Consider the following 144,179-nt stretch of genomic DNA (forward strand, 5'->3'; position numbering starts at 1 on the left):
TGTCCATGGCATCTAGGATTGCTCCAAACAACTTTTTTATTGTATTGTACATTGTATTACATTGTATTGTACAGTGACAATAAAGGCATCTTATCTTATCTCTTTGTCTTTCTGTGCAGGGATGGAAGAATAATGACTCATTTCCTCACTAAGTGTTGGAGATTTCCTTCTATTCTCCTGGGCGTATGTAGGAAAGTAGGAGTCTGCTTCTTCACTTAGTACAGATTTGAACCTATAACTACTCTGACTCATATCCTCTTCGTGTACTCTGATTCTGGCTTCTATGATCTTAACTTCTTTTTGCCTTTCCAGACTTTTCAATTCAGCTTCCATTTGATGGCGCTGTGCATCCATTTAAGCTTCCATTTGATGGCGCTGTGCCTCCATTTTACAGCGCTGTGCCTCCATTTTACAGTGCTGTGCCTCGATGGCAGCTTCCATTTCAATTTCTGGTCTCTTGACAGCAAGCTGTTCAGCTAATTCCTTTCTTTTGGCTGAAGTATTTGAGGACTCTGATATGTGGGTGGCACTTCTGCTAGCGGAGGAAGTCACACTTGAGATTGTGGTTCCCCCTAAGTACCTAGCATTGTCTCTCATAAAAAGCTCATTCATTCCATTCCTTGCTTTAACTTAATCATAATTAGCTGCAGATGAAAGTTCTCTCATGAGCTTTACTAAATCTTTAGTGACCGCAGTACATGTGTCTTTGTTCCTTACAATATCCTGGGAAGGTGTCGTAAACGACCGCAGGTTTACATAAGCTCTGATTCAGATTCTTCTACCGTCTCTACCATATCACTCAAGTTCCCTTTTATACTTTCTCTCTTTAGCTTTTTATAAATGTCTTTAATGTATAATTTTCACTTCTCATGCATTCTGGCAAACTCTTTTCCTTTCAGTGCTGCTCCTTTCTGGCACGTGATGAACGTTTTAGTTTATCTGTTTGGGCTATATTTGTTTGAGGCAGGACTAATGCTTCATCAGACTCTTCTACCTCAGACAGGTTCCCTTGCTCTTCAAATTTTACCCTATCTATCTTTGTATCCTCTAACAGTAGCATGGTAATACTAGGCTCAGAAATTTTACTTTAAATGCTATAACAATCAATACAAATAATAAAATGCAATACTGACAAAATGCAGAAATAAATGACTTTCACTTTAAATGCAATACTGACAAAATGCAGAAATAAATAACTTTCACTTTAAATGCAATAATAAAAAAATGCAGAAATACATGACTTTCACTTTAAATGCAATAATTACAAAATGCAGAAATAAATGACTTTCACTTTAAATGCAATACTGACAAAGTGCAGAAATAAATGTCTTTCACTTTAAATACTTTAGAGTCCGTGTACTACAAACTGTCCTTTGTTTTTATTTAAAGTCTCTTATTTCTGAACACAAAAAATGTCTCTTTATGCCAAAGCCTATATGCAATGATAAGTAATAAAAGGAAAACTCTGACCTTATTCTGAAGAGCAGGAACAAATGACAGTGTTAAAGGAGACGTGTCTTTTCTTGATATGATGCGATGCTCTGTGCTGACTTCCAATGTGCTGGCTTGGGGCTTGGATAAGCTGCTTGCGATGTTCTGTACTGACTTGCGATGCTCTGTGATGACTTGCAATGCTCTGACTTGAATACGCTGCTTGCGATGTTCTGTGCTGACTTGCGATTCTTTGTGCTGACTTGCGATGTGCTGGCTTGGACACGCCGCTTGCGATGTTCTGTGCTGACTTGCGATTGTAACAGGGCGCCAAAGGCGCACTCAGCCTCCCATCAGCTGCAGACCTGCAGCTTAGCTTCGGGAGCGAGGATCTGTGTTCGGCCTCGTTCCCAGGGCAGCTTTTGCTAGCTGGGAGGTTCCCTGCTCCTAGGTGTCATGGTCTTACCTTCCACTGTTCTCCTTCGTTTGACATGTGCTGGCGGCCATCTTGGTTTCTGGGTTTTTTGTAGCCTCCCACCCTGAGGCTTCTCCTTCCCACTGGGAGGAGCTGGATGCCTAGCTCATATATATAGGAGGTCTGTGGCTTCAGTTCCTTGCTTGGTCCTCCTGTGTTCACATGCTTCTAATACTGCTGCTGCTTCTGGTTCCTGATCCTGGCCTCGTCTGACTACCCCGTTGGTTCCTGATCCTGGCTTCGTCTGACTACCCCGTTGGTTCCTGATCCTGGCTTCGTCTGACTACCCTGCTGGTTCCTGATCCAGGCTTCGTCTGACCACCCCCCTGGTTCCTGACCTCTGTCTACGCAAGACCCTGCTTCGGTTTAGCCATCCGTTTGGACTTTTGCTTACAGCTTGATTTTCAATAAAGCCTTCTCACTTCCACTTATCTCTTGTTGTACGTCTGGTTCATGGTTCCTTGACATTAGGACCAAGCCATGAATTCTGACGGTACAGGGCCATCCTCGCTACCTACGCTGGTTGCCAGACTTGATCAGCAGGATCACCTGTTGGGTCAGTTCGCTGTGGCGTTGCAAACCCTGCTTGAACGCACGGCTCATTTCGCTTCCGTTGCCGATGGGTCGGTTGTCGCTCCTGGGCCCGCTCCTACTGCCGCTCCGGTTGTTGCGCCAGAGCCTACCCCGACACCTGCTGCTGCGCCTGCGGTGTCTCGGGGTATGACCGGTTCTGCCCCCCTTCCACAGCGCTTTGGGGGAGAGCCAACTCAGTGCCGAGGTTTCCTTAACCAGGTGGGCATTTATTTCGAGTTGCTGCCACATGCCTTTCCTACTGAGAGATCAAAGGTGGGCTTCTTGATCTCGCTGCTCTCGGACAAGGCCTTGGCCTGGGCCAGCCCTTTATGGGAGAACAACAATCCGGTGGTTGCCGAGTTTTCCGGTTTTGTTGCTTCTCTTCGGAAGGTATTCGATGTGCCGGCTCGTGCTGCCTCTGCTGCGAAGCTCCTTATGTCCATCAGACAGGGTTCACGATCCGTAGCTGAATACGCCATTGAGTTTCGTACCCTGGCAGCAGAGGTGGGCTGGAATAATGAGGCTCTGGTCGCTGCTTTCTCTCATGCCTTGAAGGATGAGGTTGCAGCTAATGACCTACCAGTGGAGCTCGAGTCTCTTATTTCTTTCCTGATTTTGATTGACACCAGACTCAGGGAGAGACCTTCCTTTAAGGAGAGCCTGCGGAGGTCTTCTAACAGATTGGCGCCTACGTTTGCTGTCCCACCCGTGCCTCCCTCTCCTCCCACGCCTCCTGGGGATGACTTGTCTGGGGGTGAACCCATGCAGCTGGGGTTTGCTCGCCTGTCCGAGGGGGAGAGGGTACTCCGGAGACGCGAGGGCCGATGCATGTACTGTGGTCTCGGTGGGCATTTTCGGTTGGCATGTGAGAACCGTCCGGGAAACGCTCGCACCTAAGATCCTGTCGGGGGCAGATCTTGGGTGGAGTCTCCTCGTCCCCGGTTTCCCGTGTTGACAAACCACTGATCACTGTTGTCCTCTCCTGGGTCGGGGGCTCGGTGACGACCCAGGCGTTGGTGGACTCTGGTGCTGGTGGTTTGTTCATTGATAGTGTGTTCGCTGCCGCCAATTCCATTCCTCTGCAGCCTCGAGGTTCCCCACTGGCTCTTGAGGCGATAGACGGCAGACCCCTTCTGCTGCCACACGTGACTCATGAGACCCTTCCAGTAGGGATAGCCATTGGTGCCGTTCACAGAGAGTCGGTCTGTCTCCAGGTGATTTAGTCTCCACACTACTCAGTGGTCTTGGGGTACCCCTGGCTCCAGAAGCATAATCCGACTTTCGATTGGAGATCGGCCGAGATCCTCTCGTGGTCACCGCAGTGTGGGGCTAGTTGCATCCATGGGCCTGTCAAGTTGCTGTGTACTTCCTCGGACTCTCTGTTGCCTCCTGAATACGAAGAGTACCGGGATGTATTCGATAAGGTGCGCGCGGTTGCCCTACCTCCGCACCGCCCATACGATTGTGCCATAGAGTTACAATCTGGTGCCGTTCCTCCTCGTGGCAAAGTCTATCCACTGTCGGTAGCGGAGAATGAGGCCATGGAGGAGTACGTGAGGGAGGCGCTTTCACACGGACACATTCGCAAATCCTCGTCCCCGGCAGGGGCTGGATTTTTCTTTGTGAAAAAGAAGGGCGGTGAGTTGAGGCCTTGCATCGATTACAGGGGTCTCAATCGCATCACGATCAAGAACGCTTACCCGATACCCTTGATTTCCGAGCTGTTCGATCGCCTCAAAGGGGCCACGGTCTTTACCAAACTCGACCTGAGGGCGGCATATAACCTGGTAAGGATCAAGGCGGGCGATGAGTGGAAGACCGCGTTTAACACCAGGACCGGTCATTATGAATCCTTGGTTATGCCCTTTGGGTTGTGCAATGTGCCCGCAGTCTTCCAGGAATTCATCAACGATGTTTTCCGTGACCTGTTGCAGCAGTGTGTGGTGGTCTATTTGGATGACATCTTGGTATATTCTGAATCCATGGAGGCCGACATTATGGATGTCAGACGAGTGTTGCAACGGTTACGAGAGAACAGGCTGTTCGGTAAGCTTGAGAAATGCGAATTTCACCGATCCCAGGTAACCTTCTTAGGTTACATCATTTCCGCTGAGGGGTTCTCCATGGATCCTGAGAAGGTTTCGGCTGTCTTACAGTGGCCCCAGCCCAGTGGTCTCCGTGCCCTGCAGCGCTTTTTGGGCTTCGCCAATTATTATCGGAAGTTCATCAGGGACTTTTCTATGCTAGCCAAGCCTCTCACGGATCTGACCAGGAAGGGCAGTAATTTCCAGGTCTGGCCGCTCGAGGCCATCCGAGCTTTTGAGGCTCTAAAGTCCGCCTTTGTGTCGGCTCCGATTCTGTCGCATCCCAACCCTGGGTTGCCCTTTGTCCTCGAGGTGGACGCGTCTGAGACGGGAGTAGGCGCCCTTCTGTCTCAGCGTAGAACACCAGAGGGTCCTCTGCTTCCTTGTGGGTTTTACTCCCGGAAACTGTCTTCCGCGGAGTGCAACTATCAGATTGGTGACAGGGAGTTATTGGCCATTGTGCAGGCCCTTAAAGAATGGAGGCACTTGCTCGAGGGTTCGGTGGTTCCGGTTCTCATCCTGACGGACCACAAGAATCTGACCTACCTTTCTGAGGCCAAGAGATTGACACCACGTCAGGCCAGATGGGCTCTGTTCTTGTCACGTTTTAATTACGTGGTCTCCTACCTACCCGGTTCCAAGAACATCAGAGCGGATGCCTTATCACGGCAGTACTCCAAGCTGTCCGGGGAGGAGTCGATTCCGACTTCGGTCATACCTCCGAATCAGATCCTGGCCGCCATTCGCACCAGCCTGACCTCTCCCCTGGGTGAGCAGATTTTGGCGGCTCAATCTGGTGCTCCCTCTGGGAGACCCAACGGCAGGTGTTTTGTGCCTGAGGAGTTGCGCACTCGGTTGTTGCGAACCTACCATAACTCCAAGGCTGCGGGGCATCCTGGAAAGAATCAGCTGTCCTGGGCTGTTTCACGTCTGTTCTGGTGGCCTTCTCTACGTTCCGACATCGCCGCATATGTAGCGGCATGCTCCGTTTGTGCCCAGAGTAAGTCCCCTCGGCACCTTCCGTTGGGCCTTTTGCAACCCATAGCCACCGGGGAGCGCCCATGGTCACACCTGGGGATGGATTTCATTGTGGACCTCCTTGCATCCCGAGGCCATACGGTCATTCTCATGATTGTGGATCGGTTTTCCAAAATGTGCCACTGTGTTCCTCTCAAGAAGTTACCCTCTGCACAAGAGTTGGCCACGATTTTCGCCAGGGAGGTCTTCCGGTTGCACGGTTTGCCCAAGGAGATTGTGTCGGATCGGGGGAGTCAGTTTGTGTCCAGGTTCTGGCGCGCCTTTTGCTCCCAGTTGGGGATTCATCTCTCTTTCTCCTCGGCCTACCACCCTCAGTCCAATGGGGCCGCAGAACGATCCAATCAGGCCTTGGAGCAATTCCTTCGTTGCTATGTCTCCGATCACCAAGACAATTGGGTTGACCTCCTGCCTTGGGCTGAGTTTGCCAGGAACACGGCGGTGAACTCTTCCTCTGGGACGTCTCCCTTCATGGCCAATTATGGGTTCCAACCTGCCGTGTTACCGGAGGTATTCTCTCCCCAGGATATTCCGGCTGTGGAGGATCACCTTTCCGTCCTACGTGCTTCTTGGGTACAGATCCAGCGGTCCCTTGAGGTCTCTGCGCAGCGCCAGAGACTCCAGGCTGATCGCAGACGAGCGCCCGCTCCTTCCTCCCAGGTCGGAGACCGTGTATGGTTGTCCACCCGCAACCTCAACCTTCGAGTGCCCACTCCCAAGCTGGCGCCTCGCTTTGTTGGTCCCTTCCGAGTGCTTCGCAGGGTAAACCCGGTAGCCTATGCCCTTGCGCTTCCTCCTGGCATGCGGATCTCCAACGTGTTTCATGTCTCCCTGTTGAAGCCATTGGTGTGTAATCGTTTCACTTCCTCGGTTCCTCGGCCCCGTCCGGTCCAAGTGGGCAATCGTGAGGAATATGAGGTGAGCAATATCCTGGACTCACGCCTGGTCCGCGGTCGGTTGCAGTTTTTGGTCCATTGGCGTGGTTATGGTCCAGAGGAGCGTTCCTGGGTTCCCTCCGCAGATGTCCATGCTCCTGCTTTGCTCCGAGCCTTCCACGCACGCTTCCCTCAGAAACCGTTCCTTACTCCGCGGAGGAGGGGCCCTTGAGGGGGAGGTACTGTCATGGTCTTACCTTCCACTGTTCTCCTTCGTTTGACATGTGCTGGCGGCCATCTTGGTTTCTGGGTTTTTTGTAGCCTCCCACCCTGCGGCTTCTCCTTCCCACTGGGAGGAGCTGGATGCCTAGCTCATATATATAGGAGGTCTGTGGCTTCAGTTCCTTGCTTGGTCCTCCTGTGTTCACATGCTTCTAAGACTGCTGCTGCTTCTGGTTCCTGATCCTGGCCTCGTCTGACTACCCCGTTGGTTCCTGATCCTGGCTTCGTCTGACTACCCCGTTGGTTCCTGATCCTGGCTTCGTCTGACTACCCTGCTGGTTCCTGATCCAGGCTTCGTCTGACCACCCCCCTGGTTCCTGACCTCTGTCTACGCAAGACCCTGCTTCGGTTTAGCCATCCGTTTGGACTTTTGCTTACAGCTTGATTTTCAATAAAGCCTTCTCACTTCCACTTATCTCTTGTTGTACGTCTGGTTCATGGTTCCTTGACACTAGGTCTGCCTTGAGCGCCGAGCTGATCACTCGGTGCTCGACTTCTCTGTCTGTCTGTCATGTGACGCTGGCCACATCACATGACCCTCACTCCCCGCTATAAATACAGGCAACCTGCTGGCTACAGGTTGCCTATGATTTTGGTTGCTTAGGCTGTGTATTATTATTGTTATTAAGCTTACCTTTGGATTTGACCCTTGATCTGCTTCCTGACACCTCTTCTGCCTGCTCCCTGAACCTTGACGCTACCTCTCGGATTTTGACCTCGGCTTGCTTTCGGATTTTGTCTTTTCCTCTTCTCTTGTACTGACGTGACCTCCTGGATTTTGACCTCGGCCCGCTCTCGGATCTGTCTCTGTCTCCTCCCTCATACTGATGTGACCTCCTGGACTGACCCCGGCTAGTTGACCCGCCTCGCCCTTCTATTTTTGGTGGTACCTTGCTTGTTCCACCTCTGTGTCCGCTCAAGTGCTACCTCTCATTGGCTGTCCGCTTCCCTTCTGTCTCTATCTCTCTGCTTGCACTTACTCAGGTCAGGGACTGTCGCCCAGTTGTGCCCCGTCACCTACGGCGGGTGGTGCAAGTAGGCAGGGACAGGATGGCAGCTCAGGGGGTACACCTCCCCTCTATCTTTATACCCGTGACGATACCCCAGGACAGCGATGCTCTGTGCTGACTTGCGATGTTCTGTGCTGACTTGCGATTCTTTGTGCTGACATGTGATGCGCTGGCTTGGATACGCTGCAGACCTTGGGCCACAGCGCTGTACAGACATTCTCATCACTTATATATCACTGACATATTCCACAGCGCTGTACAGACATTCTCATCACTTATATATCACTGACCTATTCCACAGCGCTGTGCAGACATTCTCATCACTTATATATCACTGACCTATTCCACAGCGCTGTACAGACATTCTCATCACTTATATATCACTGACATATTCCACAGCGCTGTACAGACATTTACATTATTTTTTTACATAGGAGGCAGTATTATAGTAGTTATATTCTTGTACATAGGAGCAGTATTATAGTAGTTATATTCTTGTACATAGGAGCAGTATTATAGTAGTAATATTCTTGTACATAGAAGGCAGTATTATAGTAGTTATATTCTTGTACATAGGAGCAGTATTATAGTAGTAATATTCTTGTACATAGAAGGCAGTATTATAGTAGTTATATTCTTGTACATAGGAGCAGTATTATAGTAGTTATATTCTTGTACATAGGAGCAGTATTATAGTAGTTATATTCTTGTACATAGGAGTAGTATTATAGCAGTTATATTCTTGTACATAGGAGCAGTATTATAGTAGTTATATTCTTGTACATAGGAGCAGTATTATAGTAGTTATATTCTTGTACATAGGAGGCAGTATTATAGTAGTAATATTCTTGTATATAGAAGGCAGTATTATAGTAGTTATATTCTTGTACATAGGAGCAGTATTATAGTAGTTATATTCTTGTACATAGGAGCAGTATTATAGTAGTTATATTCTTGTACATAGGAGTAGTATTATAGCAGTTATATTCTTGTACATAGGAGCAGTATTATAGTAGTTATATTCTTGTACAAAGGAGCAGTATTATAGTAGTTATATTCTTGTACATAGGAGCAGTATTATAGTAGTTATATTCTTGTATATAGGAGCAGTATTATAGTAGTTATATTCCTGTGCATAGGAGGCAGTATTATAGTAGTTATATTATTGTACATAGGAAGCAGTATTATAGTAGTTATATTCTTGCACATAGGAGCAGTATTATAATAGTTATATTCTTGTACATAGGAGCAGTATTATAGTAGTTATATTCTTGTACATAGGAGCAGTATTATAGTAGTTATATTCTTGTATATAGGAGCAGTATTATAGTAGTTATATTCCTGTGCATAGGAGGCAGTATTATAGTAGTTATATTATTGTACATAGGAAGCAGTATTATAGTAGTTATATTCTTGTACATAGGAGGCAGTATTATAGTAGTAATATTCTTGTATATAGAAGGCAGTATTATAGTAGTTATATTCTTGTACATAGGAGCAGTATTATAGTAGTTATATTCTTGTACATAGGAGCAGTATTATAGTAGTTATATTCTTGTACATAGGAGTAGTATTATAGCAGTTATATTCTTGTACATAGGAGCAGTATTATAGTAGTTATATTCTTGTACATAGGAGCAGTATTATAGTAGTTATATTCTTGTACATAGGAGCAGTATTATAGTAGTTATATTCTTGTACATAGGAGGCAGTATTATAGTAGTTATATTCTTGTACATAGGAGCAGTATTATAGTAGTTATATTCTTGTACTCAGGAGGCAGTATTATAGTAGTTGTTTTTTGGTACTTAGGAAACAGTATTATAGTAGCTATATTCTTGTACATAGGAGCAGTATTATAGTAGTTAAAGTATTTTTTGCACTATAAGACGCACCTATGTTTTTGTGGAGGAAGATAAGAAAAAATATATTTTGAACCAAAAGTTGTGCTTTTGGTGGGTTTTGAACTAATGGTAATCTGCGGATGACACTATTATGGGGATCTGTGGATGGCACTTTTATGGGGGGATCTGTGGATGGCACTGTTATGGGGGGATCTGTGGATGGCACTGTTATGGAGGGGATCTGTGGATGGCAATGTTATGGGGGGTATCTCTTAATGGCACTGTTATGGGGGGTATCTGTTAATGGCACTGATATGGGGGATCTGTGGATGGCTCGGTTATGGGGGGATATATGTATGGCACTGTTATGGGGGGATCTGTGGATGGCACTGTTATGGGGGGAATATGTGGATGACACTGTTATGGGGGATCTGTGGATGGCACTGTTATGGGGGATCTGTGGATGGCACTGTTATAGAGGGGATCTGTGGATGGCAATGTTATGGGGGGTATCTGTTAATGGCACTGTTATGGGGGGTATCTGTTAATGACACTGATATGGGGGGAATATGTGGATGGCTCTGTTATGGGGGATCTGTGGATGGCAGTGTTATGGGGGGGATCTGTGGATGTCTCTATTATGGGGGATCTGTGGATGGTACTGTTATGGGGGGGATCTTTGGATGGCACTGTTATTGGGGGATCTGTAAATGGCACTGTTAGGCCCCATTCACACATCCGCAATTTTGTTCTGCATTCTGCGGAACGGAATTGCGAACTTATTCATTTCTATGGGGCCGTACGATGTGCGGCCTGCCTCCTGAAATGCGGACCCGGATCTGCACTTCCGGATCTGCATTTCTGTTCCTGAAAAAAATAGAACATGTCCTATTCTTCTCCGCAATTGTGGACAAGAATAGGCATATTCTATTAGTGCCGGCGATGTGCGGTCTGCAAAATGCAGAACGCACATTGCCGTGTCTGTGTTATGCTGATCCGCAAAACACGTTACGGAAGTGTAAATGGACCCTTATGGGGGATCTGTGGATGGCACTGTTTTAGGGGGAGAGGGATCTGTGGATGACACTGTTATAGGGAGGGGGATCTGTGGATGGCACTGTTATGGGGAGGGGGATCTGTGGATGGCACTGTTATGGGGAGGGGGATCTGTGGATGGCACTGTTATGGGGAGGGGGATCTGTGGATGACACTGTTATGGAGAGGGATCTGTGGATGGCACTGTTATGGAGGGGGATCTGTGGATGGCACTGTTATGGGAGGGGGATCTGTGGATGGCACTGTTATGGGGAGGGGGATCTATGGATGACACTGTTATGGGGAGGGATCTGTGGATGGCAATGTTATGGAGGGGGACGTGGATGGCACTGTTATGGGGAGAGGGATCTGTGGATGACACTGTTATAGGGAGGGGGATTGTCACGGAAGGTGTACAGGAAACAAGACAATGCAAAATGAATCTATGACTCACTGGATCCAAAACTAAGGAACAAAAGGGAGACCCCTGCAGGCCTGCATAAGACCTGGCACTCTCCCTGACTGCTCAGCCTATGCGAACACCCCAATGGTGGATGATCGCATATCCTCGTACCTCGACTATATAACACCTGAACACCCTACAATAGTGAGGGGACACGACCACCGGCTCCCTACACTAGACACGGAGGGAGTCAGGGTCACCTGGGATCCAGCAAACAGAAAATGAATGTACAACACTTATCTTGTAGAAGACTGGGAAATAGGATCAGCATGCACACACAATCCAGGAAGTTGTATAAACCGCACACTAATGCATTATGGGGAGGAATTTAAAGGGATGCAATCAGTCCAACTACAAGACAGCTGAGAGAGGCTAACGAGATGAGGAACTGAAAACCAAAACAAAGAAAGCTTAAGGAGGAGGTTCTGAAAGGCATCTGTCAGAGCTTCTCAGATGTCTGGTTGTGACAGTACCCCTCCCTCTACGAGTGGACTCCGGACACTCAGAGCCCACCTTCTCAGGATGGGACCTATGGAAAGCCCTGATGAGACGAGTGGCCTTAATGTCCGTCACTGGGACCCACATCCTCTCCTCAGGACCATAACCCTCCCAATGAACGAGGTACTGGAGAGAACCGCGGACAACACGAGAATCCACAATCCTAGAGACCTGAAATTCAAGATTCCCATCAACCATAATCGGAGGAGGAGGCAAAGACGAGGGTACAATGGGTTGAACATAAGGTTTTAATAAGGACTTATGAAAAACATTATGGATCTTCCAAGTCTGAGGAAGATCAAGACGGTAGGCAACAGGATTGACGACAGACAGGATTTTGTAAGGCCCAATAAACTTAGGACCCAACTTCCAGGAGGGAACCTTCAATTTGATATTCTTGGTAGACAACCACACCACATCACCAACATTCAGGTCCGGACCAGGCACACGTCTCTTATCTGCCACACGCTTATATCTCTCACTCATGCTCTTTAGATTATTCTGAATCTTTTGCCAAATAGATGACAAAGACGAGGAGAATCTGTCCTCATCAGGTAAACCAGAAGACCCCTCCCCCGAGAAAGTCCCAAACTGCGGATGAAACCCATATGCACCAAAAAATGGTGACTTATCAGAGGACTCCTGACGACGGTTATTTAAAGCAAACTCAGCAAGGGACAAAAAAGAACACCAATCCTCCTGATTCTCCGCCACAAAACAGCGCAGATATGTCTCCAGATTCTGATTGACGCGCTCTGTCTGGCCATTCGACTGCGGGTGGAAAGCAGAAGAGAATGACAACCGAACCCCCAAGCGAGAACAGAAAGCCTTCCAGAATCTGGAAACAAACTGCGTGCCCCTATCAGAGACTATGTCTGAAGGAATACCGTGCAATTTGACAATGTGATTAATAAATGCCTGCGCCAGCGTCTTAGCATTGGGCAAACCAGGAAAAGGGATGAAATGCACCATTTTGCTAAAACGGTCCACCACCACCAGAATCACAGTCTTCCCCGAGGAACGAGGCAGGTCCGTTATGAAGTCCATGGACAGATGTGTCCAAGGACGGGAAGGAATGGGTAAGGGAAGGAGAGGACCTGATGGCCGTGAATGAGGGACTTTGGCACGAGCGCAAGTCTCGCAGGCTGCCACAAAACCCTCAACTGACTTACGAAGCGCCGGCCACCAGAATCTCCGAGCGATGAGATCCACTGTGGCTCTTGCCCCCGGGTGCCCAGCAAGGACCGTATCGTGGTGTTCCTTAAAAATCTTGTGTCTTAAAGCGAGAGGCACAAACAACCTCCCAGGAGGACAAAGATCAGGAGCCTCTGACTGGGCTGCCTGCACCTCTGCCTCCAATTCAGGAATAAGAGCAGAGACCACCACACCTTCGGCCAAAATGGGACCCGGGTCTTCAAAATTCCCACCTCCCGGAAAACAACGTGACAGGGCATCTGCCTTCACATTCTTAACCCCAGGGCGGAACGTGACAACAAAATTAAACCTTGAAAAGAACAAAGACCATCTGGCCTGTCTCGGGTTCAGACGCTTGGCTGACTCCAAGTAGGCCAGATTTTTATGGTCAGTAAACACGGTAATAGGGTGTTTGGCTCCCTCTAGCCAATGGCGCCATTCCTCAAAAGCCAACTTGATGGCCAACAACTCCCTATCTCCCACATCGTAATTTCTCACTGCGGAGGAGAGTTTCTTCGAGAAAAAGGCACATGGTCGCCATTTGGCAGGAGAGGAACCCTGAGACAAGACCGCACCCACACCCACCTCAGAAGCATCAACCTCAACTATGAAGGGTAAAGAAATATCAGGTTGCACCAAGATGGGAGCGGAAGCAAAACTCTCCTTGATATTAGAAAAAGCCTTACGCGCCTCTACTGACCAAGAAGAAAAATCTACCCCCTTTCTGGTCATATCAGTGAGTGGTTTAGCAACAGAGGAATAATTCAAAATAAACTTCCTATAATAATTGGCAAAGCCCAAAAAACGCATCAGCGCCTTCTGATTCTCAGGAAGCTCCCACTCAAGCACAGCGCGGACCTTCTCGGGGTCCATGCGAAAACCAGAAGCGGAGAGAAGAAACCCCAGAAATTGAATTTCTGGAACCGCAAACACACATTTTTCCAGTTTCGCGTATAATTTATTCTCCCGCAGGATGAGCAAGACCTGACGTAAGTGTTCCTTATGAGTCTTGAAATCAGGAGAAAAAATCAAAATGTCATCCAAATACACTAATACAAATTTTCCCATTAAATGATAAAAAAATGCTGTTCACGAAATGCTGAAAAACGGCTGGGGCATTCATCAAACCAAAAGGCATAACCAAATTCTCAAAATGGCCCTCAGGGGTATTGAAGGCCGTCTTCCATTCGTCTCCTTCTCTGACCCTGACCAGGTTGTATGCCCCAACACTAGAGGAGTAGGTAAACCGCTAAGGACGAAACATGACACATCCTCAACATGAGCATCACTCACAATTAAACGGATATTGTGAACTATGCCCTTTAATGATTTCTGAGAAAGTGGAGCGGAATCAATAGCAAAAACAGGAATATCCTTTCCCAAAGTGCACACCTGGAAACCATGAGTTATTGCAAATTGATTATCAATGAGATTGACCGCTGCTCCACTATCCACAAAAATCTCACAAAAAATGCTCTTGCTCTCTAGCGCCACCCTGGCAGGCAGGACAAAACGGGAACTACAAGCAAACGGAAAACCTTCAATTTCCGCCTCAACCCTGCCAATAGTAACAGATGGAACATTTTTAAAAGATTTTTTCCTTTTTGTTTCCTTATTACTCCCAGAAAACTGCCTGAATCTCCTAGAGGGACAAACATTTGCCAAATGATTTATACCTCCACAACAAAAACAAACCTTCCCATGCGGGCTGAATCTTCTATTGTCAGAGGCAATCAACCCCAGCTGCATGGGCTCCTGCTCAGAAGGGGCCGACAGCGACTGAGACCCCTGCGCACAGAATGAGACCGCTGCACTGTCCTGGGACTGAGTATGACAGGAAGGAGTGATCTCTCCTCTCTCTCTAAGACGCCTGTCAATACGAACGGCCTGAGACATAGCAGAGTCCAAGGAGATAGGCCTCTCATGAAAAGCAAATCCCTCTGAAAGACCATGGCAAAATTGACTTCGGAGTGCAGCATCATTCCAACCAGTATCAGCTGCCCATCTCCGAAATTCTGAGCAGTATATCTCTGCGGATTGTTTACCCTGGCATAACAGACTCAGCCAAAGCAATATGATCCGGATCATCATATATCTGACCCAGGGCTAAAAAGAATTCGCTGCCGTGCCCACACCGGCAGCGAAAAGGCCCACGACTGAGCGTTACCCCTGAGCAGCGATATAATGATCCCCACCCTCCGTTCCTCATCACCAGAGGAATGGGAAAGAAGGCGAAAATGGAGTTTGCAAGCCTCTCTAAAACGCATAAAATTCTCACTACCCCCGGAGAGCGTATCCGGGAGCGAGATCTTAGGCTCAGAACAAACTCCATGAACGCAAGCTGAACCGGTCACTAGAAACTGAGAAAGAGTCTTACGGAGATCATCTACCTCCAATGAAAGACCCTGGAAGCGTTCAGTCAAAAGTGAAACCGGATCCATGCTTGAGACGGTTTTAGCGGTTTATAATGTCACGGAAGGTGTACAGGAAACAAGACAATGCAAAATGAATCTATGACTCACTGGATCCAAAATTAAGGAACAAAAGGGAGACCCCTGCATAAGACCTGGCACTCTCCCTGACTGCTCAGCCTATGCGAACACCCCAATGGTGGATGATCGCATATCCTCGTACCTCGACTATATAACACCTGAACACCCTACAATAGTGAGGAGACACGACCACCGGCTCCCTACACTAGACACGGAGGAAGTCAGGGTCACCTGGGATCCAGCAAACAGAAAATCACAAATGAATGTACAACACTTATCTTGTATGGGGAGGGATCTGTGGATGGCACTGTTATGGAGAGGGATCTGTGGATGGTACTGTTATGGGGAGGGATCTGCGGATGGCACTGTTATGGGGGGATCTGTGGATGACACTGTTATGGGGAGGGATCTGTGGATGGCACTGATATGGGGAGGGGGATCTGTGGATGACACTGTTATGCGGAGGGATCTGTGGATGACACTGTTATGGGGAGGGATCTGTGGATGGCACTGTTATGGGGAGGGATCTGTGGATGGCACTGTTATGGGGAGGGATCTGTGGATGACACTGTTATGGAGGGGGATCTGTGGGTGGCACTGTTATGGGGAGGGATCTGTGGATGACACTGTTATGGGGGGGGGGGATCTGTGGATGACACTGCTATATATGTGTCATCCACAGATCCCCCCCTAACAGTGTCCCCTAATACACAGGGCCCACTCACAGCAGTCTTTATATCTGAACTGTAATCCTCCTTAACCCCTTGGTAACGTTAGTTAAAGTAGCGCTATCCCGTGTACTAGTACTTACTATCAAACTCCTGTAGTATGCAGGACGGCCGGCAGCGTAACGTCACTTACTCACGTCACGCACCTGCTCCGCCTGCTTCATTTATAAAGTGTGAGGAGCAGGCGCGTGACGTGACTGAGTGGCGTTATGCTGCCGGCCGCCCTGCATGCTACAGGAGTTTGATAGTAACTACTAGTACACGGGATAGCGCTACTTTGACTAACGTTACCAAGAGGTTAAGGAGGATTACAGTTTAGATATGAAGACTGCTGTGAGCGGCGGGGCCCGGTGTAAGAGTACAGTGACTGCACCGGGCCCCGTCGCGATTCCAACAGCAGTTGCCGGCCTCCAGCGCCTCCTCCCCGCTGATACATCGCTGCGCTGTGCAGCCGGCGATCCATCAGTGTTGTTAGCATAGTAAAAATGGCAGCATTTGTCCCATAAGATGCACTGCCATTTCCCCCCACTTTTGGGCGGGGAAAAGTGTGTCTTATGGGGCAAAAAATACGGCATATTGTTGTACATAATCTGCAGTATTATAGGTGTCATTTTCCTTCGCTCTTGACAGGATTCAATTTTAATTTTCCCTTCCTCGTCTCGCCATCAGATCGTTCAGATCTCCTATTACAGTTTCCATGTTGTCGACACTTTTTTCGGTGCAGTTTGTTTTCCGGAACCACTGAATAATTAACAGGAAAGTCAGGTTAGTTTTGCATTTTATGATTAAACTGTGAGGATCTGAGTGTCCTGCGAGCAGCGATACATCTTTAATGACTCAATATCGTAACAATTTCAAGTCTCATGTTTTGTAACCATTGGCTGCAGCGGAAACGATGAGGAAATTAAACTGAAATTGAGTCTAATTATTATTTTATGATTCATATCTTAGTTTGTGCCTTTGCCTCATACACGAAGGCATGATAGGAAATGAAGCATCTTATGACTGCGATGTCTGAAGAGAATGCTGTACTAACCTGGCCCTGTCATACGCCGTGATACAGTCTCCTTAGATGCAGATGGCCGATCATCAGGACAGTTACCGGGTAGTGATGAGCGGCGTAGGCAATATTCATTTTTGCGATATTTCGCTAACTTTTCACATGATATTTGCAATAAATTAGCAAATTGTAGAATTCATGGTCTCCAGTCCTTATTTTCGCGACTGTAAAAATCGGCACTAATGATGCGCATATTTTTTTAACAATACATGCAACTTCCCATTTTATCAGGTCTGATAAGATATTACTGATTGGTGCACTAAGTATTGGTGTGACATCACAGCGCTATGTCTGTAGCATGTAAGTATGGACAGCAGAGAAATATCTCTCACATGCACATTGCACATCCATTTTCCTGCCAAAGACACTAATCCCTATCACAGTACAGTCATTTCTATCACACTGCCTAACACCCTGCAGTGGAACCCATCAGCTACACTATATCACTATCTAACCTACACTGACTATCTCCCACTAACTATCTGTATTACATATACAGTTGCAAGAAAAAGTATGTGAACCCTTTGGAATGATATGGATTTCTGCACAAATTGGTCATAAAATGTGATCTGATCTTCATCTAAGTCACAACAATAGACAATCGCAGTGTCACGGCTGAGGATGGGGAAAACCCTCAGCCGTGCGGTATCAGCAGATGGATGGTCAGAGCATGGCCAGGACAGGAATCAGGGAGCAGGTCACCTCCTAACAATCCCTAATTCTGACCCTGTCTCCTAGCCTGTATGAGCCGACCCTGATGGTAGGAGGGCTCATACTCCGGAACCTGATATTCCTGCTAGCCCTCAGGGTGGCCCTGGACTAGGAGCAGGGTAAGACGACCTGTTCCTCCTAGACACGGAGGAACAGGAGTCTCACAGGCCAAGCTACATAGAAAGGGTAACATAAACAGACATATGGCAATGACAGGTAAGTGAGACTAGTACCACACCTACCTGCCACAGACACACAACCTGGAACCCATGTACAAGTGCTGCTGTCCACAACCAACACAAAGGACACAGCACACACCAGACATCACACGGGAACCCAGGAAACCATATGCTGCAATAACCAGGAGACCAAACAATCTTCAAAACACCATACGTGAACTTATGACCACAAGGGTGGCCCCCACTGGCAGATGGTAACACACAGGCAGATGACTCCAGCTTACATAGCTGAAGTACCCCACAGACTACTGCTCTCAGCAGAGGCTAAATAGCCCATGTAGCCACACCCACACAGACACACCCAGTGATCACACACACAGAAGAGAGTTAACCATTCAAACACAAGGCAAGGGAAGACGGACACTTAAAGGGGAAGTACACACATAAACACACACTTCACCTGTTGCCGCGGACAACGGCATGCGTGGCAACCATGTCCTGGGGATCAGCCATAAGGCTGAGACACTGCCACCACATGCACACAACACCACACGTTGCCACGGGCAACCAAGTGAAGGAATGTGTCACAAAACACACCATAGGCCGTGACACACAGTCTGCTTAAACTAATAACACACAAAGAGTTAAATGTCACCATGTTTTTATTGAACACACCATGTAAACATTCACAGTGCAGGTGGAAAAAGTATGTGAACCCTTGGATTTAATAACTGGTTGAACCTCCTTTGGCAGCAATAACTTCCACCAAACGTTCCCTGTAGTTGCAGATCAGACGTGCACAACGGTCAGGAGTAATTCTTGGCCATTCCTCTTTACAGAACGGTTTCAGTTCAGCAATATTCTTGGGATGTCTGGTGTGAATCGCTTTCTTGAGGTCCTGCCACAGCATCTCCATCGGGTTGAGGTCAGGACTCTGACTGGGCCACTCCAGAAGGGGGATTTTCTTCTGTTGCTGATTTACTTCTATGCTTTGGGTCGTTGTCCTGCTGCAACACCCATCTTCTGTTGAGCTTCAGCTGGTGGACAGATGGCCTTAAGTTCTCCTGCAAAATGTCTTCATAAACTTGGGAATTCATTTTTCCTTCGATGATAGCAATCCGTCCAGGCCCTGACGCAGCAAAGCAGCCCCAAACCATGATGCCCCCACCACCATACCTCACAGTTGGGATGAGGTTTTGAGGTTGGTGTGCTGTGCCTCTTCTTCTCCACACATGGTGTTGTGTGTTTCTTCCAAACAACTCCACTTTGGTTTCATCCGTCCACAGAATATTTTGCCAGTGCTGCTGTGGAACATCCAGGGGCTCTTGTGCAAACTGTAAACGTGCAGCAATGTTTTTTTGGACAGCAGTGGCTTCCTCTGTGGTGTCCTCCCATGAAATCCATTCTTGTTTAGTGTTTTACGTGTCGTAGATTCGCTAACAGGGATGTCAGCATATGCCAGAGACTTCTGTAAGTCTTTAGCTGACACTCTAGGATTCCTCTTCACCTCATTGAGCAGTCTGCGCTGTGCTCTTGCAGTCATCTTTACAGGACGGCCGCTCCTAGGGAGAGTAGCAGCAGTGCTGAACCTTCTCCATTTATAGACAATTTGTCTTACCGTGGACTGATGAACAGCAAGGCTTTTGGAGATACTTTTATAACCCTTTCCAGCTTTATGCAAGTCAACAATTCTTAATCGTAAGTCTTCTGAGAGCTCTTTTGTGCGAGGCATCATTCACATCAGGCAATGCTTCTTGTGAAAAGCAAACCCAGAACTGGTGTGTGTGTGTTTTATAGGGCAGCTGTAACCAACACCTCCAATCTCACCTCATTGATTGGACTCCAGTTGGCTGACACCTCACTGCCAATTAGCTCTTCGAGATGTCATTAGTCTAGGGCAGTGATGGCGAACCTATGGCACGGGTGCCAGAGGTGGCACTCAGAGCCCTCTATGTGGGCACCCACACCCTTGAAAAGTCTATGGTGTACCAATATGCCTTAGGCCTCATGCATACGACCGTATGTATTTTGCGGTCCACAAAAAATATGGATGACGTCTGTGTGCATTCCGTATTTTGCGGAACGGAACAGCTGGCCCCTAATAGAACAGAACTATCCTTGTCCGTAACACGGACAATGATAAGACATGTTTTATTTTTTTATGGAACGGAAATACGGACATACGAAAATGGAATGCACACGGAGTACCCATTGAAATTAATGGTTCCGCATACGGTCCGCAAAAAAAATGGAACGGACACGGAAAGAAAATACGTTCGTGTGCATGAGCCCTTAGACTTTCCTGCCATTCATCAGCGCAGGGCGCACTATGAACAGCACAGGCAGCGCACTGAATGTAGGCAGGCTGGTATAGCTAAAAGATAAAGTACATGGAAGATATGCTGCAAAGAAAAATTCAGGGTGAATTGCCGTGTTGGCACTTTGTGATAAATAAGTGGGTTTTGGGTTGCAGTTTAGGCACTCGGCCTCTAACAGGTTCCCCATCACTGGTCTAGGGGTTCACATACTTTTGCCACCTGCACTGTGAATGGTTACATGGTGTGTTCAATAAAAACATGGTAACATTTAACTCTTTGTGTGTTATTAGGTTAAGCCGACTGTGATTGTCTATTGTTGTGACTTAGATGAAGATCAGATCACATTTTATGACCAATTTGTGCAGAAATCCAGATCATTCCAAGGGGGTCACATACTTTTTCTTGTAAATGTATAAACTAACTAATGTATCTGGATAAGGCCTCATGCACACGACCGTTGTGTGCATCCGTGGCCGTTGTGCCGTTTTCCGTTTTTTTTTCGCGGACCCATTGACTTTCAATGGGTCCGTGGAAAAATCGGAAAATGCACCGTTTTGCAGCCGAGGCCGTGATCCGTGTATCCTGTCCGTCCAAAAAATATGACCTGTCCTATTTTTTTGACGGACAACGGTTCACGGACCCATTCAAGTCAATGGGTCCGTGAAAGAACACGGATGCCCACAAGATTGGCATCCGTGTCCGTGATCCGTGGCCGTAGGTTACTTTCATACAGACAGATCCGAAGATCCGTCTGCATAAAAGCTTTTTCAGAGCTGAGTTTTCACTTCGTGAAAACTCAGATCCGACAGTATATTCTAACACAGAGGCGTTCCCATGGTGATGGGGACGCTTCAGGTTAGAATATACTAAAAGAACTGTGTACATGACTGCCCCCTCCCTCCCCTGTAGTTAACTCGTTGGTAGCCAGTGGGCCCCCCCTCCCTCCGCTGTAGTTAACTCATTGGTGGCCAGTGGGCCCCCCTCCCTCCCCTGTAGTTAACTCATTGGTGGCCAGTGGGCCCCCCCCTCCCTCCGCTGTAGATAACTCATTGGTGGCCAGTGGGCCCCCCCTCCCTCCGCTGTAGTTAACTCATTGGTGGCCAGTGGGCCCCCCCTCCCTCCGCTGTAGTTAACTCATTGGTGGCCAGTGGGCCCCCCCTCCCTCCCCTGTAGTTAACTCATTGGTAGCCAGTGGGCCCCCCCTCCCTCCGCTGTAGTTAACTCATTGGTGGCCAGTGTGCCCCCCCTCCCTCCCCTGTAGTTAACTCATTGGTGGCCAGTGGGCCCCCCCCTCCCTCCCCTGTAGTTAACTCGTTGGTAGCCAGTGGGACCCCCCCCCCTCCCTCCGCTGTAGTTAAAGGGGTTCTGCACCTTCATTTAACTGATGATCTATCCTCTGGATAGATCATCAGCTTCTGATCGGCGGGGGTCCGACACCCGGGACCCTCGCCGATCAGCTGTTTGAGAAGGCAGCGGCGCTCCAGCAGCGCCGCTGCCTTCTCACTGTCTACCGCCGGGCCGCCCGCCCACTGACGTCACGACTTGTATCAACTAGAGTGGGCGCGGCTAAGCACTGTTCACTTGAATGGAGCTTAGCCGCGCCCACTCTAGTTGATACAAGTCGTGACGTCAGTGGGCGGGCGGCCCGGCGGTAAACAGTGAGAAGGCAGCGGTGCTGCTGGAGCGCCGCTGCCTTCTCAAACAGCTGATCGGCGGGGGTCCCGGGTGTCGGACCCCCGCCGATCAGAAGCTGATGATCTATCCAGAGGATAGATCATCAGTTAAATAAAAGTGCAGAACCCCTTTAACTCATTGGTGGCCAGTAGGCCCCCCCCTCCCTCCCCTGTAGTTAACTCATTGGTGGCCAGTGGGCCCCCCCTCCCTCCGCTGTAGATAACTCGTTGGTGGCCAGTGGGCCCCCCTCCCTCCCCTGTAGTTAACTCTTTGTTGTCCAGTGCGGCCGGTCCCCCCTCCCTCCCCTGTAGTTAACTCGTTGGTGGCCAGTGGGCCTTCTCCCCTCCCTCCCCCTCCTAATTAAAATCTCCCCCCCTATCATTGGTGGCAGTGGAGAGTACCGATCGGAGTCCCAGTTTAATCGCTGGGGCTCCGATCGGTAACCATGACAACCAGGATACTACTGCAGTCCCAGTTGCCATGGTTACTTAGCAATTTGTAGAAGCATCATACTTACCTGCTGGCTGCTGCGATGTCTGTGTCCGGCCGGGAGCTCCTCCTACTGGTAAGTGACAGATCATTAGGCCATGCACCGCACAGACCTGTCACTTACCAGTAGGAGGAGCTCCCGGCCGGACACAGACATCGCAGCTCGCAGGTAAGTATAATGCTTCTACAAATTGCTAAGTAACCATGGCAACCGGGACTGCAGTAGCGTCCTGGTTGCCATGGTTACCGATCGGAGCCCCAGCGATTAAACTGGAACTCCGATCGGTACCCTCCACTGCCACCAATGATAGGGGGGGAGATTTTAATTAGGAGGGGGAGGGAGAGGAGAAGGCCCACTGGCCACCAACGAGTTAACTACAGGGGAGGGAGGGGGGACCGGCCACACTGGACAACAAAGAGTTAACTACAGGGGAGGGAGGGGGGCCCACTGGCCACCAACGAGTTATCTACAGCGGAGGGAGGGGGGGCCCACTGGCCACCAATGAGTTAACTACAGGGGAGGGAGGGGGGGGCCCACTGGCCACCAATGAGTTAACTACAGCGGAGGGAGGGGGGGCCCACTGGCTACCAATGAGTTAACTACAGCGGAGGGAGGGGGGGGCCCACTGGCTACCAACAAGTTAACTACAGGGGAGGGAGGGGGGCCCACTGGCCACCAACGAGTTAACTACAGGGGAGGGAGGGGGGGCCCACTGGCCACCAACGAGTTAACTACAGGGGAGGGAGGGGGGCCCACTGGCTACCAATGAGTTAACTACAGCGGAGGGAGGGGGGGGCCCACTGGCTACCAACAAGTTAACTACAGGGGAGGGAGGGGGGGCCCACTGGCCACCAATGAGTTAACTACAGGGGAGGGAGGGGGGGCTCACTGGCCACCAATGAGTTAACTACAGGGGAGGGAGGGGGGCCCACTGGCCACCAATGAGTTAACTACAGGGAAGGGGGGGGGGGCGGCTGCACTGGCCACCAATGAGTTAACTACAGGGGGGGGGGGGCTGCCAGGCAGCAGGGGGCAGTCATGTACACAGTTTGTAGTATATTCTAACCTGAAGCGTCCCCATCACCATGGGAACGCCTCTGTGTTAGAATATACTCTCGGATCTGAGTTTCACGATGTAACTCATATCTGACAGTATATTCTAACATAGAGGCGTTCCCATGGTGATGGGGACGCTTCAAGTTAAAATATTCCATCGGATTGGAGAAAACTCCGATCCGATGGTATAAAGGGACTCCAGACTTTACATTGAAAGTCAATGGGGACGGATCCGTTTGCAATTGCACCAATATTGTGTCAACGTCAAACGGATCCGTCCCCATTGACTTGCATTGTAATTCAGGACGGATCCGTTTGGCTCCGCACGGCCAGGCGGACACCAAAACGACTTTTTTTCATGTCCGTGGATCCTCCAAAAATCAAGGAAGACCCACGGACGAAAAAACGGTCACGGATCACGGACCTACGGACCCCGTTTTTGCGGACCGTGAAAAAATACTGTCATGTGCATGAGGCCTAAGGAACAGGATCCAGATGGAAGCGCAGAGCTCAGCAATGTCACTGCTCTCTCAGATCTGCAGAACACTGCGCACAAGGGCTGCTGGGGAGGGTCTTAAAAAAATCTAGAATATTCGCGATTATGAATATATATCACTATATTCTACATCTTCGTGAATTCTCAAAGTGACGATATTCGGAACAAAAATTACAATATTCGCAATCAACACTATTAGGCGGAAGATCACACCAGCGTTCAGCCTTTCCGTTCTCCGCTCCAAAATCATTTTCTGAGCGTAAACCTAACGGACCCCATTATAGTCTATGGGGTCCGTAGGCTCCGCTCGCCTCAGTTATGTGCCCAATCCGTCCTTTCCGTTCTCCTGCTCCTATACCGGAACAGGAGAACGGAAAGGCTGAACGCTGATGTGAACGAGGCCTTACCGCTGCAGCGCTCATAGAAATGCTGGTTTCAGATAATTGCGTTTTTCAAACTTTCCACCATTCAGTTACTGGAGAAGAAATGCTCATTTATGGGGCGATCGCGTCGTCCGTCCAACAACCAAAATCATCAATTCTTAGCAGCAAATTGTTCTACATGAAAAGAGATCTGCTGCCCCCAAACAGGGAGTCTGGACGGAGAGGAGTGATCGCTGCGTGCGAATGTGCGCTGAACCGTAACAGTGTATCTAATCCTGTCCTGTGTGATACTGTCTGCTGAGCTGTGTATCTAATCCTATCCTGTGTGATACTGACTGCTGAGCTGTGTATCTAATCCTATCCTGTGTGATACTGTCTGCTGAGCTGTGTATCTAATCCTCTCCTGTGTGATACTGTCTGCTGAGCTGTGTATCTAATCCTCTCCTGTGTGACACTGTCTGCTGAGCTGTGTATCTAATCCTATCCTGTGTGATACTGTCTGCTGAGACGTGTATCTAATCCTATCCTGTGTGATACAGTCTGCTGAGCTGTGTATCTAATCCTCTCCTGTGTGACACTGTCTGCTGAGCTGTGTATCTAATCCTATCCTGTGTGATACTGTCTGCTGAGCTGTGTATCTAATCCTGTCCTATGTGATACTGTCTGCTGAGCTGTGTATCTAATCCTATCCTGTGTGATACAGTCTGCTGAGCTGTGTATCTAATCCTATCCTGTGTGATACTGTCTGCTAAGACGTGTATCTAATCCAATCCTGTGTGATACTGCCTGCTGAGCTGTGTATCTAATCCTGTCATGTGTGATACTGTCTGCTGAGCTGTGTATCTAATCCTATCCTGTGTAATACTGTCTGCTGAGACGTGTATCTAATTCAATCCTGTGTGATACTGCCTGCTGAGCTGTGTATCTAATCCTATCCTGTGTGATACTGTCTGCTGAGCTGTGTCTCTAATCCTATCCTGTGTGATACTGTCTGCTGAGCTGTGTATCTAATCCAACCCTGTGTGATACTGTCTGCTGAGACGTGTATCTAATCCAATCCTGTGTGATACTGTCTGCTGAGCTGTGTATCTAATCCTATCCTGTGTGATACTGTCTGCTGAGCTGTGTATCTAATCCTATCCTGTGTGATACTGTCTGCTGAGCTGTGTATCTAATCCTATCCTGTGTAATACTGTCTGCTGAGATGTGTATCTAATCCAATCCTGTGTGATACTGCCTGCTGAGCTGTGTATCTAATCCTATCCTGTGTGATACTGTCTGCTGAGCTGTGTATCTAATCCTGTCCTGTGTGATACTGTCTGCTGAGCTGTGTATCTAATCCAATCCTGTGTGATACTGCCTGCTGAGCTGTGTATCTAATCCTGTCATGTGTGATACTGTCTGCTGAGCTGTGTATCTAATCCTATCCTGTGTAATACTGTCTGCTGAGACGTGTATCTAATCCAATCCTGTGTGATACTGCCTGCTGAGCTGTGTATCTAATCCTATCCTGTGTGATACTGTCTGCTGAGCTGTGTATCTAATCCTGTCCTGTGTGATACTGTCTGCTGAGCTGTGTATCTAATCCTATCCTGTGTGTTACAGTCTGCTGAGCTGTGTATCTAATCCTATCCTGTGTGATACTGTCTGCTGAGCTGTGTATCTAATCCTGTCCTGTGTGATACTGTCTGCTGAGCTGTGTATCTAATCCTATCCTGTGTGATACAGTCTGCTGAGCTGTGTATCTAATCCTATCCTGTGTGATACTGTCTGCTGAGACGTGTATCTAATCCAATCCTGTGTGATACTGCCTGCTGAGCTGTGTATCTAATCCTGTCATGTGTGATACTGTCTGCTGAGCTGTGTATCTAATCCTATCCTGTGTAATACTGTCTGCTGAGACGTGTATCTAATCCAATCCTGTGTGATACTGCCTGCTGAGCTGTGTATCTAATCCTGTCCTGTGTGATACTGTCTGCTGAGCTGTGTATCTAATCCTGTCCTGTGTGATACTGTCTGCTGAGCTGTGTATCTAATCCTATCCTGTGTGATACTGACTGCTGAGCTGTGTATCTAATCCTATCCTGTGTGATACTGTCTGCTGAGCTGTGTATCTAATCCTATCCTGTGTGATACTGTCTGCTGAGCTGTGTATCTAATCCTATCCTGTGTGATACGTCTGCTGAGCTGTGTATCTAATCCTATCCTGTGTGATACTGTCTGCTGAGCTGTGTATCTAATCCTATCCTGTGTGATACTGTCTGCTGAGCTGTGTATCTAATCCTATCCTGTGTGATACTGTCTGCTGAGCTGTGTATCTAATCCTATCCTGTGTGATACTGTCTGCTGAGCTGTGTATCTAATCCTATCACTGTGTGATACTGCTGCTGAGCTGTGTATCTAATCCTATCAGTGTGTGATACTGTCTGCTGAGCTGTGTATCTAATCCTATCCTGTGTGATACTGTCTGCTGAGCTGTGTATCTAATCCTATCCTGTGTGATACTGTCTGCTGAGCTGTGTATCTAATCCTATCCTGTGTGATACTGTCTGCTGAGCTGTGTATCTAATCCTATCCTGTGTGATACTGTCTGCTGAGCTGTGTATCTAATCCTCTCCTGTGTGATACTGTCTGCTGAGCTGTGTATCTAATCCTATCCTGTGTGATACTGTCTGCTGAGCTGTGTATCTAATCCTATCCTGTGTGATACTGTCTGCTGAGCTGTGTATCTAATCCTATCCTGTGTGATACTGTCTGCTGAGCTGTGTATCTAATCCTATCCTGTGTGATACTGTCTGCTGAGCGTGTATCTAATCCTATCCTGTGTGATACTGTCTGCTGAGCTGTGTATCTAATCCTATCCTGTGTGATACTGTCTGCTGAGCTGTGTATCTAATCCTATCCTGTGTGATACTGTCTGCTGAGCTGTGTATCTAATCCTATCCTGTGTGATACTGTCTGCTGAGCTGTGTATCTAATCCTATCCTGTGTGATACTGTCTGCTGAGCTGTGTATCTAATCCTATCCTGTGTGATACTGTCCTGCTGAGCTGTGTATCTAATCCTATCCTGTGTGATACTGTCTGCTGAGCTGTGTATCTAATCCTATCCTGTGTGATACTGTCTGCTGAGCTGTGTATCTAATCCTATCCTGTGTGATACTGTCTGCTGAGCTGTGTATCTAATCCTATCCTGTGTGATACTGTCTGCTGAGCTGTGTATCTAATCCTGTCCTGTGTGATACTGTCTGCTGAGCTGTGTATCTAATCCCCTTGTGTGATACTGTCTGCTGAGCTGTGTATCTAATCCTATCCTGTGTGATACTGTCTGCTGAGCTGTGTATCTAATCCTATCCTGTGTGATACTGTCTGCTGAGCTGTGTATCTAATCCTATCCTGTGTGATACTGTCTGCTGAGCTGTGTATCTAATCCTATCCTGTGTGATACTGTCTGCTGAGCTGTGTATCTAATCCTATCCTGTGTGATACTGTCTGCTGAGCTGTGTATCTAATCCTATCCTGTGTGATACTGTCTGCTGAGCTGTGTATCTAATCCTATCCTGTGTGATACTGTCTGCTGAGCTGTGTATCTAATCCTATCCTGTGTGATACTGTCTGCTGAGCTGTGTATCTAATCCTATCCTGTGTGATACTGTCTGCTGAGCTGTGTATCTAATCCTATCCTGTGTGATACTGTCTGCTGAGCTGTGTATCTAATCCTATCCTGTGTGATACTGTCTGCTGAGCTGTGTATCTAATCCTATCCTGTGTGATACTGTCTGCTGAGCTGTGTATCTAATCCTATCCTGTGTGATACTGTCTGCTGAGCTGTGTATCTAATCCTATCCTGTGTGATACTGTCTGCTGAGCTGTGTATCTAATCCTATCCTGTGTGATACTGTCTGCTGAGCTGTGTATCTAATCCTATCCTGTGTGATACTGTCTGCTGAGCTGTGTATCTAATCCTCTCCTGTGTGATACTGTCTGCTGAGCTGTGTATCTAATCCTATCCTGTGTGATACTGTCTGCTGAGCTGTGTATCTAATCCTATCCTGTGTGATACTGTCTGCTGAGCTGTGTATCTAATCCTATCCTGTGTGATACTGTCTGCTGAGCTGTGTATCTAATCCTATCAGTGTGATACTGTCTGCTGAGCTGTGTATCTAATCCTATCCTGTGTGATACTGTCTGCTGAGCTGTGTATCTAATCCTATCCTGTGTGATACTGTCTGCTGAGCTGTGTATCTAATCCTATCCTGTGTGATACTGTCTGCTGAGCTGTGTATCTAATCCTATCCTGTGTGATACTGTCTGCTGAGCTGTGTATCTAATCCTATCCTGTGTGATACTGTCTGCTGAGCTGTGTATCTAATCCTATCCTGTGTGATACTGTCTGCTGAGCTGTGTATCTAATCCTATCCTGTGTGATACTGTCTGCTGAGCTGTGTATCTAATCCTATCCTGTGTGATACTGTCTGCTGATCTGTGTATCTAATCCTATCCTGTGTGATACTGTCTGCTGAGCTGTGTATCTAATCCTATCCTGTGTGATACTGTCTGCTGAGCTGTGTATCTAATCCTATCCTGTGTGATACTGTCTGCTGAGCTGTGTATCTAATCCTATCCTGTGTGATACTGTCTGCTGAGCTGTGTATCTAATCCTATCCTGTGTGATACTGTCTGCTGATCTGTGTATCTAATCCTATCCTGTGTGATACTGTCTGCTGATCTGTGTATCTAATCCTATCCTGTGTGATACTGTCTGCTGAGCTGTGTATCTAATCCTATCCTGTGTGATACTGTCTGCTGAGCTGTGTATCTAATCCTATCCTGTGTGATACTGTCTGCTGAGCTGTGTATCTAATCCTATCCTGTGTGATACTGTCTGCTGAGCTGTGTATCTAATCCTATCCTGTGTGATACTGTCTGCTGAGCTGTGTATCTAATCCTATCCTGTGTGATACTGTCTGCTGAGCTGTGTATCTAATCCTATCCTGTGTGATACTGTCTGCTGAGCTGTGTATCTAATCCTATCCTGTGTGATACTGTCTGCTGAGCTGTGTATCTAATCCTATCCTGTGTGATACTGTCTGCTGAGCTGTGTATCTAATCCTATCCTGTGTGATACTGTCTGCTGAGCTGTGTATCTAATCCTATCCTGTGTGATACTGTCTGCTGAGCTGTGTATCTAATCCTATCCTGTGTGATACTGTCTGCTGAGCTGTGTATCTAATCCTATCCTGTGTGATACTGTCTGCTGAGCTGTGTATCTAATCCTGTCCTGTGTGATACTGTCTGCTGAGCTGTGTATCTAATCCTATCCTGTGTGATACTGTCTGCTGAGCTGTGTATCTAATCCTATCCTGTGTGATACTGTCTGCTGAGCTGTGTATCTAATCCTATCCTGTGTGATACTGTCTGCTGAGCTGTGTATCTAATCCTATCCTGTGTGATACTGTCTGCTGAGCTGTGTATCTAATCCTATCCTGTGTGATACTGTCTGCTGAGCTGTGTATCTAATCCTATCCTGTGTGATACTGTCTGCTGAGCTGTGTATCTAATCCTATCCTGTGTGATACTGTCTGCTGAGCTGTGTATCTAATCCTATCCTGTGTGATACTGTCTGCTGAGCTGTGTATCTAATCCTATCCTGTGTGATACTGTCTGCTGAGCTGTGTATCTAATCCTATCCTGTGTGATACTGTCTGCTGAGCTGTGTATCTAATCCTATCCTGTGTGATACTGTCTGCTGAGCTGTGTATCTAATCCTATCCTGTGTGATACTGTCTGCTGAGCTGGTATCTAATCCTATCCTGTGTGATACTGTCTGCTGAGCTGTGTATCTAATCCTATCCTGTGTGATACTGTCTGCTGAGCTGTGTATCTAATCCTATCCTGTGTGATACTGTCTGCTGAGCTGTGTATCTAATCCTGTCCTGTGTGATACTGTCTGCTGAGCTGTGTATCTAATCCTATCCTGTGTGATACTGTCTGCTGAGCTGTGTATCTAATCCTATCCTGTGTGATACTGTCTGCTGAGCTGTGTATCTAATCCTATCCTGTGTGATACTGTCTGCTGAGCTGTGTATCTAATCCTGTCCTGTGTGATACTGTCTGCTGAGCTGTGTATCTAATCCTATCCTGTGTGATACTGTCTGCTGAGCTGTGTATCTAATCCTATCCTGTGTGATACTGTCTGCTGAGCTGTGTATCTAATCCTGTCCTGTGTGATACTGTCTGCTGAGCTGTGTATCTAATCCTATCCTGTGTGATACTGTCTGCTGAGCTGTGTATCTAATCCTATCCTGTGTGATACTGTCTGCTGAGCTGTGTATCTAATCCTGTCCTGTGTGATACTGTCTGCTGAGCTGTGTATCTAATCCTATCCTGTGTGATACTGTCTGCTGAGCTGTGTATCTAATCCTATCCTGTGTGATACTGTCCTGCTGAGCTGTGTATCTAATCCTATCCTGTGTGATACTGTCTGCTGAGCTGTGTATCTAATCCTATCCTGTGTGATACTGTCCTGCTGAGCTGTGTATCTAATCCTATCCTGTGTGATACTGTCTGCTGAGCTGTGTATCTAATCCTATCCTGTGTGATACTGTCTGCTGAGCTGTGTATCTAATCCTATCCTGTGTGATACTGTCTGCTGAGCTGTGTATCTAATCCTATCCTGTGTGATACTGTCTGCTGAGCTGTGTATCTAATCCTATCCTGTGTGATACTGTCTGCTGAGCTGTGTATCTAATCCTATCCTGTGTGATACTGTCTGCTGAGCTGTGTATCTAATCCTATCCTGTGTGATACTGTCCTGCTGAGCTGTGTATCTAATCCTATCCTGTGTGATACTGTCTGCTGAGCTGTGTATCTAATCCTATCCTGTGTGATACTGTCTGCTGAGCTGTGTATCTAATCCTATCCTGTGTGATACTGCCTGCTGAGCCTGTGTATCTAATCCTATCCTGTGTGATACTGTCTGCTGAGCTGTGTATCTAATCCTATCCTGTGTGATACTGTCTGCTGAGCTGTGTATCTAATCCTATCCTGTGTGATACAGTCTGCTGAGCTGTGTATCTAATCCTATCCCTGTGTGATACTGTCTGCTGAGCTGTGTATCTAATCCTATCCTGTGTGATACAGTCTGCTGAGCTGTGTATCTAATCCTACCCTGTGTGGTACTGTCTGCTGAGCTATGTATCTAATCCTGTCCTGTGTGATACTGTCTGCTGATCTGTGTATCTAATCCTGTCCTGTGTGATACTGTCTGCTGAGCTGTGTATCTAATCCTATCCTGTGTGATACTGCCTGCTGAGCTGTGTATCTAATCCTATCCTGTGTGATACTGTCTGCTGATCTGTGTATCTAATCCTATCCTGTGTGATACTGTCTGCTGAGCTGTGTATCTAATCCTATCCTGTGTGATACAGTCTGCTGAGCTGTGTATCTAATCCTACCCTGTGTGGTACTGTCTGCTGAGCTATGTATCTAATCCTGTCCTGTGTGATACTGTCTGCTGATCTGTGTATCTAATCCTGTCCTGTGTGATACTGTCTGCTGAGCTGTGTATCTAATCCTATCCTGTGTGATACTGCCTGCTGAGCTGTGTATCTAATCCTATCCTGTGTGATACTGCCTGCTGAGCTGTGTATCTAATCCTATCCTGTGTGATACTGTCTGCTGAGCTGTGTATCTAATCCTGTCCTGTGTGATACAGTCTGACAGGAGATCTTTCCTCAATTAGGGACGGTGCCTCTTATTTCCAACAACCAATCAGATCGCTGCTTCTATATTTCCTTCAGCAGTGAAGATGAAAGCAGCGATTTGATTGGTGGCTGTGGGTATCATTCCTCTCCTTTCTCAGCTCTAGTTATGATCTGTTCTCTAGCACAGATGTGGAGTAGTCCATTATGCGGGTGATGATGGGGGTTATTGTGCTCAGTAGTTGCTGTGTTGGTGATCGGGCAGATGCCCACAGTAAAGATGGCCGCCCAGTCATTAGCGTTCTATTTGCCTTCAGCTTTTCCGGGTTGCTCGGTCACATGATCACTCCGCCTCGGCAAGATGGCTGAAGACCTGCCTGCGGAGCTGGATGTGCTGATCCTGGGAACAGGTCGGGACAAATGATGATGTCGTGACATGATGGAGATGTGTTATAGGCTTGTGTGACCCGGCGGGGGGCGGAGCCAGAGAGTGACCCGGTTTGTTAGTAATGTCGGACTGTGTACTGATGATTCATTCATCTGTCTGCCGCTTACAGGACCCGGGAATGGGAGGGGTCAGTGGGCGTGTGCATTAAGGGGCCCGAGGAGCCCCATTTATCATGTGCCATAATGTCCTGGCTCTGGGTCCGTTATATTGTGGCCCCCAGGAGCCCCATTCATCATGTACAGTAATGTCCTGGCTCTGGGTCTGTTATATAGTGGCCCCCAGGAGCCCCATTCATCATGTACAGTAATGTCCTGGCTCTGGGTCCGTTATATAGTGGCCCTCAGGAGCCCCATTCATCATGTACAGTAATGTCCTGGCTTTGGGTCTGTTATATAGTGGCCCCCAGGAGCCCCATTCATCGTGTACAGTAATGTCCTGGCTCTGGGTCCGTTATATAGTGGCCCTCAGGAGCCCCATTCATCGTGTACAGTAATGTCCTGGCTTTGGGTCTGTTATATAGTGGCCCTCAGGAGCCCCATTCATCGTGTACAGTAATGTCCTGGCTCTGGGTCTGTTATATAGTGGCCCTCAGGAGCCCCATTCATCGTGTACAGTAATGTCCTGGCTTTGGGTCTGTTATATAGTGGCCCCCAGGAGCCCCATTCATCATGTACAGTAATGTTCTGGCTTTGGGTCTGTTATATAGTGGCCCCCAGGAGCCCCATTCATCATGTACAGTAATGTCCTGGCTCTGGGTCTGTTATATAGTGGCCCCCAGGAGCCCCATTCATCATGTACAGTAATGTCCTGGCTCTGGGTCCGTTATATAGTGGCCCTCAGGAGCCCCATTCATCGTGTACAGTAATGTCCTGGCTCTGGGTCTGTTATATAGTGGCCCTTAGGAGCCCCATTCATCGTGTACAGTAATGTCCTGGCTCTGGGTCCGTTATATAGTGGCCCTCAGGAGCCCCATTCATCATGTACTGTAATGTCCTGGCTCTGGGTCTGTTATATAGTGGCCCTCAGGAGCCCCATTCATCATGTACTGTAATGTCCTGGCTCTGGGTCTGTTATATAGTGGCCCTTAGGAGCCCCATTCATCGTGTACAGTAATGTCCTGGCTCTGGGTCCGTTATATAGTGGCCCCGAGGAGCCCCATTTATCATGTGCCATAATGTCCTGGCTCTGGGTCCGTTATATAGTGGCCCTCAGGAGCCCCATTCATCATGTACAGTAATGTCCTGGCTCTGGGTCCGTTATATAGTGGCCCCCAGGAGCCCCATTCATCATGTACAGTAATGTCCTGGCTTTGGGTCTGTTATATAGTGGCCCCCAGGAGCCCCATTTATCATGTACAGTAATGTCCTGGCTCTGGGTCTGTTATATAGTGGCCCCCAGGAGCCCCATTCATCATGTACTGTAATGTCCTGGCTCTGGGTCCGTTATATAGTGGCCCCCAGGAGCCCCATTCATCATGTACAGTAATGTCCTGGCTTTGGGTCTGTTATATAGTGGCCCCCAGGAGCCCCATTCATCATGTACAGTAATGTCCTGGCTCTGGGTCCGTTATATTGTGGCCCCCAGGAGCCCCATTCATCATGTACAGTAATGTCCTGGCTCTGGGTCTGTTATATAGTGGCCCTCAGGAGCCCCATTCATCATGTACAGTAATGTCCTGGCTCTGGGTCCGTTATATAGTGGCTCCCAGGAGCCCCATTCATCATGTACAGTAATGTCCTGGCTCTGGGTCTGTTATATAGTGGCCCTCAGGAGCCCCATTCATCGTGTACAGTAATGTCCTGGCTCTGGGTCCGTTATATAGTGGCCCTCAGGAGCCCCATTCATCATGTACTGTAATGTCCTGGCTCTGGGTCCGTTATATAGTGGCCCCCAGGAGCCCCATTCATCATGTACAGTAATGTCCTGGCTTTGGGTCTGTTATATAGTGGCCCCCAGGAGCCCCATTTATCATGTACAGTAATGTCCTGGCTCTGGGTCTGTTATATAGTGGCCCCCAGGAGCCCCATTCATCATGTACTGTAATGTCCTGGCTCTGGGTCCGTTATATAGTGGCCCCCAGGAGCCCCATTCATCATGTACAGTAATGTCCTGGCTTTGGGTCTGTTATATAGTGGCCCCCAGGAGCCCCATTCATCATGTACAGTAATGTCCTGGCTCTGTGTCCGTTATATTGTGGCCCCCAGGAGCCCCATTCATCATGTACAGTAATGTCCTGGCTCTGTTATATAGTGGCCCTCAGGAGCCCCATTCATCGTGTACAGTAATGTCCTGGCTCTGGGTCTGTTATATAGTGGCCCTCAGGAGCCCCATTCATCGTGTACAGTAATGTCCTGGCTCTGGGTCTGTTATATAGTGGCCCTCAGGAGCCCCATTCATCGTGTACAGTAATGTCCTGGCTCTGGGTCCGTTATATAGTGGCTCCCAGGAGCCCCATTCATCATGTACAGTAATGTCCTGGCTCTGGGTCCGTTATATAGTGGCCCCGAGGAGCCCCATTCATCATGTACAGTAATGTCCTGGCTCTGGGTCCGTTATATAGTGGCCCCCAGGAGCCCCATTCATCATGTACAGTAATGTCCTGGCTCTGGGTCTGTTATATAGTGGCCCTCAGGAGCCCCATTCATCGTGTACAGTAATGTCCTGGCTCTGGGTCCGTTATATAGTGGCCCTCAGGAGCCCCATTCATCATGTACTGTAATGTCCTGGCTCTGGGTCCGTTATATAGTGGCCCTCAGGAGCCCCATTCATCATGTACTGTAATGTCCTGGCTCTGGGTCCGTTATATAGTGGCCCCCAGGAGCCCCATTCATCATGTACTGTAATGTCCTGGCTCTGGGTCCGTTATATAGTGGCCCCCAGGTGTTTATTTAGAATGCACAGGTTTATGTTTTTACAGTGGCCCTAAGGAGCCCCAGGTACAAGTGGTGTATTTAAGCTGCAAGAATTCACCTAGTGGCCCCAGACATGGGTGGAGCGTGAACACGGGCTGATGGTCTTCTCTCCGTACATGTGACCGGTGCGACCGCCATACCGTGACCGGTGCGACCGCCATACCGTGACCGGTGCGATGGATCCGTCTTGCTCCGCACCACATCGCGGACAGAAAACCGCTGCTTGCAGGATTATTGTGTCCGCGATGGGGACGCAGCCATATGGAAAGGAATGCATTCTGCAGCGTTTCATTCCGTTTCGTTCAGTTTTGTCCCCGTTGACAATAAATGGGGACAAACCGGAAGCGTTTTCTTCCGCTATTGAGATCCTATGATGTATCTCAATAGCGGAATAGAAGACGCTAATGTGAAAGTGGCCTAAGGGGGTCATTTAATAAGACTGGAGTTATAGACGCTGGTGATAGATCCGCTGCAGTTATGAAGAGGCGCCGTCCATAACTTCGGCGTATCCGGTGCCAGTCTAACTGTAAGGCTACTTTCACACTGACGTTTCTGTTTTCCGGTACTGAGATCCGTCATAGGGGCTCGATACCGGAAAAAAAACGCTTCCGTTTTGTCCCCATTCATTATCATTGGGGACAAAACTGAACTGAACAGAACGGAGCGCTCCAAAATGGATTCCGTTCCGTTTAGTTGCGTTCCCATACCGGAGAGCAAACCGCAACATGTTGTATTTTGCTCTCTGTCCTGGGATGCGGAGCGAGACGGATCCATCCTGACCCACAATGCAAGTCAATGGGGACGGATCCGTTTTCTCTGCCACAATCTGACACAATAGAAAACGGATCCGTCCCCCATTGACTTCCAATGGAGCTCATGACGGATCCGTCTTGGGATCTATGTTACAGATAATACAACCAGATCCATTCATAACGGATGCAGACGGTTGTATTATCAGATCCCTGCCGGATCCTGTAAAAAACGCTGGTGTGAAAGTCGCCTTAACAGGAGCAGAAAATGATGCACGAGACCGCCTGCGGCCCCTCACCTTCCCCGCTCATGTTAGACCTGGTGCGAGCGGGGAAAAGTCGCAGATTGTGGCGCTAATAACCTGCGTCAGAAATATGCCTAATACAGATGTTTCTGGATAGTAAATGACCCCCTTAGTTTTTCCAGCACCCGCGGTGTCTGTCCCCGTCCTGCCGATACCCCCGGTTCTCTGCCCCTCTGACTGTACCGACTGCGCGGCGAGATGCCCTCAAATCCTGCAGCTCATCAGCCCAGTCATTACTCCAGATGTTACCCCCCACAGCGCCCCTGTAAGTGCTGCCACCAGGTTCCTGCGCAGTAAGTGCCCCAGGGTGCAGTGATGTCATTGTGCCGCTTGTCCCAGGAGCTTGCACCCTCTGTTTGGTCAGAGCATGCTGTAGGCCGCAGGACGGTGGTGGGGCTGAGCCGTATGGCCTCTGCTCTACCACAGAAGTCCGCTGAGGCCATGTTGCTCACCGCGGATCACAAGTCCTCCCCTGGTGGGCCCCACTGTGTGAGCGGGCCTGGGACCACCATCTCCACTGCTTCTCTGCCAATTCTTCCTGTGCAGCTCCAGAAGGATCCACAGCGGGGGGTCCCACAGCTCGTACCCCCACTGATCCATGATGTATCCTCAGGGGGCGTTCCCACGACCATGGGGCTGCTGTGCTGGTGTTGCAGACCGCAAGATTCAGCGAAAGATAGGACATGTGTCTTCTGCCGACCCAGGAGCCCACGAAGGGGCTTCTGTGGGCTGTGACTCCACGCTGCAAAAGATGGGACATTTCCTTTCTTTTACCGCATCTTGTGAATTGCGGACCTATGGTCACCGCGATTTGCGGCCCACAGCACGGGCACAGCTGCCCCAAGATCGCACGAAGGCCCCCTGAGTATTTGGTTAGGAGTGGATACTTTTGTATCATTACTGTTTATATGAACAGATACATTTAAGGATAATCCTGGAATCTCCCAGAAATAAGTCTCCTGTGTGTCCAGGGCTGACCGTTGGGGTTCATTCACACGTCCGTAGTGTATTGCGGATCCGCAATACACCCGCCGGCTCCCCCATAGAACCGCAATTGCAGACAAGAATAGAACTTGTTCTATTTTTTTCAGGAGCCGCTGAACGGAAGATCGGGGCTGTGCTCCGGAAATGCGGATGCGGAGAGCACACTGTGTGCTGTCCGCATCTCTTCCGGCCCCATAGAGAATGAATGGGTCCGGATTTGTTCCACAACATTGCGGAACGGAACCGGACCCGTTCTACAGATGTGTGAATGGGCCCTTAGCCTGTGGATACAAAGAAGTGTGTTGTATGCTTTTCCGTTCAAGACAAAAGAAGGGTTTGTCATTTCTTCCATCACATGTGGCTGCAGTCTGGTCTCCGGTCTGTATAGTGATATCACATGTGGCTGCAGTCTGGTCTCCGGTCTGTATAGTTATATCGCATGTGGCTGCAGTCTGGTCTCCGGTCTGTATAGTTATATCACACGTGGCTGCAGTCTGGTCTCCGGTCTGTATAGTGATATCACACGTGGCTGCAGTCTGGTCTCCGGTCTGTATAGTGATATCACATGTGGCTGCAGTCTGGTCTCCGGTCTGTATAGTGATATCACACGTGGCTGCAGTCTGGTCTCCGGTCTGTATAGTGATATCACACGTGGCTGCAGTCTGGTCTCCGGTCTGTATAGTGATATCACATGTGGCTGCAGTCTGGTCTCCGGTCTGTATAGTTATATCACATGTGGCTGCAGTCTGGTCTCCGGTCTGTATAGTTATATCACATGTGGCTGCAGTCTGGTCTCCGGTCTGTATAGTTATATCACATGTGGCTGCAGTCTGGTCTCCGGTCTGTATAGTTATATCACATGTGGCTGCAGTCTGGTCTCCGGTCTGTATAGTTATTATATCACATGTGGCTGCAGTCTGGTCACCGGTCTGTATAGTTATATCACATGTGGCTGCAGTCTGGTCTCCGGTCTGTATAGTTATTATATCACATGTGGCTGCAGTCTGGTCTCCGGTCTGTATAGTGATATCACATGTGGCTGCAGTCTGGTCTCCGGTCTGTATAGTGATATCACATGTGGCTGCAGTCTGGTCTCCGGTCTGTATAGTGATATCACACGTGGCTGCAGTCTGGTCTCCGGTCTGTATAGTGATATCACATGTGGCTGCAGTCTGGTCTCCGGTCTGTATAGTTATATCACATGTGGCTGCAGTCTGGTCTCCGGTCTGTATAGTTATATCACATGTGGCTGCAGTCTGGTCTCCGGTCTGTATAGTTATATCACATGTGGCTGCAGTCTGGTCTCCGGTCTGTATAGTTATATCACATGTGGCTGCAGTCTGGTCTCCGGTCTGTATAGTTATTATATCACATGTGGCTGCAGTCTGGTCTCCGGTCTGTATAGTTATATCACATGTGGCTGCAGTCTGGTCTCCGGTCTGTATAGTGATATCACATGTGGCTGCAGTCTGGTCACCGGTCTGTATAGTTATATCACATGTGGCTGCAGTCTGGTCTCCGGTCTGTATAGTTATATCACATGTGGCTGCAGTCTGGTCTCCGGTCTGTATAGTTCTATCACACGTGGCTGCAGTCTGGTCTCCGGTCTGTATAGTGATATCACATGTGGCTGCAGTCTGGTCTCCGGTCTGTATAGTTATATCACATGTGGCTGCAGTCTGGTCTCCGGTCTGTATAGTTATATCACATGTGGCTGCAGTCTGGTCTCCGGTCTGTATAGTGATATCACATGTGGCTGCAGTCTGGTCTCCGGTCTGTATAGTTATATCGCATGTGGCTGCAGTCTGGTCTCCGGTCTGTATAGTGATATCACATGTGGCTGCAGTCTGGTCTCCGGTCTGTATAGTTCTATCACACGTGGCTGCAGTCTGGTCTCCGGTCTGTATAGTGATATCACATGTGGCTGCAGTCTGGTCTCCGGTCTGTATAGTTATATCACATGTGGCTGCAGTCTGGTCTCCGGTCTGTATAGTTATATCACATGTGGCTGCAGTCTGGTCTCCGGTCTGTATAGTTATATCACATGTGGCTGCAGTCTGGTCTCCGGTCTGTATAGTTATATCACATGTGGCTGCAGCCTGGTCTCCGGTCTGTATAGTTATATCACACGTGGCTGCAGTCTGGTCTCCGGTCTGTATAGTTATATCACATGTGGCTGCAGTCTGGTCTCCGGTCTGTATAGTTATATCACATGTGGCTGCAGTCTGGTCTCCGGTCTGTATAGTTATTATATCACATGTGGCTGCAGTCTGGTCTCCGGTCTGTATAGTTATATCACACGTGGCTGCAGTCTGGTCTCCGGTCTGTATAGTGATATCACATGTGGCTGCAGTCTGGTCTCCGGTCTGTATAGTGATATCACATGTGGCTGCAGTCTGGTCTCCGGTCTGTATAGTTATTATATCACATGTGGCTGCAGTCTGGTCTCCGGTCTGTATAGTTATATCACACGTGGCTGCAGTCTGGTCTCCGGTCTGTATAGTTATATCACACGTGGCTGCAGTCTGGTCTCCGGTCTGTATAGTTATTATATCACATGTGGCTGCAGTCTGGTCTCCGGTCTGTATAGTTATTATATCACATGTGGCTGCAGTCTGGTCTCCGGTCTGTATAGTTATATCACATGTGGCTGCAGTCTGGTCTCCGGTCTGTATAGTGATATCACATGTGGCTGCAGTCTGGTCTCCGGTCTGTATAGTTATATCACATGTGGCTGCAGTCTGGTCTCCGGTCTGTACAGTTATATCACATGTGGCTGCAGTCTGGTCTCCGGTCTGTATAGTTATTATATCACATGTGGCTGCAGTCTGGTCTCCGGTCTGTATAGTTATATCACATGTGGCTGCAGTCTGGTCTCCGGTCTGTACAGTTATATCACACGTGGCTGCAGTCTGGTCTCCGGTCTCCTCTCTGTCTACAGTCGTGGCCAAAAGTTTTGAGAATGACACAAATATTAGTTTTCACAAAGTTTGCTGCTAAACTGCTTTTAGATCTTTGTTTCAGTTGCTTCTGTGATGTAGTGAAATATAATTACTCGCACTTCATACGTTTCAGAGGCTTTTAGCGACAATTACATGACATTTACGCAGAGTCAGTATTTGCAGTGTCGGCCCTTCTTTTTCAGGACCTCTGCAATCCGACTGCGCATGCTCTCAATCAGCTTCCGGGCCAATTCCTGACTGATACAACCCATTCTTTCATCATCACTTCTTGGAGTTTGTCAGAATTAGTGGTTTTTGTTTGTCCACCCGCCTCTTGAGGATTGACCACAAGTTCTCAATGGGATTAAGATCTGGGGAGTTTCCAGGCCATGGACCCAAAATGTCAACGTTTTGGTCCCGGAGCCACTTAGTTATCACTTTTGCCTTATGGCACGGTGCTCCATCGTGCTGGAAAATGCATTGGTCTTCACCAAACTGTTGATGGATTGTTGGAAGAAGTTGCTGTTGGAGGGTGTTTTGGTGCCATTCTTTATTCATGGCTGTGTTTTGGGGCAGAATTGTGAGTGAGCCCACTCCCTTGGATGAGAAGCAACCCCACACATGACTGGTCTCAGGATGCTTTACTGGTGGCATGACACAGGACTGATGGTAGCGCTCTCACCTTTTCTTCTCCGGACAAGCCTTTTTCCGGATGCCCCAAACAATCGGAAAGAGGCTTCATCGGAGAATAGGACTTTGCCCCAGTCCTCAGCCGTCCAGTCACCATATTTTCTGCAGAAGATCAATCTGTCCCTGATGTTTTTTTTGGAGCGAAGTGGCTTCTTTGCTGCCCTTCTTGACACCAGGCCATCTTCCAAAAGTCTTGGCCTCACTGTGCGTGCAGATGCGCTCACACCTGCCTGCTGCCGTTCCTGAGCAAGCTCTGCACTGGCGGCACTCCGATCCCGCAGCTGAATCCTCTTTAGGAGACGATCCTGGCGCTTGCTGGACTTTCTTGGGCGCCCTGAAGCCTTCTTAACAAGAATTGAACCTCTTTCCTTGAAGTTCTTGAGGATCCTATAAATTGTTGATTGAGGTGCAATCTTAGTAGCCACAATATCCTTGCCTGTGAAGCCATTTTTATGCAACGCAATGATGGCTGCACGCGTTTCTTTGCAGGTCACCATGGTTAACAATGGAAGAACAATGATTTCAAGCATCACCCTCCTTTTAACAGGTCAAGTCTGCCATTTTACCCCAATCAGCCTGACATAATGATCTCCAGCCTTGTGCTCGTCAACATTCTCACCTGAGTTACCAAGACGATTACTGAAATGATCTCAGCAGGTCCTTTAATGACAGCAATGAAATGCAGTGGAAAGGTTTTTTTGGGGATTAAGTTAATTTTCATGGTAAAGAAGGACGATGCAATTCATCTGATCATCTTCATAACATTCTGGAGTAGATGCAAATTGCTATTATAAAAACGTAAGCAGCAACTTTTCCAATTTCCAATATTTATGTAATTCTCAAAACTTTTGGCCACGACTGTACAGGTCTGTATAGTTATATCACATGCAGCTGGACGTCCGGCTCGTGGCCCAGTGTCGTGCAGACGTCTTCTCATGGTTTTTGTAGACGCTGTTTGCCGCCCTAGGCTACGGATGTGACATGTTCACGTGCGGTATGGAATGGATCACTCAGCGCCATTCTTCTAATCAGACGATGCGTCCGGGCTGAGGTTCTCCTCTCATCGCTCTTCTCCCAACCACCAGGACCCACAGTGTTTAACAGTTCTGACATCTCAGCACGGAGCGATCTGCCCGGGTGATAAACCGAGGCCTCTCAGCTCAGGATTCTGTCCTCTCAGTATAAGGCCGAATGCACACGGCCGTGTTCCGCGGCCGAGAGCGGTCTGTGGTATGCCGGGCTGGATTCCTGTTCGGAGCAGGAGCGCACGGCGTCATTGGTTGCTATGGCGCTGTGCGCTTCATGCCGCCGCTGCTGTACAGTAATACACTGTACAGCAGCGGCGGCATGAAGCGCACTGCGTCATAGCATAGACATAGTAAACCTAGAATGTGTCGGCAGATCAGAACCATTTGGCCCATCTAGTCTGCCCAATATACTGAATACTATGGATAGCCCCGGCCCTATCTTATATGAAGGATGGCCTTATGCCTATCCCATGCATGCTTAACCTCCTCCACTGTATTTGCAGCTAAACACTTCTGCAGGAAGGCTATTCCCTGCATCCACTACTCTCTCAGTAAAGTAATACTTCCTGATATTACTTTTAAACCTTTGCTCCTCTAATGTAACACTATGTCCTCGTGTAGCAGTTTTCCTTCTTGTAAATCTTCTCTCCTCTTTTACCTTGTTGATTCCCTTTATGTATTTAGCAGTTTTTATCATATCCTCTCTGTCGCGTCTTTCTTCCAAGCTCTACATGTTAAGGTCCTTTAATCTTTCCTGGTAAGTTTTATCCTGCAATCCATGTACCAGTTTAGTAGCTCTTCTCTGAACTCTCTCCAAAGTATCAGTATCCTTCTGGAGATATGGTCTCCAGTACTGAGCACAATACTCCAGATGAGGTCTCACTAGTGCTCTGTAGAGCGGCATGAGCGCCCCCTCTGTCTACTGGTAATGCCTCTCCCTATACACCCCAGCACTCTGCTAGCATCTCCTGCTGCTCTATGGCATGGTCTGCCTACCTTTAAGTCTTCTGAAATAATGACCCCTAAACCCCTTTCCTCAGATACTGAGGTTAGGACTGTATCACTGATTGTATATTCTGCTCTTGGGTTTTTACGTCCCAGGTGCATTATCTTGCACTTATCAACATTACATTTTAGTTGCCAGATTTTTGACCATTCCTCTAGTTTTCCTAAAACCTTTCCCATTTGGTGTATCCCTCCAGGAACATCAACCCTGTTACAAATCTTTGTGTCATCAGCAAAAATACACCCCTTACCATCAAGGCCTTCTGCAATGTCGCTGATAAAGATATTAAACAATATAGGTCCCAGAACAGATCCCTGAGGTGCCCCACTGGTAACAAGACCATGGTCTGAATATACTCCATGGACTACAACCCTCTGTCTGTCCCTCAGCCACTGCCTAATCCATTCAACAATATGGGAGTCCAAGCCCAAAGACTGCACTTTATTGATAAGCCTTCTATGTGGGACAGTATCGAAAGCCTTACTGAAGTCTAGATAAGCGATGTCTACTGCACCTCCTCCATCTATTATTTTAGTCACCCAATCAAAAAAATCAATAAGATTAGTCTGACATGATCTCCCTGAAGTAAACCCATGCTGTTCTTCATCTTTCAATCCATGGGATTTTAGATGGTCCAGAATCCTCTCCTTAAGTATGGTTTCCATTAATTTCCCCACTATTGGTGTCAGGCTTACTGGCCTATAGTTGCCCGATTCCTCCCTACTACCTTTCTTGTGAATGGGCACAACATTTGCTAATTTCCAATCTTTTGGGACGACTCCTGTTACCAGTGATTGGTTAAATAAATCTGTTAATGGTTTTGCTAGTTCGCCGCTGAGCTCTTTTAATAGCTTTGGGTGTATCCCATCAGGCCCCTGTGACTTATTTGTAGTATTTTTAGACAGCTGACTCAGAACCTCTTTCTCTGTAAAGACACAGGCGTCAAAAGATTCATTAGTCTTCTTTCCTAACTGAGGTCCTTCTCCTTCATTTTCCTTCGTAAAAACTGAACAGAAGTATTCATTGAGGCAGTCAGCTAGTTCTTTATCTTCTCCCATATTCCTTCCTTCTTTTGTTTTTAATTTGGTAATTCCTAGTTTTAGTTTCCTTTTTTCATTTATGTATCTGCAGAATGCCTTATCGCCTTTTTTCCCTGACTGAGCTAATTTCTCTTCTGCCTGTGCTTTAGAAGCTCTTATAACTTGTTTGGCCTCTCTCTGCCTAATCTTATAAATTTCCCTGTCATCCTCGTTTTTTTGTTTTTTTTTATAATTCCTAAATGCTATCTTTTAGTATTTAATGATTTTGGCCACTTCTGCTGAGTACCACAGTGGTCTCTTCCTTTTTTTGCTTTTACTGACAAGTCTAATGCATTCTTCAGTTGCCTTCAATAGTGCCACTTTTAAGTAGTCCCATTTCTCCTGGACTCCAATGAAACTGTTCCAATCTGATAGGGACTCGTATACCACTAATCTAATTTGAGAAAAGTCAGTTTTTCTAAAATCTAAAACTTTTGCGCTCCTGCTCTGAACAGGAATCCAGCCCGGCATAACACGGACCGCTCTCAGCCGCGGAACACGGCCGTGTGCATTCGGCCTAAGACCATGTGGTGATAACTGGGATGTGAGTGGACAGGAGGCATCGCACAATCGTCCCACACGACCCGATCTGACTTCTGAGGTTTCATGTGGCTTTTACTTTCAGTCTGGCTTTTATGCCCCTCCCACATTCTGCAGATTGGAGCTAGGTGCTGGAAATTTCATAATCTGTAGATCTGACTAACACCTGCTACTTCCTCAGTTTGCAGAATGTTATGGCTTCTTCTTGTGCTGGAATTTCATTGTTGAGCTGTCTCCCCCTAAAGTTCACACAATCAGGATTTGCATATGTCCGCAGCAGAAATCTGAAGCAGAATTTCCGGTGTTCCTAAATCTGTGTGAACACAGCCTGACTGACCATGTCAGGAGGAAGGTCCAGGCAGGGCAGTACCTAGATATCTCTAGTTACAAAGTGTGCGGTGGAGCTGGCACCTGATTATCCATTACCTGTGTATGTCGGTGTAGGTTAGAGGCTTTCACTTTGGCGCGGCCGATCTCCCCTGATACCAGCGATAAGTGTGGATAATAGAGGTCGGAGGGGAAGCTGCACCGCCGTCTAGAAAGGTCACTGGATTCCTTTGCTACCCTTGAAAAATGTGTAAAATTCCATCTGGCCGACAATCCGGGGTCCGGCCCATCAATAACTGGTAATAGTGCATGAGGGAGCCTCCAGCCTCGCGCCTCGTAAAGTAAGATCTATTCCTCCTCCGTGGTTGTCAGCGCCTCCTTATCCCTCACACTCACAGCTTAAGACTTATCTTCATTTCTGCCGCTGATTTTTTATTTGCTGGCATCCATTGATTTCTATTCTGCGGTGATAAAAATAAATGCAGCGGCCGCAGAGACGATCGGAAAATGTCAGGAACTTTGGAAAGTTTGTTTCTTTCATCTTGTCAGAGGACAGCGTGCATCCATCAGGACGCCTCATTATGTCCATCCACCGGCATAGTCCTTAATCTGCACAGGGTTATCCACCTGGGATCTGCCGGGGAAATGTGTCCCCCTTCACTGCGCCGTCTGTCTCTTTACATTGGACCTGCCGCTGCACCATCTCTATCTTTACAATGGACCTCCCCACCGCTCCATCTTTATCCTTACAATAGACCCCCTTCCCCGCTGAGCCAACTCTGTCCTCACACTGAACCTCCCCCAATGCCCCATCTCTCTCCTTACAGTGGACCTCCTCCTCCTGCCTCAATGAGCCATCTCTGTCCTCGCACTGCACCTCCCCTGCTGTTTCATCTACTTACACTGGACCTCCTCCTTCCCTGCTGCCCCATCTCTCTCCCCTAACACTGGACCTTCTCCTCGCACTCTGCCCCATCTCTCTCCCCTAACACTGGACCTCCTCCTCGCACTCTGCCCCATCTCTCTCCCCTAACACTGGACCTCCTCCTCGCACTCTGCCCCATCTCTCTCCTAACACTGGACCTTCTCCTCGCACTCTGCCCCATCTCTCTCCTAACACTGGACCTTCTCCTCGCACTCTGCCCCATCTCTCTCCCCTAACACTGGACCTCCTCCTCGCACTCTGCCCCATCTCTCTCCCCTAACACTGGACGTCCTCCTCGCACTCTGCCCCATCTCTCTCCCCTAACACTGGACCTCCTCCTCGCACTCTGCCCCATCTCTCCCCTAACACTGAACCTCCTCCTCGCACTCTGCCCCATCTCTCTCCTAACACTGGACCTTCTCCTCGCACTCTGCCCCATCTCTCTCCTAACACTGGACCTTCTCCTCGCACTCTGCCCCATCTCTCTCCTAACACTGGACCTTCTCCTCGCACTCTGCCCCATCTCTCTCCCCTAACGCTGGACCTCCTCCTCGCACTCTGCCCCATCTCTCTCCTAACACTGGACCTCCTCATCGCACTCTGCCCCATCTCTCCCCTAACGCTGGACCTCCTCCTCGCACTCTGCCCCATCTCTCTCCCCTAACTCTGGACCTTCTCCTCGCACTCTGCCCCATCTCTCTCCCCTAACACTGGACCTTCTCCTCGCACTCTGCCCCATCTCTCTCCTAACACTGGACCTTCTCCTCGCACTCTGCCCCATCTCTCTCCCCTAACACTGGACCTCCTCCTCGCACTCTGCCCCATCTCTCTCCTAACACTGGACCTCCTCCTCGCACTCTGCCCCATCTCTCTCCTAACACTGGACCTCCTCCTCGCACTCTGCCCCATCTCTCTCCCCTAACACTGGACCTCCTCCTCGCACTCTGCCCCATCTCTCTCCTAACGCTGGACCTCCTCCTCGCACTCTGCCCCATCTCTCTCTCCTAACGCTGGACCTCCTCCTCGCACTCTGCCCCATCTCTCTCCTAACACTGGACCTCCTCCTCGCACTCTGCCCCATCTCTCTCCTAACGCTGGACCTCCTCCTCGCACTCTGCCCCATCTCTCCCCTAACACTGGACCTCCTCCTCGCACTCTGCCCCATCTCTCTCTCCTAACACTGGACCTCCTCCTCGCACTCTGCCCCATCTCTCTCCCCTAACACTGGACCTCCTCCTCGCACTCTGCCCCATCTCTCTCCCCTAACACTGGACCTCCTCCTCGCACTCTGCCCCATCTCTCTCCCCTAACACTGGACCTCCTCCTCGCACTCTGCCCCATCTCTCTCCCCTAACACTGGACCTCCTCCTCGCACTCTGCCCCATCTCTCTCCCCTAACACTGGACCTCCTCCTCGCACTCTGCCCCATCTCTCTCCCCTAACACTGGACCTCCTCCTCGCACTCTGCCCCATCTCTCTCCCCTAACACTGGACCTCCTCCTCGCACTCTGCCCCATCTCTCTCCCCTAACACTGGACCTCCTCCTCGCACTCTGCCCCATCTCTCTCCCCTAACACTGGACCTTCTCCTCTCACTCTGCCCCATCTCTCTCCCCTAACACTGGACCTCCTCCTTGCACTCTGCCCCATCTCTCTCCTAACACTGGACCTCCTCCTTGCACTCTGCCCCATCTCTCTCCCCTAACACTGGACCTCCTCCTCGCACTCTGCCCCATCTCTCTCCCCTAACGCTGGACCTCCTCCTCCCACTCTGCCCCATCTCTCTCCCTATGTCATCCTTTTCCACATATTTCTGTGCTAGTGGCAATGGCGGCTGATTTGATGGTGGTAGTTGTCACCAGGCTCAGTGCTGGATGCTCCACCGTCCCTCCTCACTGCTCAGAGCTCATTATAACGTGGGCAGGATAAATATTCACGCCCTGATGAGAGGCGCCATCCATTGGGTTTTATGCCGATGCAGCAATGATCTCCACGTATGATTCTTGTTATCTGCCCGCCATCGGCTGGATTACTGTGTAGATGGGGTGATAAGTGGCGCCTGCACAGCTCTCCGCCCCCTGTCCTTAAACCCCGCCCCCTGTCCTTATAGTCCGGATGCTTCTTTGTCCTATGGCGCCATTAGAGCTTTTATGTAAATTCCGCTGGTTGCTTTTTGGCTCCACCCCTGCTGTCTTGTGACTCCTCCCACAATTCACTGCTCTCTGGTAACCTCTGAAGATGCCTTATTTCCGCAGGTCTGCCGGAATCCATCATCGCCGCCGCCTGTTCCCGGATTGGACAGCGCGTCCTCCATCTTGACTCGTAAGTTGTTTCACCGGATGGAAATTAATTTTATTTTTTAAGTAAATTGTATCACCTGCGTCAGGAAAATCTTGGAATTGTCACCCCGGGTGTTGTGGGCAACAATATTATGGGGTGAAATCCTCCTATTTATTGAGCGAGTGCCCTTTAACAAGAATAATGGCGGCATAGTCACCAGTCGCCTGATTTCCCGTTATAGCGCGCGTCTTCCTGGCCGATGCCACTTTACAGCCCATATATCAGATCTGCTCACCGTCCGGGCTGTACTTTTCACACGTGGCGCCAAATGACGGTAATGAACGTTTCGGGAGAGGTCCATTAAAAAGCGGTGAGTGGCAGCGCAGGTGATGGATGTGCCCGCTCCCGTCTCGCCATCGCGGACAGGAGAAGCTTTTGATTGGCCGTTTGTCATTAATTCCCGCAGACGGCTCTGAAGCTGATGTCCGGTGCCAAATTGTAATTGAAGGAGGGCGGTCTGCGCCTGCCAGCTATCGTCTCCATCACTGCCGCCGGTAGTAATGAGCGGGTGACATGTGGAGATATCCGGGGGGGGCATGAAGAGGCGGAGAGGTCACGCGGTGCCGGCCGCACCGGTATATGTGGTAGAGCCGCTCCAGGCCCTGGAGTGCGAGGGGTTACCCTGCTGCTTCACAGCCCCCTGTTAGAATGAGCCCCGGTCCGGCAGATTATGGGGTGAGGTATGACCCGGAGGAGCAGACGAAGTGCCATAAACCCTGATCCTGTGTGACCGCGCCGACAGAATCAGCTCTGCTACATCTGCGTCTGACGGGGCGACTGCGCCATAATCGGGGTGTACACCTGCACGAAGGCTCAGCAGTAGCATCACCCTGAGCGGGCGCCCATCCTAAGTGTGGGCATTGCTACGTCTGCCCGGGTACAATCATCCGGAGAACGTCTCCCGCGAGAGCGACGCCATTAATTACACAGAGTTACTTTATCACAGGCTTTCCACACCGGACTGTCTCTATCTCCCTGACTATATCTTTCCCTCTCTCTTTCCTGCACTCTATCTCTCTCTGCCTCTTTCTCTCCTGCACTCTCTGTCTCTCTCTCTCTGTCTCTCTGCTGAACTCTTGCTCTGTCTCTCTCACTTCCTTTCTCTCTTTCCTGCACTCCCTCTCTTTCTTCCTCTTTTTCTCCTGCACTCTTCCTCTCTGTCCCTCTCTTTATCTCTCTTTCCTGCTCTGTCTTTCTCTCCTGCACTCTCTCTCGCTCGCTCTCTGACTGTCTCGTCTTGTTGTCTTGCAGGAGGAGTTACTATGGGGGTAACTGGGCCAGTTTCACATTTTCGGGTTTGCAGACGTGGATTTCAGACTCTCAGGTTCGTGTCTCCTGATGTGCAGTAGATTCTGGGAGGTTGGTGCATGTGGATATACACGTACAGCGCACGCACCCATCATACATGTGTACAGCGCACGCACCCATCATACATGTGTACATGTACAGCACACGCACGCCTCATACATGTGTACATGTACAGCACACGCACTCCTCCATGTGTACATGTACAGCACACGCACTCCTCCATGGGTACACGTACAGCACACGCACTCCTCATACGTGTGTACACGTACAGCACACGCACTCCTCGTACGTGTGTACACGTACAGCACACGCACTCCTCCATGTGTACACGTACAGCACACGCACTCCTCATACGTGTGTACACGTACAGCACACGCACTCCTCGTACGTGTGTACACGTACAGCACACGCACTCCTCATACGTGTGTACACGTACAGCACACGCACTCCTCGTACGTGTGTACAGCGCACGCACCCATCATACATGTGTACAGCGCACGCACCCATCATACATGTGTACAGCGCACGCACCCCTCATACATGTGTACAGCGCACGCACCCATCATACATGTGTACAGCGCACGCACCCATCATACATGTGTACAGCGCACGCACCCATCATACATGTGTACAGCGCACGCACCCATCATACATGTGTACAGCACACGCACTCCTCATACATGTGTACAGCACACGCACTCCTCATACATGTGTACAGCACACGCACTCCTCATACATGTGTACAGCACACGCACTCCTCATACATGTGTACAGCACACGCACTCCTCATACATGTGTACAGCACACGCACTCCTCATACATGTGTACACGCACACGCACTCCTCATACATGTGTACACGTACAGCGCACACACCCATCATGCATGCGTACACGCACTCCTCATACATGTGCACACGCACTCCTCATACATGTGTACAGCACACGCACTCCTCATACATGTGTACAGCACACGCACTCCTCATACATGTGTACATGTACAGCACACGCACTCCTCATACATGTGTACATGTACAGCACACGCACGCCTCATACATGTGTACATGTACAGCACACGCACGCCTCATACATGTGTACATGTACAGCACACGCACGCCTCATACATGTGTACATGTACAGCACACGCACGCCTCATACATGTGTACATGTACAGCACACGCACGCCTCATACGTGTGCACACGTACAGCACACGCACTCGTCGTACGTGTGCACGCGTACAGCACACGCACTCGTCGTACGTGTGCACGCGTACAGCACACGCACTCGTCGTACGTGTGCACGCGTACAGCACACGCACTCGTCGTACGTGTGCACGCGTACAGCACACGCACTCGTCGTACGTGTGCACGCGTACAGCACACGCACTCGTCGTACGTGTGCACGCGTACAGCACACGCACTCGTCGTACGTGTGCACGCGTACAGCACACGCACTCGTCGTACGTGTGCACGCGTACAGCACACGCACTCGTCGTACGTGTGCACGCGTACAGCACACGCACTCGTCGTACGTGTGCACGCGTACAGCACACGCACTCGTCGTACGTGTGCACGCGTACAGCACACGCACTCGTCGTACGTGTGCACGCGTACAGCACACGCACTCGTCGTACGTGTGCACGCGTACAGCACACGCACTCGTCGGTACGTGTGCACGCGTACAGCACACGCACTCGTCGTACGTGTGCACGCGTACAGCACACGCACTCGTCGTACGTGTGCACGCGTACAGCACACGCACTCGTCGTACGTGTGCACGCGTACAGCACACGCACTCGTCGTACGTGTGCACGCGTACAGCACACGCACTCGTCGTACGTGTGCACGCGTACAGCACACGCACTCGTCGTACGTGTGCACGCGTACAGCACACGCACTCGTCGTACGTGTGCACGCGTACAGCACACGCACTCGTCGTACGTGTGCACGCGTACAGCACACGCACTCGTCGTACGTGTGCACGCGTACAGCACACGCACTCGTCGTACGTGTGCACGCGTACAGCACACGCACTCGGTAGCTGTGCACGCGTACAGCACACGCACTCGTCGTACGTGTGCACGCGTACAGCACACGCACTCGTCGTACGTGTGCACGCGTACAGCACACGCACTCGTCGTACGTGTGCACGCGTACAGCACACGCACTCGTCGTACGTGTGCACGCGTACAGCACACGCACTCGTCGTACGTGTGCACGCGTACAGCACACGCACTCGTCGTACGTGTGCACGCGTACAGCACACGCACTCGTCGTACGTGTGGCACGCGTACAGCACAGCACTCGTCGTACGTGTGCACGCGTACAGCACACGCACTCGTCGTACGTGGCACGCGTACAGCACACCGCACTCGTCGTACGTGTGCACGCGTACAGCACACGCACTCGTCGTACGTGTGCACGCGTACAGCACACGCACTCGTCGTACGTGTGCACGCGTACAGCACACGCACTCGTCGTACGTGTGCACGCGTACAGCACACGCACTCGTCGTACGTGTGCACGCGTACAGCACACGCACTCGTCGTACGTGTGCACGCGTACAGCACACGCACTCGTCGTACGTGTGCACGCGTACAGCACACGCACTCGTCGTACGTGTGCACGCGTACAGCACACGCACTCGTCGTACGTGTGCACGCGTACAGCACACGCACTCCTCGTACATGTAGATCTTTCCAGCTCCCTCAGCAGCCGCCTCTCATGTCTGTGCAGGCCATTCACTGACAGGCAGCAGTTCATTCCTGCGCTTCCTGCTGCGGCCCGTACATTAGAGATTGTTCTCTCTTTCTAGACACAAGACGTTGCTGCGGAGGAAGCCGTGATTAAGAAGGAAGACGTACTGGAAAATGAAGAGGTTCTGCTCCTGAACCAGCGGGACCCGACCATCAGCAACATCGAGGTTTACACCTGTTCCAGGTAAGAAACCTCCTAATATAATACAGCACAAGAGCACGGGCAGCGCCGGAGATTATACTGTATAGGAAACAGTCAGTAAGCTGGTGGACAGGCTGAGAGGCTATCCTGTAGGGGCAGTTACACTGCTGACAGTGTCAGAACACAGACAACCAGTGCATGATGGGAGAATTCAGCTCTGAAGCCTGCAGAATTAATGTAATGTATGTGCACAGTGACTCCACCAGCAGAATAGTGAGTGCAGCTCTGGAGTATAATACAGGATGTAACTCAGGATCAGTACAGGATAAGTAATGTATGTGCACAGTGACTCCACCAGCAGAATAGTGAGTGCAGCTCTGGAGTATAATACAGGATGTAACTCAGGATCAGTACAGGATAAGTAATGTATGTGCACAGTGACTCCACCAGCAGAATAGTGAGTGCAGCTCTGGAGTATAATACAGGATGTAACTCAGGATCAGTACAGGATAAGTAATGTATGTACACAGTGACTACACCAGCAGAATAGTGAGTGCAGCTCTGGAGTATAATACAGGATGTAACTCAGGATCAGTACAGGATAAGTAATGTATGTACACAGTGACTGCACCAGCAGAATAGTGAGTGCAGCTCTGGAGTATAATACAGGATGTAACTCAGGATCAGTGCAGGATAAGTAATGTATGTACACAGTGACTGCACCAGCAGAATAGTGAGTGCAGCTCTGGAGTATAATACAGGATGTAACTCAGGATCAGTACAGATAAGTAATGTATGTACACAGTGACTGCACCAGCAGAATAGTGAGTGCAGCTCTGGAGTATAATACAGGATGTAACTCAGGATCAGTGCAGGATAAGTAATGTATGTACACAGTGACTGCACCAGCAGAATAGTGAGTGCAGCTCTGGAGTATAATACAGGATGTAACTCAGGATCAGTACAGGATAAGTAATGTATGTGCACAGTGACTCCACCAGCAGAATAGTGAGTGCAGCTCTGGAGTATAATACAGGATGTAACTCAGGATCAGTACAGGATAAGTAATGTATGTACACAGTGACTGCACCAGCAGAATAGTGAGTGCAGCTCTGGAGTATAATACAGGATGTAACTCAGGATCAGTACAGGATAAGTAATGTATGTACACAGTGACTGCACCAGCAGAATAGTGAGTGCAGCTCTGGAGTATAATACAGGATGTAACTCAGGATCAGTGCAGGATAAGTAATGTATGTACACAGTGACTGCACCAGCAGAATAGTGAGTGCAGCTCTGGAGTATAATACAGGATGTAACTCAGGATCAGTACAGATAAGTAATGTATGTACACAGTGACTGCACCAGCAGAATAGTGAGTGCAGCTCTGGAGTATAATACAGGATGTAACTCAGGATCAGTGCAGGATAAGTAATGTATGTACACAGTGACTGCACCAGCAGAATAGTGAGTGCAGCTCTGGAGTATAATACAGGATGTAACTCAGGATCAGTACAGGATAAGTAATGTATGTACACAGTGACTGCACCAGCAGAATAGTGAGTGCAGCTCTGGAGTATAATACACGATGTAACTCAGGGTCAGTACAGGATAAGTAATGTATGTACACAGTGACTGCACCAGCAGAATAGTGAGTGCAGCTCTGGAGTATAATACAGGATGTAACTCAGGATCAGTACAGGATAAGTAATCTATGTACACAGTGACTACACCAGCAGAATAGTGAGTGCAGCTCTGGAGTATAATACAGGATGTAACTCAGGATCAGTACAGGATAAGTAATCTATGTACACAGTGACTACACCAGCAGAATAGTGAGTGCAGCTCTGGAGTATAATACAGGATGTAACTCAGGATCAGTACAGGATAAGTAATGTATGTACACAGTGACTGCACCAGCAGAATAGTGAGTGCAGCTCTGGAGTATAATACAGGATGTGACTTAGGATCAGTACAGGATAAGTAATGTATGTACACAGTGACTGCACCAGCAGAATAGTGAGTGCAGCTCTGGAGTATAATGCAGGATGTGACTTAGGATCAGTACTGGATTTGTCATGTATGTGCGCACTCACTTCTATATGGTTATAGGTTATTGTACAGGGGGCCCCGGTGATCTTGGGCTCTGCGTGCGTCTCGCCCTCGTTGCTGTATATAACACGTACTCCACAGGTGACGTCTCGGAGTGAGGTTCAGATTACCCGCCGTGTATATTTATTAGGGCAGTGAAATAAGGGGGGACGGTTATAGCCGTAGTTTACACGCTGTAATATTCTCACCGCGCTGAGTGGCTGGAGAGTCCTTGAGGATATTTGCTCATAAATATTCTGACCGCTCCACATAAAGCAGGCGGTCCAGGCAGCGGCGGGGCGCACAGCGGACTCCGGAAAGAAGTGGCGAATTTGTGTATTTTATTTAAACAATCAATCTCCTGCGCGGTGTAATGTGTCATCTGAGAGGGCGAGGAGGAGGAAGAACAGGGCGGATGTGAGGACGCTGTCTGGCGGGGCAGTAACTTCTGTAGTAACATCCAGACATCAGGCGCGTTCCTTTATAATGAGGTTTTTCCCATCAAAAATGGCGCGAATACCACCAACTGCAGTGATATCGATGACAGCGCCACTTTTGAGATCAGCGCCACACGGGTATTACATCCTAGAGACATATATTCGCCGCTTGTATCACCTATAGGTTCGGCTGCAGATTTCATCCCTTCCACGTAGAAAGCGGGAAATTGTGTGACCGATCCCCGGATAGTGAGGACGCTGCGGCATATACGGACACCTCTAAGGCCGGGTTCACATCACGTATTTCCCATCCTTTTATACGTTAAACGGATGCCTCAGACTGATGCTATACAATGTCATCCGCTCACCATAGACTTCCATTGTAAAACCGGACTGTGCAGGATACAAAAACGTGGTGTGCTGCGTTTTTATATCCATTTTTTTCCTAACGTATACGTTGAACGGAGGCATAAAACGTGATGTGAGCCCACCCTAAGTGCTCGCCTTTCTGTGCTGAAAATGTCTACAGCGCAAATCTGTAAAATCTGCAGCAAGTCCACCGCATGTGAATTCATCCTAATGTCTACAGCGAGTATTGGCAAAACCCGGATGCTGGTGGCGTTTTCAGTGCATCTCCCATAGGATTCCTTCTAGGACTTTCTGCAATGTTGGGTTTAAAAAAAAAAAAAAACGTAAATCGCCAGCCGTGTGCTTTATTTCATTTTGTGCTGTTTTTGTACTTTTTGTTGTTGCCTTTTTATGAACAAATAGTCTGTTTAAGCGCTTCCGTTTTATGAGGCGTTTTACTTCCTCTATAGACCAGTGTAATAAAGAAACCCGGAAGCCCCTGTAGAAAATGTACACAATGTAAAAACGCCATAAAAAAACGCCTCCCGCACTGACAACGCCATTTCCTCAAGCAGGGACAATAAAAACTAACGGGGGACCGTGTGACAAAGACACAAGAAAAGAAATAATAACAAGCACCCGGCCCGTCCCGAGCGGCTGTGATAATAAAAAAACACCACGAACAAGTCAAGCAAAGAAAAACACCTCGAAAATGATTGATTTTATAATCGCCATACACTTCCCGGCGACTTCTGAAGATGAGGCTCATAAAAATCATCATTAATATAAAAAACACAAGTCCTTGAAAAATGGGTGAAACCAGCCGAAAAACACACAAATTTTCTTTTCCTACAATCTTAAAATAAAATACGCCACCAAAAACATAAAAAAAAAAATAGTCATGTATGAATGAGGCTGGAGAAGCGTGGTGAGATCATCCTGATATTTTGATAGCGGGGGCGGAGCTGTGACTACTTTCACTTCCAGTGATCCGGCTCTGGACCACCGAGGTGCTGGAGTATTGGAAGTTTTTCGTCACATATTTACCTTACGCCATAGTCCTGGTTGGGGCCACTGGTCTCCCGGTCTGACCTTTTTTGGTCAGTCTTATAGATTATTTTTATTTATTTTTTTATCCACAGAGGAAGATTCCTTTAATCTGGCATCAATGGGAGCCCGTTCTGCACTGCCAGACCCCATAATCCTTCCTATGCTAATATTTATTCCCGTCTTTACAGGAGGTTTATTACGTGCGTCCTAATAACGACTGTCACTAACGAGGCCTCTCAGCGCCCCCCCCCCCCCCCACACGACTCTTTCATAAGGTCGATCTTTTTTTCTGTTGCGCGCCACCAGTTATTACACACGAAAAGTGATTGTCCAGCGAGGCGGAAGGCGAAGCTCGAGCGTCTTCTGAGCGTGTTCAGCACAGGATGTGCACAGAGCGTCTTCTCATCCGTAACCCGACAGCATTAACCTAAATAGAAACCTCCTCGTCTGCATTTACTGCCCTGGGAACATGGCGACGCTCTGCAGGGGGCGCTCCCTCCAACATTCAGGGGTTTGTTGTTTTCCAGGATTTACCAGCTGACTGAGCGCGGCCGTCACCCCCGGGCGCAGTCTGTTCTCGGATTCGGCGTTACCTGTTGTGTGACTGTAAACATCGGACTGACAACAGGTTGTTTGTGAGCGAGGTTAACGCCGCGCCATTTATCTCCCTCTTACATAATATTCACAGAACTTCCATTTAAAGGGGGTTTTCACTTTCGTAAAAATGTATTCTGAAAAGTTCAGTGACTTTCTGAAAGACTTTATATTTCAAGTCTTATGTTTGAAACCTCTGCTTCGTGTTATTGAATAGAAACATTCTTGATTACATCTAAATACATCTCTGCTACATCCAGAGCTGACACCACCAACAGGGGAAAAAAGGGAGTCCTGACCTTAACTTTAAGAAGATGCTGTGACTTGAAGAGTCTTCATCTTAACCTTTTGAATATGCTGTGGCCTAAAGAGTCCTGACCTCAGCCCTATGGAGATGCTGAGAGATGACCTGAAGCCCTATGGAGATGCTGAGAGATGACCTGAAGCCCTATGGAGATGCTGAGAGATGACCTGAAGCCCTATGGAGATGTTGTGACCTGAAGTGTCCTAACCTTAAGAAGATACTGTGGCCTAAAGAGTCCTGACCTCAGCCCTATGGAGATGCTGTGAGATGACTTGAAGCCCAATGGAGATGTTGTGACCCGAAGAACCCTAAACTTGACAAGATGCTGTGACCTAAAGAGTCCTCACCTTAACCTTTTGAATATGCTGTGACCTGAAGAGTCCTGACTGTAACCCTATGGAGATGCTGAGAGATGACCTGAAGCCCTATGGAGATGCTGAGAGATGACCTGAAGCCCTATGGAGATGCTGAGAGATGACCTGAAGCCCTATGGAGATGCTGAGAGATGACCTGAAGCCCTATGGAGATGTTGTGACCCGAAGAGCCCTAACCTTAACAAGATACTGTGACCTAAAGAGTCCTCACCTTAACCTTTTGAATATGCTGTGACCTGAAGAGTCCTGACTGTAACCCTATGGAGATGCTGTGGCCTGAAGAGTCCTGACCTCAGCCCTATGGAGATGCTGAGAGATGACCTGAAGCCCTATGGAGATGCTGAGAGATGACCTGAAGCCCTATGGAGATGCTGAGAGATGACCTGAAGCCCTATGGAGATGCTGAGAGATGACCTGAAGCCCTATGGAGATGCTGAGAGATGACCTGAAGCCCTATGGAGATGCTGAGAGATGACCTGAAGCCCTATGGAGATGCTGAGAGATGACCTGAAGCCCTATGGAGATGCTGAGAGATGACCTGAAGCCCTATGGAGATGCTGAGAGATGACCTGAAGCCCTATGGAGATGCTGAGAGATGACCTGAAGCCCTATGGAGATGCTGAGAGATGACCTGAAGCCCTATGGAGATGCTGAGAGATGACCTGAAGCCCTATGGAGATGCTGAGAGATGACCTGAAGCCCTATGGAGATGCTGAGAGATGACCTGAAGCCCTATGGAGATGCTGAGAGATGACCTGAAGCCCTATGGAGATGTTGTGACCCGAAGAGCCCTAACCTTAACAAGATGCTGTGACCTAAAGAGTCCTCACCTTAACCTTTTGAATATGCTGTGGCCTGAAGAGTCCTCACCTTAACCTTTTGAATATGCTGTGGCCTGAAGAGTCCTGACCTCAGCCCTATGGAGATGCTGAGAGATGACCTGAAGCCCTATGGAGATGTTGTGACCTGAAGAGTCTTAACCTTAAGAAGATGCTGTGACATGACCTGAAGAGTCCTGAATTTAACTATATGGAGATGCTGAGAGATGAACTGAAGAGTCCTCACTTTAAAGGCTATGTACACCTTTGCAGGCAAATTTAGTTTGATTGCATTTTACTCATTTTTGGCTACAAATCATATTTTTAATTGGCCTTTATTAAAATATTGAGCCATTCTGTCACAAAGGGTTAACTGTTTTTCTGTGTGACTGGTACTTTCACTTTGTGCCGCTCATCTAATAACCCTTATCTATAAGCCACATTTTTATTAGTAAGATAAGAACTGAGCTGAAATGATTGTATATAATGTCAGAGAGCAGAGATAAGGAGCCCGTCAGCTCCCCAGATGACGGAAAAGACAGAAAATCCACAGGCTGCTAATAGAGCATCTCAGCTCTGTACAGAATAAAGGACTCCATATTGTTAATAAAGACCCATTGAAATTTAAAAAAATCCCCCCCCCCCCCCCCCCAAGGGGTACATAGTATTTAACCTATGCGGAATATGCTGTGACCTGAAGAGTTCTGACCTTAAAGGGTTATTCTGGTTATGTAACGTTATCCACATGATTGAGGATAACTCTAAGTTCAGTGGTCCTACCTCGGGGACCCTGACCGATCACAAGAACCTCATGTAGCCCCTCGAAATAAACAGAGTGGGGGGTCGTTGTCGTGCGTGCGTGCAGCCGCTCCGTTCCTTTCTCAGGGAGTTTTGGGGATATCGGAGTTCGGCAGTTTGTGAGTCGCGTCCCGTTATATTGGTAATCTGCTGGTTCCGGAGGGTTCACTTACTTTTTATGACTGTAAACTCTTGTACTTTTGCTGGTTGTTTCATGTACTGTGAGAAGCAGTGATTTATCTCTGTTCTGGATTCGCACTATTGATTTTATTTTTTTGGTTCCCTTTTAGAACAGAAGACTCGGGGGACGTTGAGGAAGTTGGGGCGCTTCCAGTAAATCCAGAGCTCTTAACCACTGAGTCCCAGGACACAGACTCCCCTGGTGACTCCTCCTTCCAGATCACCGCCGAGCAGCCGGACATCACACCAGAGTCCCCGGAGCAGCCGCCATCAGAGGACGCCGCCCCCGCTGACCATGAGGAGTCTGTGGAAAGTGCGACCACGACTGGTGATGTCACTGAGACAGAGCCTCCCCCTGCTGCCACCGACCACCACGCCGAGCCCCAGAGACGTGTCACATATTCTGATATTGTCCGAGAAGGAAGAAGATTTAATATCGATCTGGTCTCTAAGGTCGGTGGATGTGATGTGAATTTACGTTTTCTAATTGATTTTATGACTTAAAGGGGTCGCGCTCTTTAACCCTTTCCACACCTGTCCCTCTTCGGCCGCCATTGGCCAGACTAGAGGGTGATGCACCGGCTTCATGGCGTCTCATATTCACCCTCCTCTGGCTACAAGCCACTGATCCCATCCACAGTTAGCGTTTCTGCTTTATTTTCCTATAAATCCTATTTTCCCGCTCAATAATTAGACCTTATAATAGAAATGAATATAAATGATCCCGGCCTCGCTCTTCATCTCATAATATAGACGTGAAGTGAGAAAAAATGTCTTTGGGAGCGAGAGGATCCGCTGCCTCCGCGATTCATCACCGTGATCAGTCTCTCTGTCTTGCTGCAAATCAAAGACATAATTGAGTTTCTGAGGATGGATTAGGCCGAAAAATCATTTACTCTGCCGGCATTTAGCAGCAATGTCAGGGCTCAGCGGGGCTTCTGCAGACGCCAGCAAGCCACGGCTCCGAGGGGACTACAGGGCCCAGCAATACCCAGCAAGATGGACTGGAGCTGTGAAACATCAAAGAGGCAGCGCTGAAGAAACCAGAGCTGCACCAGGGGAAGTGACTGTGTATAATACCTCAGGACGTACATATACAGTGTACAGACATCCGGAAAGTCCTCACACCCCTCAGTACAGTGCACCCGGAAAGTCCTCACACCCTGTCCTCTCGCTCCTTGTGCTCTCAGTTCCCCATCGTTCTGCCCTCAGTCCCCAGAATGAGAAAGTGAGAAGAAGGTGAGAAATCTTCACTAATTTACTGAGAGGGGAAACTAACATCTCACATGGGCAAAAGTATTCACACCCTTTACTCAGGACATAAGTCTTCAGCCCCTTTACTCAGGACATAAGTCTTCAGTCCCTTTACTCGGGACATAAGTCTTCAGCCCCTTTACTCAGGACATAAGTCTTCAGCTCCTTTACCCGGGACATAAGTCTTCAGTCCCTCTGGCAGTGATTCCAGCCTCCAGTCTTTTTGGAGATGATGCCACAAGGTTTACACCTGATTTGGGGATTTTCGGCCGTTCTTCTTTACTCGGGGCATAAGCCTTCAGCCCCTTTTACCCGGGGCATAAGCCTTCAGCCCCTTTTACCCGGGGCATAAGCCTTCGGCCCCTTTTACCCGGGGCATAAGCCTTCGGCCCCTTTTACCCGGGGCATAAGCCTTCGGCCCCTTTTACCCGGGGCATAAGCCTTCGGCCCCTTTTACCCGGGGCATAAGCCTTCGGCCCCTTTTACCCGGGGCATAAGCCTTCGGCCCCTTTTACCCGGGGCATAAGCCCTCAGCCCCTTTTACCCGGGGCATAAGCCCTCAGCCCCTTTTACCCGGGGCATAAGCCTTCAGCCCCTTTTACCCGGGGCATAAGCCCTCAGCCCCTTTTACCCGGGCCATAAGCCTTCAGCCCCTTTTACCCGGGGCATAAGCCTTCAGCCCCTTTTACCCGGGGCATAAGCCTTCAGCCCCTTTTACCCGGGGCATAAGCCTTCAGCCCCTTTTACCCGGGGCATAAGCCTTCAGCCCCTTTTACCCGGGGCATAAGCCTTCAGCCCCTTTTACCCGGGGCATAAGCCTTCAGCCCCTTTTACCCGGGGCATAAGCCTTCAGCCCCTTTTACCCGGGGCATAAGACTTCAGCCCCTTTTACCCGGGGCATAAGACTTCAGCCCCTTTTACCCAGGACTTAGTTGAAGCCCCTCCGGCAGTGATTCCAGCCTCCAGTCTTCTTGGAGATGATGCCACAAGGTTCACACCTGGGTTTGGGGGTTTTTGGCCGTTCTCCTCTGCAGACCCTCTCCAGCTCTGTTAGGTTGGACGGGGGCCGTCGGACAGCCATCTACAGGTCTCTCCAGAGATGTTCCATTGGGTTCAGGGCTCTTGCTGTGGCCACTCAAGGACATTCCCAGAGTTGTCCCTCAGCCGCTCCTGTGGTGTCCTGGCCGTGTGCTTAGGGCCATTGTCTTGTTGGAAGGAGAACCTTCTGCCCAGTCTGAGGTCCAGAGCTCTGGACCAGGTTCTCATTAAGAATATCTCTTCACTGTAGGTATGGTATTGGGCAGGTGATGAGCGGCGCCTGGTTTCCTCCAGACATGATGCTGCCACCACCATGCTCCACTATAGGGATGGTATTGGGGGGGGTGATGAGCGGCGCCTGGTCTCCACCAGACATGACACTGCCACCACCATGCTTCACTGTAGGGATGGTATTGGGCAGGTGATGAGCGGCGCCTGGTCTCCTCCAGACATTACTGAGGAGAGGCTTCTTTCTGGCCCCTCTGCCACAAAGCAGTGATGGTCGACCTTCTGGATGTTTCTCTGCACACAGGATCTTTGGAGCTCGCCCAGAGGGACCATTGGGTTCTTGGTCACTTCTTTTACCAGGGCTCTTCTCCCCCAATTACTTGGGGCGGCGGCAGCAGCACTAGGAAGAGTCCTGGTCCTTCTTCCATGTAAGAATTCTGGAGGCCGCTGTGCTCCTGGGAACTTTCAGTGCAGCAGAAAGGTTTTGTCCTCTTCTCCAGATCTGAGCCTCCGCACAATCCTGTCTCTGAGCTCTACAGGCAGTTCTTCCAGTGGGGTAAAAATAGCATTCATATAACCCCCAATGACACAGCTGTTTGGCTATTATTACTGTCTGTGTGGCGCTGACATGTTCTGTGGTGTTGTACACAGTATTCTCTATTGTCTCGCTTTGTCTCCTCCGCAGTTCCTGTATTCCCGTGGACTGTTAATCGATTTACTAATAAAATCCAACGTCAGCCGCTACACAGAATTTAAGAACGTCACCAGAATTCTCACCTATCATGACGGCAAGATTGATCAGGTCAGATATCAGGGGTGGTGGGAGTGAGGTCTGCGGGACAAGAACACAGAGAATGGGAAATGATAGTAATGATACAATGTAACACAGGGATGGTAGCAATGATACAATGTAACACAGGGATAGTACTAATGATACAATGTAACACAGGGGGGGGGGATAGTACTAATGATACAATGTAGCACAGGGATAGTACTAATGATACAATGTAGCACAGGGATAGTACTAATGATACAATGTAGCACAGGAATAGTACTAATGATACAATGTAGCACAGGAATAGTACTAATGATACAATGTAACTCAGGGATAGTAGTAATGATACAATGTAACACAGGGATGGCAGTCATTATACAATGTAACTCATGGCTGGTAGTAATGATACAATGTAACACAGGGATAGTACTAATGATACAATGTAACTCAGGGATGGTAGTAATGATACAATGTAAGGCAGGGATGGTAGCAATGATACAATGTAACTCAGGGATGGTAGTAATGATACAATGTCACACAGCAATCATAGTAATGATACAATGTAGCACAGGGATAGTGTTAATGATACAATGTAGCACAGGAATAGTACTAATAATACAATGTAGCACAGGAATAGTACTAATAATACAATGTAGCACAGGAATAGTACTAATGATACAATGTAGCACAGGAATAGTACTAATGATACAATGTAGCACATGAAAAGTACTAATGATACAATGTAACTCAGGGATAGTAGTAATGATACAATGTAACTCATGGCTGGTAGTAATGATACAATGTAACACAGGGATGGTAGTAATGATACAATGTAACACAGGGATGGCAGTCATGATACGATGTAACTCATGGCTGGTAGTAATGATACAATGTAACTCAGGGATAGTAGTAATGATACAATGTAACACAGGGATGGTAGTAATGATACAATGTAACACAGGGATGGCAGTCATTATACAATGTAACTCAGGGATAGTAGTAATGATACAATGTAACTCATGGCTGGTAGTCATGATACGATGTAACGCAGAATGTCTCGTCCCCTGTAGGTTCCGTGTTCTCGCGCTGACGTATTCTCCAGCAAACAGTTATCCATGATCGAGAAGAGAACGCTGATGAAATTCCTGACCTTCTGTGCAGATTATGAGCAACATCCGGAAGAATACCAAGGTACCACCCAATGTCCGGCACTGTTGACGTGGCTCTGTATGTGTTTGGAGCGGACTGTGGTGCTGTACACTGATTTACACTGTTGTGTCGCAGATCACAAGGATTGCACGTTCTCGGAGTTTCTCCAGTCCAAGCGCTTATCTCCCAGTCTGCAGCACTTCGTCCTGTGCTCCATCGCCATGGTGTCAAGATCCACCAACACTATGGACGGGCTGAAGGCGACACAACATTTCCTGCGCTGTCTCGGACGCTACGGCAATACCCCTTTCTTGTTTCACATGTACGGCCTGGGAGAGATCCCTCAGTGTTTCTGCAGGTAGGTCCTGAATCACCACCCGAGCTGCAGGTACAGAGACGTCTGCATCTCCGCAGCATCACATGCTACGAACTGATGGTCAGAACAGACAGTGGCGCCAATCCGTAATCCATAGAGACAGAATAATCAGTCATAGCTGAGGGTTTGTTACAATTGTATCTAGACTGATACAGTTCACCTGCTCTGATACATTCTAACAAACTAGAGAATTGTTCTTTATTAGAGGAATTTCCTCATTTGCTCTGTCATCTGGGTTTAATCACTGCCCTGTAGTATAAATGCCGCCCGGAGCTTGTGCTGGGCTGTTGGCAGCCATACTCCGGATTGGAGGGACCCCTGGTCCTGGCCATTCAAACCTTTGATTGCATCGTATTGAGAGTGACTGGCGGGATAATGAGGACTTCCTTTATGATTGCGGAGTGGAGGACCCTTGTGAGGTCAGCCATGGCGATGTTCAGAGGACCCCCGGGCTGCCTGTACTATGCCTGATGCACTAAGCCATGTATATAGGAGTGTCACTAAAAAAATTATAAATATAATTAAAAAAAATGTTAATTTTTTTTAAAGCCTTTTAAAAAAATAAGAAGGTTTGCAATTATTTAGTGTAAAATACATTTTCTTGCACATCATTGACTAAAACATAAAATCCTGCACTTATTGGGTATCCTCATAACCGCAATAACTAGAGACGAGCGAATCGAATCCAACAAAGTGGAATTTGATACGAATTTCAGGATAAATTCGATTTGCCGCAATCCGATTTAACCTGAGTTAGTGTATAAAACAAAAAAACCATACTTGCCTCCTTCATTTGCTCGTGACGGCCCCGTCGCCGCCATCTTGATTGGAGATCTCAGCTGAAATTCCGTGCGTGGTGACATATGACGCCGCCACACCGGTCAGTGTGACGACGTCATCTTGGGCCCCGCAAGATTTTGCGCAAGATCTTCAAGCAAGATGGCGGCGGCCGGCCCGTATATCATTTTTTTTTGTCTGTTAATTTTAAACGGTATTATTACTCTCAGATGCCGCAGTCGGCTATGAACGCAGCATGTGAGGGGTACAGTGATGGGTACAGTGATGGCGAGTGGCGCTATCGCAGCTCTTTGTCGTTGCTCCCGCTACTAAAAATGCGCTTCGTGACGAACTAAATTTTTTGGTAAAAAAGGCGACGCAGCCAAATCAAATTTTCCAAAACTTTGCCCATCTCTAGTAATAACCTGAGAAATGAACGCTGGGAAATGTCATTGGTATAAAAAAAAAATATTTACATAAAAATGTCAAAAATTGCATTATTTAATTATTTCAGCACTAAGAACATGGGACCCTCGCAGGGTCAGCGAGGACATAAGGTTACGTCTGCTGAAATGTAGGGAGGTGAAAGCTAAAGAACGCGGGGGGTTTATTAAGGTGTTTCCTGCATCGGTCTAAGTTTGGCGCATCTTCTGATAATCGGCTCGTAGCCGGCGCAGGTCTCACCTATAAGTTACCTGTTTCTAACATCAGCGCATGAGATTTGTATGGCCGCAGGGGCCACATTCCTCCCGCTATGCCCCGATTCCACATGCAAAACAAATACTGATCATTGTACGTTTATTCTGACGCACATCGTGGATGTTGTTATCCCGGTTTATGCACTGAATATCAGCTCTGCAGTGAAGACTGACACAGCCAGAGCTGCAGAGAGAGGGAGGGGTGTCAGTGCGCTGGACTTGACAGATGGACCTGGTTTTCAGCGTCTGTGGAAACCTTGGTGATGACCCCTATGGGCACTGTAATGGCAGCCATTACTGATTGTCACCTGCATAGGAGACTAGAATAGTGGACACATCAGCAAATTGAGTGTAAAACTGCATTCACACCCAGAGCTGCACTCAAAGGCAGAAACCTGTCAGTATTGCAATGTCGGACTCTTCCCTTACATCTTAGCTGAGATCCGATAATGCACTGCTCGCTCTGCGGCCTGGGAGTTAAGGGTAAAGCAGCAGTATTGTGAATGCAGCTCTGGAGGTGACTAAGGTAAGATAAGTATTTACAAGGTCACTGAAGATGTCGATTATCATTAGATGTAATTTCTTTCTCCGATGAATGAGCGGTTTTGTGTTCGCGGAGGAAGGTCGTGTTCGGGCCGCCCCGTCACCTGGCGGAATAACCGTCTACACTGCAGCAGGTGGAAATACCGGCCCCAGTATAATGGGAATAGTTCTCGTTCGCTCTGCTGCGCTGGGAAAGTCTGTATGAGCCGCTGATGGATGGAAGTGTCAGAGATGAAGGCTGCAACAACGGCCTCTTCTGTCCTGCTGTGTCAGAGGGCGACATTCCTGCTCGGTGACGTCCTGCTCGGGCTGAGGTGGACGGAGCGAAACATGGGAGCGTTTGTGCGATATCCTGAGGAGTAAAAGCCGTGACCGGGGTTTACCCCAAATCTGCCTGATTACAAACCGAGGTAGCATTCCATTCAGGAGCGCAGGAGAGACACATAAGACATTGTGAAGACGGCCATGTAAAACACTACATTGACTGCTTAACCTAGAAGGACTGCAGAGCTCCATGTATTATACTCCAGAGCTGCACTCACTATTCTGCTGGTGCAGTCACTGCGTACATACATTACTTATCCTGTACTGATCCTGAGTTACATCCTGTATTATACTCCAGAGCTGCACTCACTATTCTGCTGGTGCAGTCACTGTGTACATACATTACTTATCCTGTACTGATCCTGAGTTACATCCTGTATTATACTCCAGAGCTGCACTCGCTATTCTGCTGGTGCAGTCACTGTGTACATACATTACTTATCCTGTACTGATCCTGAGTTACATCCTGTATTATACTCCAGAGCTGCACTCACTATTCTGCTGGTGCAGTCACTGTGTACATACATTACTTATCCTGTACTGATCCTGAGTTACATCCTGTATTATACTCCAGAGCTGCACTCACTATTCTGCTGGTGCAGTCACTGTGTACATACATTACTTATCCTGTACTGATCCTGGGTTATATCCTGTATTATACTCCAGAGCTGCGCTCACTATTCTGCTGGTGCAGTCACTGTGCACATACATTACTTATCCTGTACTGATCCTGAGTTACATCCTGTATTATACTCCAGAGCTGCACTCACTATTCTGCTGGTGCAGTCACTGCGTACATACATTACTTATCCTGTACTGATCCTGAGTTACATCCTGTATTATACTCCAGAGCTGCACTCACTATTCTGCTGGTGCAGTCACTGTGTACATACATTACTTATCCTGTACTGATCCTGAGTTACATACTGTATTATACTCCAGAGCTGCACTCACTATTCTGCTGGTGCAGTCACTGTGTACATACATTACTTATCCTGTACTGATCCTGAGTTACATCCTGTATTATACTCCAGAGCTGCACTCACTATTCTGCTGGTGCAGTCACTGTGTACATACATTACTTATCCTGTACTGATCCTGAGTTACATCCTGTATTATACTCCAGAGCTGCACTCACTATTCTGCTGGTGCAGTCACTGTGTACATACATTACTTATCCTGTACTGATCCTGATCCTGAGTTACATCCTGTATTATACTCCAGAGCTGCACTCACTATTCTGCTGGTGCAGTCACTGTGTACATACATTACTTATCCTGTACTGATCCTGAGTTACATCCTGTATTATACCCCAGAGCTGCACTCACTATTCTGCTGGTGTAGTCACTGTGTACATACATTACTTATCCTGTACTGATCCTGAGTTACATCCTGTATTATACCCCAGAGCTGCACTCACTATTCTGCTGGTGTAGTCACTGTGTACATACATTACTTATCCTGTACTGACCCTGAGTTACATCGTGTATTATACTCCAGAGCTGCACTCACTATTCTGCTGGTGTAGTCACTGTGTACATACATTACTTATCCTGTACTGATCCTGAGTTACATCCTGTATTATACTCCAGAGCTGCACTCACTATTCTGCTGGGGCAGTCACTGTGTACATACATTACTTATCCTGTACTGATCCTGAGTTACATCCTGTATTATACTCCAGAGCTGCACTCACTATTCTGCTGGTGTAGTCACTGTGTACATACATTACTTATCCTGTACTGATCCTCAGTTACATCCTGTATTATACTCCAGAGCTGCACTCACTATTCTGCTGGTGCAGTCACTGTGTACATACATTACTTATCCTGTACTGATCCTGAGTTACATCCTGTATTATACTCCAGAGCTGCACTCACTATTCAGCATTATTCACGCCCGGTGACACTGCCGGGGGAGCTTTGTGGAGGAGCGCAGCCATGTTTATCTAATCTTGGACAACCTCTTTAAGATCTGCTGGTTTAATGTTCTCGTACTGATCCCCCATTACACCGTGTCTTATGCTCCAGTCACCTCTAGAGCTGTATGCACAATTTTTCCTTGTTCCTTTTGTCTCTCAAACTGCAAATCTTGACCCCCATTGCATTCCACAGTTTGCACAATGCCCCACAAGACTCCTCAGCGCTGACCTCTGCGCACAGCTTAGCAGAACTCCCTGCGCACGTTGTACTCTGCTGCCTTCTGATCGATGCGCTGTTTTCTACAATCACTAGTTTGCGCTTTTTACGCCTGGTGGATTATTACTGCGCGCTCTGAAAGTGCAGGAGGTCTTGCAGCTTCAGTGCCTTCTCCAGTCACCTCCAGAGCTGCATCCAATGATAAGTGCAGGACCAGAATATCTCGGCGTCGCCTCGTGCACCCTCCCGGGCGTCCTCTGGCCGTGGTGCCGTCCTCGCCGCTCTCACGGGTTATTTTTTCATTTTATCTCCCGTCTGATTAAAAGTCGAATCCGTCCATCACTGTGAGGTGAAAATAGTAAATAGCGCGAGGGGCGGGCCGCTGCTCCCGCCATTAACCAGGTCCCCCCGGCTCTCGTATCCCCTCAAAATTATATTTCTAAGTCCCAAATGTGACACTTGTGAGCGTTTTATCGCGGCGCAGTAATGAAGGATATTTCCCTCCCATTGTTTAGTATGTATAGTAAAGTGGCGCGCGCCGCGCCCATTCATCATCCTCCCCGCCGTTATCTGCAGCTTATCAGAATCAGGTGTCGTTTTGCGGGTGATTTCTTGCCGCCATCCTACATTCCATTTTAATGTAAAGCTCTTAAGCGATTCTGGCGGCCGGTTCCTCGGCGTCTTCTCATCAAGGCTGCTGTTATATATGGCGCGCATACATATTTATGGGAAGAGCCAAAGACATTTGGAAGTCACTTCCTCCGCTGATCGTAAACACAGCCACACGCTCCGCTGCAACCTTTACCCTCCGCGCCGCAGCTTCTCATTCCTGGCTGCCGCAGATGGAGCAGACCTCGCCGGGTTTATGGACTTGGCGTCCGTCCGTGTCGTCCTCACAGATGTTCAGGGTCCGGCGCGCCTCTGCCGTCCGATATGAAATTGTATTTATTAACGTTTTTTGGACCTTCAGGTCACCGTACAGATTCACAAAGACTGTGGCGCTGCTCTATTTCCTTATCCTTTTCAGGAGCTCTGCTTGCTGTCAGTGAATTGGATCTTCCTTCTTTACACCTAAAGGCCTCATGCACATAAACGTGTGCTGGCCGGGCCCGTGCTGCGGACCGCAAATTATGGTCTGCAATGCACGGCCACCGACTGTTGACTTGACGTCACTTGAATGGGGTCTGCACTCCGTATCCGACTGTCTGCACCGCTAAAAAGTAGTGCATGCACTACTTTTTTGCGGCGCAGAGGCACGGAAAGAAAACCCACGGAAGCACTCCGTAGTGCTTCTGTGGGCTTCCGATCCGTGGCACTGTTCCACACCGCATCTCCCAGATTGTGAATGGGTCCACATCCGTGATGCGGGGTGCACACAGCAGGGGCCCGTTTATTGCAGACCCGCTGTTTGCGAACCATAATACACTCGCGGCTAGGCAACGGCCGTGTGCATGAGCCCAAAGGCTGTAATGCTATCCCCCGTATGAGGGCTTGTTCTCCAGACCGATACATTGTAACGTTGTGCTGCTGTGGATTGGATACAATTGTAGCGAAGCCTGAGCTGTGTGACGTATTGGGTCAGGACGGGTTGTCATCCTCTAGGTGTAAACAAGGATGTTTCTATTCACTGACGACAAGCAGAGGTCTTAGGTTGGTTAAGAATTTGTATGCTAGAAGAGGCAGATACGATGATTCAGGGTTCCCCTAGAAAGCTGCCCATCTGGCCCCCTCCAGCACAGGGCATGGGTTCCTAGGGGCCCCTTGATTTCGGCACCGGTGCGGCGCTCAGTACAGGCCATTGGATTCCAGAGATCTCCAGTTCCAGATCTCCTGATGGGACACTCGTGCCCCCCAGCCTTGTATGCCGCCATGTCTCCAGTACAGCCCCTGGGACAGGTCCCGCTGCCGGATTACAGGGCGGCAGGCGTCCAGCAGCGCGGAGTTTGTCTCCTCAGCAGAGGATGCGCCCGGAGGCCGATCTATCATCTGCTCCGCCGTGATGGATGGATAGAGGCGGAAAGTAACTCAATAATCTTCATTTTCTTTGCCGATTATTCACAGATCATTGAGCATTACCGTTAATAAAGCGTCTGTGCCCTTGGTGCTCGCGCCGCAGGAAAAGTCATTGTCATCTCCTGTAACCTGCCCGCACTGACACAGGGCGACTTACCTCTCACCACTGCGTCTACCTACTGCAGCCCCTGGGAGGGTAGGGGGCACACCGCACGTTCTGACGAAGCTTTGTATGGTCATGAGCGTTTAACTTCACTTTCTAAGGCCCTTTATTTGTAAAGGCGCCGCTGCTCTCCGAACATCCAGGGGGCGACAACCACCGGGCGCGGAGCAGCGGGTGCAGTGACTGTGCGGTGTGCACGCTGTCCTCTCCAAAAAGACATTTACACCCACAAGTTCAGTTTTTACTTGGGCTACTTTCACACCTGCGTTTAGGTGCGGATCCGTCTTGTATCTGCACAGACGGATCCGCACCTGTAATGCAAACGCTGGTATCTGTTCAGAACGGATCCGTTTGCATTATGAAGAACATGTTTTTTGTTTTTTTTGTTCATGATAATGCAGACTGATCCGTCTTGTCTTACACTGAAAGTCAATGGGGAACGGATCTGTTTTCAATTGCACCATATTGTCAGTGAAAACGGATCCGTTTGCCTCCGCATCGTCAGGCGGACTTCAAAACGCTGCAAGCAGCCTCCAGAGCGGAATGGAGGCGGAACGGAGGCAAACTGATGCATTCTGAGCGGATCCTTATCCATATAGAATTCATTGGGGCTGAACTGATCCGTTTTGGGCCGCTTGTGAGATCCCTGAAACGGCAGTGTGAAAGTAGCCTTAAATGTATAGATTTTGCTGCTTCAGAGTTGAAAACCTACCTGCATCCCCTGCCTGTTCAGTGTCTGCAAAGCGTTTATTTTGATTATTTGCATTCTGGGAAATACCATCTTTACACCAATGCTGTACAGCTATCCTGTGTAGGAAAAAACCATCCGGACCCCCTCTAGGAGCTCAGCTACACTGTTAGGAGGGGTCTTTCCACGGCCTTACTGACTGTTTATAGTTAAAAAAAAATGCTGAACAGTGAGTGCAGCTCTGGAGTATAATACAGGATGTAACTCAGGATCAGTACAGGATAAGTAATGTATGTACACAGTGACTGCACCAGCAGAATAGTGAGTGCAGCTCTGGAGTATAATACAGGATGCAACTCAGGATCAGTACAGCTTAAGTAATGTATGGACACAGTGACTGCACCAGCAGAATAGTGAGTGCAGCTCTGGAGTATAATACAGGATGTAACTCAGGATCAGTACAGAATAAGTAATGTATGTACACAGTGACTGCACCAGCAGAATAGTGAGTGCAGCTCTGGAGTATAATACAGGATGTAACTCAGGATCAGTACAGGATAAGTAATGTATGTACACAGTGACTGCATCAGCAGAATAGTGAGTGCAGCTCTGGAGTATAATACAGGATGTAACTCAGGATCAGTACAGGATAAGTGATGTATGTACACAGTGACTGCACCAGCAGAATAGTGAGTGCAGCTCTGGAGTATAATACAGGATGTAACTCAGGATCAGTACAGGATAAATAATGTATGTACACGGTGACTGCACCAGCAGAATAGTGAGTGCAGCTCTGGAGTATAATACAGGATATAACCCAGGATCAGTACAGGATAAGTAATGTATGTACACAGTGACTGCACCAGCAGAATAGTGAGTGCAGCTCTGGAGTATAATACAGGATGTAACTCAGGATCAGTACAGGATAAGTAATGTATGTACACAGTGACTGCACCAGCAGAATAGTGAGTGCAGCTCTGGAGTATAATACAGGATGTAACTCAGGATCAGTACAGGATAAGTAATGTATGTACACAGTGACTGCACCACCAGAATAGTGAGTGCAGCTCTGGAGTATAATACAGGATGTAACTCAGGATCAGTACAGGATAAGTAATGTATGTGCACAGTGACTGCACCAGCAGAATAGTGAGTGCAGCTCTGGTGTATAATACAGGATGTAACTCAGGATCAGTACAGGATAAGTAATGTATGGACACAGTGACTGCATCAGCAGAATAGTGAGTGCAGCTCTGGAGTATAATACAGGATGTAACTCAGGATCAGTACAGCATAAGTAATGTATGTACACAGTGACTGCACCAGCAGAATAGTGAGTGCAGCTCTGGAGTATAGTACAGGATGTAACTCAGGATCAGTATAGGATAAGTAATGTATGTACACAGTGACTGCACCAGCAGAATAGTGAGTGCAGCTCTGGAGTATAATACAGGATGTAACTCAGGATCAGTACAGAATAAGTAATGTATGTACACAGTGACTCCACCAGCAGAATAGTGAGTGCAGCTCTGGAGTGTAATACAGGATGTAACTCAGGATCAGTACAGGATAAGTAATGTATGTACACAGTGACTGCACCAGCAGAATAGTGAGTGCAGCTCTGGAGTATAATACAGGATGTAACTCAGGATCAGTACAGGATAAGTAATGTATGTGCACAGTGACTCCACCAGCAGAATAGTAAGTGCAGCTCTGGAGTATAATACAGGATGTAACTCAGGATCAGTACAGGATAAGTAATGTATGTACACAGTGACTGCACCAGCAGAATAGTGAGTGCAGCTCTGGAGTATAATACAGGGTGTGACTCAGGATCAGTACAGGATAAGTAATGTATGTGCACAGTGACTGCACCAGCAGAATAGTGAGTGCAGCTCTGGAGTATAATTTGGGTTGTAACATTGGGTTTCATGTTTTGCTCAAGTATTTCTTCCCCTTTCTGTATTTTATGGATAGTTGGGGTTGTTCGTGGTCGGACGCTCTGATGTGATGCAGTATAGCAGCCTGATCCTGTGTTTCTTTACTGCTCCTGACTTTGTGAGGTTCAGCACAATTGTCCGTCAGTGGATGCTGAGGGCAGAGTCACAGCCGCTGCAACGTTTTAAATAATCTGCGGTGGTAACGTATAGAGTCCATGTGTCGCGCCTTCCGGCATCTGTCTCCTCTGATGTCTCCCTGCTGCCTTCAGCAAAGAATCCCCGTCTGTCTGCAGAGGACGAGAAGAGCCGCTCCGGCGGGAATAGCGCAGATTCACAATCCAACAGTCAAGACTGTGCTCCAGGTGAGACCAGTGGATGGGTGCACTCCAGCTGATACCCGTGGATGGGTGCACTCCAGCTGATACCCGTGGATGGGTGCACTCCAGCTGATACCCGTGGATGGGTGCACTCCAGCTGATACCCGTGGATGGGTGCACTCCAGCTGATACCCGTGGATGGGTGCACTCCAGCTGATACCCGTGGATGGGTGCACTCTAGCTGATACCCGTGGATGGGTGCTCTCTAGCTGATACCCGTGGATGGGTGCACTCCAGCTGATACCCGTGGATGGGTGCACTCCAGCTGATACCCGTGGATGGGTGCACTCCAGCTGATACCCGTGGATGGGTGCACTCCAGCTGATACTCGTGGATGGGTGCACTCCAGCTGATACTCGTGGATGGGTGCACTCTAGCTGATACTCGTGGATGGGTGCACTCTAGCTGATACCCGTGGATGGGTGCACTCCAGCTGATACCCGTGGATGGGTGCACTCTAGCTGATACCCGTGGATGGGTGCACTCCAGCTGATACCCGTGGATGGGTGCACTCCAGCTGATACCCGTGGATGGGTGCACTCCAGCTGATACCCGTGGATGGGTGCACTCCAGCTGATACCCGTGGATGGGTGCTCTCTAGCTGATACCCGTGGATGGGTGCACTCTAGCTGATACCCGTGGATGGGTGCACTCCAGCTGATACCCGTGGATGGGTGCACTCCAGCTGATACTCGTGGATTGGTGCACTCCAGCTGATACTCGTGGATGGGTGCACTCTAGCTGATACTCGTGGATGGGTTCACTCCAGCTGATACCCGTGGATGGGTTCACTCCAGCTGATACCCGTGGATGGGTTCACTCCAGCTGATACCCGTGGATGGGTGCACTCCAGCTGATACCCGTGGATGGGTGCACTCCAGCTGATACCCGTGGATGGGTGCACTCCAGCTGATACCCGTGGATGGGTGCACTCTAGCTGATACCCGTGGATGGGTGCTCTCCAGCTGATACCCGTGGATGGGTGCTCTCTAGCTGATACCCGTGGATGGGTTCACTCCAGCTGATACCCGTGGATGGGTGCACTCCAGCTGATACCCGTGGATGGGTGCACTCCAGCTGATACCCGTGGATGGGTGCACTCCAGCTGATACCCGTGGATGGGTGCACTCCAGCTGATACCCGTGGATGGGTGCACTCTAGCTGATACCCGTGGATGGGTGCACTCTAGCTGATACCCGTGGATGGGTGCACTCCAGCTGATACCCGTGGATGGGTGCACGTCTGAACAGTGATAGGTGCAAAATCCCACAGCAACGGATAATCCAAACCAAAGAAGACGGAGGCAGCGCTGTTCTTCTACACGTGTATCGGAAAGCTGTCAGTATCTTCTTCGGTGTGAATTATCCGCACACATTCACGTCAAAGAGGATGATGGGAGTCGTGTATTTCACTGCTGCCCATTTATCTTCAGATTTACAGTAATGGGTCCTGGCAGGTGTTGGATTATCCAGAGTTCTGGATTACTGGATGGCCATGGAGGTGTAAAGAACCGCTCTGATCTTAGATCTGTTACTGGGAAATCTGGGATTGAACCAATTTGACCCCAGCGATTCCCACATCACTGATGATAAAAATAGTTATTTTAATATTTTTTAATGCCTTTCGGTCTGGTGGTTGTGCCGTGTGATTGGCGTCCGGACTCATCGTCCCGGCAGCAGCCCCCAGCAGCAGCAGATGTGACGGACCCCCGGCCTCTCTTCTTTTCCTGTTCCATTAGTGTTTAATTAAAGCAAACAAGTCATCGCCGGCGTTCTCTGTGAAACGTGATGAAGATTTATTCTGGGAGTGACCTTCACCGTATTAACCGAAACCGTAATCAGCAGAATTAATAAAATAATCAAATTATACACAGCCTCATAAATCACGGCGTGCCGCGCTGTCAGGGCCCCCGCCATTAATGGCGGCTATTGTTTTGCAGCTGTATTAAAAAAATTACAACTGCTGATTCTTGCTTTGATAGAAGCTGAAATGGCATTTAAAGGCTGCGCAGAACGGGGCGGCCGGGACGGGGATTTTCACAACTGTTAATTTCGACGTAATATGATTTGATGTCAGCAGGGCAAAGTTGAAGCCGAGTGCATCGTGCCAGGGTCTGTCAGCAGAACGCCACTGATTGCTGGAGACTGGAGCAAGTTAATTAGAGGGAGGAATATCACTAGCTGTCTGATGTGAGGGGTTAATGGACGGAGCAGAACCCAAAAATACAGTGTATCCCCAGTTATCCCAAAGGAGCCTCCCTGATAGCCATGGCATGTTCCTCACACAATCGTGCTGTCAGCGCAGCGTCTTGTCACCTTCTGCTGTGAGCCGCCAATCGGCACCGCCGAGCGCAGTCACTAAAACTGCAGGATACACAGATAGCGGTTCACAAGCCGGTCCGACTGTCAGCCCACAGGACTAGGTATGATTTACTGCAAGTGGTAAAGTGGAGCCTGTACCCGGTATGAAAGGGGGGCAGGAAACATGTAAAAGCGATTTGTAGTGGACGTGACGAGTCTTCAAGACGAGAGCCTGAAGTAACGCGTTTCTATATGAATCTGACCTTGGTTTCTCTGCTCCTTTTTTTTTATGTTTTTTTGAGTTTCCACATTATTTGAGGAATACCCAACTGTTCATAGACCCCGAAATGCTCATTCTCTCCTGTTAGCTTGTTTGAGTGTTGTCCCTCAATAAAATATCATATTTATTGTTGAAAACATGAGAAATTCATTTTTACCATTTACATACATAAAACAAGCAATTTAGTGAACAGTTGTGACATTTACTTACATAGTATGGCTCCGCCTAGTGTTCAGTTACTTACATAGTATGGCTCCCCCTGGTGTTCAGTTACTTACATAGTATGGCTCCACCTAGTGTTCAGTTACTTACATAGTATGGCTCCCCCTGGTGTTCAGTTACTTACATAGTATGGCTTCACCTGGTGTCCAGTTACTTACATAGTATGGCTCCGCCTAGTGTTCAGTTACTTACATAGTATGGCTCCCCCTGGTGTTCAGTTACTTACATAGTATGGCTCCACCTAGTGTTCAGTTACTTACATAGTATGGCTCCCCCTGGTGTTCAGTTACTTACATAGTATGGCTCCCCCTGGTGTTCAGTTACTTGCATAGTATGGCTCCCCCTGGTGTTCAGTTACTTACATAGTATGGCTTCACCTGGTGTTCAGTTACTTACATAGCATGGCTTCACCTAGTGTTCAGTTACTTACATAGTATGGCTCCCCCTGGTGTTCAGTTACTTGCATAGTATGGCTCCCCCTGATGTTCAGTTACTTACATAGTATGGCTTCACCTGGTGTTCAGTTACTTACATAGCATGGCTCCACCTGGTGTTCAGTTACTTACATAGTATGGCTTCACCTGGTGTTCAGTTACTGACATAGTATGGCTTCACCTGGTGTTCAGTTACTTACATAGTATGGCTCCACCTGGTGTTCAGTTACTAACATAGCATGGCTCCCCCTGGTGTTCAGTTACTTGCATAGTATGGGTCCCCCTGGTGTTCAGTTACTTGCATAGTATGGCTCCACCTGGTGTTCAGTTACTAACATAGCATGGCTCCCCCTGGTGTTCAGTTACTTGCATAGTATGGCTTCACCTGGTGTTCAGTTACTAACATAGCATGGCTCCCCCTGGTGTTCAGTTACTTGCATAGTATGGCTCCCCCTGGTGTTCAGTTACTTGCATAGTATGGCTCCACCTGGTGTTCAGTTACTTACATAGTATGGCTCCACCTGGTGTTCAGTTACTAACATAGCATGGCTCCCCCTGGTGTTCAGTTACTAACATAGCATGGCTCCCCCTGGTGTTCAGTTACTTGCATAGTATGGCTTCACCTGGTGGTCAGTTACTTACATAGTATGGCTCCACCTGGTGTTCAGTTACTAACATAGCATGGCTCCCCCTGGTGTTCAGTTATTTGCATAGTATGGCTCCACCTGGTGTTCAGTTACTTGCATAGTATGGCTTCACCTGGTGGTCAGTTACTTACATAGTATGGCTCCACCTGGTGTTCAGTTACTTACATAGTATGGCTTCACCTGGTGGTCAGTTACTTACATAGTATGGCTTCACCTGGTGTTCAGTTACTTACATAGTATGGCTCCATCTGGTGTTCAGTTACTTACATAGCATGGCTCCACCTGGTGTTCAGTTACTTACATAGTATAACTCCACCTGGTGTTCAGTTACTTACATAGTATGGCTCCCCCTGGTGTTCAGTTACTTACATAGTATGGCTTCACCTGGTGTTCAGTTACTTACATAGTATGGCTCTACCTGGTGTTCAGTTACTTACATAGTATGGCTTCACCTGGTGTTCAGGTACTTACATAGTATGGCTTCACCTGGTGTTCAGTTACTTACATAGTATGGCTCTACCTGGTGTTCAGTTACTTACATAGTATGGCTCCCCCTGGTGTTCAGTTACTTACATAGCATGGCTTCACCTAGTGTTCAGTTACTTACATAGTATGGCTCTACCTGGTGTTCAGTTACTTACATAGTATGGCTCCCCCTGGTGTTCAGTTACTTACATAGCATGGCTTCACCTAGTGTTCAGTTACTTACATAGTATGGCTCTACCTGGTGTTCAGTTACTTACATAGTATGGCTCCCCCTGGTGTTCAGTTACTTACATAGCATGGCTTCACCTAGTGTTCAGTTACTTACATAGTATGGCTCTACCTGGTGTTCAGTTACTTACATAGTATGGCTCCCCCTGGTGTTCAGTTACTTACATAGCATGGCTTCACCTAGTGTTCAGTTACTTACATAGTATGGCTCCACCTGGTGTTCAGTTACTTACATAGTATGGCTCCACCTGGTGTTCAGTTACTTACATAGTATGGCTTCCCCTGGTGTTCAGTTACTTACATAGCATGGCTTCACCTGGTGTCCAGTTACTTACATAGTATGGCTCTCCCTGGTGTTCAGTTACTTACATAGTATGGCTCCCCCTGGTGTTCAGTTACTTACATAGTATGGCTCCACCTGGTGTTGAGTTACTTACATAGTATGGCTCCCCCTGGTGTTCAGTTACTTACATAGCATGGCTTCACCTAGTGTTCAGTTACTTACATAGTATGGCTCCCCCTGGTGTTCACTATAGCAATGTGCATGTCCACCTACGGAGCTGAGTGATGGTGGTCACTCATACTCATGCCCCTTTCCCACAGCCAGGTCTCTGAATACTGATCCTCTGCTCCCTACAGGCAGCCAGTAAGAATAGATTGAAGTCTCTGCAGTATCACCAGATCTGAGATGATCACTTCTGACTTGTGAGCAAGTATTGATTCTTTTCTGAGGACTTACCAGGGACTATATTTACAGCTGCTACAGAGAGAAGTAGACTGACTGGGAATGTACTGGGCGCTATATTTACAGCTGTCAGGAGGAGAAGGAGACTGATTGGGAACTTACTGGGGACTATATTTACAACAACCTGAGGGGGAAGGACACTGACTTTTAGTGATGTGGTGCAGGGAGAGTGGGGGGTTTATGTATTGCCGCCAGGCGCTGCACGCGACAGTCCAGTTGTTAGGTCCTAGGTTATACTTGCAGGTGCAGCGTCAGACTTGTTGCCCCATGTGACTGGTCTCCTGTGTTTGTTGCTGCATCTTGCAGGATACAATGTAACACTCTGCTGATAATACGTAGCTTTTTACTACTTTTCCACCATTTTAGTAGTCTGTGGGGTCTCTTATGTATCTCGTTCTGCCTCTTGGATACAATGTAATAAACACCAGCGGATCTGTTACCTGATAGGATGGGAATCGTAATAGTAATATAACTATAATATAACTATAATAATATAACTATAATAATATAACTACAATGTAACTATAATAATACAATAGTAATATAACTACAATATAACTATAATAATATAACTACAATGTAACTCTAATAATATAACTACAATATTTCTATAGTAATATAATAGTAACGGATTTTTGTTGTTCTTCTTGCAGGATGAGCGCGGTGTTTGGGGGGATCTACTGCCTGCATCACTCCCTGCGGGGGCTCCTGCTGGACGCACAGACCTCAGAGTAAGAGTTTTCCCTTTAACCTTCCTTTATTTACGGGCAAAGAACACAAGAAAAATGCTGCAGTCAATTAAGAGGGAAAAAAAAAAACTTCAAAGCTCTGGGCGGTATTAATGACATATCAAGCTTGATTAAAAGTAATCTGTGTATTGGTCTCCGCAATGAGGGGAGTGGGGCCCACAGTATAGAAAGTAAATTAATTTCCCCCCGTGATATTACTACAGTTCCTGATCATCCAGGCTTGGAAGACGAATCATCCGAGCTGCCGGGGGGCTGGCGATGACTGATGTTAGTTTTTCTTCTGGCCTTACCAGTCTAATTGATTTTCATCAGATGACACAAAGCTCCTGTTATTGCGGAGTTTTTTTAGATGGCGCTCACCTAAAGACTCATCAGATTAATCTTTGCTGATAATGCATGTCACTCCAGGAGAAAAGACTTTAATGAGTTCTAGGGAGATTGTTGTCATAAAGCACCCTGCCCTTTCTGTCCCTGAAGGTTGACTTAACCCCTCCGTCCCCGGGGAGGCGGGAGGCGCGCTTCACTTTTTGAACCTCGTTTTGCAGTGTAATAATTTATACATAACCAGCGATGAGTGACTTTTGTTGCTTTGGCTTTGATACTTATCTTAAATTACTTCACCTCTTAAATACTCCAGTCACTTCCAGAGCTGCATTCTCAGTAGCTCAGCTACATTTACATTCCTAATCTTCACGTGAAGAGACATTGCATTTCTGACTGTAAATGGATCTTCGGCTACGATAATCTTCATACTCTAGTCACTTCCAGAGCTGTATGACTCAATAGCCCTGCGTAGAATACTTTTTAAAGTCTAAATTTTCATATGATGTTGTATTTATGACTTAGTAATTACTTATGTTGTTTTTTACTGTAGTCACTTCCAGAGCTGCATTCCCTGCTTAGAATCATTTTCAAGTCTAAATCATCATAATACTTTGCATCGATCTCCCTTACATCGTGTTTAGACTCCAGTGACTTCCAGAGCTGCGTACACATTTGTGTTGCTTGTGTCATCCTCTGGTAACATCTCTGTGCTGCCCCTTCTGGTTCAGTGTCTGCGCAGTAGATGTACTGTTTAGTCCAGTCGCTGACGCGCAGAGCTCCCTGTGCTATGATGATGCATTGCATTCTGGTAGATGTAGTGCTTCCTACATCAGACAATGGCATGCTCAGTACAGACCCTGCACCATGTCATAGAACAGCCTGAGATCTCACATCACCTAAATACACTGAGTTATGTTATCTTGAAACATCAATATAATACACACCTCCAGTCACATCCAGAGCTGCATTCAAAGTTGTTCTCCATCAGATTTTTGCTTACAGACTCAGACCTTTCATCTTCTCTCAGCTCTGCTGCATTGCTTTGGGTGAGATATAGCTTCTTTCTCCACCCATGCACCAGGTTCTACCTGTACAGACACTGAACAAGCAGCAGAATGCTGCTGGGTCTAAGATTTCTGAAGGAAACCAGTAGCGTTGCAGCTTTGGATGTGACTGGAGCCTAGCAGTGCCTTTGATGAGGTCGGCGGAGCGGTGGCGATGCGCAGCCTTCCATGCTCACAGAATAGAGCCATTTACACGTTCTGTTTCTGCGGCTGCTTTCATGTTCTCTGAACGGCTGTTCTGTCCCTGAGTTATGGCCGCAATGTTCGGGGAGCGGGAGGGAAAGGTACAAACCTCGCCGCTCTGCTCGCTAAAGGTGCACCACTTCTATCCAGGGCGTAAATCAGAGGCCGCGCTGTATGGGTTGGGTGTAATTGGGGGGGGGGGGGGTGTCGTTACTTCTGCAACATTGTGACAAATGGATGAAATCCCAGACAATTCCATTTCCTGCTCGATGCATTAAGTCGTCTTCCTCCGCCGTCCAGTGTGGTCGTGGCCTGCAGGGACTTCCTCAGCATGTATGAGCCCAGCAGGGGGCTGCGTCCGGGGCTGGAGATCACTGTATATAGGGGCCCGACCCTACACATAACATGTGTTCATTATCAGGGTAACCGCCATCATTGCACAGAATAGCACTGCTATCCACACATCAGCCCTGACATCCGCAGTACTGCACTTCTGCATCTCACCACAAGGGGGCCAATGGACCAAAGAGCCTCTCTCTGGCTAAGAAAAGGAAGGTGGTACATTAGGAGCGGCCCCCATTCTGTTATTGCTGGGGCCCCTGCTCGTCTGTATGTGCAGCGGGTCTTTACAGGCAGTGTAATATAATCGCATGGCTGATATTAGACAATCCATCTCTGACGATGGGCTGATAGGGAAGCAGTCAGCAATTAGCAATCTCCACTTGCCTCTAATATCTGATGTCTCCATTTTAATAATAACTGTGCACTAGAGAATTACCTGTATGATGTCACGCTTCCCCTATTACCTGTATAATATCACGCTTCCCCTATTACCTGTATAACACGCTTCCCCTATTACCTATATGATGTCTCGCTTCCCCCATTACCTGTATGATGTCACACTGCCCCCATTACCTGTATGATGTCACGCTTCCCCCATTACCTGTATGATGTCACGCTTCCCCCATTACCTGTATGATGTCACACTTCCCCCATTACCTGTATGATGTCACGCTTCCCCATTACCTGTATGATGTCACACTTCCCCCATTACCTGTATGATGTCACGCTTCCCCCATTACCTGTATGATGTCACGCTTCCCCCATTACCTGTATGATGTCACGCTTCCCCCATTACCTGTATGATGTCACGCTTCCCCATTACCTGTATGATGTCACGCTTCCCCCATTACCTGTATGATGTCACGCTTCCCCCATTACCTGTATGATGTCACGCTTCCCCCATTACCTGTATGATGTCACGCTTCCCCCATTACCTGTATGATGTCACGCTTCCCCATTACCTGTATGATGTCACGCTTCCCCCATTACCTGTATGATGTCACGCTTCCCCCATTACCTGTATGATGTCACGCTTCCCCCATTACCTGTATGATGTCACGCTTCCCCCATTACCTGTATGATGTCACGCTTCCCCCATTACCTGTATGATGTCACGCTTCCCCCATTACCTGTATGATGTCACGCTTCCCCCATTACCTGTATGATGTCACGCTTCCCCCATTACCTGTATGATGTCACGCTTCCCCCATTACCTGTATGATGTCACGCTTCCCCCATTACCTGTATGATGTCACGCTTCCCCCATTACCTGTATGATGTCACGCTTCCCCCATTACCTGTATGATGTCACGCTTCCCCCATTACCTGTATGATGTCACGCTTCCCCCATTACCTGTATGATGTCACGCTTCCCCCATTACCTGTATGATGTCACGCTTCCCCCATTACCTGTATGATGTCACGCTTCCCCCATTACCTGTATGATGTCACGCTTCCCCCATTACCTGTATGATGTCACGCTTCCCCCATTACCTGTATGATGTCTTGCTTCCCCCATTACCTGTATGATGTCACGCTGCCCCCATTACCTGTATGATGTCACGCTTCCCCCATTACCTGTATGATGTCACGCTTCCCCCATTACCTGTATGATGTCACGCTTCCCCCATTACCTGTATGATGTCACGCTTCCCCCATTACCTGTATGATGTCACGCTTCCCCCATTACCTGTATGATGTCACGCTTCCCCCATTACCTGTATGATGTCACGCTTCCCCCATTACCTGTATGATGTCACGCTTCCTCATTACCTGTATGATGTCACGCTTCCTCATTACCTGTATGATGTCACGCTTCCCCCATTACCTGTATGATGTCACGCTTCCCCCATTACCTGTATGATGTCACGCTTCCCCCATTACCTGTATGATGTCACGCTTCCCCCATTACCTGTATGATGTCACGCTTCCCCCATTACCTGTATGATGTCACGCTTCCCCCATTACCTGTATGATGTCTTGCTTCCCCCATTACCTGTTTGATGTCACATGACCCCGTTGCACAGGTTAGAGTCCCCTATACCTATAGTGTATTCTCGGACATTAAACCCTTCTTCCCCGCAGTCAGGACGGGGTTAATCCCGCTCGCTCCTCGGACGTTATGTCTTCTCATGAACGGCGATGTGACCACATTTGGCGTTCCGGGTACAAGGCGCAGCTATTTCCATCTTCTCTCGTAAGGATTGGGAGCAGCCGGAACGTGTTAGTAAAGGATATCCATCACGCTGGCGGCTGATCCAGTTACACCGCTCTGTAATAACGGAAGCTTAATGGCGCCGCGCAGTCGTCACCTGTGTGAGCAGGTTAAGGAAATCGTCCTACAGAATCGGTGCAGCGTATACTGTCAGATTACAGCGCCTCACAGCACAGTACATCATGTAAAGCAGAGCGCTGCGTACAGAAAGCGTAGCACTGCGCCGATCATTACCACCACCGGTTATTAACACCTACATGGGAGCACTGACGGGAAGTAAAAATATCCATATATCTGCCAAGTGTAACCTGTAGCGGGGGGGTACTGGTTTCTGAGAAATTAAAGGGGTCCTCCAGGATTAGAGAAGCAGCGCCTCTTCTCTCCATGGTTGTGTCTGGTATTGAAGCTCACCCCATTCATGTGAATGCCGGAGAAGAGGGGCAAAAATCCCCCCAAAGTGGCTTATTTCCAGGAGGTGACGACAAGGGTGCGGGCAGAGAGAATCATTAATCCATGCACGGCAGGGCGGTATGCTATTAACTCATTGTGTATTTCGTGTTTTGTGTTGGCGGCTGCGCAGTTTATGGCGTCCTGTCCTTGGGGCATCACAGCAGCACCGCATGGGCATACCCCTGGATAAAACAGATGAATATAGAGTAGGTGGCGCTCTGCGGGGTCGTGGATCTACTGATGTCTCCTGATGGCGCTCTGCGGGGTCGTGGATCTACTGATGTCGTCTGATGGCGCTCTGCGGGGTCGTGGATCTACTGATGTCATCTGATGGCGCTCTGCGGGGTCGTGGATCTACTGATGTCGTCTGATGGCGCTCTGCGGGGTCGTGGATCTACTGATGGCGCTCTGCGGGGTCGTGGATCTACTAATGTCATCTGATGGCGCTCTGCGGGGTCGTGGATCTACTGATGTCATCTGATGGCGCTCTGCGGGGTCGTGGATCTACTGATGTCATCTGATGGCGCTCTGCGGGGTCGTGGATCTACTGATGTCATCTGATGGCGCTCTGCGGGGTCGTGGATCTACTGATGTCATCTGATGGCGCTCTGCGGGGTCGTGGATCTACTGATGTCATCTGATGGCGCTCTGCGGGGTCGTGAATCTACTGATGTCTCCTGATGGCGCTCTGCGGGGTCGTGGATCTACTGATGTCATCTGATGGCGCTCTGCGGGGTCGTGGATCTACTGATGTCATCTGATGGCGCTCTGCGGGGTCGTGGATCTACTGATGTCATCTGATGGCGCTCTGCGGGGTCGTGGATCTACTGATGTCTCCTGATGGCGCTCTGCGGGGTCGTGGATCTACTGATGTCATCTGATGGCGCTCTGCGGGGTCGTAGATCTACTGATGTCGTCTGATGGCGCTCTGCGGGGTCGTGGATCTACTGATGTCTTCTGATGGCGCTCTGCGGGGTCGTGGATCTACTGATGTCTTCTGATGGCGCTCTGCGGGGTCGTGGATCTACTGATGTCATCTGATGGCGCTCTGCGGGGTCGTGGATCTACTGATGTCTCCTGATGGCGCTCTGCGGGGTCGTGGATCTACTGATGTCATCTGATGGCGCTCTGCGGGGTCGTGGATCTACTGATGTCGTCTGATGGCGCTCTGCGGGGTCGTGGATCTACTGATGTCTCCTGATGGCGCTCTGCGGGGTCGTGGATCTACTGATGGCACTCTGCGGGGTCTTGGATCTACTGATGTCATCTGATGGCGCTCTGCGGGGTCGTGAATCTACTGATGTCGTCTGATGGCGCTCTGCGGGGTCGTGGATCTACTGATGTCTCCTGATGGCGCTCTGCGGGGTCGTGGATCTACTGATGTCTCCTGATGGCGCTCTGCGGGGTCGTGGATCTACTGATGTCGTCTGATGGCGCTCTGCGGGGTCGTGGATCTACTGATGTCTCCTGATGGCGCTCTGCGGGGTCGTGAATCTACTGATGGCACTCTGCGGGGTCTTGGATCTACTAATGTCGTCTGATGGCGCTCTGCGAAGTCGTGAATCTACTGATGTCATCTGATGGCGCTCTGCGGAGTCGTGGATCTACTGATGGCTCCTGATGGCGCTCTGCGGAGTTGTGGATCTACTGATCGCGCTCTGCGGGGTCGTGAATCTACTGATGGCGCTCTGCGGGGTCGTGAATCTACTGATGGCGCTCTGCGGGGTCGTGAATCTACTGATGGCGCTCTGCGGAGTCGTGGATCTACTGATGGCGCTCTGCGGGGTCTTGGATCTACTAATGTCGTCTGATGGCGCTCTGCGGAGTCGTGAATCTACTGATGTTGTCTGATGGCGCTCTGCGGAGTCGTGGATCTACTGATGTTGTCTGATGGCGCTCTGCGGAGTCGTGGATCTACTGATGTTGTCTGAAGGCACTCCGACGGGTCCGAGATCTCGACTAGGGTTGTCTCAGCGTTTATGTGGGGTCTCCTGTCCCACCCTGAGAGTGACAAACATAGAGCAGGTACCGGATTGCCATAGACCCTCCAAGGCCAGTGGGCCCCAGAAAAAACGGGCCCCAAGGATCCTGTTTATGGGGGGGGTGAGAACTCTTCTGTCTGGAGGTAAAGTGGGATCCCATGTAAAGTTTTTCTGTGGACCCCCGTGGCCTCTTTGTCAGCCCCTGGCTAAATATAACGCATTCTGGTAGATTTTGTTTTCCAATTTCTCACCATTTTCGTGATATTAGCTGGCTGTCAGTGAATGGGAGCACTGATGTAGTTTCCATTCAGAGGCAGTAATCCTGAACATAGCTAGTCCTGCTGTCAGCTGAGAAGGGGATACAATGTATCAGTCTAGACAATGCTCCGGCCTGCAGACTGATACATTGTAACAAGCTGGCAGAGTGATTGCCTACACTGGATACCACTGTAACAGATCCTCAGCTGAGAGTGTACTCATTCACTGACAGCAAGCAGAAACGTGGTGTCTGGAAGTTGTAGAACTTTTCATGAAACATTATACACATAAACCCGGAGACCCCTGAATATTACATCCAATAAAAACGTGTTATCTGCGGTGTAGATGGCGACATGTCAGGACGCCGTCACCGTCTGGACCGCTCGGAAGTAAACATGAAGGAAACTTTAGCAATACTTCACATCTCCTAAACTTTGGTGTGAAATAAACATAATTTCCTTCCCTGCAGTCACTTGGGACCCTCCCCCCCCCATCCACACACTTATCAAATGTGTCCCTCAAACCAACGCAAAGTCCAATAAATTTATATTTCTTTAATAGAAAACGATGGAAAATTTTGCAGAAATTTACATATTTGCGCTGAAATATTGCAGCGAAGGCTTAGGCAGTGGCGGCCGGTCCGTCTCAAGGATGCTGCCCTTAGTCCATTAGTTTGGATAATGAGGTCCATAAAGAACCTTTATAACTCATGGCAGTGCCGGAGATGGATGCACCTCCAGCCCCCGCACCAGACACCGCAGGAAGGTCACCGGGGGGCTGAGCGTGATTCATGGGACCACCAGGTGACACCGCCATCTCCGCTCCATGACACCAAATCTATATATTATACATAAAACCTCTCCGTCTATCTGTCTATATCTCTTATCTATCATCACTTATAATATTCTCTATATGAATGCTCAGTTCTGTCATTTTTGGGGTGCTCTGATGCACAATGTATCTATAGCGCGGGTTTATTAATATCGGAGGGGGCGGAGTCTCTCAGCGGATTACGTTTCCGCTGAGATTAATAATATTATTACATTGGGAGGAATAATCTCATTTATATGGAGTGACAATCGGGTGTCCTGCAGGAGTGTATATATACTGTATGTGTGTGCAGTGTGTGTATGTACAGTGTATGTGTGCAGTGTGTATATGTACAGAGTATGTGTGCAATGTGTGTGTATGTACAGTGTATATGTGTGCAGTGTGTATATGTACAGTGTATGTACAGTGTATGTGTGCAATGTGTGTGTATGTACAGTGTATATGTGTGCAGTGTGTGTGTATGTACAGTGTATGTGTGCAGTGTGTGTGTATGTACAGTGTATATGTGTGCAGTGTATATGTGTGCAGTGTATATGTGTGCAGTGTGTGTATGTACAGTGTGTATGTACAGTGTATGTGTGTATGTACAGTGTATATGTGTGCAGTGTGTGTATGTGCAGTGTATATGTGTGCAGTGTGTGTGTGTACAGTGTATGTGTGCAGTGTATATGTGTGCAGTGTATATGTGTGCAGTGTGTGTATGCACAGTGTATATGTGTGCAGTGTATATGTGTGCAGTGTGTGTATGTACAGTGTATATGTGTGCAGTGTGTGTATGTGCAGTGTATATGTGTGCAGTGTGTGTATGTACCGTGTATGTGTGCAGTGTGTGTATGTACAGTGTATGTGTGCAGTGTGTGTATGTACAGTGTATATGTGTGTATGTACAGTGTATATGTGTGCAGTGTGTGTATGTACAGTGTATATGTGTGCAATGTGTGTGTATGTGCAGTGTATATGTGTGCAATGTGTGTGTATGTGCAGTGTATATGTGTGCAATGTGTGTGTATGTGCAGTGTATATGTGTGCAATGTGTGTGTATGTGCAGTGTATATGTGTGCAATGTGTGTGTATGTACAGTGTATATGTGTGTATGTACAGTGTATATGTGTGCAGTGTGTGTATGTACAGTGTATGTGTGTATGTACAGTGTATATGTGTGCAGTGTGTGTACAGTGTATATGTGTGCAGTGTGTGTACAGTGTATGTGTGCAGTGTGTGTATGTACAGTGTATATGTGTGCAGTGTGTGTATGTACAGTGTATATGTGTGCAATGTGTGTGTATGTACAGTGTATGTGTGCAGTGTGTGTGTGTATGTACAGTGTATATGTGTGCAGTGTGTGTATGTACAGTGTATATGTGTGCAGTGTGTGCAGTGTGTATGTACAGTGTATGTGTGTACAGTGTGTGCAGTGTGTATGTACAGTGTATATGTGTGTATGTACAGTGTTTATGTGTGTATGTACAGTGTATGTGTGCAGTGTGTATGTACAGTGTATATGTGTGTATGTACAGTGTATATGTGTGCAGTGTGTGTATGTACAGTGTATATGTGTGCAGTGTGTGTATGTACAGTGTATATGTGTGCAGTGTGTGTATGTACAGTGTATATGTGTGCAGTGTGTGTATGTACAGTGTATATGTGTGCAGTGTGTACAGTGTATATGTGTGCAGTGTGTGTATGTACAGTGTATATGTGTGCAGTGTGTACAGTGTATATGTGTGCAGTGTGTACAGTGTATATGTGTGCAGTGTGTGTATGTACAGTGTATGTGTGTGTGTACAGTGTATATGTGTGCAGTGTGTGTGCAGTGTGTGTGTGTGTATGTACAGTGTATGTGTGCAGTGTGTATGTGCAGTGTATATGTGTGCAGTGTGTATGTACAGTGTATATGTGTGCAGTATGTGTGTATGTACAGTGTATATGTGTGCAGTATGTGTGTATGTACAGTGTATATGTGTGCAGTGTGTATGTACAGTGTATATGTGTGCAGTGTGTATGTACAGTGTATATGTGTGCAGTGTGTGTGTATGTACAGTGTATATGTGTGCAGTGTGTGTGTATGTACAGTGTATGTGTGCAGTGTGTGTATGTGCAGTGTGTATGTGTGCAGTGTGTGTTTATGTACAGTGTATGTGTGCAGTGTGTGTGTATGTACAGTGTATATGTGTGCAGTGTATATGTGTGCAGTGTGTGTATGTACAGTGTATGTGTGTGTGTATATGTGTGCAGTGTATATGTGTGCAGTGTGTGTATGTACAGTGTATGTGTGCAGTGTGTGTATGTACAGTGTATGTGTGCAGTGTGTGTGTATGTACAGTGTATATGTGTGCAGTGTGTGTGTATGTACAGTATATATGTGTGCAGTGTGCGTGTATGTACAGTGTATATGTGTGCAGTGTGTGTATGTACAGTGTATGTGTGTGCAGTGTGTGTATGTACAGTGTATGTGTGTATGTACAGTGTATATGTGTGCAGTGTGTATGTACAGTGTATATGTGTGCAGTGTGTACAGTGTATATGTGTGCAGTGTGTGTATGTACAGTGTATATGTGTGCAGTGTGTACAGTGTATATGTGTGCAGTGTGTGTATGTACAGTGTATATGTGTGCAGTGTGTACAGTGTATATGTGTGCAGTGTGTACAGTGTATATGTGTGCAGTGTGTGTATGTACAGTGTATGTGTGTGTGTGTGTACAGTGTATGTGTGCAGTGTGTGTGCAGTGTGTGTGTATGTACAGTGTATATGTGTGCAGTGTGTGCAGTGTGTATGTGCAGTGTATATGTGTGCAGTGTGTATGTACAGTGTATATGTGTGCAGTATGTGTGTATGTACAGTGTATATGTGTGCAGTATGTGTGTATGTACAGTGTATATGTGTGCAGTGTGTATGTACAGTGTATATGTGTGCAGTGTGTGTGTATGTACAGTGTATATGTGTGCAGTGTGTGTGTATGTACAGTGTATGTGTGCAGTGTGTGTGTATGTACAGTGTATATGTGTGCAGTGTATATGTGTGCAGTGTGTGTATGTACAGTGTATGTGTGTATGTATATGTGTGCAGTGTATATGTGTGCAGTGTGTGTATGTACAGTGTATATGTGTGCAGTGTGTGTGTATGTACAGTGTATATGTGTGCAGTGTGTGTGTATGTACAGTGCATATGTGTGCAGTGTGTGTGTATGTACAGTGTATATGTGTGCAGTGTGTGTGTGTATGTACAGTGTATATGTGTGCAGTGTATATGTGTGCAGTGTGTGTATGTACAGTGTATGTGTGTGTATATGTGTGCAGTGTGTGTGCAGTGTGTGTATGTACAGTGTATATGTGTGCAGTGTGTGTATGTACAGTTTATATGTGTACAGTGTGTGTATGTACAGTGTATGTGTGCAGTGTGTGTATGTACAGTGTATATGTGTGCAGTGTGTATGTACAGTGTATGTGTGCAGTGTGTGTGTATGTACAGTGTATATGTGTGCAGTGTATATGTGTGCAGTGTGTGTATGTACAGTGTATGTGTGTATGTATATGTGTGCAGTGTATATGTGTGCAGTGTGTGTATGTACAGTGTATATGTGTGCAGTGTGTGTGTATGTACAGTGTATATGTGTGCAGTGTGTGTGTATGTACAGTGTATATGTGTGCAGTGTGTGTGTATGTACAGTGTATATGTGTGCAGTGTATATGTGTACAGTGTATGTGTGTGTATATGTGTGCAGTGTGTGTGCAGTGTGTGTATGTACAGTGTATATGTGTGCAGTGTGTGTATGTACAGTTTATATGTGTACAGTGTGTGTATGTACAGTGTATGTGTGCAGTGTGTGTATGTACAGTGTATGTGTGCAGTGTGTGTATGTACAGTGTATATGTGTGCAGTGTGTATGTACAGTGTATGTGTGCAGTGTGTGTGTATGTACAGTGTATATGTGTGCAGTGTGTGTGTATGTACAGTGTATGTGTGCAGTGTGTGTGTATGTACAGTGTATGTGTGCAGTGTGTGTGTGTATGTACAGTGTATGTGTGCAGTGTGTGTATGTACAGTGTATGTGTGCAGTGTGTGTGTATGTACAGTGTGTATGTGTGCAGTGTGTGTGTATGTACAGTGTATGTGTGCAGTGTGTGTGTATGTACAGTGTATATGTGTGCAGTGTGTGTGTATGTACAGTGTATATGTGTGCAGTGTATATGTGTGCAGTGTGTGTATGTACAGTGTATGTGTGTGTGTATATGTGTGCAGTGTATATGCAGTGTGTGTATGTACAGTGTATATGTGTGCAGTGTGTGTATGTACAGTGTATATGTGTACAGTGTATATGTGTGCAGTGTGTATGTACAGTGTATATGTGTGCAGTGTGTGTGTGTGTACAGTGTATATGTGTGCAGTGTGTGTGTACAGTGTATATGTGTGCAGTGTGTGTATGTACAGTGTATATGTGTGCAGTGTGTGTATGTACAGTGTATATGTGTGCAGTGTGTGTATGTACAGTGTATATGTGTGCAGTGTGTGTATGTACAGTGTATATGTGTGCAGTGTGTGTATGTACAGTGTATATGTGTGCAGTGTGTGTATGTACAGTGTATATGTGTGCAATGTGTGTGTATGTACAGTGTATGTGTGTGCAGTGTGTGTATGTACAGTGTATATGTGTGCAGTGTGTGTATGTACAGTGTATGTGTGCAGTGTGTGTATGTACAGTGTATGTGTGTGCAGTGTGTGTACAGTGTATGTTGTATATAGGTGTGTGTTTTGTATTTCTTATCGCTGTGCGGTGTCTTTTAGGTGTGTGGCGGTTATTGACAGCAGGGGTAAGCGGATCCGCTGCCGCCATGTGGTTATAGAGGACAGTTACCTGCCGGAGAGCGCCTGCGCTGACGTCTGTTACAGGTAAGGGCAGATTACTGTTCAGGAGAGCTGGGAGGTCACATCAGGTCTTGTTCTCCAGTCACATTCAAGGCTGCGTTCACAGTTCTTATGGTTTTAGCCTCCAGGCCCTGCCGCCTCGCATACGCTCTGCTGCGGAGGATTGTGGTAGATGTAGTGTTCACACCAGTGTCAGTGCTGGGACCAGCAGACTGCGAGGGGCTGCGGGGAAGCACTACAACTCTCACTATGCAATGGAGAAGAGAGCAGTGCACTACAGGGGTGCAGGAAGAAGCAGCCAGCAGAATTGGGGAGATTAGATTGTGAGCTCTTAGGAACAGGAATGATGGGAGTGATACTTTTGTGTTACATAGGGAGAATAGCTAGTGAGCTCCTGAGGACAGGGATGATGGGAGTGATACATTGTGTGACATAGAGAGAAAGGGATGATGGGAGTGATATGGTGTGTGTCATAGGAAGAAAGGGATGATGGGAGTGATACTTTTGTGTTACATAGGGAGAATAGCTAGTGAGCTCCTGAGGACAGGGATGATGGGAGTGATACATTGTGTGACCGTGAGTTACTGATAATTCTGCTTCTTCAGACAGATCTCCAGAGCGATTCTTATCACAGACCGTTCAGTCTTGAGATCAGATACAGACCAGGAGGTAGGTGGTGTCCGTGTACCGCGGTGAAGGTACTGACCTGTGACCTCCGCCCCGTCCAGTGCTCCCCCCATCATGTGACGCGGCCGCACTACAGTCCTGGATTCCTTCTGTGTTCCTCAAGGAGACAGACGGCTGAAGGTCCCCACGTCTGAGATTTAATTGACATCAAATTTCCAGTAAATATTAGAGAATAATATAGTGCGGCCGTCAGCGCCACGGAAAATAAAACCGCCATCACCTACTGCAAATTCTAAACCCGCTATAAGGTGATTGTTTCCTGCCATTATAATCAGTGTCAGGAAAATGGGATCTGAAATCTAAACCATCAGATGAAAAATCTGCTCTCCTGGCGCCAAACCAGATGAGAACGTTCACAGAATGGACCCAAAATATCTATCATCTATATCTCTCTATCATCTCTATCTATCTATCATCTATATCTCTCTATCATCTATATCTCTCTATCATCTATATCTCTCTATCATCTATATCTATCTATCATCTATATCTCTCTATCATCTATATCTCTCTATCATCTCTATCTATCTATCATCTATATCTCTCTATCATCTATATCTCTCTATCATCTATATCTATCTATCATCTATATCTCTCTATCATCTATATCTATCTGTCTATCATCTCTATCTATCTATCGTCTATAGCTCTCTATCATCTATATCTCTCTATCATCTATATCTCTCTATCATCTATATCTATCTGTCTATCATCTCTATCTATCTATCGTCTATAGCTCTCTATCATCTATATCTGTCTATCATCTATATCTCTCTATCATCTATATCTATCTGTCTATCATCTCTATCTATCATCTATATCTCTCTATCATCTATATCTCTCTATCATCTCTATCTATCTATCATCTATATCTCTCTATCATCTATATCTCTCTATCATCTATATCTATCTATCATCTATATCTCTCTATCATCTATATCTATCTGTCTATCATCTCTATCTATCTATCGTCTATAGCTCTCTATCATCTATATCTCTCTATCATCTATATCTCTCTATCATCTATATCTATCTGTCTATCATCTCTATCTATCGTCTATAGCTCTATATCTGTCTATCATCTATATCTGTCTATCATCTATATCTCTCTATCATCTATATCTCTCTATCATCTATATCTCTCTATCATCTATATCTCTCTATCATCTATATCTCTCTATCATCTCTATCTATCTATCATCTCTATCTCTCTATCATCTCTATCTCTCTATCATCTATATCTCTCTATCATCTATATCTCTCTATCATCTATATCTATCTGTCTATCATCTCTATCTCTCTATCATCTATATCTCTCTATCATCTATATCTCTCTATCATCTATATCTCTCTATCATCTATATCTATCTGTCTATCATCTATATCTCTCTATCATCTATATCTCTCTATCATCTATATCTATCTCTCTATCATCTATATCTCTCTATCATCTATAGCTCTCTCTATCATCTATATCTCTCTATCATCTATATCTATCTGTCTATCATCTATATCTCTCTATCATCTATATCTCTCTATCATCTATATCTATCTCTCTATCATCTATAGCTCTCTATCATCTATATCTCTCTATCATCTATAGCTCTCTCTATCATCTATATCTCTCTCTATCATCTATAGCTCTCTAACATCTATAGCTCTCTATCATCTATATCTCTCTATCATCTATATCTCTCTATCATCTATATCTCTCTATCATCTATATCTCTCTATCATCTATAGCTCTCTCTATCATCTATATCTCTCTATCATCTATAGCTCTCTCTATCATCTATAGCTCTCTCTATCATCTATATCTCTCTCTATCATCTATAGCTCTCTCTATCATCTATATCTCTCTCTATCATCTATAGCTCTCTATCATCTATAGCTCTCTATCATCTATATCTTTCTTTCTTTCTCCAGTTTCTGGTGACTGATCCGTTCTCTGTTGTAGATTTCCGTCCTTACGGTTCCCCCGGATGATGGGGATCGCACCGCCGTGCACCTGACCGAGCTCTGCTCCTCCACAAACACGTGCATAAAACATACGTGTAAGTAGCTATATCAGCTGGACAGAGAGTCCCGGCACAATGTTGTCCTGAAGTGCTCTGTGCTGCTGTTGGTTTTGAGCTGACATGATATCCGTCCTGTGTGTTTTATGTGTCTCCATGTTGATTATGGAAGGAGCTGCGACTCTTCTCCGTGTTCTGAATGGATGGCGTGCGCGCGGGTTTATTGCTGCCCGTCTCCTTTATTGCTTCATCACAAATATCCTCAAACTGAAGTGAAACGCAGTCATCGTCGCCCTGTGTCGCGGCCGCGGCGCCCTCGCTCTCTACAGAAGACGCTGGTTATTCTTCCGATTATATCGCGGTGCCGTCACTCGCGTCACAAAGAGCGCTGGACGCTTTGTAACCGTTCTCGGCTCTCACAGTATCTGATATGTCCGGGCAGGAGACCTCAGACACTGATAATATCATCCACACATTCAGTCCTTGTAGCCGCGCGGTTCAAATCCTCACCATTTTACAATATCTGCTTGCTGTCAGTGACTAGAATCAATACAGGGTCTGGTCTATTCACACGGTGTCTGCTGTGTTCATTGAGAGTATTTCCAGACAACATATACCGCTGTATAGCCATAAACGTACATTGCGGCCTCCATGACTAGAATTGCGCGGGAAACTGTCCTGAAAAAATATATACTGACCTATACCGCCACCCGAGGCCAAAAAGGACGCACTTTGCCCTCTGTCAGGTGAACTGCAGCGTCCGCAGAGCAAATTCAGCCTAGTTCTGCTCACAGCTGCGGGTCTGTTACATTTGTATCCAGTCTAGACCCTACACTGATACATTGTAACAGACTGTCAGCGCTGTGTGTTCTCAGTTACTTCGCCCTATGGACCTACAGGTTTTTTTGCTGCAGTTCTCATAAGAGGGCGTCACCTCCCCCGTCCGCTCGGGGTCTATAAAAAAAATTGCGCGGCTGGGAAAATATTTACTCCGCGTCCAATAAATCCTCGCCTTTTGTTTTCACTTCGTTAAGCGTTAATGAGATGCGAGCGAGCAGTCTCCCCCTTCAGACAATGGCGTAAGATAAATATACAAATCTCTCTCGCCTTTGATCACCGGCAGGAGTGACAGCCCCATCATCGGCAGCGCCATCTGACCGGAACCAAAGTCGTTCGCTCGGCCCCTGGCGCTAATGATGGAATGGCGTAGAGAAGCTCATCGCTCTTCCTCCCCGGAGAATTACCTGAAGACGAATGCTGGCAGGCGCTGTAACTAATGCCACTCCACCTGAGTAAATCAAACATAATCAGGCGGCGCGCTGATGAGGTTTTATGGGTCCGTCAGACCCGGGGTGACACCATAACAGCCAGATTGAAACCAAACGGCGGCAGATCTGAGGATTTTATAACCGACTGGAGCAAAAATCTATAAAACCTATTTTAAATCAATTAGTCTTTGCTTTAATGTTTCCTTTCTTAACGACATGTTCATCATCCGCTAAGTGGTGGGATTAACGCATTCAGCCCCGGTGGCGGCGTGACATTTAAAGGGACAGCGGGGTGACTTAATTTGCCGTTTACGAGTCGGAGAAGGCGACGTGATGACCCAACTTTCCCAAACTCTCCAATGGCGCGACTGATTAGTTACCCACAGAAAGGGCAGATTTGCCGTTCAGGGCTGTGGGAAAGCTGGGTGAGAAGCAAAATGGCCGCGCAGCGTTCTTAGATCATCCACATCATCGCTCTTCAGATTTGCGGTCGCTGTAATGTTGCAAATATTGGTTGTCACACAGCTCGGAGGTTGTTACCCTGAATGGCACATTTCCCAGTAAAGCTGCTGACAACCAGTATGGACGCCTGGCTTTCCCTGGGAAAGCTGAATGAAAAGCAGCATGGCCACCCAGCTTTCCCAACCCCCTGCATGTTATGTTGTGCCGTGACCCATCGCATCTCTGTGCAGAGATCCGTCCGCTGTTCAGGTGTCTGGGAAAGCTGGGTGACAACTGGAGATTTTATGGCGGCCGTATAGTTATAACCCAGCTTTCCCTGAAATATTCTGGTAACGGAAGTGACGGCGCGAGGCTCAGTAATTCCCGCGCATGTTGAGCAGACAAAGTTTGTGTCCGAACGTGGTGCCCCCCCCCCCCCCCCCCAGCGCCTTCCGTCCGCGGTTCAGTCTTTTTCATCTCTTTGTTACATTGTTGCCGCCTTTGGACGAGATGTAAAGAAAACGTTTTGTAAATAATTAGTGTCGATTTCATTAAACCAGGAGCGAGCGTCTTCCCGGGCATTTGGGGGCGCTCCGCGGCCCGGCTCCGCGTGTCACTGGGCGAGATAATTGTGGGGCTGCGGACGACATAGGCCCCACTGTTAGGCGCTGTGATCGGATTACCGCACCGGAGCAGATGAGACTAATTATTATTAAACATGAAGAGGAGATTGTACCTCGTCAGCTCTTTCATCTCCTGCAATGAAGGGAAGAAATCCAGTTCATTAAAAGTTTATGGAAGTTGTGGCGCGCAGTCCTTTGATTGCCAATGGGCATCAGACAGTCCCTTTGTAGAAGCAAGTGATGTTTGTGCGCGTCGGCCGGCGCGCCTGCTAATTGCCAAGCGTTGTGCACGCCGTTACTTTAAGCATTGTTGCCTTAATGAGGAGACACATCAAGTATTATGGGACAACAACACCCAGATCATTCGTTTTTATCCATTTCTTGGGGTCTCTTTTCATGTCCTGAGGACTTTTGTGGAACTACAAGGCACAGCATGCCATTGTTACATGCACTGGATTAGTGGAAGGTACGGCCATTTGAGTGGACTGTCCCTTAAAGAGTGATACGTGTAACATATGAATGTAGCAGAGCCCAGGTTGTAGTGTGCGCTCCTCACCCAATGAGATGTCTGATTGCAGATCTCGTCCACCTCACGTGTCCATCCTCCAAGACAACGGCGCGAGAAGACTTGGAGCCGGTCGTGAAGAAGCTGTTCACACTCGACTCAGAGGAAGGTGAGAAGCAAAGTTGTAAATTACTTCAGCTGCCCGTCTCAGAACACGCCCACTTATTAGTAACCACACCCACTGAGCATTGACCAAACCCACTAGTACTGTACTCATTGTTTTACTGTATACTGATGACCACACCCACTGAATGACCACACCCACTAGTCATGTACCCTACCCAATAATTTACTATATACTGATGGCCACACCCACTGAGCATTGACCACACCCACTAGTGCTATACTGTACTCATTTATTGTTCTACTGTATACTGATGACCACACCCACTGATTATTGACCACACCCACTAGTTCTGTACTCATTATTCTACTGTATACTGATGACCACACCCACTGATCATTGGCCTCACCCATCAGTGCTATGCCATACTTAATAATTGACTCTATACTGATGATCACACCCACTGATTATTGGCCACACCCACCAATCATTTTCCCCACCCAGTGATTTTCTATACGGATGACCACACCCACTGATCATTGTCCACACCCACCATTTTCCCCACCCAGTAATTTTCTATATTGTTGACCACACCCACTGATCATTGGCCACACCCCCAGTCATAAGTAGTACCTATTAATGTTCTTCTGTGTACTGATAACCACACCCACTAATCCTGGGCCACACCTACCATCCTATGCTGTACCATATACTATAACCACTCCCACTGATCATTGGCCACACCTACCTATACTACCTGTAGTCGTTACTTATTTAGCATATTCTGATAACCACACCCACAGAGAGCCTGCCATCTTCCTGTCCTGTGAGGTCAGGAGGTGCTGAGATACAAGTATCCTCCGTGTAGCCATCATTGTTACATTGTTACAGTGTCCGTCACATAGCAGATGAGGCTGCATTAAGTTTCTGAAGTGGAGCGGCCGGTCAGCCGTGATGTATGGCCTTGTGTCGTGGTAAGTGTCCCCCAGAGCCCCCCATGTCACACTCCGCCATTAGTTTTTATGCTGGCGACGAGGCGGTGGTCGTATTTTAATTAAAATGTCAGAACAAATGCTGCCGGAGTCCTGAGAATGAATCAGCAGATCCGGCGAGCAGCGGCCCATGGCAGGTCAGACAAAGTCACCTGCGCCAGAGAACTTCATCCATCCTCTGCTCCGCCGCACTCACGAACTTTACGCTTCTTCAGGGTTTTTTCCGAGCAGCGTTCTGCATTTTATCAAGAGACCGTTTCTTCACGGCTATTGGGTTTAATTAGCATTTTAAATGATTCCCTAACCTTACAAAACACATGATAAAAGGCTCGTTAATGACATCGCGCCAAAGTTGCTCTGACTTATCGGCCGCGCTGGATTTTTTTTTCTCCTCGTAATAAGATATTAACCAAAATTAAACTGAAAGATTTCCCTAAAAAATTTCATCATCTCCTGAAAAACCTTGTTCTGTAAATGGTCTGTACAGTAAAGGTATCCGACGGTCCAGAAATCTTAATAGTCTGGCATGTGACAGGATTTTATCTGATGGTTTGGCAGGTCAGTTCCTCAGGGGCGGGGCCACAGCGGCATTGGTGGAGGGCTTCATCTGTCAGTGGACCTGTCTTCCTTTATATATGATCTGTTATCATTATTTTTACACATCCCATGGTCCTTACTCCACCCAAAACCACTCCGGTGTCACTAAAGCTGAGCTATAAGGGCCTGTTCAGCAGGGTTCTCCCACAGAGCCGGGGACCACCAGAGGATCTCCTTAGTATTGCTCCTCTAGGGAAAGAAGATGACAGCTCTTCATTGAGAGATCCCTGTAAACCTCTCCCATACGGTTCCTTCCTTTTGTTATGATTTAGTTTTAGGTGGAATTAGTCTTTCATTTTATGGCTGGGGTCGAGCTTAGCGTTGTGGGTGGAGTTAGCCTTTAGGTTTGTGGGTGGAGTTAGCCTTTAGGTTTGTTCGTGAAATTAGTCTTTGGTTTTGTGGGTGGAGTTAGCCTTTGGTTTTGTGGGTGGAGTTAGCCTTTGGTTTTGTGGGTGGAGTTAGCCTTTGGTTTTGTGGGTGAATTAGTCTTTCATTTTATGGCTGGGGTCGAGCTTAGCGTTGTGGGTGGAGTTAGCCTTTAGGTTTGTGGGTGGAGTTAGCCTTTAGGTTTGTGGGTGGAGTTAGCCTTTGGTTTTGTGGGTGGGGTTAGCCTTTGGTTTTGTGGGTGGAGTTAGCCTTTAGTTTTGTGGGTGGATTTGGCTTTTAGTTTTGTGGGTGGAGTTAGCCTTTGGTTTTGTGGGTGGGGTTAGCCTTTGGTTTTGTGGGTGGAGTTAGCCTTTGGTTTTGTGGGTGGAGTTAGGCGTTACTATGTCTGCTTCCCTCCTCCAGTTAACCCTCTGAGTGCTCTGCTGAGGTGGTGATCAGGGGTCTCGCCCATGTTGTGCCCCTTGTATCCTCGTTCTTCTCCGGACTCCAAAGTAATTATCGTAATAAATAATAAACCGGTTGTGGTATGAGCGAGCGCCGTGTGCGCAGCGGAGTCACTTCCACGAGGTGCTGCTATGGCGGGGTCTTTCATCTGCTTAGTGGAATCCATTAGCCTCCGCTGCCCCCCTCGGCATGTTTATTGCGTACCCTGACATTTGTATTAATGACTTCCTTGACATTTCCGCCTGACACCTCCGCGCTTCTTGTATCCCAGTAATAACACTAAACGGATTTCAGCCAGCTTTGTCGGATGCTGCAAAATATGTAATTGTATAAATTCTGGCGCCTCCAGCTGACACCCGGCACTTATGTAGATTTTCTGTATTGTGAAGTGATGACCTCTCAGTAACAAGACATGAGGGTGTGCGGGGCGAGAGCTGCTGCACCGAGGAATACAATGTATCAGCTCTTACAGTATACAATGTATCTATCATTAGAAGGAGCGCAGAGAGGGAGACGAGGAAGAGCAACTGGGATCATCAGTCAGCATTGAGACCTGACACAAGACACAGGACCGGACTTGGGGTACTTTCACACTTGCGGCAGAGGATTCCGGCAGGCAGATCCGGCAATCCGGACGCAAACGGATGGCATTTGTCAGACTGATCCGGATGTGGATCCATCTGACAAAAGCATTGAAATACAGGATCAGTCTCTTCGGTATCAACCGGAAAAACGGATCCAGTATCTATTTATCTTTTCATAGAGTTAAAGGTCTGCGCATGCGTGGACCGGAAGAACGGATCCGTCAATGCGGCACTAATACATTTCAATGGAAATTAATGCCGGATCCAGCATTCCGGCACGCTGCAGTATTTTCTCCGTCCAAAAAACGTAGGAGGGACTGAACTGATGCTTAACGGATTGATCTCCATTCAGAATACATTACGATAAAACTGATCTTTTTTTTTTTTTTCGGTATTGAGCTCCTAGGACGGAACTCAATACCGGAAAAGAAAAACACTCGTGTGAAAGTAGCCTTATATACATAAAGGGCGTTTCCGGCCATAGAGTCACTGCACATACATTACTTATCCTGTACTGATCCTGACTTACATCCTGTATTATACTCCAGAGCTGCACTCACTATTCTGCTGGAGCAGTCACTATGTACATACATTACTTATCCTGTACTGATCCTGAGTTACATCCTGTATTATACTCCAGAGCTGCACTCACTATTCTGCTGGTGCAGTCACTGTGTACATACATTACTTATCCTGTACTGATCCTGAGTTACATCCTGTATTATACTCCAGAGCTGCACTCACTATTCTCCTGGTGCAGTCACTGTGTACATACATTACTTATCCTGTACTGGTCCTGAGTTACATCCTGTATTATACTCCAGAGCTGCACTCACTATTCTGCTGGTGCAGTCACTGTGTACACACATTACTTATCCTGTACTGATCCTGAGTTACATCCTGTATTATACTCCAGAGCTGCACTCACTATTCTGCTGGTGCAGTCACTGTGTACATACATTACTTATCCTGTACTGATCCTGAGTTACATCCTGTATTATACTCCAGAGCTGCACTCACTATTCTGCTGGTGCAGTCACTGTGTACATACATTACTTATCCTGTACTGATCCTGAGTTACATCCTGTATTATACTCCAGAGCTGCACTCACTATTCTGCTGGTGCAGTCACTGTGTACATACATTACTTTTCCTGTACTGATCCTGAGTTACATCCTGTATTATACTCCGGAGCTGCACTCACTATTCTGCTGGTGCAGTCACTGTGTACATACATTACTTATCCTGTACTGATCCTGAGTTACATCCTGTATTATACTCCAGAGCTGCACTCACTATTCTGCTGGTGCAGTCACTGTGTACATACATTACTTTTCCTGTACTGATCCTGAGTTACATCCTGTATTATACTCCGGAGCTGCACTCACTATTCTGCTGGTGCAGTCACTGTGTACATACATTACTTATCCTGTACTGATCCTGAGTTACATCCTGTATTATACTCCAGAGCTGCACTCACTATTCTGCTGGTGCAGTCACTGTGTACATACATTACTTATCCTGTACTGATCCTGAGTTACATCCTGTATTATACTCCAGAGCTGCACTCACTATTCTGCTGGTGCAGTCACTGTGTACATACATTACTTATCCTGTACTGATCCTGAGTTACATCCTGTATTATACTCCAGAGCTGCACTCACTATTCTGCTGGTGTAGTCACTGTGTACATACATTACTTTTCCTGTACTGATCCTGAGTTACATCCTGTATTATACTCCAGAGCTGCACTCACTATTCTGCTGGTGCAGTCACTGTGTACATACATTACTTATCCTGTACTGATCCTGAGTTACATCCTGGATTATACTCCAGGGCTGAACTCACTATTCTGCTGGTGGAGTCACTGTGTACATACATTACTTATCCTGAGTTACATCCTGCATTATACTCCAGAGCTGCACTCACTATTCTGCTGGTGCAGTCACTGTGTACATACATTACTTATCCTGTACTGATCCTGAGTTACATCCTGTATTATACTCCAGAGCTGCACTCACTATTCTGCTGGTGCAGTCACTGTGTACATACATTACTTATCCTGTACTGATCCTGAGTTACATCCTGTATTACACTCCAGAGCTGCACTCACTATTCTGCGGGTGCAGTCACTGTGTACAGACATTACTTATCCTGTACTGATCCTGAGTTACATCCTGTATTATACTCCAGAGCTGCACTCACTATTCTGCTGGTGCAGTCACTGTGTACATACATTACTTATCCTGTACTGATCCTGAGTTACATCCTGTATTATACTCCAGAGCTGCACTCACTATTCTGCTGGTGCAGTCACTGTGTACATACATTACTTATCCTGTACAGATCCTGAGTTACATCCTGTATTATACTCCAGAGCTGCACTCACTATTCTGCTGGTGCAGTCACTGTGTACATACATTACTTATCCTGTACTGACCCTGGGTTACATCCTGTATTATACTCCAGAGCTGCACTCACTATTCTGCTGGTGCAGTCACTGTGTACATACATTACTTATCCTGTACAGATCCTGAGTTACATCCTGTATTACACTCAGGAGCTGCACTGATAGGATCACTGCTCTTCCTCTAATACTGATGACATCACTGCTCTTTACTGTAGGTCTGGGCTCGGATCAGGAGAAGCCTCAGGCAATGTGGGTTCTGTACTTTAACATGAGAGACTCATCTGGAGTAGAGCGTCAGTCGTATTCCGGCCTCCCCGCCAATGTGTATGTGTGCAGCGGACCGGACAGCTGCTTCGGGTACGATGGCGCCGTTGAGCAGGTGAGGTCATTATACACCTTCATTCATGTGATTTACGGAAGGGTGGTAGCTGCAGTATCTCATGTATCTAAGTGATGGGTGGGAGCTACAGTATCTCATGTATCTAAGTGATGGGTGGGAGCTGCAGTATCTCATGTATCTAAGTGATGGGTGGGAGCTACAGTATCTCATGTATCTAAGTGATGGGTGGGAGCTGCAGTACCTCATGTATCTAAGTGATGGGTGGTAGCTGCAGTATCTCATGTATCTAAGTGATGGGTGGGAGCTGCAGTATCTCATGTATCTAAGTGATGGGTGGTAGCTGCAGTATCTCATGTATCTAAGTGATGGGTGGGAGCTGCAGTACCTCGTGTATCTAAGTGATGGGTGGTAGCTGCAGTATCTCATGTATCTAAGTGATGGGTGGTAGCTGCAGTATCTCATGTATCTAAGTGAAGGGTGGTAGCTGCAGTATCTCGTGTATCTAAGTGATGGGTGGGAGCTGCAGTATCTCATGTATCTAAGTGATGGGTGGTAGCTGCAGTATCTCGTGTATCTAAGTGATGGGTGGGAGCTGCAGTATCTCATGTATCTAAGTGATGGGTGGGAGCTGCAGTATCTCATGTATCTAAGTGATGGGTGGGAGCTGCAGTATCTCATGTATCTAAGTGAAGGGTGGTAGCTGCAGTATCTCGTGTATCTAAGTGAAGGGTGGTAGCTGCAGTATCTCGTGTATCTAAGTGATGGGTGGTAGCTGCAGTATCTCATGTATCTAAGTGATGGGTGGGAGCTGCAGTATCTCTGTATCTAAGTGATGGGTGGTAGCTGCAGTATCTCATGTATCTAAGTGAAGGGTGGTAGCTGCAGTATCTCGTGTATCTAAGTGATTGGTGGGAGCTGCAGTATCTCATGTATCTAAGTGATGGGTGGTAGCTGCAGTATCTCATGTATCTAAGTGATGGGTGGGAGCTGCAGTATCTCATGTATCTAAGTGAAGGGTGGTAGCTGCAGTATCTCATGTATCTAAGTGATGGGTGGTAGCTGCAGTACCTCATGTATCTAAGTGATGGGTGGTAGCTGCAGTATCTCATGTATCTAAGTGATGGGTGGTAGCTGCAGTATCTCATGTATCTAAGTGATGGGTGGTAGCTGCAGTATCTCATGTATCTAAGTGATGGGTGGTAGCTGCAGTATCTCATGTATCTAAGTGATGGGTGGTAGCTGCAGTATCTCATGTATCTAAGTGAAGGGTGGTAGCTGCAGTATCTCATGTATCTAAGTGATGGGTGGTAGCTGCAGTATCTCTGTATCTAAGTGATGGGTGGTAGCTGCAGTATCTCATGTATCTAAGTGAAGGGTGGTAGCTGCAGTATCTCATGTATCTAAGTGATGGGTGGGAGCTGCAGTATCTCATGTATCTAAGTGATGGGTGGTAGCTGCAGTATCTCATGTATCTAAGTGATGGGTGGTAGCTGCAGTATCTCATGTATCTAAGTGATGGGTGGTAGCTGCAGTATCTCATGTATCTAAGTGATGGGTGGTAGCTGCAGTATCTCATGTATCTAAGTGATGGGTGGGAGCTGCAGTATCTCATGTATCTAAGCAATGGGTGGTAGCTGCAGTATCTCGTGTATCTAAGTGATGGGTGGGAGCTGCAGTATCTCATGTATCTAAGTGATGGGTGGTAGCTGCAGTATCTCGTGTATCTAAGTGATGGGTGGGAGCTGCAGTATCTCATGTATCTAAGTGATGGGTGGGAGCTGCAGTATCTCATGTATCTAAGTGATGGGTGGTAGCTGCAGTATCTCTGTATCTAAGCGATGGGTGGGAGCTGCAGTATCTCATGTATCTAAGTGATGGGTGGGAGCTGCAGTATCTCATGTATCTAAGTGATGGGTGGGAGCTGCAGTATCTCATGTATCTAAGTGATGGGTGGGAGCTGCAGTATCTCATGTATCTAAGTGAAGGGTGGTAGCTGCAGTATCTCGTGTATCTAAGTGATGGGTGGGAGCTGCAGTATCTCATGTATCTAAGTGATGGGTGGGAGCTGCAGTATCTCATGTATCTAAGTGATGGGTGGTAGCTGCAGTATCTCATGTATCTAAGTGATGGGTGGGAGCTGCAGTATCTCATGTATCTAAGCAATGGGTGGGAGCTGCAGCTACATTTCGTCCGGTTTTCCTGGAGTTAAATTGCGACTTCTCAAATAAAAAGTCTCAATGATAAATCTGGAGTGGAGCTCATTAACATATCTGGCCACACCCACTTTTCTAAACGAGTGAGTGGTGTAAAAATGCTAAAAAATCTCAAACATTTGTGTGAGGGCAAAAAGTCACAAAAGCCCTATTTTTGGGACTTTTTGAGGCCAGAATTCTGCAGTGAAGGTCTGATAAATCCGGGCGTTGTGTTTTTCAGGCGGAGAACATATTTCATCAGATGTTGCCCTCGGAGGAGTTCTGTCCTCCAGCTCCTAACCCTGAGGACATAATATATGACGGGGAACCTGCGCAGCCCGACCCCGAGGAGCCCAACCCACCAGTCGACCTGAAGGCGGATGCGTCACCTGAAAATGTACCCGATGCTGCAGAGGAGCCGCAGGCGGAGTGATCCCACATGTGCCTAGCCCCACCCCCTCCGCAGCGCCATCCACAGGGGCTTGTGTAATGGCGGAGATGAGTGTCCCCCCCTCCCCCCCCCCCCCCCCCCCCCGTGTCTGCTGCTGCATCTTAAATTATCTTATGTCAATAAATGTAACGATTGTCAAACCTGTTCGCACTGTCCCGTCATTAGTCCACATCCCCCTTCCCCCGACTGAGACGTGTCCAGACACATTTCAATATCTATGACCAGGTGACTACAAAGCAATCATTTACTCCTGCGCAAGCGCCAAATTCTGAGTTTCATTAAGGGGCTTGGGGTGAGAGGATAGATGTATTTTTTGGGCGATTTCTGTCCTGATATTGGGCTGCAGGAGCCGTATACACAAGGGGAGCATGAGCAGATGACCGAGACACCACACAACCTTCCATTACCCTGTGACCCTCCCCCTTATTAACTATTAAAAATGAAAGGAATTAATATAATGACCTGCAACCTGTTACTCCACCCATTTATGTGTATAATCTGTATGTAGTGAGCTCCCCCTAGTGGTGACTGTATAATCTGTATGTAGTGAGCTCCCCCTAGTGGTGACTGTATAATCTGTATGTAGTGAGCTCCCTCTAGTGGTGGCTGTATAATCTGTATGTAGTGAGCTCCCTCTAGTGGTGGCTGTATAATCTGTATGCAGTGAGCCCCCTCTAGTGGTGGCTGTATAATCTGTATGTAGTGAGCTCCCTCTAGTGGTGACTGTATAATCTGTATGTAGTGAGCTCCCCCTAGTGGTGGCTGTATAATCTGTATGTAGTGAGCTCCCCCTAGTGGTGGCTGTATAATCTGTATGTAGTGAGCTCCCTCTAGTGGTGACTGTATAATCTGTATGTAGTGAGCTCCCCCTAGTGGTGGCTGTATAATCTGTATGTAGTGAGCTCCCTCTAGTGGTGGCTGTATAATCTGTATGTAGTGAGCTCCCTCTAGTGGTGGCTGTATAATCTGTATGTAGTGAGCTCCCTCTAGTGGTGACTGTATAATCTGTATGTAGTGAGCTCCCTCTAGTGGTGGCTGTATAATCTGTATGCAGTGAGCCCCCTCTAGTGGTGGCTGTATAATCTGTATGTAGTGAGCTCCCTCTAGTGGTGACTGTATAATCTGTATGTAGTGAGCTCCCCCTAGTGGTGGCTGTATAATCTGTATGTAGTGAGCTCCCCCTAGTGGTGGCTGTATAATCTGTATGTAGTGAGCTCCCTCTAGTGGTGACTGTATAATCTGTATGTAGTGAGCTCCCCCTAGTGGTGGCTGTATAATCTGTATGTAGTGAGCTCCCTCTAGTGGTGGCTGTATAATCTGTATGTAGTGAGCTCCCTCTAGTGGTGGCTGTATAATCTGTATGTAGTGAGCTCCCTCTAGTGGTGACTGTATAATCTGTATGTAGTGAGCTCCCTCTAGTGGTGGCTGTATAATCTGTATGTAGTGAGCTCCCTCTAGTGGTGGCTGTATAATCTGTATGCAGTGAGCCCCCTCTAGTGTTGGCTGTATAATCTGTATGTAGTGAGCTCCCTCTAGTGGTGACTGTATAATCTGTATGTAGTGAGCTCCCCCTAGTGGTGGCTGTATAATCTGTATGTAGTGAGCTCCCTCTAGTGGTGGCTGTATAACCTGTATGTAGTGAGCTCCCTCTAGTGGTGGCTGTATAACCTGTATGTAGTGAGCTCCCTCTAGTGGTGGCTGTATAATCTGTATGTAGTGAGCTCCCTCTAGTGGTGGCTGTATAATCTGTATGTAGTGAGCTCCCTCTAGTGGTGGCTGTATAACCTGTATGTAGTGAGCTCCCTCTAGTGGTGGCTGTATAACCTGTATGTAGTGAGCTCCCCCTAGTGGTGGCTGTTTAATCTGTATGTAGTGAGCTCCCTCTAGTGGTGGCTGTATAATCTGTATGTAGTGAGCTCCCTCTAGTGGTGGCTGTATAACCTGTATGTAGTGAGCTCCCTCTAGTGGTGGCTGTATAATCTGTATGCAGTGAGCTCCCTCTAGTGGTGGCTGTATAATCTGTATGCAGTGAGCCCCCTCTAGTGGTGGCTGTATAATCTGTATGCAGTGAGCTCCCTCTAGTGGTGGCTGTATAATCTGTATGCAGTGAGCTCCCTCTAGTGGTGGCTGTATAATCTGTATGTAAGGAGCTCCCTCTAGTGGTGGCTGTATAATCTGTATGTAGTGAGCTCCCTCTAGTGGTGGCTGTATAATCTGTATGTAGTGAGCTCCCTCTAGTGGTGGTTGTATAATCTGTATGTAGTGAGATCCCTCTAGTGGTGGCTGTATAATCTGTATGTAGTGAGCTCCCTCTTGTGGTGGCTGTATAATCTGTATGTAGTGAGCTCCCTCTAGTGGTGGCTGTATAATCTGTATGTAGTGAGCTCCCTCTAGTGGTGGCTGTATAATCTGTATGTAGTGAGCTCCCTCTAGTGGTGGTTGTATAATCTGTATGTAGTGAGATCCCTCTAGTGGTGGCTGTATGATCTGTATGTAGTGAGCTCCCTCTAGTGGTGGCTGTATAATCTGTATGTAGTGAGCTCCCTCTAGTGGTGGCTGTATAATCTGTATGTAGTGAGCTCCCTCTAGTGGTGACTGTATAATCTGTATGTAGTGAGCCCCCTCTAGTGGTGGCTGTATAATCTGTATGTAGTGAGCTCCCTCTAGTGGTGGCTGTATAATCAGGTGATTTTCCTATTTCATGACGTAAAGTCATGATTTTATTAAAGACACGGAGGCGAGTATTGCTATTCTCCTTCTTTACTCTGACCAATAGCAGCAAAGAACAAATAAAAATATTGAAACATGTCATCAGCCCCTCCCCATAGTCTCTCTATAACAGGCCACACCGCCTGCAAATCCTCCTCTTTCTTTGTAAATCCAAACCGAACAGTCCAACCGAACCGCCAACCAGGAACCGGAACAGCCTGGGAACAAAAGCGCCATCCATCCGGAAGCGAACAGGAACACCAGGAACAACCTTGAAGAACCTCCTGAAGCTGTCCACGTCACATGACCGGCTGGAACCGAACTGCCGACCCTCCGAACCAGGACGTAGAACAAAGGACACCACGGAACTGACCGATCTCAACCTGAAAAAAGGCGAAAACAGAGCCATGATAGAAGCAAATTGGTGCATGGTATTCACAAACAAATGGTTGCGACAAACCTACTCAGGAAAGAAAACTCATAGAGTTAAATCAATATGCAAATGACACACAATCAAAATCATTCCTAATTTAAACCCACATAGGGAGGGAAAACGTAGGGTGGGCAATACTCGCCTCCGTGTCTTTAATAAAATCATGACTTTACGTCATGAAATAGGAAAATCACCTGATTTTATTACAAGACCCGGAGGCTCATATTGCAAGTTCAAAGTTAAGATAAATTCTCAATAATTGACGAAAAAACGTGAGGACCTGGACGGAAGTAAAATTCCCTGAACGTGGACACACTGGACCAGTCCGCCAGTTTCAAAATGTCCTCCAGTCTGGCGCCAGAAACCGCCAAAGAGGTAGCAGATGCCCCCCTAGCAGAATGCGCCGAAAAAACAGAAGTATCTACGCCCGCAAGCTCCATGATCCACTTCATCCACCTAGCCAGCGTGGGAGTGGTCACTGGGGCAAAGGGACGAATGGTCGAAAGGAAAAGATGCGGGAACTCACGTGACCGATGCGGAGAAGTGCGAGCCTCATACTCCCTGAGGCAGGCCACTGGGCAAAGTGAAGGTGAAGCCGGGAAAGCAGGATAAGCCACCGAACGGATGTGGGTCTTAGTCCTCCTCGAGATGTCAAAAGAGACCCCCTCCGGGGTGTACGAGCGCGCATCAAAGTCCAAAGCCCGGACATCTGAAACCCGCTTGCAGGAAATCAGACAAAAGAGAGTGACGAGCTTCGCCGACAGTTGCCGAAGGGAAAGGTCCGTATTCTGAGGCCAAGAAGACAAAAAAGAAAGGACACAAGACACATCCCACGTGGCAGAAAATCTAGGCCTAGGAGGACGAGACATCCGAGAACCGCGCAGGAGACGACATACTAAAGGATGTTGTCCCGCAGGGGTACCATCAAAACCTTGGTGAGAGGCAGAAATAGCCGATCTGAACAGGCTGATTGTGCGGTAAGCCTTGCCCTGGTCAAATAAAGAAGAAAGGAAATGCAAGATCTCCGTCACAGGCGCCGATACGGGATCCAAGTCCCTAGCCACGCACCAGCGAGCCCAAGATCCCCAGGCCGATCTGTAAGATCTTCTGGTGCCAGGGGCCCACGCACTTTCCAAGAGGACTCTAGCTGTTCCCGAAACTCCTGGGACCTCCCAGGGTCCCCTGAAATCCGACATGCCAGCAGGCGCAGGGATCCGTCCAGGAGAAGAGGATGTAGTTGGTGATTCGGACCTCGGAGGAGAGTCTGAGACGTCGGGAGCAGGTACGGGATCTCCATCATCATCATCTCCAGAAGGTGCGGAAACCACGACTGGGAGTTCCAAAAAGGGACCAGCAGCACCAGATCCGCTGAATAACGTCGCACCTGAATCAGGGTCCTGGGGATCAGCTGAAATGGAGGAAACGCGTAAAGCAGATCTCTGGACCAATCCTGCAGAAAAGCGTCCACCGCTTCGGCTTCCGGGTCCGGGCGCCAACTGTAAAAACGTCGTAGTTGCGAGTTGAGACGGGAAGCAAACAGGTCGATGCAGCAAGGACCCCAAATTGACATTAAGGAACGGAACACCGCGGGATCCAACTGCCAGTCGCTGGAATCGGAAAGATACCGAGAGCTCCAATCCGCATGAATGTTCTGGACGCCAGGGAGATATTCCGCCAAAACAACCAACTCCTTGTCTAGACAGTAGTCCCAGAAATCCTTCGCCAGACGAGACAAGATGGTGGAGCGGGTTCCGCCCATGCCGTTGATGTACCTCACCGCTGACACGTTGTCCATGCGAAGTTGGATGCAGGATCTGGCCGTGTCCTTTCGTGAAGCTCTTGATCGCAAATGATCCAGCCAACAGTTCCAGCGCATTGATATGGAATCCCGCCTCGGCCTCTGACCAACCGCCTCCGGTCGTGATCCCCTCGCAGTGAGCTCCCCAGCCCGACAGGCTGGCATCCGAATCCACCACGAAATCCGGACGATGGCCGAAGATCGCCTTGCCAGTTCCAAGCACGTAGATTGTGGATCCACCAGGATAGTTCCTCCTTGGTCTCCTCGTCCAGCGAGATCCAATCCGCATAGGAAGCCCCCGCCCGAAGGTGGGAGATCTTCAGGCGCTGTAGAGCCCGGTAGTGAAGCGGGGCTGGGAAAACCGCCTGGATAGACGAGGCCAGCAGCCCTATGATCCTGGCTAGATGGCGTAGAGGGATCTGGGAAGACGACCTGGCTTTGCACAACTCCTTCCGTATGGACCGAACCTTGGCCGGAGGTAGGCTGAGCGTCCCTGCCGTGGCATCCACCAGAAAAACCCCAAGAACTCCATCACATGAGACGGGGTGAGGCAAGATTTCTCCTGATTGAGGAGGAAAACCCAGATCCGACAGAAGATCCATGGTCCAGCGAAGATGATCCAGTAATACTGACCGATTCTGGGCCATGATCAGAATGTCGTCCAGATATATGATGAGACGAACTCCACGACTGCGTAGCCACGCCATGGCCGGACGCATCAGCTTGGTGAAACACCAGGGAGCTGAAGAGAGGCCGAATGGGAGGCACGTGAACCGCCAAATCCTGTCCCGCCAAGAGAAACAGAGAAGGTTCCTGGACGCGTCCCCTACTGGGACAGTAAGATAAGCGTCCTTCAAGTCCAGCTTGACCATCCAATCGCCCATCTGTAGGAGGTCCCGAAGGAGATGGATGCCCTCCATTTTGAAATGGCGGTATCTGACAAACGCGTTGAGGGCGCGTAAATTGATAACAGGCCGAAGTTGGCCCCCCTTTTTTGCCACTAGAAAAATATTGCTGATTATCAGGCCGGGGGACATCGGAGCCGGTTCTATGGCTCCTTTGCGGACAAGATCCGACAGTTCTGAGTCGACCAGTATGCGGTTTTCCGCTGAGAGCATTGCCGGGTGTGGAGGTGGGATGGATAGTGGGGAGGACGTCAGCTCGATATGGAAACCCCTGACCGTGGAAAGGACCCATTGGTCTGAGGTGATGCGGGACCAAGCTGGAGAAAAAAGACGTAGTCTGCCCCCTACACAAGCCTCTAAAGAACGGAAACGAGTTGGTAGACTCACCGTATGGACGTCTAGAAGACGGATTTCCTCGATATCCTCTTGGACGCCAGGAGTTTCCTCGTGAAGGGAAGAATGACGACTGTTCACGTCTGTGCTCCTGGAAGGAAGACCTCTGAGAAAAAGGAGCCTCGGCCCAAACCACGGGACTGAAACTGGGCACGGCCGGACAGGCGGCCCCTAAAGCTGCCGGCCCTGGTAGAGACCCTACCGTGAAATACTCTTTTCATAGAGGTTTGGGCCTTGTCTAGGGCAGTGAAAGCCCCCACAAATCTCCCAAGGTCCTTAATAAAGGTTCTCCAAATAATAGGCCCTGGGCCTCTTTACCGGCCTCCGTAAGAGCTAAGTTGGACAGCTTGGGCTCTATTTTGAAAAGTATGGCTTTACGCCTCTCTATAGCCAGGGACGTATTTACGTTACCTGCTATGCAAATGGCACGTTGTACCCATGCACGCAATTCAACAGGGTCAACTGTTTATTGCCTGCATTAGCTACCTCCGCTAAGTCAAAAATTTTTGCTAATGGTCCAAGGATGTCCAGGAGTTTATCCTGACAGGACCTTAATGCCGACTCCAGACCCCTACGCGGGTTCCAGCCGGATTTTGCGAGGAAACTGCGTCATCTTGGGATCGACGGTAGGAGTCTCGCATACCCTGTTAGGGATGACGGGTCTGGGGCATTCTGCCCTAAGCTTATTGCGAGCCTCTTTGGAAAGAGGACAGCGCACTCTAGCCTCCAAATATTTGGAGACGTGCTCCAACGGTAACCACTCAGCCGAGCGGGGGTGGTGGAGCGAATCTGGGTCGAACAAGGGTTCCCCAGAGGGGTCCGTTAAAGATGCAGGCATACCTTCTGCAGCGGATATAAGGGAGCTACACCCGGGTAGGGGGTTATCATCCATGACCCCTGATGGGTCCTCCTCTGCCTCCTCAAAGGCGTCATCCATAGCCTCCTCCTCGGATCCGACTTCAGAGTCGGAATCCAAATCTTGCAGTGCTCTAGCACTTTTCCAATTGCGCGTGCGTTCTGCCTGACGCGTACAGGCTCTCTTGCGCGGACCAAGCGCGCCAACATTGGTGGAAACATCATCACCTTTATTAGCTCTTTTTCTGGAGGCAGAAATCCCTGGCCCGGTGGGTGAGGACACCATGATGGGCAGCAAGGGCCTGGGCAATAGTTTGGGATATGACCGAAGTCATAGATCCCATGGCTGCAGCTATGGCGTTAGATATGGACGCCTGAAAATCCGATCCCTGATCACCAGGGATCGGGGTATGATCATCCTCCCCCGAAGGGGTTAATTCCACAAGAGGAACATCCTCCTCTGCAGGGCCCTGGCCACTGAGTACTTTATTGGGCATGTTGTAGGTTTTTATTAAAACTGTCCGAACTGCTGATGTGGAAAAAACTAAGATATATATTGTGGGGCTGAGAAGCTGGCAAGGGGATTTGCCCCAGGCCAGAAAAGAGAAAAAACGCTGTGGAAAAAACCTGTAGGAGAGACAGAGAGAGCCGAGGACGGGCCGATGCTGCCGGAGCTCCGAGATGCGATGACGTCACAGGCAGAAGCGGAAGCGCCCGAGATCTCGCGAGATCTCGGCCGCACTAGCAAGGAAGGCAGGGAGAGCTGCCGCAGCCGCACTGAGGTAAGCGGCGGGAAAAAGAGCCGTCCGATAAGGGAGGGGGAGCAGAAAAAGGAAGGCACAGGAAGGTGGGCTAAGCGCAGATGGGGGATGAGACGGGATACATGAAAGAAGGCGAAAATTGAACCTTCTGAACGCCAAGCAGGTGAGGAGCTATGAAAATAGCCCCAGACTAAGCAAAACAGTACAAATAAATCAATAAATCCCCCCAACCTGCCCCAAAAAAGGGGGGGAAAAAACCAAGGCACAGATAAAGCAAACAAAATCTATATACATATATATATATATGTGAGTCATAATGACAAGAAAAAGCAAATCACACTACTTATCTCTGCGGTCAGCAGCAAAGAAAGAGGAGGATTTGCAGGCGGTGTGGCCTGTTATAGAGAGACTATGGGGAGGGGCTGATGACATGTTTCAATATTTTTATTTGTTCTTTGCTGCTATTGGTCAGAGTAAAGAAGGAGAATAGCAATATGAGCCTCCGGGTCTTGTAATAAAATCTGTATGTAGTGAGCTCCCCCTAGTGGTGGCTGTATAATCTGTATGTAGTGAGCTCCCTCTAGTGGTGGCTGTATAATCTGTATGTAGTGAGCTCCCTCTAGTGGTGGCTGTATAATCTGTATGTAGTGAGCTCCCCCTAGTGGTGGCTGTATAATCTGTATGTAGTGAGCTCCCTCTAGTGGAGGCTGTATAACCTGTATGTAGTGAGCTCCCCCTAGTGGTGGCTGTATAATCTGTATGTAGTAATCTCCCTCTAGTGGTGACTGTATAATCTGTATGTAGTGAGCTCCCTCTAGTGGTGGCTGTATAATCTGTATGTAGTGAGCTCCCTCTAGTGGTGGCTGTATAATCTGTATGTAGTGAGATCCCTCTAGTGGTGGCTGTATAATCTGTATGTAGTGAGCTCCCTCTAGTGGTGGCTGTATAATCTGTATGTAGTGAGATCCCTCTAGTGGTGACTGTATAATCTGTATGTAGTGAGCTCCCCCTAGTGGTGACTGTATAATCTGTATGTAGTGAGCTCCCTCTAGTGGTGATTGTATAATCTGTATGTAGTGAGCTCCCTCTAGTGGTGGCTGTATAATCTGTATGCAGTGAGATCCCTCTAGTGGTGGCTGTATAATCTGTATGCAGTGAGCTCCCTCTAGTGGTGGCTGTATAATCTGTATGCAGTGAGCTCCCTCTAGTGGTGGCTGTATAACCTGTATGTAGTGAGCTTCCTCTAGTGGTGACTGTATAATCTGTATGTAGTGAGCTCCCTCTAGTGGTGGCTCTATAATCTGTATGTAGTGAGCTCCCTCTAGTGGTGGCTGTATAATCTGTATGTAGTGAGCTCCCTCTAGTGGTGGCTGTATAATCAGGTGATTTTCCTATTTTATGACGTAAAGTCATGATTTTATTAAAGACACGGAGGCGAGTATTGCTATTCTCCTTCTTTACTCTGACCAATAGCAGCAAAGATAAAAAATAAATATTGAACATTTGAACAGCCCCTCCCCATAGTCCCAGTATAACAGGCCACTCCGCCTGCAAATCCTCCTCTTTCTTTGTAACTCAAGTCCGAACATCCAACAGAACCGGAAAAAACCAAGAGTCCCAGAACATCATGGAACAACAACCGCCTTCCATCCGGAAGCGAAACGGGAAGAGCCGGAAACAGCGCCGAAGGATGCTCCTCGTCCTGTCCACATCAACCGATCGGCTGGAACCAAACTGCCGACGACGTAGACCAACAGACACCGCACACCGGACCGGTCTCAACCTGAAAAGGTGAAAAACAGAAAATGACAGTAACAAAATTGGGACATGGTATCCAAAATCAACTGGTTGCGAACAAACCTACTCAGGAAAAAACTCATAGAGTTAAGATCAACATGCGCATGACAACAAATCAATAATATCTGCAGAATAAACATCAGTCATAATAATAAACATACAGATAGGGAGGGAACTCAGGGTGGGCAATACTCGCCTCCGTGTCTTTAATAAAATCATGACTTTACGTCATGAAATAGGAAAATCACCTGATTTTATTACAAGACCCGGAGGCTCATATTGCAAGTTCAAAGTGAAGACAAATTCTCAATGATTGATGAGAAAACGTGAGGACCTGGCCGGAAGTAAAATTCTCTGAACGTGGATACTCTGGACCAGTCCGCCAATTTCAAAATGTCCTCCAACCTGGCGCCAGACACCGCCAAAGAGGTAGCGGATGCCCCCCTAGCGGAATGTGCCGAAAAAATGGAAGTGTCCACGCCCGCCAATTCCATGATCCACTTCATCCACCTAGCCAGCGTGGGAGTGGTCACCGGGGCAAAAGGACGAATGGTAGAGAGGAAAAGATGAGAAAACTCCCGTGATCGATGAAGGGAAGTGCGAGCTTCATACTCCTTGAGGCATTCCACCGGACAGAGAGAAGGTGAGGCCGGGAAAGCAGGATAAGCGACAGAGCGTATGTGAGACTTGGTCCTCCTAGAGATGTCAAAGGAGACCCCCTCCGGAGTATACGAGCGGGCATCATAATCCAAAGCCCGGACGTCAGACACCCGCCTGCAGGAAATTAGACAGAAAAGAGTGACCAGCTTCGCCGACAGTTGCCTTAAGGACAGGTCTGAATTCAGAGGCCAAGAAGATAGAAACGAAAGGACACAAGACACGTCCCAAGTAGCCGAAAATCTAGGTCTAGGAGGCTGAGACATCCGAGAGCCACGCAATAGACGGCATACCAAAGGATGTTGCCCCGCAGGAGTACCGTCAAACCCCTGGTGGGACGCAGAAATGGCCGACCTGAAAAGGCTGATCGTGCGATAGGCCTTGCCCTGGTCGAAAAGAGAAGATAGGAAGTGCAAGATCTCCGTCACAGGTGCCGAAACGGGATCCAAGTCCCTAGCCACGCACCAGCGATCCCAAGATCCCCAGGCAGATCTGTAAGATCTTCTGGTTCCTGGGGCCCAAGCGTTCTCCAACAGGACTCTAGCTGTTCCCGAAACTCCCGGGACCTCCCAGGGTCCCCTGAAATTCGACACGCCAACAGGCGCAGAGATCCGTCCAGGAGGAGAGGATGTAGCTGGTGATTCGGACCTCGGAGGAGAGCCTGAGATGTCGGGAGCAAGTACGGGGTCTCTATCATCATCTCCAGAAGGTGAGGAAACCACGACTGGGAAGTCCAAAACGGGACCAGCAGAACCAGATCCGCTGAATGACGGCGTACGTGAATCAGGGTCCTGGGGATCAGCTGGAAGGGGGGGAATGCGTAAAGCAGACCCCGCGACCAATCCTGTAGGAACGCGTCCACAGCTTCGGCCTCCGGGTCCGGGCGCCAACTGTAGAAACGTGGCAGCTGCGTGTTCAGACGGGAGGCAAACAGGTCGATACAGCAAGGCCCCCAAAGAGACGCTAAGGAACGGAACACCGCTGGATCTAACTGCCAGTCGCTGGAGTCGGAGAGATATCGAGAGCTCCAATCCGCCCGAATGTTCTGGACGCCCGGAAGATATTCCGCCAAGACAATCAACTCCTTGTCCAGACAGTAGTCCCAGAAATCCTTCGCCAACCGAGATAGGATGGTGGAACGTGTACCGCCCATGCCGTTGATGTAACGCACTGCCGACACGTTGTCCATGCGAAGTTGAATGCAGGCCTTGGCCGTGTCCCTCGTGAAACTCTTGATTGCGAACGAACCTGCCAACAGTTCCAGCGCATTGATATGGAATCCCGCTTCGTCTGCTGACCAGCCGCCTCCGGTTGAGATCCCCTCGCAGTGAGCTCCCCAGCCCGACAGGCTGGCATCCGAATCCACCACGAAGTCCGGGCGATGACCGAAAATAGCCTTGCCGTTCCAAGCCTGTAGATTGTGGATCCACCAGGATAGCTCCTCCTTGGTTTCCTCGTCCAGGGAAATCCAGTCCGCATAGGAAGCCCCCCTCCGGAGGTGGAAAATCTTCAGTCGCTGGAGGGCCCGGTAGTGTAGTGGGGCTGGGAAGACCGCCTGGATAGAAGAAGCCAGAAGGCCTATGATCCTGGCTAGTTGACGCAACGGGATCTGGGAGGACGACCTGGCTCTGCACAACTCCTTCCGAATGGACCGAACCTTGGTCGGTGGTAGGCTGAGAGTCCCCGCCGTGGAATCCACCCGAAACCCCAGGAACTCCATCTCGCGAGCCGGGGCGAGACAGGACTTCTCCTGATTGAGAAGGAAACCCAGATCCAACAGGAGATCCATCGTCCAGCGAAGGTGATTCAGTAACACCGCATGATCCTGTGCCATGATCAGGATGTCGTCCAGATAGACGATGAGGCGAACTCCCCGACTGCGCAGCCAGGCCATAGCAGGGCGCATCAGCTTGGTGAAGCACCACGGAGCAGAAGAGAGGCCGAAAGGGAGGCATGTAAACCGCCAAATCCTGTCCTTCCAAAGGAAACATAGAAGGTTCCTGGACGCGTCCTCGACAGGGACGGTAAGATACGCGTCCTTCAGGTCCAACTTGACCATCCAATCGCCCACCTGAAGTAGGTCCCGCAGGAGATGGATGCCCTCCATCTTGAAATGACGGTACCTGACGAACGCGTTGAGAGCGCGTAAATTGATGACGGGCCGAAGCTGGCCCCCTTTTTTCGCCACCAAGAAAATGTTGCTGATTATCGCACCAGTGGATGCCGGAGCCGGCTCTATGGCCCCCTTGCGGAAGAGATCTGATAGCTCTGAGTCCACAAGTATGCGGCTCTCTACCGACAGCACTGCCGGGTGTGGGGGCGGTATGGATAGGTGAGAAGATGTCAGCTCTATGTGGAAACCCCTGACCGTGGAGAGAATCCATTGGTCCGAGGTGATGCGCGACCAAGCTCGAGAAAAGAGCTGGAGTCTGCCCCCTACACAAACAGTTGAAGAATTGAAATGAGGCATCGGTCTTACCATAGGGTCGTCTGGAACCAGGGTGTCCTCTGTATCCTCTAGGCCTCCAGGATCCTCCCCGGGAAGGGAAGAAGGATGATGTCTCTCGCCTCTGCTCCTGGAATGCAGGTCTCTGGGAGAAGGAGCCTCTGCCCGTAGCACGGGATTGGAAGTGGGCACGGCCGGACAGACGGCCCCTGAAACTGCCGGCCCTGGTAGAGACCCTACCGTGAAACACCCGTTTCATTGAACTCTGGGCCTTATCGAGTGCTGTAAAGGCACCGACAAAACGTCCTAAGTCCTTAATAAAGGACTCGCCAAACAGTAGGCCCTGGGCCTCCTTACCGGCTTCAGTGAGCGCCAAGTTGGAGAGTTTAGGCTCAATCTTGAAAAGTATGGCCTTGCGCCGTTCAATGGCCAGGGACGTGTTGACGTTTCCTGCCACACAGATCGCGCGCTGCACCCATTCGCGCAGCTCTAGAGGGTCTACCTGCTTACCCTCGGCCTTGGCAGCCTCGGCCAGGTCAAAAATCTTTGCCAGGGGGCCAAATATGTCCAGGAGCTTGTCCTGACAGGCACGCAGGGCCGACTCCAGACCCTTCCTCGGATTCCACCCAGATTTGGTGAGGAATTGGGTCATTTTAGGGTCTACCGCTGGAGTCTCGCACACCCTGTTGGGAATTACGGGTCTGGGGCATTCCGCCCTAAGCTTGTTGCGCGCCTCTTTGGAGAGGGGGCAACGCACGCGGGCCTCCAAATACTTGGAGACATGCTCCAACGGCAACCACTCCGCAGACCGAGGGTGGTGTAGGGAATCCGGGTCAAAGAGAGGTTCCCCTGATGGGTCCGTCAAGGACACGTCTGCTGCCGAAACCATGGAGCTGCACCCGGGTAAGGGATCAGAATCTATGACCCCAGAAGGGTCGTCCTCTGCCTCCTCAAAGGCGTCACCTATCGCCTCCTCATCAGAACCGACTTCAGAGCCGGAAGCTGTATCCTGCTGTGCTCTAGCACTTTTCCAACTGCGCGTATGTTCTGCCTGACGCGTACAGGCTCTCTTGCGCGAACCCAGCGCGCCAACATTGGTGGAGACAACGTCACCAGTCAAGCGTGTTCTGGAGGCAGGCCCTGGCCCGGTAGGTTTAGAAACCGTAGCGGGCTGTGGGGTGGGAGAGGCAGCTGGATGGGTTGCAAGGGCCTGGGCAATAGACTGGGAAATGACCGAAGTCATTGATCCCATGGCCGCAGCAATCACATTAGATAAGGTAGTTTGAAAAACCAGGGAAGGATCCAAGGGCGTTCCAGTATCACAATCATCCCCAGAAGGGGTTAAATCAGCTAGAGGCATATCCTCTTCCATAGGGCCCTGCCCACTGAGATTTGTATTAGGCATAATCACAGCCTGCCTCAAGATAGGTAGTGATAGGGTTAATCTGAAAAAACACAAATCCTACACTATGCACTCCGCTGGTGAGGATTTTCCCCAGCCAGGGAGAGGAGCTAGAGTGGGGGAGAAAAACCTGACAGAGGTAGGAGCCGGAGAGCAGAGGGGCCGCCGAGCACAGGAGCCGGAGAGCAGATGCAGAGCAGGGTTCGCCGAGACTCCGGAGCGCCGCACTGACCGGAAGCGGAAGCGCCCGAGATCTCGCGAGATCTCGGGCGGAGCGAAGCGCGGCAAGCAGGAGCGCCGGCGGCAAGATCAGAGGTGAGCCGCGGCGCGAAAAGGGAAGCCGATGGGGGAGGGAGACCGAGGGGCAATGCGCAGGTGAAAAGGACTGAGAGAAAAAACTCAGCAGAAGCAAAAATCAAAACCCCGATCAGGGGAGGGACAGACAGAAGGGGGATGATAACCCCAAAGGAGATAATCGGACACACAGGGGGTACTCCTGAAAAACAGGGTCACCAGAGTTGTGCTAAAGGAAAAACACAGCACCAGACAATGGGAGATCCCACAAACAACCTGCAAACAATAGAATACCCCATAAACCCAAAAAGGGGAAAAACCACAATAAGAGAAAACAGTAATAGTAATCAGACAAATATCACAGGTACTTATCTCTGCGGTCAGCAGCAAAGAAAGAGGAGGATTTGCAGGCGGAGTGGCCTGTTATACTGGGACTATGGGGAGGGGCTGATCACATGTTCAATATTTATTTTTTATCTTTGCTGCTATTGGTCAGAGTAAAGAAGGAGAATAGCAATACTCGCCTCCGGGTCTTGTAATAGAATCTGTATGCAGTGAGCTCCCTCTAGTGGTGGCTGTATAATCTGTATGTAGTGAGCTCCCTCTAGTGGTGGCTGTATAATCTGTATGTAGAGAGCTCCCTCTAGTGGTGGCTGTATAATCTGTATGTAGTGAGCTCCCCCTAGTGGTGGCTGTATAATCTGTATGTAGTGCACTCCCTCTAGTGGTGACTGTATAATCTGTATGTAGTGCGCTCCCTCTAGTGGTGGCTGTATAATCTGTATGTAGTGAGCTCCCTCTAGTGGTGACTGTATAATCTGTATGTAGTGAGCTTCCTCTAGTGGTGGCTGTATAATCTGTATGTAGTGCGCTCCCTCTAGTGGTGACTGTATAATCTGTATGTAGTGAGCTCCCTCTAGTGGTGGCTGTATAATCTGTATGTAGTGAGCTCCCTCTAGTGGTGGCTGTATAACCTGTATGTAGTGAGCTCCCTCTAGTGGTGGCTGTATAATCTGTATGTAGTGAGCTCCCCCTAGTGGGGCCTGCAGTGATACAGGGTTTTCTCATGTGACTGTTTGTGTAGAGGATTTGGAGCTCTGTACCAGTCACTGGAATAAATGACAGGATATATCGGAACGTTCCTCGGGCTGGAGGAGTCAGTTTTCATATGATGTGACGCGTCCTCATTTCTTACACGATATCTCTGCTCTGAAGTTTCTAACCTTATCATGTACATTATACATACGTCTAGCTCCATACTCCAGCACCACAGTCCATAAATCATCCTGCGCCCGACCGGGGGCCGCGCGGCGCCGTTCATCATGTGAGCGATCTGCCGCTTGATTCATCTTAATTTGCATGCGCTATTTCTGACATTACTGGAAATCCAGGAATACGTTAATTTCCATCTTGCCGTTGTCTTCAGACCCCCCCGCTGCTCGCACCAGCTGCTGACTGCGTTTGATTTCACCTGCGCCATCTGCTGCGGTGTCAGCGTTGCCGGCGGAAGGATGGAACTTTCTGGAATGATTCTGCTGGAAAGAAATGCCGTACATTCCAGCGAAAATGCGGCATCAAGGAGCAACTACTAGTTATAGCCACGTATGAAGAGCTGCGGTGTAAATATGGAGCATAGCGGGAAAGCGATAAAATTCACTAATCCGTAATACTGCTATAAGCTACTGATGTCTATGCAGTGTCCGGTGGAAACACTACATCTCCCAGAATGCAGCACTCAGGAGCAGTGCAAGGTGGGTAAACAGATCTCTATATAGTAGTAGATGTCACCTGCAGTCCTATGTAACACCACAGATAACACAGTGATAACTCTCTGAGTACAGATAGTGTAGTAGATGTCACCTGCAGTCCTATGTAACACCACAGATAATACAGTGATAACTCTCTGAGCACAGATAATGTAGTAGATGTCACCTGCAGTCCTATGTAACACCACAGATAACACAGTGATAGCTCTCTGAGTACAGATAATATATAGTAGATGTCACCTGCAGTCCTATGTAACACCACGGATAACCCAGTGATAACTCTCTGACTAAGGCCTCATGCACACGACCGTTGTTTGGGTCTGCATCCGGCTCGGATGCAGACCCATTCATTTCAATAGGGCTGCAAAATATGCTGTCAGCATCCGTGGCTCCGTTCCGCGGCCCCGCTAAAAAAATATAACATGTCCTATTCTTGTCCGCGCTTTGTGGACAAGAATAGGCATTTATATTGCGAACTCCTGTTCCGTTCCGCAAATTGCGAAAGGCAACACGGACGCCTTCTGTTTTTTGCGGATCCGCCGTGCGCGGACTGCAAAAAACAACACTGTCGTGTGCATGAGGCTGCAGTCCTATGTAACATCACAGATAACACAGTGATAGTTCTCTGAGTACATATAATGTAGTAGATGTCACCTGCAGTCCTATGTAACACCACAGATAACACAGTGATAACTCTCTGAGTACAGATAATGTAGTAGATGTCACCTGCAGTCCTATGTAACACCACAGATAACACAGTGATAACTCTCTGAGTACAGATAATGTAGTACATGTCACCTGCAGTCCTATGTAACACCACAGATAGCACAGTGATATCTCTCTGAGTACAGATCATGTAGTACATGTCACCTGCAGTCCTCTGTAACACCACAGATAACACAGTGATCGCTCTCTAAATACAGATAATGTACTAGATGTCACCTGCAGTCCTATGTAACACCACAGATTACACAGTGATAACTCTCTGAGTACAGATCATGTAGTAGATGTCACCTGCAGTCCTATGTAACACTATAGATAACACAGTGATAACTCTCTGAGTGCAAATAGTGTAGTTGATGTCACCTGCAGTCCTATGTAACACCATAGATAACACAGTGATAGCTCTCTGAGTACAAATAGTGTAGTTGATGTCACCTGCAGTCCTATGTAACACCATAGATAACACAGTGATAACTCTCTGAGTACAGATAATGTAGTAGACGTCACCTGCAGTCCTATGTAACACCACAGATAACACAGTGATAACTCTCTGAGTACAGATAATGTAGTAGACGTCACCTGCAGTCCTATGTAACACCACAGATAACACAGTGATAGCTCTCTGAGTACAAATAGTGTAGTAGATGTCACCTGCAGTCCTATGTAACACCACAGATAACACAGTGATAGCTCTCTGAGTACAAATAGTGTAGTAGATGTCACCTGCAGTCCTATGTAACACCACAGATAACACAGTGATAACTCTCTGAGTACAAATAGTGTAGTAGATGTCACCTGCAGTCCTATGTAACACCACAGATAACACAGTGATGACTCTCTGAGTACAAATAGTGTAGTTGATGTCACCTGCAGTCCTATGTAACACCACAGATTTTGCATTGCATGTCGGTTAATGAGGCTCTGCCCCTCCCCCGCTCCGCAGTACACAAGCTCAGTTGTTTGTGAATTGGCGCGGTGCAGCGGCTGGTGGCGGATATTTAGCGGTAGATTTGGCGTCCTTGCCCCGCGGTCAGCGCAGAGCATTGTGTGTAATAATCAGGATTTTCTTCTTTTGTTTCTTTTTTTCTACGGAAATTATCTTGTTTAATTTCGTCGCCATTCAGCACCGCTCGTCTCCGGGAAGATATTGAATCAGGTATTGAAGTGGGGGTCACCGGGGTCAAGATCTAATAATGAGCGTCTCTAATCTGCAGTGTGTACTAGACGCACAGCGCACGGAGAAGACGCCACGACCCCCGCGCTGTCACCGCACCTCCTGCTGCCGCGACGCCTGGTTTTGTCTTATTAATCGCAAACAACTCACAATAAAACCTGCTGATTGTTTCCCGGAGCCGAAATTTCAGTGCAACACAAAGAGGAACGTTATAAACTGCATGAAAAGCGAAATCCCCGGATTCACAGGGACGAGGCTCATCTGAAGTGGCCCGGGGTCTGAACACAGCCCTGTAAAAGTATTCACACCCCCTTAAAACTCAGCACATTAAAGGGTTACTGCAGCTTTCTTATAGAGCTAGGGCTTTCATTTCTCACAAGCTTCAAAATCTATGCTTGCTGTGAGTGAATGGTAACATCTAGAAATGAAAAGCTTCTTGTGACTTATTCCTGCTCATAGGATACAGAGGAATGTGCTTCTAGCGGGTGGTGCTGGGCCCCTATACAGGCTGGATGTCCCCCAATGGTTACAGGTGTATCCAGGTTCAACTCCAGACTGATACATTGTAACAGACTTTCAGGACAGGAGAGAGATTTGTGCTGATGTGTAGTGATGAGCGGCAGGGGCGCTATCAGCTACACTGTATCAGGATATAACCTACACTGACTATATCCAGGGCCGTCTTTAATATTGATTGGACCCTGGGCAAGAATGTACTTGGGCCCCCTGGATCCCGCCTTATCACACCCTAGCAGGCAATCACGTCCTCCACCACAACACACACAACAAAAATCCACTCACCTCGTAGAGTAGTAAACTTTAATAATGATGAGTGGCCACTAGAGGTGTTCCAGTGTTTCCATTAAAAAGCGTGCAGAGACACCAGAACTACGACGTTCAGCTGCCGTGGTTCTGGCGACTGTAGTGTCCCTTAATATAGAGAAAAAGAATCAGCACAAAAGTATCACATAAAATGGCTGCATCATTATTCTAAAAATTAAACAAGCACAACTTCTGACACAAATATATAGTATTTTGCAGATTGCTGCACTACTCAGGCTACTTTCACACTTGCGGCAGAGGATTCCGGCAGGAAATTCCATCGCCGGAACTGCCTGCCGGATCCGTCACAACTGATGGCATTTGTCAGACGGATCCTAATCCTGATCCGTATGAAATATGCATTGAAATGCCGGATCCGTCTCTCCGGTGTCATGTGGAAAAATGGATCCGGCATTTATTTATTTAAATTTTTTTTTTTGCGGTCTCAGCCTGTGCAGCGGGTCCGTTTTGCCGGAACACTTGGGTCCGGATCCGACATTAATGCATATCAATGGGAAAAGGAGATAAAACCGCAACCGCGTCACAAAAAGACTGAACTGAAGACGTCCTGATGCATCCTGAGCGGATCGCTCTCCAATCAGAATTTATTAGGATAAAACTGATCAGTTCTTTTCCGGTATAGAGCCCTAGGACGGAACTCTGCGCCGGAAAAGAAAAACGCTAGTGTGAAAGTACCCTTAGTTTACTACTTTTCCATCATCCTCCCATCTTCTAGACAAATCATCCTTCCGCCACCAATACTGTGCTGCTGTGCTCCCCAATACTGTGCTGCTGTGCTCCCCAATACTCTGCCCGCTGTGCTCCCCAATACTCTGCCGCTGTGCTCCCCAATACTCTGCCGCTGTGCTCCCCAATACTCTGCCCGCTGTGCTCCCCAATACTCTGCCGCTGTGCTCCCCAATACTCTGCCGCTGTGCTCCCCAATACTCTGCCCGCTGTGCTCCCCAATACTCTGCCCGCTGTGCTCCCCAATACTCTGCCCGCTGTGCTCCCCAATACTGTGTCTGCTGTGCTCCCCAATACTGTGCCGCTGTGCTCCCAATACTCTGCCGCTGTGCTCCCCAATACTCTGCCGCTGTGCTCCCCAATACTGTGCCGCTGTGCTCCCAATACTCTGCCGCTGTGCTCCCCAATACTCTGCCGCTGTGCTCCCCAATACTCTGCCCGCTGTGCTCCCCAATACTGTGTCTGCTGTGCTCCCCAATACTCTGCCGCTGTGCTCCCCAATACTCTGCCGCTGTGCTCCCAATACTCTGCCGCTGTGCTCCCAATACTCTGCCGCTGTGCTCCCCAATACTCTGCCGCTGTGCTCCCCAATACTGTGCCGCTGTGCTCCCAATACTCTGCCGCTGTGCTCCCCAATACTCTGCCGCTGTGCTCCCCAATACTCTGCCGCTGTGCTCCCAATACTCTGCCGCTGTGCTCCCCAATACTCTGCCCGCTGTGCTCCCCAATACTCTGCCGCTGTGCTCCCCAATACTCTGCCGCTGTGCTCCCCAATACTCTGCAGCTGTGCTCCCCAATACTCTGCCGCTGTGCTCCCCAATACTCTGCCGCTGTGCTCCCCAATACTCTGCCGCTGTGCTCCCCAATACTCTGCCCGCTGTGCTCCCAATACTCTGCCCGCTGTGCTCCCCAATACTCTGCCGCTGTGCTCCGCAATACTCTGCCGCTGTGCTCCCCAATACTCTGCCGCTGTGCTCCCCAATACTCTGCCGCTGTGCTCCCCAATACTCTGCCGCTGTGCTCCCCAATACTCTGCAGCTGTGCTCCCCAATACTCTGCCGCTGTGCTCCCCAATACTCTGCCGCTGTGCTCCCCAATACTCTGCCCGCTGTGCTCCCAATACTCTGCCCGCTGTGCTCCCCAATACTCTGCCGCTGTGCTCCGCAATACTCTGCCGCTGTGCTCCCCAATACTCTGCCGCTGTGCTCCCCAATACTCTGCCGCTGTGCTCCCCAATACTACACTGCAGAAACAGATAAACCCCCTGATAATACTAGTACCATGCACACAGTGCCCTAAAATAACTGCGCCCAGTGAATAGTGCCCCCGACACTAATAGTGCAAACATAACATCCCCTGAAAATAATTGTAGTAAGCTGATACTGTGCCAAGGTGCCCCCACAGTAATAGCGCTTCCAAAAGTCCCACCAATAGGAATAATTCTCTGCTAGAGCACAAATGGTAGTAATCATGTTCCCCATTGTGCCCCAGTAGTAATAAAGCCCACCATAATGCCCCCCAGTAGTAGTAATTCTCCTTATAATATGCCAGTGCAGAAAATACCCCCTTTTAATGCCCCCAGTTAAGCTAATGCCCATCGCCGCTCAGCTTGGTTTTCAGGGGGGTTTGTGGCAGTGAGAGCCCCCTTTACTGTCGTGTCGTGTAACATTAGGCTACTTTCACACTAGCGTTCGGCTGTCCGCTCGTGAGCTCCGTTTGAAGGGGCTCACGAGCGGAGCAGAACGCCTCCGTCCAGCCCTGATGCAGTCTGAATGGAGCGGATCCGCTCAGACTGCATCAGTCTGGCGGCGTTCAGCCTCCGCTCGCCTCCGCACGGCCAGGCGGACAGCTGAACGCTGCAGCGTTCAGCTGTCCGCCTGGCCGTGCGGATCCGTCCAGACTTACAATGTAAGTCAATGGGAACGGATCCGCTTGAAGATGACACCATATGGCTCAATCTTCAAGCGGATCCGTCCCCCATTTACTTTACATTGAAAGTCTGAACGGATCCGCTCAGGCTACTTTCGCACTTAGACATTTTTCTAAGTTATTAATGCAGACGGATCCGTACTGAACGGAGCCTCCGTCTGCATTAATATGATCGGATCCGTTCAGAACGGATCCGATCAAACGCAAGTGTGAAAGTAGCCTAAGATGTGTGCTGTTCCTTAACGCTGGGTTCACACCTGAGCGTTTTACAGCGCGTTCCTACGCGCTGTGAAACGCACAACAGGCAAGAACCAATGATTCCCTATGGGAATGGTTCACACCTGGGCGTTTTACAGCGCGTACGATCGCGCTGTAAAACGCCCGACGCTCAAACAAGTGCTTGAGCTTTTTTCTGGGCGTTTGTCGCGCGTTCCCGCACATAGATATTCGGGAACGCGCGACAATGTGTGCACCCCTGTCTCTGTATGCGCGATTGTAAACGCCCGTACAATCGCGCATACAGAGCGCTCGTTTCAGAACGCTCAGGTGTGAACCCAGCGTTAAGGTCTCATTTCATTTATTTACGAAATGTTTCCATTTATTGAGATTTGCAACGAGTTTTATGGTCGACGAATCGTGACATTCAGCTACAAATGTCCCTGGTTTTTCCACACAGACCTGTAGGCGAAACGTCACCGAATTAATGCCGAAAGAATCGCAGCCGCCGCCAAAAGTAAACAGGGGGTGTGAAATAATGCAGAGGATGGGGCAAGCGTGACGCCCTTAAAGGGGAACTGTCCCTGAGGCTTGTGTTGTAGTAGGCGGTTACATAGTCGGGGTCCAGCATGAGGTCAGGGTCCTGACACATGGATGGAGACTGGACACAAAGTATCAAATCCTGTCCTGGGCCATACATCACCTGACTGAATCAGTTCTTCTGTATATGAAATAATCACTTTGGTTTCAGTGCACTTCAGGTACAGCACTGTTCATCCTGGACCTCCTAGTTCATGAACAGAATACCATAGCGACAGCCAGAGCAGGAGGACATTACTAGACAGAAGCATGCAGATATTCAGGGAGTATAAAATCTGGGTGACGACCCCTCCAGGGATTGTAATGGCCGCTATTACTGGTTGTCACCCAGCACCCAGTAAAGACTTCCCGCGAGGGGACGACTCGGGGGCTGAGATTTTCTCTAATTATGAGGACAGCTCCCCGGTCATAGAGGATGACAGAGGAAGATCTAAGGAGAAAGTCGCCAGTTACGGAGAGGAATTCTTTTCAGAAGCAATCTAATCTGCGCGGAGGCCCGGAGCGCGCTTCTCCCCCGAGAATGGGACAATTGAGGCCAGTTTGACGGAGTGTTTGATGGCTCGCCGCTCCGGCTGCGGCTTCACAATTGGACGACGCCAAGAATAACTTCATTCCGATCTTGTGAAGTGCCGGGAAAATAAATAAGGTTCCTGCGAGAACAGAGATGAGCGCCTTCAATTCTGACGCTATCATTTCTCCCTGTCCTCGGAATGAATTCCTGTGATGTATGGAAAACAATGAAACGCGCGCAGGTAAATTTTTCTATCGGAAAGGAGAAGTGATCAGACGTTGGGGTCGGTGTATGAACATCACGACGCCGCGAACCTTCTGCAATTCTCCCGAATAAATTGCTTCTTCACAAAGTTTATCAAACGACTTCTTACAACTTTCACTCGTGTCACTAGAGAAACTTCCAGAAGACGACGCGCGGACACGGAAGGAGCCGAGAGGCTGCAGGACCTGGAGCCGGAATAGGAGATTCTTCAGAAAAGTCCAGGAAGGAGCCATCATCATTGTGGACAAACAGCTCTTCTTGGGATGCACTTTGCGAAGGGTCTCCACTTCTTGGGTGAAGAAGACCTGGGGGTACAATGAGAAGACAAGGCGCCCCCTACTCGTGCTGGTTCTCTCCACCAGCTCTGGTTCAGGAGGAATCTGGGAAGAACAGAATGGGGGACTGGGACCACCCTGCTCAGGTCAGACTGCGACCACCCTGCTCATGTCAGACTGCGACCACCCTGCTCAGGTCAGACTGGGACCACCCTGCTCCTGTCAGACTGCGACCACCCTGCTCAGGTCAGACTGGGACCACCCTGCTCAGGTCAGACTGGGACCACCCTGCTCAGGTCAGACTGGGACCACCCTGCTCAGGTCAGACTGGGACCACCCTGCTCAGGTCAGACTGGGACCACCCTGCTCAGGTCAGACTGGGACCACCCTGCTCAGGTCAGACTGCGACCATCCTGCTCAGGTCAGACTAGGACCACCCTGCTCAGGTCAGACTGGGACCACCCTGCTCAGGTCAGACTGGGACCACCCTGCTCAGGTCAGACTGGGACCACCCTGCTCAGGTCAGACTGGGACCACCCTGCTCAGGTCAGACTGCGACCACCCTGCTCAGGTCAGACTGGGACCACCCTGCTCAGGTCAGACTGGGACCACCCTGCTCAGGTCAGACTGGGACCACCCTGCTCAGGTCAGACTGGGACCACCCTGCTCAGGTCAGACTGGGACCACCCTGCTCAAGTGTAACTAGGACTACCCTGCTCAAGTGTAACTAGGACCACCCTGCTCAAGTGCCACTGGGACCACCCTGCTCATGTGCATCTGGGACCACCCTGCTCATGTGCATCTGGGACCACCCTGCTCATGTGCATCTGGGACCACCCTGCTCATGTGCATCTGGGACCACCCTGCTCATTTGCATCTGGGACCACCCTGCTCATGTGCATCTGGGACCACGCTGCTCATGTGGCACTGGGACCACCCTGCTCATGTGGCACTTGGACCACCCTGCTCATGTGGCACTTGGACCACCATGCTCAGGTGTAACTGGGACCACCCTGCTCATGTGCAACTGGGACTACCCTGCTCATGGGGGACTGGGACCACCTTGCTCAAGTGTAACTGGGACTACCCTGCTTATGGGGGACTGGGACCACCCTACTTATGTGGCACTGGGACCACCCTGCTCATGTTGCACTGGGACCACCCTGCTCATGTGAGATTGGGGCTACTCTGCTCATATTTCTCTATTTTGGTGGTTCCAGAGTAGACTGAGGAGGCAGCCCCTGTGGTATCTGTGGTATGGAGGGCACCATAGATGGACCCTGATTGTCCATACCACATGATATGGGTTAACCCATGCTGATGAGGACTCCAGGTGTTCATACAGTCCTGAATGTTGTCCCTGAACCTCTGTGGCTCTCCGGTCTGCATGTGTCAGGGCATGATGGGAGTTGCAGTTGTGCTCCAGCTAGAGAGCCACAGCTTGGTGCTCACTGCCCCAGGTCAGGGGTCGGCACCCCGCTGCAGTCCAGCTGTTCCCAGAATGCTCCATTCACTTCTATGGGAATTATACGGACATTTGCTGGGAGTTGTAGTTTCACAACACCTGGATTGCTGAAGGTTGCGGAGATAAATCTGCTCGGTGCACGACTGCGGCCCTAATCATACACACATATGTGCGCAGCCGGGGACAGGAATCGTTCACGTTTTCCGGATTCACTTCACATTTACTGAAGTTTTATAGAAAATATGACAACTTCAGCAACTTCCTAAAATACATGTTTCAATTCTTCACCAGTCAATATAATAGGTTGCTGTCAGTGATTGAGAACACTCAGTTTTCCATTCAGAGACAGTAAATATGTACATAGCTAGTCCTGCTCTCAGCTGAGGATCTGTTACAGTAGCATCCAGTGTAGACAATGCTCCCTGAGCTCAGCAGCCGCGCAGATCACTCTGCCAGCTTGTTACAATGTATCAGTCTGCAGCCCGGAGCTGATACATTGTATCCTCCTCCTACCTGAGATCAGGACAAACTGAGTACAGGATTACTGCCTCTGAATGAAAAGGAGTGCCCTCATTCACTGACAGAAAGCAGGGCGAGCTGAGTACTGGATTACTGCCTCTGAATGAAAATAAGTGCCTCGTTCACTGACAGAAAGCAGGACGAGCTGAGTACAGGATTACTGCCTCTGAATGAAAATGAGTGCCCTCATTCACTGACAGAAAGCAGGGCGAGCTGAGTACTGGATTACTGCCTCTGAATGAAAATAAGTGCCTCATTCACTGACAGAAAGCAGGACGAGCTGAGTACAGGATTACTGCCTCTGAATGAAAATGAGTGCCCTCATTCACTGACAGAAAGCAGGACGAGCTGAGTACTGGATTACTGCCTCTGAATGAATAGGAGGGCCCTCATTCACTGACAGAAAGCAGGACGAGCTGAGTACTGGATTACTGCCTCTGAATGAATAGGAGTGCCCTCATTCACTGACAGAAAGCAGGACGAGCTGAGTACAGGATTACTGCCTCTGAATGAAAATAAGTGCCCTCATTCACTGACAGAAAGCAGGACGAGCTGAGTACAGGATTACTGCCTCTGAATGAAAGTTAGTGCCCTCATTCACTGACAGAAAGCAGGACGAGCTGTGTACAGGATTACTGCCTCTGAATGAAAAGGAGTGCCCTCATTCACTGACAGAAAGCAGGATGAGCTGAGTACAGTATTACTGCCTCTGAATGAAAAGGAGTGCCCTCATTCACTGACAGAAAGCAGGACAAGCTGAGTACAGGATTACTGCCTCTGAATGAAAGTTAGTGCCCTCATTCACTGACAGAAAGCACGACGAGCTGAGTACTGGATTACTGCCTCTGAATGAAAATGAGTGCCCTCATTCACTGACAGAAAGCAGGACCAGCTGAGTACAGGGTTACTGCCTCTGAATGAAAAGGAGTGCCTCGTTCACTGACAGAAAGCAGGACGAGCTGAGTACTGGATTACTGCCTCTGAATGAAAAGGAGTGCCCTCATTCACTGACAGAAAGCAGGACGAGCTGAGTACTGGATTACTGCCTCTGAATGAATAGGAGTGCCCTCATTCACTGACAGAAAGCAGGACGAGCTGAGTACAGGATTACTGCCTCTGAATGAAAATAAGTGCCCTCATTCACTGACAGAAAGCAGGACGAGCTGAGTACAGGATTACTGCCTCTGAATGAAAGTTAGTGCCCTCATTCACTGACAGAAAGCAGGACGAGCTGTGTACAGGATTACTGCCTCTGAATGAAAAGGAGTGCCCTCATTCACTGACAGAAAGCAGGATGAGCTGAGTACAGTATTACTGCCTCTGAATGAAAAGGAGTGCCCTCATTCACTGACAGAAAGCAGGACGAGCTGAGTACAGGATTACTGCCTCTGAATGAAAAGGAGTGCCTCGTTCACTGACAGAAAGCAGGACGAGCTGAGTACTGGATTACTGCCTCTGAATGAAAGTTAGTGCCCTCATTCACTGACAGAAAGCAGGACGAGCTGAGTACAGGATTACTGCCTCTGAATGAAAATAAGTGCCTCATTCACTGACAGAAAGCAGGACGAGCTGAGTACAGGATTACTGCCTCTGAATGAAAATGAGTGCCCTCATTCACTGACAGAAAGCAGGACGAGCTGAGTGCAAGATTACTGCCTCTAAATGAATATGAGTGCCCTCATTCACTGACAGAAAGCAGGACGAGCTGAGTACAGGGTTACTGCCTCTGAATGAAAATGAGTGCCCTCATTCACTGACAGAAAGCAGGACGAGCTGAGTACAGGATTACTGCCTCTGAATGAAAATGAGTGCCCTCATTCACTGACAGAAAGGAGGACGAGCTGAGTACAGGGTTACTGCCTCTGAATGAAAATGAGTGCCCTCATTCACTGACAGAAAGCAGGACGAGCTGAGTACTGGATTACTGTCTCTGAATGAAAAGGAGTGCCCTCATTCACTGACAGAAAGCAGGACGAGCTGAGTACAGGATTACTGCCTCTGAATGAAAAGGAGTGCCCTCATTCACTGACAGAAAGCAGGACGAGCTGTGTACAGGATTACTGCCTCTGAATGAAAATCACAGTGCCCTCATTCACTGACAGAAAGCAGGACAAACTAAGTACAGGATTACTGCCTCTGAATGAAAAGGAGTGCCCTCATTCACTGACAGAAAGCAGGGCGAGCTGAGTACTGGATTACTGCCTCTGAATGAAAATCACAGTGCCCTCATTCACTGACAGAAAGCAGGGCGAGCTGTGTACAGGATTACTGCCTCTGAATGAAAATCACAGTGCCCTCATTCACTGACAGAAAGCAGGACAAACTAAGTACAGGATTACTGCCTCTGAATGAAAAGGAGTGCCCTCATTCACTGACAGAAAGCAGGACGAGCTGAGTACAGGATTACTGCCTCTGAATGAAAAGGAGTGCCCTCATTCACTGACAGAAAGCAGGACAAACTAAGTACAGGATTACTGCCTCTGAATGAAAAGGAGTGCCCTCATTCACTGACAGAAAGCAGGACGAGCTGAGTACAGGATTACTACCTCTGAATGAAAAGGAGTGCCCTCATTCACTGACAGAAAGCAGGGCGAGCTAAGTACTGGATTACTGCCTCTGAATGAAAATGAGTGCCCTCATTCACTGACAGAAAGCAGGACGAGCTGAGTACTGGATTACTGTCTCTGAATGAAAAGGAGTGCCCTCATTCACTGACAGAAAGCAGGACGAGCTGAGTACAGGATTACCACCTCTGAATGAAAAGGAGTGCCCTCATTCACTGACAGAAAGCAGGACGAGCTGTGTACAGGATTACTGCCTCTGAATGAAAATCACAGTGCCCTCATTCACTGACAGAAAGCAGGACGAGCTGAGGCACCATCCAGACAGCCATCAGTATTGCTTCCGGAATTCATCCGGATTTACTTGCGTATTCCTGATTCACTCACAGTCGCTATAAGGCTAGGGCTACACGGCGACATTGTTTGTAACGATAGTTAATGGTGTCGCAGTGCGACGTGCAACCTGCTGTAACTAGGACACACCAGTCGCAAAGCACCATCCGTGCTGCAGTAGACGATCATTGCAAAAACTGTTGTGTGACATGAATGCTACGTGACGCATTTTTGTCGGGCAGGTGTAGCATTGGGGGGGGAGTAGCCCCAAGCGCCAGACCACAGGGGGCGCACAGCTGCTGGGCACTGATAACTGTTCATAATGCCATGTCTGTGGCAGGCAGCGCACTGTGCAAGCGCATTCGCCATCGCTATTCAGTGAATCATTCACGCAGCCACAGAGAGTGAATGGCCGGAGGTCACACACTGCTCGCAAGATGGTACAACATCACCCAGCGGTGCGCTCCGAGTAATCACAGCGCCGGCGTGGCTTTCTTGTAGGCCGTGTTGCCCCTTCCAGTGCATACGGTTACGATGGTGGTGACATGAAGCCCGACCCTCCACCTGCACTGCCCCTGACGATGAGGGAGAGGTCGGGCACAGAGATGGGAGACTCCCAAGAGGTGGCATCTCCTGCTAGAGATACAGCAATGGAGTGAATAAAGGGGTGGCCCCTCGCCAGTGCCCCCCATCAGTGCCCCCCATCAGTGCCTCCCATCAGTGCCTCCTGCCAGTGCCCCCCACCAGTGCCTTCAATCTGCCCTCCACCAGTGCCCCCCATCAGTGCCTCCCATCAGTGCCCCCCATCAGTGCCTCCCATCAGTGCCCCCCACCAGTGCCTCCCGCCAGTGACCCCCACCAGTGCCTTCAATCTGCCCTCCACCAGTGCCCCCCACCAGTGACCCCCTGCCAGTGCTCTACAACAGTGCCCTCCACCATTGCCCCCCACCAGTGCCTTCAATCTGCCCTCCACCAGTGACCCCCTGCCAGTGCTCTACAACAGTGCCCTCCACCATTGCCCCCCACCAGTGCCCCCAGCCACAGGACTGTTACATGAAGTCACTGTATCGGTGGGGCCACTGCTTATTAACCCTGCTTATTAAAGGGGTTGTCCGGGTTCAGAGCTGAACCCGGACATCCCTCCATTTCCCCCCCGGCAGCCCCCCTGACAGGAGCATCGGAGCAGTTCATGCTAAATCGCGCAGGGCAAAGGCATTTTTAGGAGTTCCGGTGACATACCGGGGCTCTGCATGGGGCTGCCAGGAACCCCGGTGACGTCACCGGCACTGATGGGCGGGATTTAGTGCTGCCCTAGCCAGTAAAACAGCTAGTGCAGAGCTGAAGCCCGCCCCTCAGAGCCGGTGACGTCACCGCACACACCGCTGGGCGGAGTGTTATTGAAAACAAAAGAGCCCGTGCCCTGCGCGATCTAGCGCAGGGCAAGGGAGCGCATGGGAGCAGGAGATGCCAGCCTCAGGGGGGCTGCCGGGGTGTACTACTCTCAGCGGGGTTGGTCGGGTCATGGAGTCTAAATGAGGACTGGGACTAGAACCCATTTGTGACCCCTGATGTAACCCTACGATAGCAGAGCCTGAGGGGGGTACGGGGGTCATCAGCAGGTCCCACTTCATACACGGCTGGGGCGAGGTTCTGCAAAAAGGGTGTCTCCATAGGTTGGGGGGCGCAATACTTGCTGGGCCCAGGTGCTATTGACGCACACTACCCCCCCGGACGCGTGACTTATTGACCCGACAAACATGGGCAATGTATGAAAGCGGATTCCCAGCACCGACCATGTGAACAGTCCTCATCATCGAGATCCGCAGCGGATTCCGGTACAGAAAACACGTGCCACATATGGATTGCAGATACGCTCGTGCAAAAGAGGCCCAAGGCTGGCGTCACCGGTACAGGGGTTTGGTGGATGTTTTTTATTACTCGCCGTGTTTTCAGATGTTGCATAAAAGTCTGCGGGAAACATTAAAGAGGGGCCGCCGCTGAGCGGACTATAAGAGGCGTTCCGTCATAATAGAAGTCTATGGCCAGGATGCCTCTCATGGGCTTCCGTGGTGCATGCCGTCCTAGAATTCCGTTATGGTCCGTGGTATTGGAATCCATTACGGAATTCTTAGATAACCCGAACGCCAATCTTGAAAATCGTATGTTCGCTCAACACGACCTGTCACCGCCAAACGCAAGCAGCTATAGAGCGGGTTGGAGGCACAAGCTTTCCTGTTACCTACCTCTACATGTAACAGTCTCGGTCTGCCCCCTGGTGGTGACGTCTGGTAATGTCTTCTCATTCCAGCACATAGAGGACGGGCCCCACATGGTGAACCTTCTGCCCGTCCCTCACTTATTCACACGACTCATATAAGACTGAACTGACACAATCTTGAAACTTCAAAAACAGATATTTTATTAATTTCCATCAGAACATTTTGATATTTTCAGAAATTATTTCTCCACTACAGCACAGACCTCCGCAGTGTGACCACTCTTACAGTACAGACCTCCGCAGTGTGACCGCTCTTACAGTACAGACCTCCGCAGTGTGACCGCTCTTACAGTACAGACCTCCGCAGTGTGACCGCTCTTACAGTACAGACCTCCGCAGTGTGACCGCTCTTACAGTACAGACCTCCGCAGTGTGACCGCTCTTACAGTACAGACCTCCGCAGTGTGACCGCTCTTACAGGGCAGACCTCCGCAGTGTGACTGCTCTTACAGTACAGACCTCCGCAGTGTGACCGCTCTTACAGTACAGACCTCCGCAGTGTGAGCGCTCTTACAGTACAGACCTCCGCAGTGTGACCGCTCTTACAGGAAGACCTCCGCAGTGTGACCGCTCTTACAGTACAGACCTCCGCAGTGTGACCGCTCTTACAGTACAGACCTCCGCAGTGTGACCGCTCTTACAGTACAGACCTCCGCAGTGTGAGCCGCTCTTACAGTACAGACCTCCGCAGTGTGAGCGCTCTTACAGTACGACCTCCGCAGTGTGAGCGCTCTTACAGTACCGACCTCCGCAGTGTTGACCGCTCTTACAGTACAGACCTCCGCAGTGTGACCGCTCTTACAGTAGAGACCTCCGCAGTGTGAGCGCTCTTACAGTAGAGACCTCCGCAGTGTGAGCGCTCTTACAGTACAGACCTCCGCAGTGGTGAGCGCTCTTACAGTACAGACCTCCGCAGTGTGACCGCTCTTACAGTACGACATCCGCGTGTGACCGCTCTTACAGGTACAGACCTCACGCAGTGTGACCGCTCTTACAGTACAGACCTCCGCAGTGTGACCGCTCTTACAGTACAGGACCTCCGCAGTGTGACCCGCTCTTACAGTACAGACCTCCGCAGTGTGACCGCTCTTACAGTACAGACCTCCGCAGTGTGACCGCTCTTACAGTACAGACCTCCGCAGTGTGACCGCTCTTACATACAGACCCTCCGCAGTGTGGACCGCTCTTACAGTACAGACCTCCGCAGTGTGACCGCTCTTACAGTACAGACCTCCGCATGTGTGACCGCTCTATACGTACAGACCTCCGCAGTGTGACAGCGCTCTTACAGTACAGACCTCAGCAGTGTGACGCGCTCTTACAGTACAGACCTCGCAGTGTGACCCGCTCTTACAGTACAGACCTCCGCAGTGTGACCGCTCTTACAGACAGACCTCCGCAGTGTGACCGCTCTTACAGTACAGACCTCCGCAGTGTTAACCGCTCTTACAGTACAGACCTCCGCAGTTGTGACCGCTCTTACAGTAGAGACCTCCGCAGTGTGACCGCTCTTACAGTACAGACCTCCGCAGTGTGACCGCTCTTACAGTACAGACCTCCGCAGTGTGACCGCTCTTACAGTACAGACCTCCGCAGTGTGACCGCTCTTACAGTACAGACCTCCGCAGTGTGACCGCTCTTACAGTACAGACCTCCGCAGTGTGACCGCTCTTACAGTACAGACCTCGCAGTGTGACCGCTCTTACAGTACAGACCTCTGCAGTGTGACCGCTCTTACAGCACAGACCTCCGCAGTGTGATCGCTCTTACAGTACCGACCTCCGCAGTGTGACCGCTCTTACAGTACAGACCTCCGCCAGTTGTGAGCGCTCTTACAGTACAGACCTCCGCAGTGTGACCGCTCTACAGTACGACCTCCGCAGTGTGACCGCTCTTACAGTACAGAACCTCCGCAGTGTGACCGCTCTTACAGTACAGACCTCCGCAGTGTGACCGCTCTTACGTACCAGACATCCCCCCCCCAGTGTGAGCGCTCTTACAGTACAGACCTCCGCAGTGTGACCGCTCTTACAGTACAGACCTCCGCAGTGTGACCGCTCTTACAGTACGACCTCCGCAGGTGTGACCCTCTTACAGTAGACCTCCGCAGTGTGAGCGCTCACCAGACCGCCGCAGGTGAACCGCTCTTACAGACAGCCTCCGCAGTGTGACCGCTCCTTACAGTACAGACCTCCGCGGTGTGAGCGCTCTTACAGTACAGACCTCCGCAGTGTGACCGCTCTTACAGTACAGACCTCTGCAGTGTGACCGCTCTTACAGTAGAGACCTCCGCAGTGTGACCGCTCTTACAGTACAGACCTCCGCAGTGTGACCGCTCTTACAGTACAGACCTCGCAGTGTGACCCGCGCTTACAGTACAGACCTCCGCAGTGTGACCGCTCTTACAGTACAGACCTCCGCAGTGTGACCGCTCTTAGCGTACAGACCTCCGCAGTGGTGACCGCTCTTACAGTACAGACCTCCGCAGTGTGACCGCTCTTACAGTACAGACCCTCCGCAGTGTGACCGATCTTCAGTACAGACCTCCGGCAGTGTGACCGCTCTTACAGTACAAGACCTCCGCAGTGTGACCGCTTCTTACAGTACAGACCTCCGCAGTGTGACCGCTCTTACAGTACAGACCTCCGCAGTGTGAGCGCTCTTACAGTACGACCTCCGCAGTGTGACCGCTCTTACAGTACAGACCTCCGCAGTGTGACGCTCTTACAGTACAGAAGACCCTCGCACAGTACAGACCTCCGCAGTGTGGACCGCTCTTACAGTACAGACCCTCCGCAGTGTGACCAGCTCTTACAGTACAGACCTCCGCAGTGTGACCGCTCTACAGTACAGACTCCGCAGTGTGACCGCTCTTACAGTACAGACCTCCGCAGTGTGACTGCTCTTACAGTACAGACCTCCGCAGTGTGACCGCTCTTACAGTACAGACCTCCGCAGTGTGAGCGCTCTTACAGTACAGACCTCCGCAGTGTGACTGCTCTAACAGTAGACCTCCGCAGTGTGACGCTCTTACAGTACAGACCTCCGCAGTGTGACCGCTCTTACAGTACAGACCTCCGCAGTGTGACCGCTCCTTACAGTACAGACCTCCGCACTGTGAGCGCTCTTACAGTACAGACCTCCGCAGTGTGACGCTCTACAGTACAGACCTCCGCAGTGTGACCGCTCTTACAGTAGAGACCTCCGCAGTGTGGACCGCTCTTACAGTACAGACCTCCGCAGTGTGACCGCTCTTACAGTAGCAGACCTCCGCAGTGTGACCGCTCTTACAGTAGAGACCTCCGCAGTGTGACCGCTCTTACAGTACAGACCTCCGCAGTGTGACCGCTCTTACAGTACAGACCTCCGCAGTGTGACCGCTCTTACAGTACCAGACCTCCTGCAGTGGTGCCCGCTCTTACAGATAAGACCTCCAGCAGTGTGACCGCTCTTACAGTACAGACCTCAGTACAGTGTGTACCGCTCTTTACAAGTGCAGACCTCCGCAGTGGGACGCTCTCTTACAGTACAGAGCCTCCGCAGATGGACCCAGCTCTTACAGTACAGACCTCCGCAGTCGTGACCGCTGTCTTACAGTACAGACCTCCAGTGTGACCCTCTCGTACATACCTCCTCCGTGTTACCGCTCTTACATGTAGCAGACCTCCGCAGTGTGACCGTGCTCTTACAGTACAGACATCGCAGTTGTCAGTGTGACCGCTCTTACAGTAACAGAACCTCCGCAGTGTGACCTGCTCTTACAGTACGACCTCCGCAGTGTGACCGTCTCTTACAGTACAGACCTCGCAGTGTTACCGCTCTTACAGGTACAGGACCTCCGCAGTGTGACCGCTTCTCTACAGTAGCAGACCTCTCGCAGTGGTGGTGACCGCTCTTACAGGTACAGACCTCCGCAGTGTGACCGGCTCTTACAGTACAGACCTCCGCAGTGTGACCGCTCTTAACAGTACAGACCTCCGCCAGTGTGACGCTCTTACAGTACAGACCTCCGCAGTGTGACCGCTCTTACAGTACAGACCTCCGCAGTGTGACGCTCTTACAGTACAGACCTCCGCAGTGTGACCGCTCTTACAGTACAGACCTCCGCATGTGACCGCTCTTACAGTACAGACCTCCGCAGTGTGACCGCTCTTACAGTACAGACCTCCGCAGTGTGACCGCTCTTACAGTACAGACCTCCGCAGTGTGACCGCTCTTACAGTACAGACCTCCGCAGTGTGACCGCTCTTACAGTACAGACCTCCGCATGTGACCGCTCTTACAGTACAGACCTCCGCAGTGTGACCGCTCTTACAGTACAGACCTCCGCAGTGTGACCGCTCTTACAGTACAGACCTCCGCAGTGTGACCGCTCTTACAGTACAGACCTCCGCAGTGTGACCGCTCTTACAGTACAGACCTCCGCAGTGTGACCGCTCTTACAGTACAGTCCTCCGCAGTGTGACCGCTCTTACAGTACAGACCTCCGCAGTGTGACCGCTCTTACAGTACAGACCTCCGCAGGGTGACCGCTCTTACAGTACAGACCTCCGCAGTGTGACCGCTCTTACAGTACAGACCTCCGCAGTGTGACCGCTCTTACAGTACAGACCTCCGCAGTGTGACCGCTCTTACAGTACAGACCTCCGCAGTGTGACCGCTCTTACAGTACAGACCTCCGCAGTGTGACCGCTCTTACAGTACAGACCTCCGCAGTGTGACCGCTCTTACAGTACAGACCTCCGCAGTGTGACCGCTCTTACAGTACAGACCTCCGCAGTGTGACCGCTCTTACAGTACAGACCTCCGCAGTGTGACCGCTCTTACAGTACAGACCTCCGCAGTGTGACCGCTCTTACAGTACAGACCTCCGCAGTGTGACCGCTCTTACAGTACAGACCTCCGCAGTGTGACCGCTCTTACAGTACAGACCTCCGCAGTGTGACCGCTCTTACAGTACAGACCTCCGCAGTGTGACCGCTCTTACAGTACAGACCTCCGCAGTGTGACCGCTCTTACAGTACAGACCTCCGCAGTGTGACCGCTCTTACAGTACAGACCTCCGCAGTGTGACCGCTCTTACAGTACAGACCTCCGCAGTGTGACGCTCTTACAGTACAGACCTCCGCAGTGTGACCGCTCTTACAGTACAGACCTCCGCAGTGTGACCGCTCTTACAGTACAGACCTCCGCAGTGTGACCGCTCTTACAGTACAGACCTCCGCAGTGTGACCGCTCTTACAGTACAGACCTCCGCAGTGTGACCGCTCTTACAGTACAGACCTCCGCAGTGTGACCGCTCTTACAGTACAGACCTCCGCAGTGTGACCGCTCTTACAGTACAGACCTCCGCAGTGTGACCGCTCTTACAGTACAGACCTCCGCAGTGTGACCGCTCTTACAGTACAGACCTCCGCAGTGTGACCGCTCTTACAGTACAGACCTCCGCAGTGTGACCGCTCTTACAGTACAGACCTCCGCAGTGTGACCGCTCTTACAGTACAGACCTCCGCAGTGTGACCGCTCTTACAGTACAGACCTCCGCAGTGTGACCGCTCTTACAGTACAGACCTCCGCAGTGTGACCGCTCTTACAGTACAGACCTCCGCAGTGTGACCGCTCTACAGTACAGACCTCCGCAGTGTGACCGCTCTTACAGTGACCTCCGCAGTGTGACCGCTCTTACAGTACAGACCTCCGCAGTGTGACCGCTCTTACAGTACAGACCTCCGCAGTGTGACGCTCTTACAGTACAGACCTCCGCAGTGTGACCGCTCTTACAGTACAGACCTCCGCAGTGTGACCGCTCTTACAGTACAGACCTCCGCAGTGTGACCGCTCTTACAGTACAGACCTCCGCAGTGTGACCGCTCTTACAGTACAGACCTCCGCAGTGTGACCGCTCTTACAGTACAGACCTCCGCAGTGTGACCGCTCTTACAGTACAGACCTCCGCAGTGTGACCGCTCTTACAGTACAGACCTCCGCAGTGTGACCGCTCTTACAGTACAGACCTCCGCAGTGTGACCGCTCTTACAGTACAGACCTCCGCAGTGTGACCGCTCTTACAGTACAGACCTCCGCAGTGTGACCGCTCTTACAGTACAGACCTCCGCAGTGTGACCGCTCTTACAGTACAGACCTCCGCAGTGTGACCGCTCTTACAGTACAGACCTCCGCAGTGTGACCGCTCTTACAGTACAGACCTCCGCAGTGTGACCGCTCTTACAGTACAGACCTCCGCAGTGTGACGCTCTTACAGTACAGACCTCCGCAGTGTGACCGCTCTTACAGTACAGACCTCCGCAGTGTGACCGCTCTTACAGTACAGACCTCCGCAGTGTGACCGCTCTTACAGTACAGACCTCCGCAGTGTGACCGCTCTTACAGTACAGACCTCCGCAGTGTGACCGCTCTTACAGTACAGACCTCCGCAGTGTGACCGCTCTTACAGTACAGACCTCCGCAGTGTGACGCTCTTACAGTACAGACCTCCGCAGTGTGACCGCTCTTACAGTACAGACCTCCGCAGTGTGACCGCTCTTACAGGCTACAGACCTCCGCAGTGTGGACCGCTCTTTACAGTACAGACCTCCGCGTGTGACCGCTCTTACAGTACAGACCTCGCAGTGTGACCGCTCTTACAGTACAGACCTCCGCAGTGTGACCGCTCTTACAGTACAGACCTCCGCAGTGTGAACGCTCTACAGTACAGACCTCCGCAGTGTGACCGCTCTTACAGTACAGACCTCCGCAGTGTGACCGCTCTTACAGTACAGAACCTCCGCAGTGTGACCGCTCTTACGTCGCAGACCTCGCAGTGTGACCGCTCTTACAGTAGCA

At 48.9% G+C, this 144,179-nt stretch overlaps 1 protein-coding gene across 1 annotated transcript; it reads left to right on the plus strand.

Moving 5' to 3' along the window:
- Positions 1–32,421: 32,421 nt before the first annotated feature.
- LOC122923252 (rab proteins geranylgeranyltransferase component A 2-like) lies at positions 32,422–106,789 on the plus strand. Its single transcript, XM_044274032.1, has 15 exons — positions 32,422–32,497; positions 48,277–48,343; positions 49,613–49,685; positions 52,482–52,606; positions 59,669–60,011; positions 62,764–62,880; positions 63,924–64,044; positions 64,138–64,360; positions 80,035–80,112; positions 92,563–92,667; positions 93,249–93,312; positions 95,288–95,384; positions 98,256–98,351; positions 103,936–104,099; positions 106,494–106,789. The coding sequence occupies exons 1-15, from the start codon at positions 32,449–32,451 to the stop codon at positions 106,683–106,685; spliced, it is 1,914 nt and encodes a 637-aa protein (XP_044129967.1). The 5' UTR covers positions 32,422–32,448; the 3' UTR covers positions 106,686–106,789.
- Positions 106,790–144,179: the final 37,390 nt, after the last annotated feature.

This window comes from Bufo gargarizans, unplaced genomic scaffold (assembly GCF_014858855.1).
Source record: "Bufo gargarizans isolate SCDJY-AF-19 unplaced genomic scaffold, ASM1485885v1 original_scaffold_1403_pilon, whole genome shotgun sequence".
Classification (NCBI taxonomy): domain Eukaryota; kingdom Metazoa; phylum Chordata; class Amphibia; order Anura; family Bufonidae; genus Bufo; species Bufo gargarizans.

Excerpts from the sequence above, each read along its gene's own strand:
- LOC122923252 (XM_044274032.1), top strand. The coding sequence starts at position 32,449 with ATGGCTGAAGACCTGCCTGCGGAGCTGGATGTGCTGATCCTGGGAACA. Across the intron at positions 49,686-52,481 it reads CGTGGATTTCAGACTCTCAG|ACACAAGACGTTGCTGCGGA; the intron begins GTTCGTGTCTCC and ends CTCTCTTTCTAG. Across the intron at positions 60,012-62,763 it reads ATATCGATCTGGTCTCTAAG|TTCCTGTATTCCCGTGGACT; the intron begins GTCGGTGGATGT and ends TCTCCTCCGCAG.